Source organism: Musa acuminata, chromosome BXJ1-10 (genome assembly GCF_036884655.1).
Source record: "Musa acuminata AAA Group cultivar baxijiao chromosome BXJ1-10, Cavendish_Baxijiao_AAA, whole genome shotgun sequence".
NCBI classification, from domain to species: Eukaryota; Viridiplantae; Streptophyta; class Magnoliopsida; order Zingiberales; family Musaceae; genus Musa; species Musa acuminata.
Window position 1 is genome coordinate 22,949,071 of NC_088336.1, and position 115,930 is coordinate 23,065,000.

A 115,930-nucleotide genomic window follows, 5' to 3' on the forward strand; every position below is an offset into this window, starting at 1 on the left:
ATTGCCGACATCGGAGAAGAACAACTCGGTTATAGTATCCATCCATCATCGATCCACGAGGTAAGGAAAAGTGTCCGTGCAAGCACACGAGTAAGCAGTTCTTCTGATCATGTGGGTGGGTGGCTGGTGGAAGGACGATCTGCGTGCGTCTTCGTTCAGGACCGGAGGGGAGAGTGCAGGGCATGGCAAGATAACGAGAGTTCCATGGGCTATCGCCGCTACGGCGTGGCCTGGTCCGTCAGGGACTGGGCTTTTAATCGGAGCGACCGCGAACACTAGATTGCCTACTAAATGGGTCCGATCCCTGATCTGAATCCAGCCACAAATTACACAAGATACGGCCGGTCACTGGCTTTTGTTGGAAAACACAAAAAGAAAGAAAGAAAAAGGAAACAAACCTACGCGCGATGACTATCCCTGGCGTGCGATCCCCCTCCTCCCGACGGTTCCTTATCGGTCCCGACCTTCGTTTCCTTATTCCGACTGCAAGAAGCCCTTCCCTCCTCTCCACTCCTCTTCTTCCACCCACGTAAGGTGTAACGAGACAAGCATATCAGTTATACGGGAGAAAAGAACACTCACTTTCTCTTCTCAACTTGTTTGGAACGAGTCGCCGATCGACAGCAAAGTATATGACGTTCAGAACTATATGCGAACAAAAGAGGAGGGGAGGCTGTAACGCCAAGCGAAAGAAAGAATCTATTGTCATGAGAATATATCATCTTCCGCGAAGCGAAACTAATCATCGTATTCTCCGCCAACCATCGCTGCTCATCCATTCTGCCCGCCCGCCTCCCGCCAAATTAATTGTCTTGCTTTACCCCTCCAAAAGAAACAGAGAAAAGAACGTTTTAAGTAATGGAGGCGGCGTGCGCCTCTTCCTCCGCTGCCTCCCTCCTCACACGCCACACGTTACGCCCGTCCTCCGCCCTCCGCCACCCACTCGCCGTCACGGTCGCCGCCACCCATCTCTATCCCTCCCCCACCGTTGCCGGATTCAAGGCCTCCTCCTCCGCCTCCTCTCTAATTGACCTCCGCCGCTGCCGTACCACCTCCCTCCCCCTCCTCTTGCCCTCCTCCCAGCGATGCCACCAGCGCCGGCCGCCGAGGAAGGCAATCTCGGCGGTGTTCGAGCGGTTCACGGAGCGCGCCATCAAGGCCGTCATCTTCTCCCAGCGGGAGGCGCGGGCACTCGGTCAGGAGATGGTCTTCAACCAGCACCTCCTCCTCGGCCTCGTCGCCGAGGACCGCGGCCCTGGTGGGTTCCTCGGATCCGGAATCACCATCGACCGCGCCAGGAAAGCCGTCCGCACCATCTGGACCGAGGCGGCCGCCGCTGATCCGACGCGGATGCGGCCCCCCTCCTCCGGGTTGGCCACGGACGTGCCCTTTTCCATCAGCAGCAAGCGGGTGTTCGAGGCCGCGGTCGAGTGCTCCAGGAACATGGGCTCCAATTTTATCGGTCCCGAGCACATAGCCATCGGTCTCTTCAACGCCGATGACGGCAGCGCTGCACAGGTGCTCAGAAGGTAGTACAGTCTCCTACCTCGCCTGCACAGTGCCAACCACCATCATATCAATTGATGACATGGAGTAAAAGGATTATCAAGAACCAGTATTTTTTCTAACCTTAGATATCCAAGTTTTCATATTAAGATCATCACTGACTAACTCCACCTCTCAATCAAAGGAATGGATTCTTTCGTGTGTTCCGCCTTATTTAAGCTCACTTAACCAAGTAATTTTAGCGATGTTTATTCCATGCCAAGCAATTAATCAAGTTTACTGTTTGAGGAAAGTGTTGTAGTGAAAAAGCAGAACTGTGGTGTCTATGTCAGAATAGAAGAATGAATTATATTTCATTTGAAGAGATATTACTTATCTTGTATGTGGAAATGCGGTTGACCGAAATAATTTTGCAGCACAAGAACACATAGATGGATACTGTAAGTTTGATAATTTTGCATAGAGCTGTAGAAACCTGGTCAAAAGAACAAATAAACCAAAGCACACTCATTTGAAGTTGCACTAAGCTCATGGTGGTAGAATATTACTGTGGCAACGGATCTGCAGGTCAGTATTTTGTGATAAAACATCATGAGTACTAAGTCGAGCTTATAACATACATAACATTGATCCTATGTGTAGGATTTCTTTATATTCCTTTACTTTAGATGATAACAATGATATTTAGTGCTAAGATTTCTCTTAAAAAACAATTGCTTCATAAAGATACTTCATACTGAATGTTTGAAACATTTTCTTCCAAACTTTCTCAAATAGATTCGATAGTTGAAGCACCAGTTTCCATATAATTGAATGATGATTTAATAAGTGGTTTATTATTTTAGCTTGGGAGCAGATCCCAGTCACTTAGCGTTGGTGGCACTTTCTAGACTCCAAGGGGAGCTTGCCAAGGATGGTAGAGAACCATTGGCATCATCTGGCAAGATACAAAAGAAATCTCCTGCTGGAAAGCCTGTGAGTTTGAAGTACCCAGAGAAAACAAAAGGTTGCTGGTCCTCTTCAAGAGCCATAGACATATGATGTCTCATAATAATTGCTTCTTGAATATCTTGCGATAAACAAAGTCATTCAACTTGTCATTCTTTTTTTTTTCCCAGAGAAAAGTCTGTTAACTCAATTCTGTGTGGATCTGACTGCTCGGGCTAGTGAAGGGCTTATTGATCCAGTAATTGGCCGAGATACAGAGATTCAAAGGATTATTCAGATCCTATGCCGAAGAAGAAAGAACAACCCAATTCTTTTGGGGGATGCTGGTGTTGGAAAAACTGCAATTGCTGAAGGATTGGCTCTTCGTATTGTTAAAAGAGAGATTACTTCTTTTCTTGCGGTGGGCTTGCTTTATGATAAGAATTTAAATTTGTTTGCTCAAATTACATGAACTAACAACTCTAGGTTTTTCTTTTATGCAGGCAAAACGCATATTGTCACTAGATGTGGGCTTATTGATGGCAGGTGCTAAAGAGAGGGGAGAATTGGAAGCCCGGGTTACTGGTTTGATTCGTGAAGTGCGAAAATCAGGTTAGCTCGAGCATCATTATATGAATCTTGGCTATATGAATCTTGTGTTTTGAGATCATTATAAATGTTTGGCCTAATGCAGGTGACATTATACTCTTTATTGATGAGGTTCATACACTTATTGGTTCTGGGATTGTTGGGAGAGGAAACAAGGGTTCTGGTCTGGATATTGCTAATTTGTTGAAGCCTTCCCTTGGTAGAGGTGAATTGCAGGTATAGTTCCCCACAATAATTACTATTACCACCAAAAATTTTCATGTTGATGCCACCTAACGTCCACATTCATTTTAATTCAGATAAACGAAATATCAGTAGAGGACCACATTTATCTGGATAAAAGAACCTCTTTTTCAACTCATTCTTATGTGGTCTTTGTGTTTCTAACCTGAATTTGGTTCTGTATTTGCTATATTTGTATCAATCAAAAGTGCACCTGCTATAAAGTGTTGCAGCTTTTTAGGGGACTCACCATTTTTTTTTCTCCACTGGAGAAAATCTTAGAAGTAGATTTGTTGACAATCTGTTTATAGTAGTCTGATTTTGAAATTTTCCTGTATGTTGATACTAAATCAGTTGATGTATCCAGTGCATTGCATCCACAACTTTAGACGAACATAAGACACACTTTGAAAAGGATAAAGCTTTAGCTCGCCGATTCCAGCCAGTGTTTATAAATGAACCTAGCCAGGTATGCTAGGTGTTCTTCCTTTTTAATCTTCTTGGTTTTGTTTTCTTTCTCCAATATTTATTTATTTTTCACTTAATATGCTATAGGAGGATGCTGTGAAGATCTTATTGGGTTTGCGTGAGAAATATGAGACTTATCACAAGTGCAGATTCACTTTGGAAGCCATAAATGCTGCAGTGTATCTTTCAGCTAGATATATTCCAGACAGACATCTTCCTGATAAAGCAATTGATCTGATAGATGAAGCCGGTAGTAGAGCTCGCATGGATGCATTCAAGAGGAAGAAGGAGGAGCAGATTTCTGTGCTCTCGAAGTCACCAGAAGAATACTGGCAAGAGATTAGGGCTGTCCAGGCAATGCATGAAATGGTAACTTTACTGATCAGTTCCAGTTTCAGTTTTGGTTTTAGTTGGTTTCGACAGTTGCAATGTTTTCAAGTCATGTTTTACATGAAATGGTAAGTTTACTGATCAGTTCCAATTTCAGTTTGGTTTTAGTTGGTTTCAACAGTCACAATGTTTTCAGGATATGTTTTGGTCATTCTTGTGTCATAGACAGTAAGGATTTCTAGTAAAACTCAGATTTGAGAAAATACTAGAAAAAAAGGTTAAACAAAGTAAATTTTAATGCATTATAGGTGATACAAACATCCAATTGAATTCTATGGCATTTCTATATATTATAAACTTAAAATAGTATAATCTGAATGGCAGACATAAATAAACCAAAAGTACAACTTCATTTGGAGTGGTATGAATGATTACCTTGTAACTTTAATAAAACAAGTAAATGCTATGGTATCACGAGTTAGTGAATATATTGAGATGGTATCTCTGTTAGCCTTATCCTGATTTGAATTTCAATTTGTACATTTGTGGTAGATCATTTTGATGAAATTAAAAACCATGCCTTCCTCGAGTTGTGTTTTTCTGTTCAATGGTAAATGGTGAAATTCTGTTTACCATTCAGGTATTGACAAATAAGCTGAATTATTCTACGGATCTTAGAGTCACAGATGAATCGAAAATTATGGGTGATGTGAAGGATGCTTCAGAGTCTTCTATTTCCTCTTCGCTAAATTATGATGAGTGAGATATTTCACTTTTTTATATTTGTGACACAATGGGCAGCCATAATCCTCTGAAAGTCCACAACTATTTCCCTTGGGTCTATGATGCAGACAGATTACCGTTGGACCAGAGGAAATAGCCACAGTTGCTTCTCTCTGGTCAGGAATCCCAGTTAAGCGGCTCAATGCTGATGAAAGAAAGCTTCTAGTTGGCTTGGATGAAGAACTTAAAAGGAGGGTAATCGGCCAGGATGATGCTGTTAGTGCCATTTCTAGAGCTGTTAAGCGGTCACGTGTCGGCCTAAGTGATCCTGGCAGACCTATTGCTGCATTGCTCTTCTGTGGCCCAACTGGAGTCGGTAAAACCGAGCTGACAAAAGCTTTAGCGGCATCCTACTTTGGATCGGTATTGTCCTTTCCCCCTCATCTCTGCCATCTATCAGTATGCATATCAGAATAGCGAGTTAGTTATTTTTACCATTTGGATTACTATATAGGCACTGGATCCTTCAAATGGAAGATGAGTTCCATAATATATGTAGTAGGTAGCCTTGTCGAATATGCAGTTGAATAAATTGTATGGTTTCTGTTTTTATGTGAAAAAAAACAGATTTAAGATGATCATTTTGTGTTGCAATAGCCATGCGAGTTTTTCCATCCATTTAAACTTTGCTGCATCTTGGCTATGGTCTGATATGGTGTTTTAACAAAAAAGGAGGAAGCCATACTCCGCTTGGATATGAGCGAATACATGGAGCGGCATTCTGTGAGCAAGCTAATAGGATCTCCGCCTGGATACATTGGGTATGGAGATGGTGGTACCTTGACTGAAGCAGTCAGGAGAAGACCTTTCACAGTAATATTGCTTGATGAAATAGAGAAAGCTCACCCTGTTATATTTAATATCCTTCTCCAAGTGTTTGAAGATGGTCACCTGACTGACTCTCAGGTTGGTGCTTAAAGATTGTTAACCATAAATTTAATTAATGATTTGTTGACGTTGTCTTTCTGCTGCTCTATACTTTTGGCTTTATCTACAAAAGCTTGTCAAGTATATTAATGTGTTCTTGATTAAAAATTTAAGCGGAAGCTGCTTTTTAATTTTTGCAGTAATTAGCACGATGTCACAGTTATTCATGTCCTGTTTTTTTGTTTTCCTATGTCCCCATGTGATAGGTCCAATATTTTACCTGCAACTACGTTTATGACTTACTTGATCAACAACTGACATAATAACAGTTGAAACTTGTTACAAAATACTTTCATGCATAACAAAACACGCTTCACCGCTTTATACGACAACAGCATAGTGAAGTTCTCAGGATCTCAATACTGTGTGTGAAGTTATGAAGTTATAAATCCTGAGACAGTAGTATTGTGATCCTTCTGCATCTTGTTGAATGTCGACAATAGCATGAAGATTTTCTGAACCTTAATTTTATTATTGGACATCTGACCGTGTGCTTCATTGATCTTGTCTAATGGACCAACATCTTAACTAGTTGACTACTGCAACAAATGGAAGTCATTTATACTACCAGACATGGATGTCTTTAATTAGCTGTCACTTGTCATGCATTTTGTTGCATAATTTGTCAAATCACCTTAAGTTAGGAGACACTAAGGTATATGACACTGTATACGTTTCTAGTTTTATTTGCTATCTGCTGGTGCTTTTAGGTCCTAAATGATATTGATGCATACTATCAGAATGAATTCATGACAAAAGCCCACTACATGTTTGTTCCCTAATTCTCGCCACAGATAATTAGCATCTGTCATATATTTCAAATAGGCATTTTCCCTTTATATATCTTATCATAGCATGATGCTATCTTTGTGAATTATCTTTATGATGCCCACAGAAATTCTTTATTCTTTCTTTTTCTCTATTTTGATGAACATGAAGAGCTTAGTTACTACTATTTTTGTCAATTGAATTTACCAGGTGCCATTGACTATGGGCATGTGGTTCCAAGTATTCATTGCTTGCTAAGTTTTTCACCCTTCTTTGCCATGCAATATCTTGTGATATCCTCTGATTGTTTTTCCTATACTTCACCCTTGTATCTAAAAGGTCTTATATCATTTTCTTCTGAGATAGTTAAGAACTCTGAAATTTAAGAAGTTGTTTGTGTTGCATGAAATATATTCTGCCTGTAGTCACTTCTCCATGTTCAATAGGGTCGGAGAGTTTCATTCAAGAATACATTGGTTGTCATGACATCCAATGTCGGGTCAGAAGCAATTTCCAAGGGCAAACGGAGCATCGGTTTTTTGATTTCAAAAGACGAGCAGTCTAACTCATTTGCTGCAATGAAAGCGTTAGTGATGGAAGAGTTAAAGGCGTATTTCCAGCCTGAGCTACTTAATAGAATTGATGAGGTCATTGTCTTCCGCTCTCTTGAGCGAACTCAGGTTTGTTCTTAGCTTGTCAATGTTACTTTTAATTTTAGATTTACTACAACACGTAGATTTAGATTTGTCAAGTTGGCATTATCTGTCATTATAATATACTCAATTTATCACAATCCTTTTTCAGATGATGGAGATTCTCGATATAATGCTGAAACAAGTGAAGAGTAGGCTTTTGTCTCTCGGATTTGGTCTACAAGTATCTGATGCCATCAAGGATTTGGTGTGTCAACAAGGTTTTGACAGAAGCTACGGCGCAAGGCCTTTGAGAAGGGCTGTCACTCGGCTCGTCGAGGATGTGATTAGTGAGGCAATTCTTACGGGAGATTACAAGCCTGAAGACACTCTTATGCTTGATGTTGATGCATCGGGAAATCCCGTCGTGAATCGAATACCCGATCAGACCATCCACCTGTCAGATGTCTCCTCACCATTCCAGTGATTTTGTAAATGTCATATAATTCTATTCCTTCACCCATATAATTAATAATTATTTTTTTTGTGTAAATGCCATTTGCAACCTGTATATATGTAAATAGCAATTAATAAAAATTATTTTAATATTGAAATAATATTAGTCTCGACCTCACGGTCCATTCCCTCGTTTTAGCTTAGGGCTGATGTAGAAAAGATTTTTATTTATTTTTTTCTTATTTCCAGGTATTTTTGATACATACATTATTATTATTATTATTATTATTATTATTATTATTATTATTATTATTATTATTATTATTATATAGGATGATTTCGTAGAAAGCCTTATATTTTTATCCTTTTTCCTGTAAAGGGAACTTAAGTTTATAATTATATGCATGCATTATAGTTTTTTCCTTTTTTTTGGTTGGCCAAAATTACTCTCAGTTACACTTTTGTCTTGTCTTTTCCGGGCTCGTTCGGTGTCAGTTTGAACCAAACCAAACGTTGCTTACAAATACCTAAATGATAATTATTTTATTTATTAAAATAAGTATTTTCATTGATTTTAGCCTAAAAGGTTAAATTTATGCTTTATTTAACTTTATCCGATCTAAGTTGAATTTACAATCATTTGAATCAAAAATCACTTGAATATTATCACAGAAGATTTAAAGAAAAAAGAATTTTAGTAATCCGACTTGCGTTTTCTAAAAATTCTCAAATTTTATTAAAAATTAAAAATAAATTACAAAGGATTAAAATATTTTTTTATTTATTTTTATGCCTTTAAAATAGATATTTTTAATAATTCCAGTCCTTGCAAGATTGAGTTTGTGATTTTTTAATTTTAAGTTTTTTTTTTAAATTGAAGACCTGAATATATTAATTTTGAATTTCTATTCGAAAACAACGTGACATACCTACTAATTTTTTAAGAAAAATTTATAAATTTTTAGTAACTTCAAAATGAGTTCTGTCTGGTCACGGTTTGACTTTGACCAGTGCTTGATGTTTGTGCTCGACCACATGGTCAAAATCTTAGTTTCCGCAACAACTATGCCCATTGCAACCAAGTCATCAGGGCTTCACATATGGCCATTTCTTCTCTCTCGTAATCTTTCTGAAAAACTAAACATATAGCATTTGCCAAGAAACATCATTTGGCACTAATTAAAGTGTCGGATTTGGTATTTATTTGACCATCACAATTTTGACAGTTTCAAAGAAGACACTATATATAGCATTTGTCGAGAAACATCATATGGCACTAATTATAATGTTGAATTTGGTATTGATTTGACCACCACAATATTGACAGTTTCAAAGTAAGTGTTGGTGCAGAACTTTCAATGATACATATTGATAGGCCAAAATCACAGTTGCCTTCTACGAATATGTATATGACTATCCAACTAAATATACCAATAAATAGAAGAATAACTGGCAACCTACCGAGAGATGATACAGCTCGGCCGGCAATGCCGGTGTCCTCCAACCTCTGCGTTAGTTTGAAGAATAACACGCTAAAATAAGTATGTACAAGGAGACTGATCACTAAGCTCAACTTCCAGAAGTTGCAGAATCTCGGTTCCCATATTTTTCCAAGGAAAAAGAATTTGCTTCACTAGCAGGGTATTGAGTTCACATCTGAGACTTCAAGACACCTACATCAACGTGATTTTATTAAAAAAAATGACATAAAAACTGCATCAATATGAGTAATACACATGTGCCAAAGTAATGGTGGTGTTGAACATACCACTTAGTGCGGGCAACATGCTTATCTTGGTCTCCAGTAGTCGCATGCTGCAAAAGAGAGAGATTACTGAATCTTCTCAGAAGATTTTTTTTTTTGATATAAACTAACACGACAAAGATAAGATGATTTGAATGTCAGATGATGAGACATATAAAAAACATTTTTAAAAATAATGAAAAGGTGATTTCCAACTATTTCACCTCCGGTCATCGTTGGAGTTGTACCCTCTACTGATGGTCTTGAAGCAAGTATAGAGTAATTCGACATCCTTGGAGGAAGTGACCAGCCATTGCATCGCATGAATGACGGTTCAGGTTGGCAGCCATAAGGTGGCAGTGAAGCAGGTGATGCATCAATCTTGTTAACAGATGGACCTAAAAAGGAAAAGTTCGTTGTTAGCAATAATACAGTGTTAACAAAAAGCACAAACTGAAGGAACTGGTTAAAGAGAACCACACTTACCAGGCTGCATGTTTTCTGCAACTATCTCATTATGGACTGGCCCCCTTGTACCTTGTTCACCATGCAAATTGACTCTATGGCTGTCATGTAGATACTGAAATCTCTCAGGGATGGAACAATTACCCCAAGGCTGTGCTCTTTGTTGAGGTTCAGCCTGAACATAAGAAAATTGGTTCGAAACTATTGGTGGAGGTGGCTGCAAGTGATAACCCGTATCCGTCAAAGAAGTGCTGGCTAAAGACTGGAAATCATTCCGAGAATGAATAGACGAATGAGAAGCAGAGATGTTGGCATAAGAAACAGGAGGTGGTGGCATCTGGCCAGGCAGACATCCGTAACTGAGACCATAGTATGGAGCAGGCTTACAAGACATCAAACAGGCATTTTGATTAGCAGGCCGCTGCCTAAATGAATTAGATTGTAGATTTTGCATGTTCTGCACACAACAAAAATGCTTAAAACAATGACAACTAGTACTGTGACCATAAGATCTCCTTTGATAATGCATTCACATAATACTCACAGGGACAGTTTCCGGCACATGCAAATCAGCAGTATCAGCAAGGGCATCCAGTCCTGATCGCCACTGTGGAACAACAGCATGTGCAATTGAACAGGGGGAAATAAAAGGAGGAGATGATGGCAAAGGGGGTGGAGATGGTGGCCTGTCTTCTGGAAGTGGAGGAGCAAAGGGTACTGAGTGTTGATCAATTTGATGATGGGAATTGATGGTCTCGGTTCCTGCCACGTGACATGTGGAGTTCATATTCACTTCAGATGGAGGAGAAACATCCTCCATCTCAAACTCAACATCGACATCTTCCAAGACATGCCGATTCTTCTCAGTAGAAGTTTGAGTTGCCCCAATCTCATGATAAATTTTGGTACATCTTTCTGGAGTAACAGCCTCAAAACTTTTATCATCAAAAGCATTTCCTTCATCTTCAAGCACATTAGTATGTAGCAGGCGCGGAAGTTGAAAATTGGTGTTGCTGATGTTGATAAAGAGAAAGATCGTGTAAATGATCTTTCTGCATATATCAAAGAACTAATATATCTAAAGGAAACAATGAATTACAAATAAAGGATCTGTCTTACTGAGATGTAGGAGTGAAATAAAAAAAGATTAGCAGTTCAAGTATACATGAAAAAAAAAAGAAAAAGCAAAGAACATCATAGTAAATGATATTGTAACACACTAATAATCTCTATAATAGCCACTAAAAATATTAATAAATTGCATGTGAAGCCTGCCAACACAAATTACAATACATCATCAAACCACACTACTGACATATACTACTACAAGCACACATTTTAAGTTACATCTCTGTCTGCAACCATAACTGTGAACCAATAGCCCCAAATAAAACATGTAATCAGAGTAATTATCACTAAGAATGATGTTTCTGATGAAATTATTAGCTCACAGAATTTACAAGTCAAACATGTCAAATATCATATCCTTCATGTAATAAAGTTCAATCATAAAAAAAAGAAAAAGCAAAGAACATCATAGTAAATGATATTGTAACACACTAATAATCTCTATAATAGCCACTAAAAATATTAATAAATTGCATGTGAAGCCTGCCAACACAAATTACAATACATCATCAAACCACACTACTGACATATACTACTACAAGCACACATTTTAAGTTACATCTCTGTCTGCAACCATAACTGTGAACCAATAGCCCCAAATAAAACATGTAATCAGAGTAATTATCACTAAGAATGATGTTTCTGATGAAATTATTAGCTCACAGAATTTACAAGTCAAACATGTCAAATATCATATCCTTCATGTAATAAAGTTCAATCATAAAATAGCTTGTTCATTTTTCCAAATATTCTTACTTCACCCAATTGGACTGCAGCCTGCAACAAACTAAAGTAGGCTAAATATCATGATGCCATGCAATTATAAGGACTATCTCTTAGAAGTATCTGCAGAGTGTTTCTTCTGCATGGGACATTACACTAGAATCCCTTAAAATGCTAGCACAAAGAACCATGTCTAGGGTATTTCATAATCAAAACCTTTGAAAAGCCAGGCTTCCCATACAATATATATCCTATACTGCTTCTATCCCTTTTGATTCAAGTAAATTAGGACAATTTGTTCCATGCATAGCATGGGGCTTGTTGCTAGTTATTATGTAAAGCCTGCTTGAGTCGAAAAGAGAATTTTTTTGTCACAAGCTGAAAAAAGGCTTAAAAGAAAGCAACTATAATGATGAAAATATGATGGCAACAATGACAACATCATGGGGATAACATTGATTCTAGTGGCTCTCTTTGAAAACATATTTCAAGAAATATATCTTAAAATAATATTAAATTTGCACCCAAGGACCAAATACATTCAGTGTGGACCATATCAGGGAACCCCTACCAACAAGCAAATCATGTTACATATCTCATCTCAGCAATCCTTAACAGATAATATTTCCTTAAAAGTATCATGTCCCCAAAGTTAACCTGATGTCCATCTGCTTACCATCAACAAACAACAAACACAAAATTTAATCAAGTAATATATTAAACATAAGTAGCAAACTTGTTCTACCTAGTCACTTGACAACCAGTAATCCATGCCAAACCATGTGAACAGCTTCAGCATCAGACTATGGATAACTTTTAAATAAAGAATCACAACCAGGATCCTATTCTGCACGTTAGATGATAGTTGAATGGTTTGCTGATGGTGTAGATTATTCTAACAGGCTAGTGATTTATGTTGGATATTAGTAGTCAAATCTAAGCATAAAACAATAAAAAAAAGTATATTGGTTTCTTGTCTTGCTTAACTTTCAATTTACTGCATTGTAAGAATATTATTTGATAAGGTAATCATATAATTTCTACAAGATAAATCATTAATAGAGAAGGGATACAGTTCTACATCTGCTACACAACAGTCTGGTCCCATACATATAATGATCTGACGTCTGACCAAAATCATATTCCTTTAGTGTAAATAGATAGCATGCAAGCAAAAATATATATGTATAGATATGCAAATATAGAGAGACTGTGTGTGAAATTTTGTTTCTGGTCATTTTTATTAGTTTTAATTGATACCCACCAGTGGTGAAACAATATCAGTATAGAAGGTCACTACTACGTTGGTCCAATTTGGTACCAAAATCCTTGCCATTAGTATCCTTGAAGGTGTATATTCAAAGCAATTTTGAGTAGCATCAGAACGAGATAGGGAGCTGCGCACCAGTATTCACCTTTTTTATTCCCTTTTCCAATAAAGTTCACTTAGTTTTGCATGAATCAGAGCAAGAAAAATCTCTCTATATCCTAAACATTAGGGAAAGTTGACAAAAAATACATAAGAACTGTACCTTCCATACTCATCAACAAGAATTCCCTCCATCTCCCTAAGAGGATCATTAATAGCCCTCTCTGTTCTTGATGGACATCGAGAAGAACCACTACTGTATGATAGTTCACAAGTGGAGTCAAGTTCTTGCATGTGATGGCGAACAATTGATTCTGGCAGAGTTTTCCTTTTAAGCCACAATCTCAAAACCTTATTTAACAATAAAAAATGATGAGCAATAGCATTGCATGGTAAACAAAATCAAAATGCAATTGCTTAATGTTCTTGCCTTAAGACATTGCCTACGGTTCTCTGAAGCAGCATTTCCATGAGGTGCAGCAGCAGACAATAGACGTGGAAGCACTGATTGGACAAGAGATGGGTAGGCATCTCCTGCTCCAACTAGAAATTTAGAGATGCAAATGTTAGATGTATGGCTATTTAAACACAAAAACAAAGTCATTTAGAAAGAATAGCTTCAATCAAGTACCTTTATGATTCCGAGAACATTGAGTAATTGAATCTACAAGGAAAAAAAGATCCACCCTTCTGTGCAAGTTCTGTTCTCTTTCCAGATTTTGGAGAAGAATTTCAATTACCTGGTATCAATATTAACGTAAATAGATGAGATATTGTCAATATTAATGCAATAACATATGGCGAGCAACTACGCCCATGACAACAAGGACAAATCTCATAAGCAGAGACCCTCAGAATTATTTCAAACTTCAAATTTATAGCTCGAATTGTATCATATGAGATGAGCTTAAATCAACTTGCATTAGCTAAGAATTTATTAGGACAACAAACCAGCTGCTGATCATGCAAAAATCGACAGTTCTAGAAAGTAGTAATTAGGTGATAACTTTTTGGCATTCAACTTTCAACTACTTTTTAGGCTGTGGTCATAAGGTCAATCATTCTTCAATTCCTGATCATAAAGCCATTAAATTCAAAAATTAAGCATGTTGTTTCTCAGAGTTCCCTAGCTTCTCCGACGTTTATATGCTCACGTTATTAACACCATAATAAAAACAAACAAGAGATCATGTACTTACACAGAAAATCTGTTTATCCATGCCCTGTTTTATAGCACATAACAGTGCAACAAACAGTGTGCTCATGTAGGCATGCAAGAATTTTCACTACTATTCAAGCATATGCATTAAAACAAAAAACCAAACATCATGCTACGAAATGTTCATGATAAAAGCTTTTCCTAAATTATAAAAATGATAACTTGTATCAGAGTTATTTTTACTAGGAGTGTAAATCTGCAGAAAGCCAAAGGGGATGCACTTGCAAATTCCTAGTACATAGTTCCTCAATTGTGTACTCAGTTCACTGAAGAAGAAGAAGAAGTCATGTCCCAACCAAGGTTCTGACTTCTGAATACCGTACCATATCGGTGTACCGATCAGCTATCAGTACGATACGTACCGAGCTGTACCAAGCATATCGACACATGGTACACTAATGTGTAACGATGTACCACCCATACCGGTCCTCTATCAGATCGGTACATACCACCCATACCAAGCGGTACGATACGGTATTGCAAACTATGGTCTCAACTACTGTTCCTCAAACTAAACACTAAACCTTAATTATTTACATTAACAAATGTACTAGTCCACAATCTATTTCACAATGATAAATTATTATGCTAATGTAAAGTTAGAATGATAGAATGTAAAGTTAGGCCTATATGGAAAAAAAATGCAAATATCAAACTGTATAATCTAATGTAAAGTTAGAACAAGATCTAATCAGCAAAACTCGTGTAATTATCCTTCAAGAACAAGAGGTAATACTTACAGACAAGTAAATGATAAAATAAATTTAACAATTGTAGCAGGAGAAGCTGAAACATAAAAATAGAAAGACATAAAACACTGTTCAACCAGCAGCAGGCCAGCAGCAGAGGACAGAAAAATGATAATGCTCTAACCTCTCCAGCCATTCCATACTTGCCACAATCAATTGCAAGCCGTGTTGCTCTGCCTATATTCTCTTTTGTTCTTGACAGTGTACAAAGCAACGCTTGGAAAGTTTTCCATGCTGCACTTGCTTCTGCATGGTTAGATCTGTTTATGCCTTTAAGTTGCAAACCAATGTGAGGACTTCTGTGATCTTTCTGAAGAGCACCATTTTTATAATTGATAGTACATGTGTGGTTGACCAAACTATTTAGAGCAGAGCCTTGCCCAGAAGAATCTCCTTTATGAACGATAGATGGGCTTATCAATGCATCAGGAACAAACTTACCATCTAAATAATTATGAGAAAAAGAAATGGAATGAGACAAAAGTTGCTTGGCATGAGCTGCAGCAATCAATCCTTTCATGGGTGTCAAATCAGAAGAGATGCACCTCGCATCTGAAGTTTGTCTGTGTTGAGCTTCTTTTGCAGCACCTTGCCTAAATGCCAAGACAAGCAATGTTCCCTCATAATTCAGAGAACCAGGTACTAAACGATTCATGTAAAGAATGCAACTGGACAACAGAATATAAGCCCACAAAACAACAAATAGTCCAAAAGCCCCAAAAGAAATACTCGGCCTTGATCCCATGCAACTACAATAAAACTAATGTACTCTTTGTGATGTACTGTTTATAGAAATTAATTGTTGATAAATCTTTAACCACATCATCCTACAAAAAAACTAAGAAGCACGGACATGGACATGGATACAACATGACATGGACATGGTGACGCATCAATTTTAAAAAAAATTAGGATACGGATATGGTGAGGATCATATATATATATATATATATATATATATATATATATATATATATATATATATATATATATATATATATATATAACATGAGTTTATAGCATTTATATTTAAATTTTATAGACTTAGCAATGTGAACAAATAAATATCATCACACAAGTTTAAATAATTAAAATCATATAAATCTAATTATATTTCTGGTTGAATTTTCATGTCAATATATGCCTTATATGTATTTTCATAAAATCAAAAATAAAATAAAATTATATTGCAATAATCATTATATATTCACAATGTAACATATATCACAGCTAAAAAACATAATAAATAAGAGCTAACCTACTATAAATAAGAGGCAGTAATAAAAAAGCATAATAGCAAGACCTTACTATTGTTATACACTGAGTTACTATGAATAAGAGGCCGACATTATAATTTAGACAGTATAGTAAGAGGCAGACATTATAGGAGGCTTATTATGTCTTATTCATAATTTAGGCTTATTATAGTAGGCGGACATTATAATAGTAAGACATTATATTTCTAACATATAATTTAGGCAGGCATCTAAATACAAATATAAAAGATGATCAATTGATTAAAAAAATACTAAAAACAAGTGGAAGGATTGAAATCACGAGCGATGGGTCACCTATTCTACACACGGTCGACGAGAGGAACGTTGAGGGAACCCACAATCCTTGTTGCCGGCGATGGATCAATGAGAGGGATGCCGAGAGAAACTCACAAGCGAGGCCGCTGGTGATAGGCAATGGGTTCTTGAGGGTGGGAGGGACACCAAGCGCATGCAGTGCTAAGCGATGGGTTGTCTAGGGCGCGGCCGTATACGTCAGTGAGGGCGCACGCCACATGACAAGTGGGACGACGAAAGCAAGATTGGGGCACTAGGGCAGAGCTGCAGCGGCACCATTGCAGTTGCAATATGGCATTCTACTACTACCACTACAATCTAGCTATTTTAAATTTGCTTCCGCTTGTCGCTAGTGTTTGCACACCTTGCCTTCCAATAAGAATTCATCGATTTCACGTCTCCCTAAACTCCCGAAGGCTGCAATTTAACGGCGTTGATCCTCTAGGTTCGACGAGAAATCCCCAAATTCATCGGATTCGCCAAATTCCTCCATCCTCCCCGTCCTCATGTGAAGACCACGTGACTCGGCATCGCATGCAAGCATCAGGGCACAAACGTGAGAGATGTACAACAGGGATATGCCATGTCCCAAAAAATAATAATAATAAATAAATAAGATGTGACAAGCCATGTCGGTGATGTATCTGTGTTCGACTCGTGTCCGCTAGCCAAAACGATGTGTCCATGCTTCCCAGATAAAAAATCACCATCTAAAAGATTATTATTTCAATTTTAGTTTGAACATTAATTTCTTATGATTTCAAGCTCACAACAAGCAAGGATATGAAAGTTGAAATTCATATCCAGCATTTTGGTAAGTAGCACGGCTTCATGTTGTTTACTCATAAGTTAAGCTTCAATGAGCACTTGAACTATGCTTGTTTCCTATTTAAACATGCTTGGACAAAATGGCAACAAATACAAGCTGATCATGAAAATTTTGGTAGACACTGTCACATGTTTTCATATTCGCTTGAGATTCCCATTAAATTGTACCAATAGTGGTTGGCAATTTAACATTTTGCTCGATGTTTTATCTTTTCCTGGAATACCGCATTGATAGATCTGGATCTACTTAAATTACAAGTGTCGTCAGCTAAAGAACTTGGGACTACTACATGCATGAAACAGATTTCATGCTGAGTATAGATTTGAAACTCAAGTTGTCCTTAAGCCAAATAAAAATAAATTAACAGATTCTGTGAAACAATCCCATGGATACCATAAGAGATGAACTGTTTGAAATAAAAAAGTAGTTTCAGCTTTCAAAGCATAATAGTAGGCGGCTCATTGTAAAAAGAGTTAACAGTAATAATAATTCATGCAGTTATCTACATATTAGGTACTAACAAAAGACTGAGTGAATAAATAGGCACAGGTTGTGTTAACATGCTACTTCTTTTAGAAGTGTTTTTTGATCTTTAGCTGAACCACTGTATTTTTGGTGATTGTAAACAAAGAACATCCAAGATAAAACAGTCCACAGAGCTGCCATAAACTTGACATGGTTTGCTCAAACTTGGGTTAATTAAGGACAGTAACTAACATCATTAACCTGTATTAAACGTTTGAAAAGTCGACCAAACTCTTCGCAGTTTTGGCATTCTAGTTCTAGCATTTAACATGGAGTGAATGACACTTCACCAAAATTGTGTCGAGATCTACAATTCAAATCTCACCCACGCATGAGTTTATGCCAGATCAAAATATATCAAATTTATCTAGAAACTTCAGTTAACAAAATTCCCAAAAATATATTTTTAAGGGGGTAAAACTAAAAAGTTTGGAATGCACTTGTATACAATGAAATAGCAAGTAAATGGAAGTATACACTAATTCCAAAATTTTCTAGCTTATTCTAAGCTCATTATTGGCTTTTTATTACCTAAAAACAACTTTGAAATGGACTACCACACATTATCTCCTTTTTCTCTAAGCCTTTTTTCTCTAAAATGTTGCACTACCAAGAAACCTCAAACACACCGAAACTCAATCATTAAACTAGAGAGATGTTGTACATAAATAGCTAATTGAAACTATTTACAGTTTATGAACATACATATTTAAACAAAAACTCGTTAGCTAACATAATTCAAAAATTAAAAGCTTACTTGTCACAAGTTTGACTGTCTTCATCAGACTGAAAAGAAGACATAGTGGCCCCAGATGTACTGCTTGCTACTGAAAACATATATGCAGCTGATACAGACAGAACACCTTCATCAGGAGATTCAGAGTGAACACCACCTTCAGCTTTGGAGAAAGCATTCTGCTTACGTTGTTTAATGGGTTCAACAGTTCCATCTCTACCAGTATGGTCCACACAAACATGGTGACTTTCATCCTTGTCTTCTATGATACTGTTATTTGATTTATCCAACAATGAACATACCCTATTACCCATGCCTTCAGCAGTACTACTACTGAACTTGGAAGAAGAAGGTTGACTTCCGTTCTGAGCAGTACCAAGTATGGCTTTGGATATGCTAAGACCATTGCATTCATCAACATCCTTCAATATTTTATTGCAGTCCTTATTTTTTGGGCTCCTAACAATTTCAGTAAGAATATCATCAATTTTCACTTCTGAACAAGATAATGAAGGGATGTCCAAATTCTGCAAGGGCGATCCTAGTTGACTAATCACATTTGTGTTACAAGAAGAGTGTATACTCTGCAATCTTACAGGGCTTTCAGACTTTGTATCAGAAGAAAGATGCAGGAAGTTCATCTTAGAAGAGTCCATGGGGACATTAGTGTCAATGACCCTTGGAGATTCAGCACAAGTATCTGCAGCTTCAGTTGCATTAGCAGACATCGCTTCCAAAGCACGATGCAGGCGTTTTGATGGAGGCAAAGCTGATTCAACATCCAGTATACAACCCTTCAATTTATACTTGGCCTCCCAGAACATAAAGGTCTCCCCTAATGGTGGAGAGCAACTATTTAGTGATGATGAATTCAAGTCTTTTTTAGCTGTTAATGATTTCTCATTGAGAAAAATATTATTTCCAGCAGTAGTAGATGTATGATGTCCATCACAATTATTCATCATCAATGATGTTTCCAATTTCTCATCACCACAAACGATTCCACCACATTGTGCCACCTCTGTCACTGGTTTGCCCATCCGAACCCTAGCTCTCTTCACCAAAGGAAGATACTCATCTCCGTCTGTCTTGTGAACATCTTCTTTTTCTTCACTGGAAGGACTTGGCCGACTGCTACTAAGCACAACTTGTAAGTCATCGTCCTTGTTCAACACAGCACATTCTGAAGCATCATTTACTTGTTTTCTATTTAATTTCCTTTTCTTCTTATTTGTGGGGAGTTTGAGATTTTGTTTCACCCTATCTTCATCAGTACAGGCTTCATGATCTTTTTCTGCTATTTTAGCACTGACTTCCTCCCTGCAACCATTTAAAGGCATACTAGCAGTACAAGGAATATCCATAAGATGAAAATTAAGTGTATATGACATGTTCTGCTTACTCCTGCAATCTGTGTTCTCACTCTGAATCACATCAGAAATCAAATCACTTGATATATCATAATCACATACTGAAGCTGACACTTGAGTTTTTGAAATTAATGAACTCCTGGATGTCCGAAGTGATGGCACCTTTTTCTGTAAAATTGAGTTATGCTGGGAAGCACCACTTAATCTTTTCTTCATTGAAGTAATATTAGTAGCTGATGAGTTCTGTCTAGGTTGATTAAGGATGGTCAGCATTTGAATTGGCTCATCAATTATTAAATTCTTTTGAGACTCATCAGCAGTTGAGGTTGCTGAAACTTCTTGTGAACCCACCCTATTATTGGTTTCTATTGTGACCCATGCAGATTCTAACTTATGGTTGGCATCTGTATGCAAGCCAAGTTCTGAACTGTTCCTAAAGCTAGATGAATTGCTTCTAGTTCCTACAAATTCCAAATCTTCTGCATTTGATTTGACTTCATCATCCCCTGAACTAAATTCATCAAGATTCTGCTTCTTTAGAGTTTCATAGATATAAATTATCTCATCAACTGCTCGCACAAAATCAGCCCCTTTACCGTGGCACTTAAGCAAAAGGGACTTCTTTTTCTCCTCAGTGAAAGCTTCGATATCAGCATAATTGCAGAAGGCACTACATGATGTTCCACATCAGAAACAAGATGATAACCTAAAAATATTTATTCCAAACACCGCAAAGAAGTGTACCACAGAGCTACAAGCAACTAGGTACATAATGCAATTATCATAAACATTTATTGGCATTAAAAAAAGTGATTAAACCATAAATAGTATATGATGACAACATACAATCAAAGGAAGCTAATAGTTCAAGATTAATGATATCTAATGCCACAAGGAACAAGTCATTTATGCCAGAGCATTAAATAACAGACAACTTGTAAGGCTGTTGTGTAAAGGCTAGTCTCAGTTTCACAAGTGCAGCTATTTTGTTGGGAGTGAGCACTTTAAGGCTGTTGTGTTTGAGATGACAATTTGGACTACAGTAAAATTCAGAAAAGGAATGTCTAACGGCAAGAAACATGATTCATCAGTAATTGAGTTAGTTCTTACCTTAGGGCAGGTAGTATTATAATCTCATGAAGAATGTAATCGTTACTTGAAAAATTTGTCAAAAAATATAATTTAAAGTTTTTAGACTTCCAAATCATTATGTTACTTTATACCACTTTAAGTAAGAAATAAGCTAATAGAAGCTTATGCATGAAACTAGCTCCTTGAAACCAGATATTGCAAACACCTTATATTTGTTAGGTTTGTTATTAAGTTGAGACATAAAAAGATGCCATCAAAATGTGTAAGATGACCAATAAACAGAAAAAAAATGTTCATACCAACAAAAATATTAATATCTTTATTTTTTCCAAAATTCCAAAAATTGGGGCCTAATTCAGTTCCTTTCAAAAAAAACCATGATGTTAAGGTTTTAAAGCTTCCATCAAACTTCAAAAACATTTTACAACAAGGCAATAAGTAAATACCTTGTCTTACTCTTCCACCAACACAAACCTTGTGATGCACATTTAGTATTGTTGAGAAACAAACAAATCAGAAAATAGCACCAACAAATTTGAAACTTATTTCCAAAGATAAACCAGAATGTACCAAATCTAGCAACTTCGAACTACCAGAGGTATATAAGTTGAACAGTTCAAGCCCCACATGATCACAATTATTAAAACAAAATCCAACTTATAGTATCGGAATACATGGAACAATACATGGAACCAGACAGTTAAATCTGATCATGATATTTGTTATATTGGTTTTTACATAAAAGATATGGTCGATGTTAAAACACAACAATACCCATCTAAGATAATCATTTCATGTACTAAAAACTAGAAAAACAAAATAATTCAGTCATTATTTTTTCCAGTAACATGTAGACTAAAACCTGTCTATAACCATAACTGTCCAGGAAACTTTTATCAAATAATTCAATGACGTATTTCCAGTAAACTTCTATCAAATCATTAAATGACATACAGAAATACAAAGATTTGGTTTGAAAGTACTCACATTTGTTTAGTTCCATAGAAGTAAACAAACAATTTCTTGCGCACAGCGGAGAAGCCCCACTTCTCTGGTTCACTAACCTGCCAACCATCAAATACGTCAACGAGCAAAGTATGTCAGTGTCCACCCAACGAACATAAAGAACCAAAAAAAGATTACTGTAAGATTTTACAGTACAGTCATCAGCGTGCACTTCGTAGTCATCGACAAGGAATTAACTAAATCGTTATCCACAACAAGGGAGCAACATCCAAATTAGACCAGAAACAAAGAATATATTCCACAGAAGGTACTTCGTAGTCACAAAAATAACAAGGAACTAACTAAGGGTCCACAACAAGACGAAAGCGTCTTGGTTAGACAAGAAACTCTGGTTTATCTCCATAACAAGTTAAAACCGTAAAGTGCAAGTGTCGCATTAAGGCAACAAAAGCAAATTTTACTTCATCCAGATCTCTAATCAAAACTAAGAATAGCCCCGAAAGACGGCTTATCATTTTTCTTCCCTTGATTCGATCAAGAAACTAAATAAAAGATGCGTCACCGCGAAGACATCCAGAAAATGGCGCGCAGAAAAAAAAACGAGAAGGATTAAACTCGGAGGGACAAAAAAGGAGGAATCAAGGGACCAAGACGGTACCATCGCCGGCCACGCAGGGAATCCCCTCATCTTGGCGAGGACGAGATCGCCGACCTTCCACTGCTGCTGGGCGGCGGCGGCGGCGGCGGTTCTTCCAGATCCCTTCCTCCGAGAGGACCCCATCGAGAGGACTACAGCCGCCGACCCAACCGCCTAGGGCTAGGTCATGCGATTCCGGGATCTAAAGAGGGGGTCTTGGGGCTGCCGGGGGAGATCTCCCCTCCTCTCTTCGCGGAGAAAAGGAGAGCTGTCCACGGGCGACACGGCTCGGTGGGCGGAGGAGGGGCGCGCAGGCATCGAATCGACGGCGACGGAGGGAGGAAGTGAGGGGTTTCGGTGCCGATAGTGGCCGACCGAGTACCAACCCTTTCTTTTTGTGCGCCGAGGCGGAGCGGCGAGGGGATCTTTCCTTGCCATTTTGTCAACTTGTTAATGGACACGGCTGACGCATACGCTCACTTTGGTACTGTACAAATGTGCGCGATAAATACGGGATAAAATATAAATATAGATAAATGGTTATAAATAGAAAACAAAAAAACCAGTGTGTCAAATATAGCGGACTCTAAAGACTGCTGTATTATTTTATTACCGAAAAATTCATATTTATGGAAATAAAATAATTTTCGTTAAGATAATTAATTACGCATTCTCATTTGGATGAGACTACGATCGCTACATAAATATACACCTTTTATATTTGGTGAAGGATAATAAGATTTAGTGATTGTTGTTATTTTTTGTTGTATGGTGATTAATATAAAGTAATAGTAGTATGCATCAAATGTTGAAAATCCAAACATGCAATGCATGTATTAAAATCTTCCTTATTTTGGTTCAGAAAAAATCTTCCTTATATATGAGATGAAAAAGACCAGTATCATGTTGCTTTTACGTTTGTCTAATTTGTCTTAAAATAATAATAATGTAAATTTCGATGTTCCAGTAATAATTAAGTTACAAGGAAAAGTAATTTTTAGAACATAGTCAATCACATTGTTTACCAATTTAGTAAAAATGGCTTACGAGTTTAACCTCTAAAATGTTAAGGTTCTTGTTGATTTGCTGACAGTGGATGAGCAAAAATGGATTCCAATAACAAGATATAGAGAGGAGACATTCTCGTTGTTCTTTGTTACTTCTAATTCCATACGTTTCACCACAGCAAGTCCGATCTCTGGAGGCCAAACTTTGTATTCGGTGCATTCATATTTAGAATTTTGGTATAGAACACTCGGTGACAATACCTGTGAAATAGAAGTTCCAAGTAAAGATTAGGATCCAAGAATTATTACAATATGATGCCCCCAAACATTACATTCAATAATCCTTTAAGTGTTTGATACAAGTATTGCAAAACAGTGTGCACCAGATGCTAACAGCAGAAATCTAACCCTCAACTACTTCACTAAATATATACTGCGCTAATCACTGGAAATGTATCCTCGGAGACCAAGAATCCACGCTTTTGTAGTCATTCTGCAGGCATTAAGATCAGGGAATGCCGATGAACTGAGAAACAGCAACAAGAATTTTGAGCACTTGTTTCCACTGATCGAATCACCCATGTCTAAGAACATGAACGGTGTCATAAATTAGATCCAATTCTCTGCAAGGCTCTTGACACGAAGCATCTGAGGTGAACCTAATGTTGGTCGGCACATAAAAGACTTGCTGTGATCTCCTCGCAGCTTCACCACTTCAATGAAATTGCCAACTCCAGCAGTGCCTCTACTAGTTGAATAGTCGTCTGCTTCTCCTGCTGCCTCAATCTGGCTGCAACTGCTTCAGGATCGAATCCCTCTGAAGGTTGGAAATTTTGCTGTTCGGCTCGGACCTCTTGCAATAGCAAATCAACCTCTCTGACAAAATCAACCCTTAGTAGAACATCATCATCCTCGGGTGGTAGTCCTATGTGGCCCTGATGCTGATAAAAGGAGGGGGGACAGCATTATGTAAATGCTTAAAACAAAATACAGCTAGAATGAAGGCTCCAACCATTAGTAGGTTTACCAGAATATATATGGAGCATAAAGAATGTGCAAATCAAAAGAAGAGAAGCACTTGCCAATTAAACTGTAAGTTCCCAGTCATGCATGCATCAAATAGCCAAAAAAGTTATATGTTGTATTGCTGCTTAGTTTCCACAGAAATTGATGAAGCAAATGATGTGGAAGTCTACTTGGTTGCAACATACATGCATAACTACGGCCAGCAGTGTGCAATTGAAGTCAACAATATATTCTGGATAACTATATTTATTCAAAATATAAACGAAATAGCTTGTAGACTAGGCACGATTTGCTAGTTGATACTTGGAGATTCATTTTAAATCTATCAGGGGAAGAATATATTGTTCTACATTTTCAAAGTTTAATTTTCAATGGAACCATCAAACCATTCTTTGTCAGAGTCATGTTCCATGGGAGACATGATGTAATGTCTAAGATCCAAGATCTAAGAAGATGAAAAGACATAAGAAGATGAAAACAGTTTGTTGTGCTAATTGTGGAAATAGGTTCTTCATTGCACATACTAATCTTAAGCACTCATACAAGAACACTTCCATATGGGACATTCATATATGTAAAACTCACTAAATAGGGGCTGATTCAACTTAAAACAAGCCAACAGGATTAAGTAAAAGGCTCTATGAACTTTAAAGGGACGTACATTTTCCATGTCGAACCCAGAAGGCACTAGCATGCTGAAAGGATCTTCTCTTGGGAACATGTCGATCATGCACTTCCTGCATTTCTTAAGCCACCCTTCATCATCAAATCCATCATGGAGATTCAGGAGGTCATTGAGCAATCTCATAGCAGGTGTAGATTCCCTCTTCAAAATCTCTGTCTGCATATGTTAATATTTTGAGGTTTTAGAATCAAGCATTCCCCAGGCAAAGTAATATAACTTTAACACAGATAACTAACATAAGAATTTGTTGGTTGGAATAAGAAAATGAACAGGAACTATGCTACAGAAGAAAAAGAAAATGGTAAAATTATACTATGTGCATTGATTCATGGAGAAGATCTTCAAGCATGGTTCTTACCTCTATCCTTCTGTACAACAGGTCTAGGCTTCTAATCACATCCTTTTCATCCTGGAAATGAGAACAGAATAATGCATGATTATATTAACACAGCAACAAATGCACAAAGCATAAGTTACTGCAGCCATTTGGCAGAATAAGGCAAAACTGAACAGCATAAACCATTAGGTGGAAAAAATATGATGGCATGTGCATGCTCAAAGGTTAATTCAACAATATTATCTAACATGCACATCTGTTTTTTGTCAACCCCTATTAGTAGTATCGGAAACTGGATTGTGGAGAAATAGGATTCAACTTTAGCTACCAGGGTGATCAGCCAATTTTCTGTTCTTTGAGCAGGGGCATACGATAGGCTAGAACAATAGAAGTTGCAATATGTATGTAGAGCAGCATCTATAAAACTAAATATTGGTAAGATTAGCCACTTTTGTTCAGTCTAAAATAATCATAAATAGCACTAAAATCGGACCTGTTTATCAACATTTCATGTATAAACCATTGAAACGTGTTTCAGCAACATTGTCTTTCAGCCAAGATAGTGTTCAAAAGATTCTGCATACTGATATTTTTCCATATGTCCACAAAATCATGATTGTTAAGTTCAACAAAGACTAGAAACTTCTTAGAGGGAAAGGACATAGGTCAGGTTTCAGGTTCATGTTAACAATATCATGCTATATTCAGCAGATGACTATGCCCGAACAAAGGACAGCAGTCATGCCATAACTGCAATCACCTACAGTATCAATGGTGCCAAGAACAATATTAAGAGTTTCATATCATGACAATAGAAGAACCAAGTTTTTTTATAGTGATAAAGACAATTTAAGACAAAAGAAACAGTTAAAACTGCCCACACATCTTTTCGAGCAAGATCAAGCCGATTCCAAATGACCATAAGAACAAGTTCTGTAAGTTCTCCTTTTTCAGCAGCCTCCTCAATTTTCTGCACATAAGACAAATTGATATTACTAATATACATACATAAATTTTCAGATTTCTTATGCAAATAAACAATAAGAGCTCAACTAAATATTTAAAAAAGACTGAATATCACAACCTAATCCTATATTTATGAAGACATCAGGAACACACAGACAACTATAAATCCAGAAAGTCAAATTGAGACTAGACTCAGGAAAATGTACAATGTATTGACATATCAAAATAAGTTTATTCTCAAATAAAAGCAGAACAGATGGAATGAAAATTGAAGTCAAGTTATTTGTAAATAAATTCCATGTTTAACAAGAGAATAAAGTTAATAACATGTCGATTTTTCATAAAACAATATCAAGACATGAAATTAGAAGGCGAATTACTAAAGCAGCAACAGAATATTTTTGTGGCTATTAAGAATAGCAATTGTCAAGTTAAACCTAGCAGCCTCTGTTAATATGCACAAAAGCTCTAGCACATTTTGTCATATCTTTTATGAAAGAAAATACAAGATGATCGGGTGTTTTCAATAAGGTAAGATCCATAGTGATTTTCAGTCCTTGTGCATTTTCTATAATGATTCAGACTAGCAAGATGTAAACATAAAGAACTAACTCGGAACATTGTGATTCACTTCCGAACTGTTTCCCTCAAAGCAGATAATGCTTATGCCTGCAATAATACTTAAATCAACACCCAGAATGCAAATCCCAGAAAAATTTGCCTTCAGACTTTTGGTTATATCTCTACAAGACACCCTCAAGCAACACAATTGTTTAAGATACTTCCATATGTTCTATGTTTATATGATAATCGAATATGCAAGTTACAGGATCAATCATTTTCCAACTCCAAAAAGTTAATGCAAAAATCCAAATACAGGTTGTGAACAGTAATATTAGCAAAATTCCTCTCAACAGTTGGAGTAGAATTATGAGTGGACATCTCCCTTCACCTAATTTGTCAATCAAGATTATACAAATTTAATCCAAAAAAGTACATGCAAACATTACCAGGGGAAACCAATTTGAAATATGATGTGAAACGAAATAACCAACACTGTAGTAAAACCACAATTTACTGATCAACATGTTCACGATTTAAAATCTTTCAGCAATGAGAAAAGGAGAATGTAAAGGCTTTAAAAATTGTTCTTCACAACTATGGCTTTCATAGACATTATTTCATAGAAACTTACAAGATGATAGCTTATATCTGTGAGCCAAAACCTGAAGACAATTCAGTACTAATTGCAGTGATTTAGTCACTAACATACTACAAGAAAGTCTCTTTCTAGTCAAAACTCACAGTTATTGGCATAAAAATATATGAGACCACGAAAAGAATGTTCAATAATTGCTTATACGAGGAAAATTACCTCTTCAACTTCTTCGGCTGATCTTATAAAAGATGAAACTAACTTCCTTGCTTTGCGAACTTCTTCCTCAGGGTATCCCTTTAAGCGCATGCCTATTTCCCGATATTCGTTGGTCTTTCTCTTTTCTTCTTCTTCCTCCTTCTGTCGGTAAGCATGCCACTCTTTTGTTTTTTCTCGTTGGCGTGCTTGCCACTCCTAGTGAGGACAATGTCAGTAACAAATATTGGGAATATAAATGTGAAAGGATAACTAAAATATATTTAAAAAAATTCTGACTAGCTAATCCGAAACACAGTCAAATTCAGTAAATCATAATCCATATGGTTGTAAGGAGAATAATGATAAAAAACTAATAGAAGGCCTTTTACCCATGTCAAGCTTCGCGCAATAAAAAGTCCTTGAGATTTCATTTGCCAGATTTTATTACTAGAAATCATGTTATATGAAGCAAACGTATCATCACTTCCACCAATACTAGAGAGTGGCTCAGAAAATATGGACTTTGCATTTCTACTTATCAAGGTAGAAAGTGTTGATCAATTCTCACCAGAAAAGTAGCAGCATGGGGCATGACAAGTGATGAAACCAGAAGAGGTCATTTCCATGTCCAGCATTGTGAAACAGATAAAACCTTGAAATCTCAGTTTAAAGGTGTCAAGCAAAGAAACCATATTATAAATAACGATGGATCAACACTTGACACTAACTTTAGAGAGTGACACAGGATTTCAACTTCTAGATCACTTTAGATAAAGAGTAGTACGTGTCAACCATACCAATCAGTTCCTACTGGCATAGCTGCAGCATGGGGCTTGATGTCGTTCCAAAAGTGTGCCAATTGAGAACACAACTTTGTTAGACACCCTTACCAGCTGGATAGAGACCAAGTCGACCTGTGTTAGCTAGCACAAAGAATGTGCTAGCCAATCCGAGCCTGTGTCATTCTATAATGACTGGCATGAAGGATTTTTGGGAGCAGGTTGCAAAACAGAACCCAAGCACTGGAGTAACAAGATGGAGAGAAACAAGACCTTCAGAACAGATTGTCCTCTACAGCAAAAAAATAATCCGACTAAAACAAGTAAATTCTTTATTGAAAATCCATCAAGCATGAAAAGGACCACACTATCTATGCACGGATGGTTTATTAAGATTTCAATACTTGCAGAAATGGTGGATCTTAACTTGGTCAATTTAACCAGGGCGATCATATGTTGCTAGACGGCTGATCCATAGGAAACTTTAGAAACCTATGCAATTGCTAACCAGAACAACGTACATCTATGTAGGAAGTTTTATGATTTGTAACATAACTAATATAATGATGCAAGTAGCAAAACGTTTATTATAACTATAAATTCGTACATACGCTTGCAAAGTTGATTCTTATGATGCTAAACCATTTGAGCCAACGACCTTCCAGTATTTAGTGCAAAGTCAAACACATAACATCAAAAGAAAACTCTGAGACAAGAAAATTCCTAATGAAAATTTCCAACTATCATCAAAATATTTTAGCAGCAAAAGCTCCACGCTATGCAACACCACATTAACACCATCTAACGGTTTAGCAGGTGCAATATAGAGGATATTTCTAACAAAAGAACATAACAAACAATATCATCACCAAAGGTCGCAAAGGTGAGTCAGCTTCAATCTAGTTGATGAAATGCCTGACTGAAGAAACAAGAAAATCCCAAACCAACAGCTCACCAATTGAATTTTTGTTCAATCATGAAGGAAGGGAAGAGAAATACGAGGTCAGAAGAGCACGCACATCGTCATTAAACTCCCCCGGGAGGCCAGCGTGCTCACCATCCCCCGCGCCAACCGCTTCTTCCGCGTTCTTCTGCGCAGCTGCAGGGATTAAAGAAGACAAAACACGAAAAAGTCAGTGTGAACGAAGATGACCAAGCTCGGCGCAAGGAGAAGGGGAGGAGAAGCCAAGCAATTAGATGGGTGGTCACAAGAACCTGCGAACCAAGGTGATTTGAGTCTGAGAGCGGGCCGACATGAGCTGAGACCGATCGGTCGGGCTGACGGTCTTGGCGGCGGCGGCGGGCGCAAGAGGAAGGGAACACGCGGCGCCAACACGCTGGCTTCCATCTCCCGACGGCAGCAAGACGGGAGCCGAAGCGACGGATTCTTCGCGGGAGTCGACCCGTAACCCAATTTTATATTGATACCTTTAATGCTAATTTTCTGTTTTTTTTTCTTATTGTATATATATATATATATATATATATATATATATATATAAGATAATTGCGTGATATAATGGACAATCTCGTCTCCGTCCGACATTTGCATGACAGCTGCGCAGACGGTAACGAAATCCAAGCAAATGGGATGTTCTTGTCGAAACCATCCGCTTTCTTTCCAACATCCACTGGTTTTATTCTCTTTGTTCGATAGGAACACGAGACGAATGAAGTAAATGTGACGCCTGCGCGGAGTTGTTGAAGTGTGTTATCCCACTGCAGTAACTTCTCATTTGCGATTCTTCTTTGGCCTTCCTTGCCGTGCTGCCTACTTCGGGCTGACACCTGTTTCTTACAAGCATGGCTTTGCCAGTTACCCTCCCTCGTGCAAAGACACTGGCGCTCGCAGTAGCAGCAGTTGGGTGGGCAGTAGACTCGCCACCGACCGTGACCGCCTCACTATAAAGCTCGCGGCATCGCTTCCTCCTGCTCATCCTTCATCCGGAGCCACGATGGCGGCTGCTCTTACTTCCGTCTTCGCCGCAGTCTGCGCCTTCTGCCTCCTCTCGCTGGCCTCGGCCGTGGACTTCAATTACCCGGCCGTCTTCAACTTCGGGGACTCCAACTCCGACACGGGAGACCTCGTTGCCGCCGGCATCGGGGAACCCCTCCTGCCGCCGAATGGGCAGACCTACTTCTCCAGGCCGGCCGGGAGGTTCTGCGACGGCCGCCTCATCATTGACTTCCTCAGTAACAACTGCTCTCTTTCCGCCATTCCATTTCCCTGTTCATAAGTTCGGATTAAACTTTTAATAAGTCGGCAACTTTCTATAGGCATAAATTAGGGTTTTAGTTAGATAAAGAAAAGGGATAATTAAAGGAGACATTGATAACAATGGGCTGTTAAAGTCTGATTTCTCACAAGATTAGAAGTTCTTGGTGTTCTTCATCCCTATCAAAAGTCATCAGAAGTTAGGATACATTAATTGCTTAATGAGGTCTAAGAATTCAAAGTTTGCACCAAAAATGTGGAGTCAATTCAGTCTCGTATGTGTTAATATCGTGAGCAATTTAATTGACTCTTTGGTTAGGTTTAGAAGTCCTTTTGCCTCTATTGATTGATCAGCTGAAGTGTTGAAAGACCTAACTTGTTGGGACACAGGATGAATGTTCGACCTTTCTAACTATATTTGCCATTTATAGTGCCAACCTGCAAGCTGTTTTCTTTGTACAGTCTTTTGGTGCTTGGATTTATCAAAGTCATTCTTAATTCTGCAGTGGATGCTATGGATATGCCGCTGCTTAATGCATATTTGGATTCGATTGGTGCACCAATCTTTCACAAAGGTTGCAACTTTGCTGCAGCTGGATCTACTATTCTTCCAGCAACAGCAAATTCGATCAGCCCGTTCTCTTTCGGGGTGCAGGTTGCTCAATTCTTTAAGTTCAAAGACAGAGTTCTTCAGTTACTAGCCAAAGGTACGCGGAAATGTTCTCAAATCATTACACTATATTTAACCAATGGAGTATTGGTGAATACCAGATTGAAATCTGGGAAAACATTAACTCTGATCTGAACTACAGTAGCTGTATGATCTCAGTCAATGATAAATGTGTTTTTTTTCTTGCCTTTACTATTTTGTTTGGTCAAAATCCCTTGTCTTCATGCGTTTCCTAAACACTAATGAATAATGGCAGAGGCATTTGAACTTGTTGGGATAACAGCTATTTTCTTTTACCTGTTGCAGGCAAAAAGTTCAAAAAGTACATTCCCCAAGCAGATTACTTTAGTCGAGGGCTTTACATGTTTGATATTGGCCAAAATGATCTTGCTGGTGCATTCTATTACAAAACCGAGGACCAAGTCATTGCTTCTATTCCAACAATATTGTTGGAATTTGAAAATGGATTAAAGGTGTTGTTCACTTTATGTTTATTTCAAGAAATTTTTTGCTGCCAGAGTAGCTCTTTTATTATGTGAAATAGTCTGATTTAGAAGCAGTCTTTTGAGTTTGTATCGAATTGTACACTAAACTTTGCCTCTTGTTGTCCTAATTAACACTTGAAACTATTAGATCTCTTCTATCTTGTCAATTCATCTACTTTATGCTTTTATACATCTTGAGTTCAATGTACTTGATCTGTGATGTGAATGATTTAATTTATTTAGTGGTAATGGTTTTAACCTAGCCTTCTGGTTATGCTGCCAGAAATTATATGAACAAGGTGCCAGGAGATTCTGGATTCATAATACTGGTCCACTTGGGTGCTTAGCTCAAAACATAGCCTTTTTTGCCAAGGATCCATCAAAGCTTGATGAGATCGGATGTGTAAGCTCTCACAATCAAGCTGCTAGGCTTTTCAATTTACAGCTTCATGCACTTTGCACGAAGCTGCAAGGTGTATTCGGGGATGCTTCTATAACCTACATCGATGTGTTCTCCATAAAATTCAACCTCATAGCAAACTATTCTCGTTATGGTAAGCAATCAATCATTCTTTATTTATGTTGTGTGGAAATTTATTTATGTTACTCGTGTGGAAGTTTCTTAATGATTCAAGGCATCATGTTTCTTAAATAGTTATACTTACCACTTCAGTAATGCTACACTGAGCCATCTTAAGTTCTTGTACTAAAGCAATCAATCATTCTTTATTCATGTTGTGTGGAAATATATTTATGTTACTTGTGTGGAAGTTTCTTAATGATTCAAGGCATCATGTTTCTTAAATAGTTATACTTACCTCTTCCCCATCTTAAGTTCTTGTACTAAAGCAATCAATCATTCTTTATTTATGTTGTGTGAAAATGTATATATGTTACTTGTGTGGAATTTTCTTAGTGATTCAAGGCATCATGTTTCTTAAATAGTTATACTTACATCTTCAATAATGCTGCACTGAGCCATCTCAAGTTCTTGTACTATTAAGAGGAGAAGCGTGTGTTTTTGTTATGGAATCCTGGGAAAATATGATCGCCAGCCATAAAACTGTAAGCTTCTCTATAGAGCAAAGTGGACAAGTTCAAAAGCAACAATCACTGATTGGTAGCTGCATTCTGGTTTACCCTATCATGTAACTAGTTACAGTTCCTTGAACAATCTTGTGTTCGTTGCTGTACTTTGTGTGTATGCATGCTCCAGTTCTATCAGAAGCATTTGTAGATTTAAGAAAAGAACCTAATTTGCTTCACAATGTTTTTTCAGGTTTTGAGAATCCAATAACTGCATGCTGTGGGTATGGTGGACTGCCTTTAAACTATGATAGTCGAATCTCTTGCGGACAAACAAAGGTTCTGGACGGAGGCTCGGTGACGGCTAAAGCATGCGATGACACCGCGGAATATGTTAATTGGGATGGCATACACTATACGGAGGCTGCGAATCATCATGTATCATCTCAAATACTCACTGGGAAATTTGCCGACCCACCATTCGCAGACAAGATGCCATTTGCTCTGAAACTAAAGTTTTAGACGAATCCTTAGAGTTATTTGTGTCGACTAATGATCTAACATATGTTCATATTGAAGGAATTGCATGTCAACCTAATGAAAATCTATGCAAGTTCTGTTGTTATATGCTACAAGAACTGTATGAAATGCCATGTTTGAATCCTTTCAGATTACCAAGGGTCAGCAGTCAGTTTCCTATATTGTAAGTGGTAATTGTCATTTCTTTAGTTTACATGTTGAAGCTTGTTGTAATATTCCTACTGAAGAGTTAATAAGAAAAATATGTATTCCATTAAAGAGAGTTTGCACGAGCATGTATGATATCGCTTTAATCTCCAAGATTTTGAGAGCATTAAGGAGCGATGGAGAGGTAATAATTTTTACATATATCAAACTACTTCTGGCTGACACAGCTATATATTTTTAGCATCAACTCAGACGGAGACAAGCTATGGTGAAAAGAAGCAACATCTCTAGTGCTGGGGTAGGTCATAAGCTGTCATGAAATAAGACCATTGCAATTCACCTCATATGATGGTTCTGAAATCATAGTGTTGTGATAAGTTTGTAGAACCAACTCACCACCATGCACATGCCCATGCCATTCATCTGATCAAGCAAGCATGCAATAATACCACATCATAATAGCTCCTGATTCTTAGTCTTGGAACCTGTGGTTTTAAGTTTCCATCACAAGGCTGAAAGCAATTCAGAACCAATGTCAGAACCTGATTAAAGGCTTCTCAGTTTGTGGTTTCCTTTGTTTATTACAGCTTAAACCTAGTGTATCACTTTTCTTTACAGTATGAAGGAAGAACTAACATCTTCCATTAACATCCGGGTGTAGTAGGTAATTGTCTTTATTTACTACTCATAGCTTTTCGACCTTAAAAATTGGAGATTTTACGAGGTCGCTCCAACTGCACCATTCTACACTGATGATGCTTCCTAATTTGATCTGTATGATCCTGTCGAAGTCATTATGGTTCTGAGGTTAAGGCTGCTTACTGGAGATTTTAATCAGAAACTTCCATGACACAATATGGCATCCATAGACTAGTCTCCCAACACTTAAGGTAGTCAAAGTGCAGATGCATTAGAAAAATGTCCTAATAAATATATGCTTAGGCACACCGCTACACTAATCTGCAAGCATTTTAGGTTATGGATGACATAAAGAATTTTTGCTATACATGACCTATTCCATGATGATTATTTAAAAGCTAAACATATGCTTAAACAACAACCATAATAATGCTTTCAGAATACATGAGCCTCATCTTAAGGAACATGAATAGCTACAACTTTGTGGCAACCGTTCAGAGATTTACTACAATCAACAGAAAGTCGGAACATCTTTGAATACAAGTGGTCATAACATGCTCAAGAACACATACATTAACTAAAACAAACTAATGCTCTGGCAAAAGTCCAAATTTGTCTAAATGAATGTACAACAAAAAAGAAATAGCACACTGAAACATCAATAACTAGTTCAATCTTTAACTGGCAACCATGTAAGTGATAGGAATAGTATGGGAATCACAATTTGAAGAAAATATTTCATTTTTTTATTTGAAGAATGCAAGATAAGAAAATATAATTCAAGGCCAAGGATGCCACAACCAACTGCTCCAAATTTGAATATGCAAATAGATTATTAGATAACAAGTAGTATCTCAATATATTAGAAAACTTATCACATTAAAATCCACAACATGAGAGGAGAAATATTACTAGCCAAACAGCAAACCAAGCATAATAAATGCAAAGAACAAACAATTACGAGAAGTTCTTAGCATTCCAATACCCTTCAATCAATGCTTGGTAGAATCATCATCATCTTCGATATCCCAACTCAGATCCTCATCATCCTCGACAACATTTAGCCTCTTGTGCAAATCCACCCTAAGAGGACTCCCGCTCGTGTCACCAGATTTCTTCTCATTGTGTTCACCAAGATCCTCGATCTCATCCCACTCAAAATCATCTTCCTCCTGCACCGAAGTTTGGCTTGAGACAATGGAAGTGCCACTGTCCTCGCATGTCCCTGCGGCATCCGTCTTCCCTTCTGGCACTGTAGTCTCATTCGTCTTGTCGTCCGGTTTCGACTTCATCCCCTCAGTAGTTAATTCAGAGTTTTCAGCCTTTCCTGCACTCGAAGTCACTTCCTCATCATCTTTTTCTTTTGAAGCTTCCAAGTTCTCAACATGCGGGGATTCAACATGTTTGGGCAGCTCCATGGGCTCAGGACTCATGTCTTCTTTTTGCACCACTGTGTTAATCTCATCCATTTTTTCTTCTTTTTCCACCTCTGTTTCTTTGTTATCCCTCAACTTTTCACCTCTCTTGTCATCCTTCTTCACTTCTTCGTCTGCATCATCATCTACCTCCCAGCTCAAATCCTCCTCCTCTTCCCCCGAAATCACCCTTTTCACAAGCTTTGCCCTTGCATCCTCTGCTTGCTTAAGCTTGTGAATACGGTAGTAGTACCGGAACCAGAATGCCTCGTAATCCACCAATCGAGGCACAAGCTTTTGAAGAAACCCCTCCAAAGCCCCATTCTCATAGCACAGTTTATCGATCTCCTCCTCTTTCTCAGCCAAATCAAACCCTGATCTCCAGTTATTGAAATCCTGGGCATCCTCCGGCTCCTCAGAGAACGTATTCACGTCGGACTGGATCGCCAGCACCTGCGCCTCGAATCTGCTGTACCTCTTCGAAGAAGGAGTAGCGCTCTGCGAACCATGGTCAGTTGGGTACTGATCGGTGCCACCGGCCTCGGCCTCCATCAAGAGGATCGCTTCCTTGCCCTGGGATAGGATCTCAGCTGTTCCCCGCCACACGGAGCCGCCGAAGTCGTCGAAGGCGTGGCCGACGGACTCGAGGGATTCCTGGGCAGCGGAGGCGCTGGCCTCGAGGGAGCCCGGGAGGTCGAGGACAGCACGGGCGGCGGCCTCCCGGATCGACGCCGTCTCCTTCTTGAGGCCGGACCCGAACTCCTCGAGATCCCGGCGGTAGGTTTGGATCACCGACTCGGACTTGGTGGCGAAGGTCTTCATGAGCCCTCTCCAACCACTGCCACCGCCTGCTCCGCGGGCGCCATCGCCTTGCTCATCGGCCTCCGGGGAGCGGTGGGGGGACTCCGGCTGAGATTGATGCTGATCCCGTGGGGAGACCGGGTCGGCGGAGAAGACGGATTTGAAGAAATCCATGGCGAGAGACCTCGAGGTCGGGTTGGCAGAGTTGGGGCGACGAAGGATCTACTTTCGTGTTCCCCAAAATGCTGCTCGTGCGTGCAGATTCTACGCCTGCGCGATGCGTGCTGAGATGGCACGTTCAATTATCGCAGCTCATGTCAATTTTGTGGGTCCCAAATTTCCAGGCGATAAATCCTCTCCGAAACGGTGTAGTTCATGGACGCCACTCTCGTAGTGCCTTTATTTTTTCTCCCTCCTTGGAGATTGATTTGTGCCTTGGATTCATCAACTTTGTGTTTGAAGTGCATGTAACTTTGTTATGGTCATTAAATTTATATCCATTAGAGATTAATTTAGATAAGAAACATGATTTTACAGTAATTTGTTGAGGAGAGTATAAAGATAGAAGAGCCCTTCAGGTAAAGCAGTTTACTCGTTTGATAGGCAGAAGGTAGAAAATAGCCAAGCCATGCATGCAAGCTGATCTTTGTCTGTTAGAATCATCCTGTCAAGAAAGCTCAATTAGGTCTAAAACGGAAAGTAAACAAAACTATGTCACGCAATCAATATCTGCAAGCAACCTCCTGCTAACAAGGCAATTAAGCACCATTCATTTGCAACGAAATGTTTAACCATTAATTCAGAATGAAACAAGTGAATGTTCTGTTTTCGATGACAGGTAAAATAAGGCTGCATTTGCAGTTCAGTTTCGTGTGCATATGATTTCCCTCCCGCAACAGTGGGAATGCAAAGCAAAAAAAAAAAAAAATATCGCAGGCATGTCTGAGAGAATGCAAAACAATCTGGACCTTGACATAGATCAATGCATGCTTGTTTAACATCAATTTCATCAAATCTATAGCAAAATTGTCGGGCTATACTGGAAATGGCAGAGCAACACCCTCATAACTCATCAAATGTGTCTGCGCCTCTTGATCAGTAATCAAAGTGAACATCCTGTGGCTGTACCATATTAATTAGAAAAACTAGTTACAAAAGCTTCTTGTTCATGCTAGCTGCCACCTGCTTTTGCCGCCTTCTCCATGATGGCATTCGACCTGGAAATGCCCACCTTAGCAATCTCTCCCAACCAAAACAACCCAGGAACATGAGGGTAGCCCATAGCATCAGCTTCCCCCTCATCCCCTCAGGTAACGGCTCTAGTTGTAACCAGTCATTTAGATCCCTAAACAAATCTGAGGTGATTACTGTGAAGAAACCGACTGCAGCAAATAATGCATATTTGAAAGGCTTGTTCTCAGGTATGCTCTGGTTAAATGGATGGCCCATGTAGTTAACAGCAAAGGTTGCAACCTGGATCATCATGTTCACCATGTACGATACAGTATTCACTAGGTTCGGGTGGAAGTCGGAGTCTGGTTCGATACATTCCTCTGGCATGAACTTTGAGGCTTCATTGACAGATGTAATCAGAAAGAACAAGTGCATGGCAAATTGACCGATGAGGGAAAGAAAGACATAGGCGCAGAAAATGTTGGGATGAGGTCGAGCACTGGAGAGTGTCTGCAAAGGACGAGCATGGGAGATGAAAAGGAAGAAAGCAGCTGTGAATATCCCACTGATGGTAGCCTGAACATCTCCAAGCTTCACACCGTCCAGGTACATGACACTCAGCACATAAGCAGTTGCTAAGCAGTTCAGACCAAGAATCTTGAACATTTGGAGCGTAGTCACAAGGGTACTCCGACCTTGACGAATGATATCAAGAGTGGGGGCCACAGAGGCATGCTTTGCTGTGAAAGGTGAGGCCATTGAGGCATCACCAAGTTTGACAACCATTGGAGCGCGACCATCACCCTCTGCATTCATTTCATCTATCATCTTTTGCACTCTTTGACGCTGTTTCTCAGCCGCTGTGAGATGACGGTTGCTTGTTGCTGTAATACTTTTGGCAGGTTCAGCGGAATGAGATGACTCAGCTGTTGCCTTTGGCTTTTTAGTTTTTCCTGCTTTATTTTCAGGTTTTGATGGTTGCTTCTGTGATGATGCATCACCTGATTGAGCTGGTGGTACAGCATTCAATAAAGCAATACCTACATGTGCCTGAACATCAGAAAAAAATTAAATGGTGTTTAGGCTAAAAAGAGAAGAATGGAATTAGGAGACATCAATCTAGGTTTCGTAAAACTTAAAAGCATAGCTTATACTGTAATGATGACAGCAAATGTTTCATAAATTAATAGTTCAATTTTTCCGTGGCCCATTTCACAGAGAGAACAAAACCAGCTTTGCACATTATAAACAAATAGCCAGGGTTTTTTTTTATAATAATCCTGAAGTTCGAACTGGACCCAAACCGCCCAAAATGGGCTGGTCTGCAGCCTGGGTCTCCATCGAACTGGTATTTACTATTTACTACCTGGTTCAGTCAATGCAAGCAGGTTTTCAAACCCCAATTGTAACATTATTTCTCAAACTGCTAATGTTTCTTGTACTGCGTTTTGGTTCACATCTGTCAGATGAGTTTTACATTCTCTAAATTTAGTTGTCTTTGATGCTTAAGTGTATAACAATGTGGTTAGATGACAATGAGACACCTGATTCATTTTTCCTTAATGATGTGCCAACGATCTCTCTACAACCCCATGTCTTTGCCTTCTTGCTGGCCACTACCGGCCTGCCCACCCATAACCTCCTCATTCTCCACTGCCTCCTCTTCCTTCTCCTCTCCTCCCCCATCCTTCTTGAAACCACAGCTTGTACCAGCATACTGAGTGCCAGTATTCTGGTACAAGTAAGACCTGCATCTTGGTTCAACTAGGGACTACATACTGAGTGCCAGTTTCATATTTAACAAAATGGAATGGAAAAAGGCATCTTACCTGCTTCAGTGCTCCGACATCATTGGTTCCATCTCCACACATCAGTGTCATCCTACCAACTGCTTTAAAAGTATTCAAAATAAGTTCTTTCTGTTCAGGAGCAACCCGTGAGAAAACCTGAAATTATAGCAGTGGCATCAGCTGCAAAAAAAAAGACGCATATATGGTAAGTTGGCATGAAAACTGTGATGACATTACTAACCTTCACATAAGGTATAACTTTAAAAACAGCCCCAGTTCTCTGCAGCATTTCAAAGCAATCCCCACTTATGCAAAGATCATGTGTATCTGACAGCGCTTCTACCTCTTTCTCACTGTAACAACCACAAACTCAAGATTTATTTATCTCAAGAAAATCCAAATGAGATGTATAAAGATCATAGATTGATTTCTTTAAAGCAAGTATCACTGACAAGATATTGTGTATAGAAACAAGATATTAAAGCAAAATTTATATGATAAGGTAATCCTTTGCTAAAGACTGAACAAAATTTTACTTGTGATACCTAAAAAAGTGCAAGTAGCTCAGACTCAATACTTGACCAAATTTTTTACCTGTAGGCAAACATCTCAGTTTCATCAGGTGACACCCACTCAAAGCTAGTGCCACACTTTGTTCGGGCCAAAATTAATGCAGGCCTAAAGATAATATGAACTTGGCTGGCCACGTGGCAAGCTGTCAGAGCTTGATCACCAGTAATCATCACCTGACACAAATATATCTGTTAGCATATACAACATCAAATTTTTAATACAAAGATTTTGAATATTTCTTTTCCAATTCTACTAGATGAATGATCCAGAATGATGCAAGAGTTATGATAAAAATAAAGTTTGAATCAACATTGTGTTGTATTTATCTAGTTGTAAAGCTAGTCATGTTCAGGTGTAGATCCATTTTGGAGTCAAATTACAATAAGTTCTAATAGTTCTAAAATTCAGATCAGATTCACAAAGTCCTGACTTAAAAAAGGTATAGTCCTAATTATAACAGGAAATGCCATTACGGCTTGTTAGTAGGAAATGATAGCTCGTTTCCACCTAATATTGGTGGAGGTAACTGCTACATACCAAACAAGTTACAGTATGGTCTAGATTTCATTTATGGGTAAGATTCAGAACCTCCATTTAGAGAGACTTAGACTCCAGTTTCTTCTCTAAAATAGATGGATGGCATGGCATTAAAGTAGCTAACATATAGTCTCAAGAGTCCTATTAAGACTCAAACAAGTGGCATGGGCTATTTATGCAAAGGGAAAGCCAGTTCTGTAGATGTCTTAAACTCTTAATCAGACAGGAAGGTAGAACACAGCTAATATTTAATAGAGGTAAATTTATAAGTCCAAGAATAAGTAAAACTCTAGAAAGGATGGGTAGCAGGGTAGGTTAATTATTCCTTTATATTATTTCTTCTTTCAGTGGTCTGTGGTTCTCCTGTAAGTTGTACTGCTGAGTCTAAAAATATTTACAGGTATCCGCATTAGAGAAAGACGATGATTGTGTAATTTACTTATAAAGTTATAATGAAAATGAAGTTGTTTCCCTGGCCAATTGGCCTGCAGATATCTTTTCTTCTTTGTCAAGATTGTTTCTACTTCTATTCCCACCATGACTTTCTACCATTCCATTCCACCAAGCCTTGAAGAAGACTATTGTTACCATGATGACAAATCAAAGTAGAAAGTTGAGATACTAAGATAAAAAGCCCACCACCATATGCAAAGGACTCTTGCTCCTATAAGAGATACAGTCCTTTTCTTGCATCAATTGTTATAGCAAACACTTAAGGAGTACCCAAATGCTGACAAAACATTCTGGAGTATGATCAAAATCAACAACTATCATACAATAAGCAAGGATTGGGAAAACAAGAGGAACACTTCTTGCTTCCCTTTCTCTTGCTCCTAGTTTTTCTCTCTATAATGCACTAGAACATATTCTTGTTCATCGCAAATGTTCTTTAATCATTAGATGTCAATTTAATTTCCTAATTAAGTCTTGAGCATGGTTTTCATTATTTCCTTTCTCCATTTTGTCCTCTTGTGCACTGTAGGTGCCATCCTCCTTTGAAATAGTAAATACTGACAAAGAGAAACAAAGTCCACTAATTTCTGATAGCTACAGGGATAGAACAGAATCGACAACAGGAAATCATCTAAGAGCTTTCCGTTTTTCATCCTCTCTCTAAGAAATGGGTTTTAACCAGTATGACACATTTTAACTAATCACAAACATCTATAGTATAGTAGATGTTAATTCACATTCTCTATACTGATTTGACGTCAATAAACTTCACAGGAAGTTGAAAGAAAAAAGTCAGATAGAAAAGCTAAAATACAACAAGATATAGCTACTCTATTTACATTCATAATGGATGAACTCAATTCAACTTACAACTCACAGAGTTCCAAGGTACAGTAAAAGATAAACTCCCAACTATCTGGAGTTGACTACATGTTTTTTTGCCACCATTGAGATGATTTATGTTTCGATTAGAGGCAAAAAAAAAAGATTCAATAGTGTAATAATAAATAAATCAGAAGATTTGAGCTTATCAAGCCAGGCAATGCATGACATACCAAATCATGTGATGAACCTTTCAGTTCATATAAAACAGTGGCAGAGTCAGAACGAATTGGACAACTGAAAACCTGTAGATAGACAATTCCTGTTAAGCATCAAGACCAAACCACAAGTAATTTGAACGGCATTATGATCATCATCAGTACTTCAAAAAATTGTCTTAAGGGCAGAGTACAAGAAATGGAAACATAAATGGCAAGTCTGTAAGCTTCATTACCGCAAAACCAGCAAAAGTCAAACCATTCTCCACCACATCTCTTTCGAGGTTTCTAGCTTCACTTACCTGTCATGTCAATATAAGATGTCATAAGATTTGACAATCTTTTAACAAAACAGTGCTTTGTACTAAAAAAAATCTAATATTTATGTTGGTCACTACACTATATAACTGGACAGTAATCGCATCCAATTTATCAAAAAGAATGATTCCGTATTATCCAAATAATATATAAAAGGTTATATACCAAAAAAGCAGAATGACAAATAAATCCAAATAGTTCAAGTGGATTGTTGGTGTAGTTCTAATAATGTGTTCTACTCAACCACTCTAGGAGATAATTCTCAGGAGAAAATTATATATTATGAATCATAACTATGGGTTTCTGTCATAGTAATATTGCTTGTGTCAAGGAAACAATCTATCAGCTCGCAGAAGTAAGGCTGCACACATTGACACTTGTCAGACCTAGCATTGGCAGGAACCTTATACATTTGCTGCCGTATAGGTAATGGGATTAGGACTGATAAAGAATTCATTGTCCAAATTTAAACCCTAAAATTTTAGGATACTTTAACTGTTTAACATTCATCAATTCACTTGGATAATGCAGGGTGATTAAAACATGATCTAAGAACTTATTTCACTGCATATGTTGCACAATGTCACTACCCTCGGATTTTCTCCATAATTCCATTTTGTGATACATATTTATTTCATTAGGTGTAAATCAAATATGGTAAGGATACTTTGGAGAGACAAGCAAACTACAAGACACGAACCTTTATTTATAAATAGGCCATTTACGCCTATTTATAAGTCTATTTGTAATTCACATTGTCTATGAAGTGTTTCTTGAAATGTTTACTTGTGGATCCCGAGTGAGGCGCTTTCTCTAACCCGTTTTCTCTTTTGTAGGACCTAAGGGACCATGAGAGGTTTCGGGGAGGCTGACCTTTGCGGACGGACACGTAAGGGTGCCGCACGACTTTGGCAAATCAGCTAAGTCCGTGACAGCTCGTTCTTTGAACTAATCAACTTTCTCTTTTACAGGTCCTTCGGAACCTGCGAGAGGTTGCAAGTGGGCTGATCTTTGCGGACACATAGGCGCGACTTAGGCAACGCAAGCTAAGTTCGCGTCTTTGCCGCAAGGGTGCCTCACGACTTAGGCAATTCCAGCTAAGCCCACATCTTCATTCTTTTTGCTGCCTTCTCCAAGTAAAATCGCGCAATATCTGCATTTCGGTGCCACTCCTTTGCAAAGTGGTAGGCTAACAGACTACTCCTAGTATACCCGATTATCATGGTGTGAGGAGTTGATGGTTGTTGCCCTGTAATGATCTCGAAGGGGCTCTTGTTGGACGCAGAGCTCCGTTGAAAGTTGTAGGAGAATTCGGCAATGTCTAACAACTTCACCCAATCTCGTTAGTTGGCACTCACGTAGTGCCGAAGATATTGCTATAGGAGCGAGTTTATCCTTTCAGTCTGGCCATCCATCTGGGGGTGGAGGCTTATGAAGAAGTATAACTTTGACCCCAACAATTTGAATAGCTCGGTCCAGAATCGTCCCAGGAGCCGAGCGTCTCGATCACTGATGATATTATGCGGGTCTCCCCAATACTTCACCACATCCTTCATCATCAGCTTGGTCGCCTCCTCTACTGAACAGTGTAGGGGAGCAGCAATGAAAGTTGCTCTACTTTGAAAATCGATCGACCACCACGAGTATCGATCCGAGTCTCCCTACTGTCGGCAAGCTTGATATGAAGTCCAAGGAAATGCTCTCCCACGACCTTTTTTGTACGGGCAACGGCTCCAAAAGTCCCACCGACTTCCGCTGCTCCACCTTGTCTTGTTGGCAAGTAAGGCACGTTCGAACATATTCCTCCACATCAGTCCCCATCTTCGGCCAGTAGAAGGCCCTCTCCACAAGAGCCAAGGTTCTGTGAATGCCTGGGTGTCCCACTCGAAGGGAATCGTGACACTCTCTTAAGAGTTCATGCCTCAGATTGTCCACTCGAGGAACATAAACCCTATTCCCTTTAGTGTAAACGAACCCTATTCCCTTTAGTGTAAACGAGTCTCTCCTGGACCCAAAACCGTCGTACCTTGCCTTCTTTAATGAGTTGCATCAGGGTTACTGCCTGAGGATCATTGTACAGACCATCCTTGATCCTGGAAAGAAAGTTGGAGTGCAACTGACTTGCTTGGCCTCTGCCCTTCAATTATACGACATTCACACGCTCCACTTTCCGACTCAATGCATCGACCATGACATTTGCCTTTCTGGGTTTATACTCCATTACCATATCAAACTCAGCCAACCATATCATGAAAAAATGTACTGTCACAACCCCATGCCGCTGGACAGCACAAATAGTCGAAGATGTTTGTTTTGTGACAAAAACCTAGTTTCAAGCAATGATGTACCATTAAGGTTTACAGGAAAAAAATACCAACCATTGATGACAAGACTAACCCCATGTTCTTTTTCTGATTCTTATGGATTCATACCCACTAAATTCACACTAGCAATTTAGTACACAATGTTCATGTGGCACTACCATTACTTGTAGTTTTTGCTATATGAGTTCCTTCCAACGAAGAATCTAATCCAACAACTAATCCACATGACTCTATGTTTCACATGGGCCTTTACCCTTATATAATATGTTAGCACACAATATTATCACATTAGCCTGTGCTTTCAGGATAAATCATGCCAAGTTTTGATATTGACTATGCTAGAAGCCTGCACAAGTTTCATAACATATAGGTAGTAGACCATCAAGCACATGGCAATGGTTCATTCAATCAAGTTTTATTTATAGTGAAGAAATTGCAAGGGATTTCATGCCTTGGACATGACAACCCCATAAGTTAATACCCTTGTCAAGGCATATTAGCACTTATTTGATTCAGTTTCCCATCTTGTGGCAAAAGATATAAATATAATAATTGTATATTATTTAACAACCTCAGAGTAGCAAAGATAACCAATAATAAGGAAATTGTAAAGAAAAATATAATAGTGATCAGTACAATAACTCAAAAAGAGTCATTATATATGATGATTTTTTTGACAACCAATATATGCCTAAATATCTCAACAGTTTACATCTTAAGATAAAAAAACACATCTCTTAGATGCAATTATTATCTCACAAGTAACAGAGAATATACAACAACATAATTAAGCTTACAGTCATTTCTGGAAGCGTCTTGTATGCCAGAGCTAGAACCCGCGACCCCTGCCGTGTATACTTCTTGTATGTCTTGACATAAGTTGCAGGAACATCGATTAGCCTATCTTGAATAGTCTCTGGTGCACCCTGTCATTAACAATTAGCCCCTGCTTCAAGATTCTAACAGAGTTTCGGCTAATAACAGAAGTTGTAATAACATCTGCCTAACACAAAGTGAATAGACACTAATTAAGTAGCGAATCACATACAATTAAGTGACAGATGATGAAGGGAGAGAAGACACTAGTAAGTGATCTTTCGACTACAGTTAATCATCATAATCAGATTGTTCTTTCCATAGAAAAAAGATTTTCAGGCAACCATGTGAAAACTCATTCAGCTTCTACAGTCTTCAGATACAAGCAACGAAATATTATATGATTTTGAACTAAATAATTCCTAAGGACAAGTGGGAAAAAATAACTCAAATTTACAGAACAAGAAATCATTTATGAGGTATGGACATGAAGTAAAAGCATCCAGCTTCATCAAAACCTTTGACCACGTACACATTAGTGAAACAAATATACATAGGCACTAACAAAGTCATCATAAATTGATCCAAAAGGAAAAGAACATAAGAAATTATTTTAAAGTAGTACCAACCTTCACAAATGCAAAAAACTGTTCTTGAATACAAACAATAACACCCATTCTTTTCAAGTGAGAGGCAAAATGGTGCCTCTGTACAATCTGCACAGGATGACCACCAGACCTGGAATTCAAGTGAAGACAAAATATTAAATTGACACATCATCCCCAAAAAAACTTTTAAGATTCAAGTCAAACTGTAATATAGTTTAATGGCACAGGATCCTATAGCTGGAATTAGCAAAATTTCCAGTGCCGTCGATAACATGTCATTTTGAAAATGCCGTCACAAAATGAAACACACACTATATGCAACAACACTATGTAATGCTTCCACTTACTGCCTCGTCTAGTAAACTATTTGCTTGGAAAGCAGGGGTGTAAGCACAAAACCAAATAATGCTAGCCCCCTTTCCATCAAGAAGTGGTTGCAAATAGAGCATGAGTGCTGAAACTGTTAAGGTGAAGCACAAAAGAGCAAAAAGAGACTGCAAGAGTGGCAATACATATTAAACAGGAAATGTCTCTATTGGTATATTTTGGTACGTTAAAATTCATAACCAGGTAAGGAGATCTCTACTGTAGTTGTAGCATAAAAAGGATGCAGAAAAGGGAAGACATATTTGGTGAATCAAAGTGAGAAATATCGTTACATGGAGATCATGTATTTCAAGCCAATTGCCTTGTTAAGATGCAGCAACTGGCACGAAAGAATAGGCTGCAAACAACCTAGGAAAAACAGAGTTTAGGCTCAGATAAGTAACATTGAATCAAGCTGTAGCAGATGCATTGTAGGTTGGCAGTTTTCAATCTGACAATAGAATTCTCTATCTGAAATTAGAATAATACTTGTGCAGCCAAGCTCATGTCACCAGTGACTGAGACCTCAGATATAGCTCCTAAATTTCAAAATAACCAACCATAATGAGATACATTCATGGATTGTTCAAGTACAGATTGTCCATCCAATATATGCTCAAGTTCTGTGTATATATTGGTAATTATTATGCAGCAAGCAGAAAAAAAAGCCCTTAACAGACTTTTGACAGTAATCTTCCCACCAAAGAATTATTAATGTTTCCATATGCATCAGTCAGACCTGGACAGCTGTCAGGATCTCATCCCTATCCAAAGGTGTGCAGACACACACTTACTGACCAATACCTACCCATTGTCCCAAGGACCAATACACAAGATGGCAATCATTGGTATATGTTCATTATCAACTGATTTGTATCTTTCCTCACAAAAAGATTTGATATGACTACTTGGTAGCACACTATACTGTCTGTCTAGACTCTGGAAATCACGATATAGCTCCGAAGGAAAATTACCCACCAAGCTCCTAGGGAAAATGACCAAACCACATCTCTAGTATCATGATAGAAGTCATCTCTAGTATAAGCCCTTATCCAACTCACATCGAACCAAAAAGACCAAACCAATTGATTTAATTGTCAATTACCTGGATATCATGAAAGAAGTGTTTTAGATTAGCCAGCTTATTTAAAAAGAAATGTCCTGAAAGAATTGAAAATTAAAAATAAAATAACTGAGGTCCAATGTCACTGGATATGTCCTCCAATCAGATCAACTACCTTTTCATGAAATTCAAAGTAAAACTAATAAATTAATGCAGAGTTCCAGCGTATAGAAACCTGCTTGAACCAAATATAGGCTTTTAGTTCAGTCCTAACCTCAGACCAAAAACCATCTAAGTACTCCCACATGTAGCAAACAGCTGAATGTAAAAAACACAAGGCTTTTTCTATAAGTTGTTTGAATAAGTAATTAGTTTTATCATCCTCCCACATTATAATTTTTTATATAAATGAAGCTTACTTTTTGGGGATGGCCTTCTCATCAGATGTGTATATCCAATCTATTCCTCTTAGTGCAGCCTTTTCAAGAGGATCGCCAACCTGCAAACCATGTTTTAAGCATAAATCAAGATTATAGGTAATACTCGATGATAATTTATCAGTACACAGGATCATAATTTTGCTGGACTCTAGCTTTCACTCCAAACTTACTAGTTTATTCTCTACAAAGACCAAAGCATGACAGGCAGCCAAAACTTGTGCAGTACGCTCAGGCAACTTAGCCATATCAGTCTCCAAATTTTCAGTATCATCCAAACCAACTACACCTTGGAATTCCTGGAACTCGATCAAAGTATTTCAAAATCAGATGATAACAGCTTAAATAAGACATACTATTCATTTGGCATACCATGTCATCTGACGTAAGAGTTCCCGTCTTGTCAAAACAGCATATGTCAACCTACAGCAATTTTCAGTTTGTTAACAAAGCAATCATTGAAAGAATACCATTGGCATGCAAGAAATTGTGTAAGGTACTCATTTTGACCTTCCCAGCAAATGGAATCCTGAATGGCTCTGTACAAAAAATACCACGCTTTGCTAGTGCAATCAAAGAAGTATTAACAGCTATAGATAGCTCCATCGGTAGTTCAGGGGGTATCACAGAAGTGATTATTAACGAACAACTCAAGAAAAGTTTGTACTTGCTCCTTGTTGGATCCTCTAATCCCTAAATGCAGAAGTTCCTTTGTTAGACAAATGCTAATGAAGCATCACAAATAAGGAACAACAATAGGTTTTACAATTGTAAAAAGAGAAACTAAACTAACTTCAGTTCCATTGCACGAAGAACTAGGTAACTAAAAGCTTATGGTACCTTCTTAAGAACATAGCCCGCAGCAATGATTGCAAAAAAAACTAGAAATAGAATAAAGAGGCCACTTTCCCAGCTATTTGCAGTTACCTGAAACACCAATTTTGAAAAAAGAATATCCTTAGACTAAACATGCATAGTCCACTTATAACCCATGGCAGATTCTTAACTGAGAATCAGAAGTTACCCTCTCAGTGGAAAATAAAATTGTTCGCATCAATTTGCCCTGGCTTGTCTCAAATCCTGTTCGCAGCACAACAGCCAGGCATCCCCCATCAGGTGTTCTAAGATGAAAACTCTAAAATGCAAAGAAAAGGGCAAAGAATTCTAATCAAGAAAAATAAAGTGATAAAATTTCTCACTGAAAGCAAAGATAATTGCATTGTAACCAATACATACTTTATCTGGAGTATGTTGCAGTATCTTCGTTCCACCAAAGAGGATATGATTTTTGTCTCTTTTAATAGACAATTTATCCTCAAGACCTCGACCAGCAATTGAAACCTAGAAACAAATTTGAAATTCAAAGAACAAGTAGTCAAAACATGAAAAACTCAGCCTGCAGAATAGCAAATAGACCTCGTAATAGCATACAATCTTCTCCATTGTGATCATCCACGAACATTAAACATGCACAAGTTGTTGCCAAGTCAAAACAAATACACTATTATATAAATTTGACCAAATTAACAGATGAAAAAATAAGTTTAATTTCAGTGTGAAGCCTTCACCGACCATTTAATTCTCTCTTTGTGACAGACACATACACCTGTAAATTCCACTGAGTGCCAGAGTGCACAACAGCATCCCAGAAGGAATATCCTAGAGTAGGTTAAACAATAAGTTTTAGAGACTGTAGAATTACTTCTGAGTTTCACTAAATAATCTAGGCAAGAAAAACTTGGGCACTTGCTTGTGGAAGAAGAAACTGCGACAAGTATTTGTAAATATGTGGTGGATCCAAAAAATTTAATCTAATTTATCATCATAAGAAAAAAGAAGCTATGAACAGCGAAAAGAGAAGTTGCTGCATTAACTGAATCATGTTTGTTTCGTAATTATCCTAAGACAGCCTTAACTAGATCTAATGGATTTCTCTCAAGTTTCAGTCATAAGATTTTTGTTTCCACCTCAATGCAATATGCCCTATATCCCTATACATTTTCCAAGTTTAGGAGAGTAAACCTTGAAATGAAAAATGCTGCTCGGTTTTCTCAAAGTATAATTCCAAGTTAACTAAGATCACCATCTATTGATTCAGAAGCACTGATAGACACATTTAACTTAATAACAAGTTCATAGATCATTATTTAGATTTCCATAGTCCTTTGAAAAAGTAAGAATCTCGATATCAATATATTTCTTTCCTGCCGAAAAGCACTCATGACAGCATAATCATTCATCAATACACAAAATAATATTACTTAGAGGAATTCCTAAATACAAAAAGAGTGTATATCCTATAAATACAATATTCATGTAATGTAACAATTAAAGGACAAATTTGTTATGCGTTCTTCCATCAAGTTACCCAAGGGTTTCTGCCTAACATCAATTACACCAGTTGTTTATCATATGAACACGATATAACAAATGGTAACAACCCTTGGTACTCCACAAGTGGTGTATCATGCCACTTAAAATTGTGAAAGTTGACAAAGGACGCTTGGAGATTATTGTCAAAAGGCACTCTTGTAGAAGTAATGAACAAAATCCTAAACTATCTCGATAAGGAAAAAAATAAGAATATAATTTAATGGTCACCACAATACACCGTTGTAGCTCGTTAAAGGATTCTTTCGGAATTTAAAAAATTACATTAGCATCCTGCTAATGCTACCTTGAAATAGCATCAACATTTGAGTATTTGCCAAATACGATTTGAAAAAAAAAATTATCAAATATCAATTCTCATTTAAAATATGCATTGGGGCCTCAATACATATTTCAAATGTGTTCCCAAATGCACCCAGACTAGTAGCCAACACGTTTCCAAGTTATCTTGTATAATTTGACATTTACATTGTACTGAAGATTGAACTTTATAGTCAGTCTTCAAAGGTTATTGGCCAACCACGTGGGAAACATGCCTAGACAAAAATGCTTATAGGTACAAAAATAATAAATCAGACTAGGAATGTTGTGTAGATCTACAAGCTTCAAACAACAGAAGTCAACAACTTTAATCAAATATGAATAGTATCTTGATTTTTTTGCCAAAAATGATTCACCATCCTAAAGCAAAGATGAGTTATTCTTGTTTGCACATAAGTGATCAGTGACCAGTGAATAAACAAAGAGGAAAATCTTCAACGACCTTAAGCTAAAACTCATTCTAAGAAGAATCGCATCTTACATAAGGTTTTATATTATTGTTCATTGCACGATGGAAACAAAATTTTGCTTTTCAAGCAAGGTTTAGAACACCAATCCTATACAGGTACGGAACTCTGCCACATCAGTACATATCTTCCAATACAGTACTAGATTGTAACCTCAAAAAACTTGCTATCTGGTAAGTGTATGATAAAACTATCATACCAATTACTAACTAAACCATTACGATCATGTTTCCAAATAAATGAAAACCTTTACTTTTCAAGAGAAAACCAACTAACCATATACAATCACTGTTGGAAGCAAACACATTCCCAATCTTTGCTTGGAATTAGTTGGATTTCTCTTCCAACATTTTGAAAATTCACAAAAAACTAAACTATTCCTCACAAAATGTGATATTTGCAACAGACCTCAAGAGTGGAGAGTAAATAAAGTTTTACTACATATCAGCAGATTCGAGTCAAAACCTGCATCTTAGTGATACCATCCTTTCACTACATATCAGCAGATTCGAGTCAAAACCTCTAATCTCATCTTCAAACCTAGAGTAAATAAAGTTTTAGAACAGCAGTTATCTATTAGGGATTTCCAAATCTCAGCCAAGGTCACTGGCAAAACCATCATCCTAAACTGAACATACTAAATGAATTGAACGTACGAGCAAACAGTGTTCAATTAAAACAATCAATGAAGTGTTCTGCACCAAGTCAGGTCATAGGCAGAGAGATAATAACCACCTTCCACTGTGGAGTAGACTCGCCTGTGAGAATAGCTTCATTTGCAATTGCATTTCCGGCTAATAGAAGCATATCTGCTGGTACAGATTTATCTTCCCCATCCTGACCCGTGGTGCGTCCAATGGAGACAACATCTCCAGGAACGAGGTCTGTTCCAGAAAGCTTTACCCACCTGAATCCACGAATTCAGTAAACTAAGTTTCTGATGCCTCAGACAAAAAAAATCTTCATTTGAATTAGTAAACACATACTTCCCACAGCGGTGCACCATCACCATCTGACCATCAACTCTTACACGCCTGAGCTCAGTAAGAGTTTTTAATCTACTCTTGGCCATTGTTGACTCAAAAAGAAATAGCATAAAAAGTGTGAACAAACTATAATACCAATATTCATCCAAGCACCAGAGTCCAACACAGAAGACCTACATCAAAAATACCAACAGAGAGCTGGGATTAAGTAAACTTTAAGGTAGTAGAACTTTTGGCATTCAGAATAAGGACAAGGTTGGAAACCTGAAACACAAAAAATGGTTCCATAACTTGCTCCTTTATCAGCTTCTGGAACGTTGGTTGTGGGTAGTCAAATCTATAAATAAATTAGTAAACAAAAGCAGAGTGAGAATCCGTGTAGTAGACAAAATTAAGACAATCACAAATCCCACTAGCTGAGAATATAATAACTGGACCAAATTAAACATTTAGCTGTATATGCTTTCACAAGGAATACAAACATTAAAAAATTAAATCAACACAAAATGAAAAAAAACCACAGGAAATGTACATACTTCTAAAACAAGGTCTCAAAAAACTATCCAACAACAAACTAGATGGCATATCCGGCTCAAGATCAACTTACGTGCAAGGTTTGACATACCGAAGCATACCGCTCGGTACGAGCGGTATGTACTGGTCCGATAGAGGATCGGTATAGGTGGTATATTGGTACACCCCAATGTATCATATGCCAACACACTCGGTACAACTCGAACAGCTGGTTGGTATATCGGTATGGACCAGTAATGTGAGCCATGCCTACGTGAACCACAAACTCCAGAGTTGTACATGGCAAACCAATCCTTGCTCATGATCCAGTAGATTTCGGTCCACATACACCAATCCAAGTTCACCTCTGCACATTCCAATTCCATCAGTCCTGATAGATCCATCTGATTCCAGAACAATGCTGACTGATTCTGGGCTAATCCCAACAGGTCCCAATCAATTCTGGTAGATCGGTGAGAATCGTTAGAATAATCAATCTTTTAGTTGAATTAGGTTTCAATTTTGTGGATCTCACTTTGATTTGATAAGCTTTCGACAGTTGATTGGTTATGGCTTGAAAAAGGTGAAGTAATTGCCAGTCAGAGGTTGTATAGGATAATTTTAGTGTGATTGATATTTTCAGCATCTTGCAGTGACTTCTCAGCAAAAATTAGAACTGTTAAAGAACCTATGAAACACTATATGGCACGGAGAAGGTAAAAGAATAACCGATCGATGATGTTCATTAATGCTCGAGTGTAAAATGACCACAATTCTGATGCTCAATATTATTATCAATTACAAAAGAACTTTTTAGGGGCTAATATGATGATACAAAAGAAGACACTACACCTGGCAATGCTGCATTAGTCTCAGGTTTCCAACTTCCTCCCAGCCGTTGAGGATGATATCTAAACTAACTCCACTAAACTAGTTGTTGCCATAGCAAGATTGTCACGGAACCTTTTTAAAGGTGCAGTTAATTATGGTGGTCATGGTGGACCATCTCTCTCTAATAACAAGTTTATAGGATGTGAGCCACCTATCAAGGTATTCTCAAATTCAAGGAGGTGAATCCACCTCCCAAGAGAAAAAGAGAGGGAAGAAAAGATAATGAATGATATTATGAAAAACAAGGGAATCCTAGTGCATCATGCGAGGTCTAGAAGGGTCAATATATGCAGCATGCCTTACCCCTGTAAGTAGAGAGGCTATTTACATAAGAAAGATATTTAGATTACTATTATATTACTGCTAAATTAATTGTAGGAAAGAAAAAGCTATTTCCAAACATGCCTCAAGGGCTCTAAACCATTCACTCATATAAATAGCCTACTTAAAGGCCTTGCTAGAGAAAGCTTTCTTTTTTAGTAATCATATCACTCCCCAAAATCCACCAAAAGAGAGCTTTAAGACTCTCCAAACCCAACTCCTATAAAGTAAACAATGTGCCTAACCTTTCTATAATCATATTAACTGTTAAACACCAATATAAACTTAAAATTATACTCTAGAAGTAAATGTCATCTAAAAAATATGTCAAATTACACCCGAAAATAATAGAAAAAAATATAGGCATATTACTAATTTACTACTATGCAAGTGAGAGAGCACGATTAACCCTCTCCTCTCCTAACATGATTAAGAGCAAGTTGTGAATAAACAGCCGCCAGCAAGAGATCACTAGGTCAGTAGAAGAGTTATAAGATTCGACCGAGTAAAATCCCAACGAACAGCAATGATGGCTCTCCCAAGGAATGTTGTTGGTATATATGAACCACTATCATTCATTTGTCAAAATTTGAGTAAACAAGACCTATGACAAGAGAAATGCTAGCAAAACCAGCTTTGAAAAATTTTTCAGACATTTCATCTGTGCCAAGCAAGCAAAAAGACACATGCATGCCCTTAAGTTAAAACTTACCAGTGAGAAAAAAGAATATATTGCAAAAGCTAAGGCAATAAGCCTACTTACTTTCTGCAACAAACTATTAATCTAATCGATAGAATCCTGCAAGTGATCAACAAACCTAAAAGATGTATTATAGATATATATTCACAATGCTTCCAAGTTCCAAGATCTTCAGACATCTTGTCAAAACTGGCACTCCTCTGGATGAAGTGCAAAAGATGGTTCATTTGGTTCATTTCAAGCTTTTTCCTGCTTAAATTCATCTAAGCATTCTTGTGAACAGCACAAGTAAAGAAGAGACAACATAACAACCACTGGTTTTAAACAACATCAACTATTTAATAAGCTGGATAACAGAGTAAAACTTACACATTTCGCCCCCACTTATCAGTTGCTGCAGCTACTTTAGCTTCTGATCCATGACCACTGCTCTTGAGGTAATACCCAAATGGTTCCTTTGTAGGATACGGAAGTTTGGCAAATGTATTCTTTTCTACTGAAAAATTGAAGCATTGTTTTCTAAAATCAAAATATATTTCATCAGTGTTCCCAACTGAAGATGCTGATGATCCTGCCACCTGCATGACGACAAATTTATTTTCAATTATTTATCATAATAAGCAAGGAAATTTGTTTTTCATGATAATGAATTGCAAATTAACAACCAGCAGTTAACATACATCGTAATTGGCAACCAAAGAAGAAAATATGAACTAATACTTCCCAGATACAAAAGATTATTTAATAGTAGTGATCTAGACATTTAAACAAGAGTAACAACTATCCTAAAATTATGCAATATATGTTTGGCAATCAACTATAAAAATGGTTAAAACTACACGATTAATATTATAATATCACACTTTTTCTATAATAGGTCTCTGGTAACCAAGGGATTGTATCAACTTATATTCATTGAAAGAACAAGATAGCAAGTATCAAACAAAAACAGGAACAGGCTGTAAGTCCCAACAATTTCACTTCAATAGCATGGATATCTTGAGGGCAATATCACTAGTCAAATTAGAAGCCACCAAACCTCTCATTGTTCTGATGAACTTTGGTCCTCTACATTTCCCCATGCCACTAATCCTAATTTACTCAAAGCATTTTACTAGTGCACTTACGTGTCTCCCTTAATTATGTTCCTACTTCAAACAAATATAAACAATATTTCCCATGCTACCCTTAATCAGAACTGCCCTAAATTTTTAAAAATGTAATAATTCTTAGAATATATCACCCTAGAAGTTTCACAAAGGATCTAAGGATGTACTTGAGAATCATAAGGGCCTTCTTCTTTTTCAAAAATATAAAAAAATATAACTATTGAGCAAGCTTCACTGTTTCAGGTATCGGACCCATTTCGATGATCAATCAGACCGATATGTATAGGCCAGTACCAGTGTATCGACACATGGCACACCGATATGTACCAATGTATTGACACATGATACACCGGTATGTAACAATATACCGACACATGATACACCGGTATGTACCAGTGTTTCGCAAAGAAAGAAAAAAAAGGAAAAGAGGAAAGGGCGATGGAGGAACAGAGGAGGAAAAAAAAGAGAGGAAGAAGGAAGAAGAAATAAGAGGAAGCGGTGGAGGAGGAGGAAGAAGAGGAAGCAGTGTAGGCAAAGGAAGAAGGAATAAGAGAAGAGATGGGAGAGTACTAGGGAAGAAGAAGGAACAAAAATAGTGGTGAAGCAGCAATAGCAAGGCAGTGACAAGGGCAGTGGCATCATATGCAAGAAGAGGGCTCACGTTTGCGAGTCCTAATTTGGTTCTTTTTATTCTTTAACGCCGAGTTGGACGAGCCCCATCACTTTTTCGTGTTTTTTTAATTTTTAAGTGGATCACCTGAAACGAAGGTGGTCTGCGTACTATCACGGACTTAACTAGTTTTGCCTAAGTCGTGCGATACCTTTGCGTGTTCGTCCGCAAAAGGTCAACCTCCCCGAAACCTTTTATGGTCTTTTAAGAACCTACAAAGGAGAAGACAGGTTAGACGAAGCGTTATCTCATAAGCAATCATTTTAACAAACATTTGATAAGCAATGCAAATTACAAATATAGACTTCACGAGCTCTGAATGATCGCACGACAAAGGGTCCAAGGTGGTCCGCCACGGCCAAAAATCTCCACAAGTGCCCACATAATATTGTTGCGAAACAAGACAGCAAACCAGCCGTAGACACTACCCCAGAAGCCCATCTAGCCATGTGCCACCCAGATAGCTCCTAGGTGTTGTGCTGGCTGACACTCTATATAACTTTGTGAAGCTAGAAAACCCCCTAAAATGGCTGATTGGATGATCTGTTTCTCGAAAAATTTTGCCTATGCGCGACGACCACACATAACCTGTGTTTACAAGCCTAAGACGACCATAAAAGCCAACCAAATGGGACTATCAAGCCTACTGCCAACCCTCTACATGCTGTGCAAGTTATGAACAAAATCAAAAGACACGAACATACACAAGTATTGCATCGAACACCTTATTTACAATTTTGTCTGTGATAATACAATCCATGCCGGACTGATATATACCACTCGTACCATATCATTTCGGGTGGTGCAACAATCCTTACTATTGAGTCCAGATTGCTTTCCTAAGATCCATCATACTATTATGTGTTTGAACTCTTATCATATCTTTTTTCTTCACAAAATATTATGCATTTCTTTCTTCTTCACTATGTATATAACTATATATCAAATGTCTTACCAAATAAATAGTGTTTGATAGTTGATCATCCATATGGGAAACCCAGTTGATTTTCGAGATTGTTCATCCCCTACACTAGTCTTCATTCGTTCAATCTCTCTTCCATGCAAAACCTCATGGTAAGGCTCATTAATGCAATTACCCGAAATTTGAAGGAGCTGATAGGATGTTACTAAAGGCTTCATGAAGCATTTTAAATTTAAAATCAACAATAGGGCAATATAACTCTATTTTAGATATTAATTAAATTCTTAGGAAACAACCTGCAGTGATCATACTTAGGTGTAGAAACTCCAGGGGATCACAAACCTTGTGGATGAAAACACAAATTTACTTGTGGGAATTGAATGTTAATATTTGCTTCCCTAAGGTCCCTACTCAGTTTATCCTACGTTATTTAGCAGAGACCATTTAGCAAGAAAAAAGTGTCATGTTGTTCAGTTGCAAGTCCAGCAAGTTCCAAAATTGGTTACCTTATCCTCATTTTTCACATCAAAGTTGCTTTTGGCTCAAAATAGATACTTCCTTGTTACACTCAAGGCAATCATTTCCACTTAAATTATCTCATTAACATTTTGGCATAGAAGTAATATGAGCGTAAATTATTCTCAGAAGAAGTATTCGTATCTGAAGGATGCCACAACAGTACAGCTATATTGCAGGTAAGCCAGAAATGACATAAAGAAAAATGAAAGCATTCTCAAAAGTGCAACAAACTTACAGGTCTCCTCGTATGAAGTGACACGATTTCTTTTGAACCAGAAAATTTAGCGGGAATTATTTTGCATGCAGTTGCCAGACGAGTGTCATTTACCTGATGCATCCATGCAACAAGAAATCATCATGGAAAATAATGCATATGACAATCACTTCCCACAAGTCAAACTTAGTACTATAACGTAAAGTATAGAAAACTGCTACACTGAACATAGAGTAATCAAAATGCAATTGACAACAATTATCAATTTGATAATAAAAAGCCCATGAGACATAATGCGCCTCTGTCATATAGAAATGCAATCATTAGTTTGTTGCAATTTCCAAGGCTTGAGCGAGATGTGCAAGATAAGTTCTTGCAGGTGGACCTCTAACAATTGGAGTCAACAAAGTTCCGACAGTCATTACGTTATGATGCATGGACAGAAGGTAGATCAAATAGGCCATAAATAATAAAAAATGAAACTCAACATGAAGATAAGAACAGCAGACGACGAACCAAACGACCAGATAAATACAACTACAGCATAACGTTTCAGCTGCACGGCTACTCTAAACATGTAAAAATAACAAATTTGCACACACCTTACTGAACTGGACAAAGCATCTGAAATCGACCGACCAAGCAGTAAAAAGCAGCACCAGAATGTGCAAGAGGGCGAGCCCGCCGAGAACGATCAGAGCATCGGTGAAATCGATGCTGGGGGCGACCGCAAAGAGCCAGATCGAATAAAGAATCGCGAAGGGCCAGACGTCGAGACGCCACCCCCAGTGCCGCCGCTTCAGCAAGTCGACTCCTTGGACCACCTTCCCGTCCACCTGGTACCGCGCCATCCTTTCTTTCCTTCGGGCCTTGAAATCGATCAAGAAATCCAGTCTTTAGAACAGAATCGAGGCAAAAGATTCGGCAGAACTCATTCAGATCGGAGACCTCCGAGCGAGATCTGTGGGATCATTGAATCTGAAGGTCAAGATTAGGGTTTCAGACATTAAGAGGGGCTAGATCGAGATCGGGACGCGTACCTGGATCGTGTGCTCGCCGGATCTGCTCGAAGAGGAGGAGGAGGAGACGGTGGCGGACAAGACAGCAGGCGAGTTAGTGCCGTCGGAGTTTTATGGTGAGGCCACTCGCGAGGGTTTTCTCTTCGTCTCTTTATCTTGGTTTTTCACTCTGATAAATTTCGTCTTTTTCTTTCCAAGCGAAACGGCACCTTCTCTGGAATGTATTATGCTTTCCCAAGCCGTAGTAACCCTAGTCCTCGGTTTATGTGGGGTCCACCAGAAATTCATCGAATCACGACAAAGGTAGAACGAAGTGTAACGCGTGCGCAAGTAAAGCTGCACAGGAGGCTAATGCACGACGCTTGATAATCTTATATTTGGATCACACATTTCTTTTTCGATTTAGATAAAAAGGCGGAGTGTTGATAGGTTTTGAGATTTAAACTGTGGTATAAATGGCTTTGTATATACATAATTCAAAATAACGTTAATATATATAATTTTATTATTATTATTTATTTAAATAATTATTCTATGAGCGTAGTTATCGATAGATTCTCACTCAAAGTTACTGATCAAGTCAATTCTTAGGTTTGGTCTAATCGGACTAATCCAACAACCACTTGTTAGTAACATATGATCTCTGTTTTCTTTGGTGGTTAGTTAGTTGATTAACCATTCGACCACGTATCATCCTATCCTATGATGAATACACAAATAGTTACGTTATGAATAATATTAAAAAAATAAAAAATGTGAGAACAGTAAGGATATAGATTATTTTTGCTTAATGGGATAATATCTAATAATATTTTAGTTAGAGTCCAAGAGTGAATGACACTTTTTTAGGATTTACCAAAATTGGTAAACCTATTAAGGGCTCACCTCATATATGATAATTATGTCTAAAAAGGACTCTCTAACTATGGGTCAAAATATATGTCTTTAAAAAACCATCTCTAAGGTAAATCATGTGGGGCCAGATTTATTACTACTAGAGATATGTGCTATCTCTTTGATGAAATGGGAAATGTGAGGTTAGGACAATATAGTAAAGGGGTGATTTGTCAGAGATGTGAAATCATTTTAACGGAGTATATTGTTATACCAAAGTGTCCTATAATAGACTATGAAATGGGCAATCGACTAAGAGTAGACTATCCCCAAATATTGGATACCAATCACGTTTATCTTTATGGATATATACACATTATAAGCTATATGCTTTAAGAAAATAAATATCAAAGATATTCATTTCTTAGGGATTTATATATTTTATCTAATAACGAAGAGATTAACTAGATGAAAGCTTTTTTTTTAATTAAGTTTTATATAAAATAGATTGGTATATGGTAACTGAGAACAGATAAGTCTAATAGATTAAAATTCTCGGTATCATTTGAGGACTGCGGTGTAGTGGCCTAGTACACTTGCGATCAATGAGTTGAGTTGATTATTATGGAGATAATAATTTACTGAGCTAGAAGGAGTTCTGACATGTATGACTCACGACTTGCTCGATATTGGGCTTAAAGGGTCACTAGGCTACTACACCATAATCCCTCGATGATATAGGAGAATCCAATATATTAAATATGTTTGTCCTCAGTTACTGTGTATCTATAGTCCCAAATGCTAGCCATATTTTGGCACGTGTGACTTGATATAGAATCTTTTTGCTTATTATATTTTGGCGTATATCACTTTATAACTATTGCATAAATGCATACATATATTGTGATGTCCTTGGATTTATGCAATGGGAATCGGATCGTGATGAGATCACGATAATGAGATCGATTCACCTTTAAACACATATCCTAAATAATCCCGGTCATAGGTTACTCGAGAGGGACATCGTGATAACCGGATAGACTGGTGTGCTGTATACCTGTCCATATGATGGATCCAGCTGGTCTCATAGTTGCTTGTGTATGGACACTAGGGATACAGTACAGGTGCTCATTGGAGAATGAGTTCACTGATTGATCCGCTTACGGAATGTTGGATGGTTGATGATGCCTTATTGTCAGACAGCGATTCCGTAGTCCTAATGGTGTATATAGTCCTTAGACTTGAGACACAAAGGATGTCTTGTATGAGTGCTCCACTCTTGGATACCAGACTTATAGATTTGACTATCTCAGATCTAGTACAGCTGGTCATTGGGAGTGGTAGTCGACCTTACGAGGGCTATTAAGTGTCGATAGAGGATCATCCACTCTCGGCGTCATGAGAGGAATATCCCATGTGTTCTTGCTCAGACAAATCCCTAGCCATGGTCATTCGGGTTGAGAGAGAAAGAGTTCTCCGGGAGAATCCGATTAGAGCGAGACTCGAGTAGAAACCGTATAGGTTTGACAGCACCATGCTCGATATATGGTCTCTGGGATATTAGATGGATAAGGGACTATAGGTATACGGTAATTGAGAACAAACAGGTCCAATGGATTGGATTCCCCTATATCGTCTGAGGACTACGGCGTAGTGGCCTAGTACGTCCGTAGTCGATGAGTCGAGTGAATTATTACAGAGATAATAATTCACTGAGTTAGAAGGAGTTCTGACAGATATGACTCACGGCCAGCTCGATATTGGGTCTAGAGGGTCACACACATATGGTAGGGATTACGATGAGTAGAGATTCAGATATGAGATATCCGACGGAGCCCTTGTCTTATTGGATGCAGATCCAATACCCACTAGGGGAGGACCCATTAGGGTTTGACAGGGGACATCTATAAATAGGAGGGATTCAGAGCCTCATAGGCTAGAGCCTTTGCTTGCCTTTCCTATTCTCCTCTTCCTCTCCACCTCAGATCAGGCCTGAAGTTTTTTTTTTTAGGAGCATCGTCGCAACCATGTTGTGTGGATCACCGCTAGAGAGGAGGACGCTTGACCTCCTTTACCCTCTCCTAAGGATCTGCAAGGAAATAGGGATATATGATCTCCCTAGGTAACACAATCTACTCTATACGCAGTTTCATGTTTCGCGGATTTTTGCGCACCAATCTTCGCACGACGACGAATATCTTTTTGGGAATCGGGGATTTTGTTTTCTTGTTCTTCCGCTGCGCATGTGATGTCGCCCCCATGATTTCCCAACAGTGGTATCAGAGCCAGGTTGTTCGTGCGAATGATTGGTTTTGAACTGCGTGTGTTGTGTTTAAGGAAGAATTTTGACGTCAAAATCGTTGACGCAAAAGCGAGAAAGGGCAGCAATAGTTGTTGCCCTCGATCTGCGTGCGTGAAGCGCAACCGAACGCGGGCAGCACAGGGGCTGCGTCTGTAGCAGCCGGTCGGCGGCCTGCTTGCAGCAGGCTTGCTGCCGGCGGGACTGGCAGCCCACGGGCAGAGGCGTCGCAGGGTAGCGGCGCCTACCGCCGCAAGGAAGCAGCGCTTGTCATTGCAGGGCAACGGCGCCTACCGCCGCTACTCCCGCGGGCGAAACCCTCCCCCCACAGGGGCGGCCGCCCGGCGGGACAGCACCCCCTGCGGAGGCAGCGGCGCCCGAAGGGGGCGCCCACCCGCAGCGGCAGCGTCGCCAGCGGGCGTGCCGCCTGCAAGCGAGGGCAGTGCCCTCATTCGCCGCACAGGCCATCGCCGGCAGGGTGGCGACGGCGGCACCAGCGAAAGGGGGAAAGGGCATTAGGGTTTTCTGGGCAAAAGATAGTTTTGCCCCTCGAAATTTAAGAAATTCCAGTTTCTGTCTTTTGTCCAAATTACGAAAATACCCCTATAAATTCAGAAATTCCCTATATGTCCCTGATTTCAGAAAATATTAATTAATTAAAAGGTTTAGTTGATTATTATTTTTTATTATTATCTAGTAGTCCTACATGATGATGATTATTTATACATGTGTTGTATGATGTGTGAACGGATGATCATGGACCGTGTGATGTGTGTACTTGTGATTATTATTATTGAGGTCTGCGAGCCTCCATTATATTTCTCGTTTATTGTCAGGCATGCGTGCCTATAATTAAGTTGTAATCACACGAAGAGGCGCAACGGGAGCGTGGATGCGATAACGGGACCCACGAGACGGACGATCGCGATGCATGAAGATGCATCAAGATGTCGACGGAACCGATGAGGACGAGATGGACAATCACAGGGCATGGAGATGCACCGTTGCACACATAGATCTTGATGTGAGTGATTAGGCCTACTGGCTCGGGCCTAATCACATTAGGTTGTGGTCTATGATCATCTGGTATAATTGATTATACACATACTAGATAAGTATATATATTTGCATGCTATGTATATATATATTAAATATGTATATGTTTGACATGTCATATTAGGAAACCAAATCTTAGAAACATCTCTCGATAATATTAAGTCGGTAAACGTGAGGCAATTAGATTGACCCACGTGGCCTTCCATCGTTATGAGTAGGAACCGATTCCCGGTGTATGTTGAGTTGGTCGAGTCCCTCGAGACTCACCTATATCGCGATTCGCTATCTTGCTTACGACATAGAGATGTCACTGGTGACCTGAGGGCATGGTATACTTGGTCGAGTCCCTCAAGGGTATATCATCAAATCAGACTCATCTTGTAACGAAGGTGTTAACTTAACCGAGCATCATGTTTGGTCGAGTCCCTCGAGGCCATGGTGATTCGGAGGCCGAATAGGACAGGAATCACAAAGAGTTGTGATTGGCAAGAGTTGCCTATCTTTTAGGCTTAGTGTGATTGGTCGAGTCCCTCGAGGTTATACCAAGACGGTGATTGGATCCTGATCCCCACTAGAAGTATGTCGGAGACTTCCGTTTCATGTGCTGAGGGTGTCGCGTGACTCGTTAGTAAAATAGTGGGAGCATATTAAGATAGAAGTCCATATCTTGATAGTTTATTTCTTGCAAAATCTACATGTTATTCATTTCTGCCGCATCTTTATTTTCAGAAAATGTCGCTTCTAAATCCCTTACGTGGCATACTTGATGTCAACCGCCTCACTGGTCCAAATTATACGGATTGGCTCCGTAACTTAAGAATTGTTCTCACGACGGAGAAAATCGTGTACGTCCTTGATACAGTGATGCCTACGCCCGAAGAAGAGGCAAACGAGGATGAGATCGCTCGCTACGTGAAGTACATTGATGACTCCACTCTTGCTCAGTGCTATATGTTGGGCTCTATGACTCCTGAGTTACAGAGACAACATGAAAAGATGGATGCCAGATCTATTCTTCTACATGTTCGTAAATTGTTTGAGGAATAGGGAAGGACTCAACGATATGAGATATCCAAAAACCTTTTTCGCGCTAGGATGACTGAGGGGACACCGGTTCAGAACCATGTCCTAAAGATGATTGAGTGGATAGAGAAACTCACAGGTCTAGGAATGGTCCTAGAGGATAACTTGTGTGTGGACATTGTGCTTCAGTCCCTACCAGATTCCTTTTCACAGTTCATAATAAATTTTAATATGAACAAGCTTGAGGTGACTCTCCCAGAGCTCCTCAATATGTTAAGGGAGGCAGAGAGTACTATTAAGAAAGAGAAGCTAGTTCTCTACACTAGTGAGACTAGAAAGAAAAGGAAAGCAGAAAGGTCCCTTAAGAAGGGAAAGGGCAAGGGCAAACCAGGTAAAACAAAGGTTGCTAAGAAAGACCCAGTAAAGGACAAAGGTCAATGCTTCCACTGTGGTAAAGATGAGCATTGGAAGAGGAACTACAAAGAGTACCTTGCAGAAAGGGCGAAATATAAGCTTAGAGAAGCTTTAGGTACATTCATGATCAATCTCCAATTGTTAGATTTTTGTGATAGTGCATTGGTATTGGATACCAATATTGCTTATCACATCTACAATTTATTGTAAATTCTAGCAAAGCTAAGGGGAGATTGATGAGAGGAATATTGCATAAAGGTTTGTTTATGCAAGACACTACTCCACATATCATGAATGTAAGTGTCTAAGAGGAAACGAGAGGAGGTGAACAGTGTATACCTATGACATTGTAGGCTAGGTCATATTCATGAGGGAATGATTCAAAAATTGCTAAATGATGGATATCTAGATCCATTTGACTATGTGTCATATGCAACTTGCGAGCCTTTCCTTTGTGGAAAACGAACCAACTCTCCATTTAGTGGAACCGGAGAGAGAGTCACTCAGTTGTTGGAACTCATACATAGTGATGTATGTGGACCCATGTCAACTCATGTCATTGGAGGTTACTCCTACTTCATTACATTTATTGATGATTTCTCAAGGTATGGATATGTGTACTTAATGAAGTACAAGTCCGAGGCTTTGGAGAAATTCAGAGAGTATAAGAATGAGGTGGAGAACCAGACTGGAAAGAGTATTAAAACTCTTCGATCAGATCGAGGAGGTGAGTACTTAAGTACAGAGTTAACTCGGTTCCTCAAGGACCATGGGATATTATCCCAATGGACACCTCCTTATACACCTCAGCTCAATGGTGTCTTTGGAAGGAGGAATCGTACGCTATTAGATATGGTACGGTCCATGATGAGTTTCGCTGACCTACCCATCTTATTCTACGAATATACCCTAGAAACCGCAGCTTACCTTCTGAACAGAGTTCCAACTAAGTCGGTAGTGTCTACACCATATGAGATATGGAAAGGGAAGAAGCCTGATCTTAAGGTTGTTAAGATTTGGGGCTGCCCTACCCACGTTAAGAGACATAACCCCAATAAGTTAGAATCAAGGACAGAGAGATGTAAATTTGTGGGATACCCCAAGGAAACTTATGGGTATTATTTCTATCATCTCGAGGACCAAAAGGTCTATGTAGCTAAGAGAGCAGTGTTCCTTGAGAAGGAACACATTCTTGGCGGAGACAGTGGGAGAATGATAGAGTTGAGTGAGGTTGGAGAACCAAGCTCAAGCACCACTCTACAGCCCAAGTCTGTTCAGGTACCTAATACACAAGTTTCAACTTTACGCAGGTCTGATATCACATCCTCCTGAGAGATATGTGGGACATATTAGATGAGAGGATGTTGAGGATATTGATCCTCAAACCTACGAGGAGGCTATTATGAGTATAGACTCCGGGAAGTGGCAAGAAGCCATGAATTTTGAGATGGATTCTATGTACACTAATAAGGTTTGAAACATAGTTGATGCGCCCGAAGGTATTGTATATGATGCAACCTGAGAGATTCGTGTCCAAGAACTGCCTAGATAAGATGTGTAGGTTGCTTAGATCCATTTATGGACTAAAGCAAGCTTCCCGAAGTTGGAGCATAAGATTTGATGAGGCAATCAGATCTTATGACTTCGTTAAGAACGAAGATGAGCCTTATGTGTACAGGAAGGTAAGTGGGAGCGCTATCACCTTTTTGGTGTTATATGTGGATGACATCCTCATCATTGGGAATGACGTAGGAATGTTATCCACAGTAAAGACTTGGTTATCTAGACACTTCTCCATAAAGGACTTAGGGGAAGCATCCTATATCTTGGGGATTAGAATCTATAGAGATAGATCCAAGAGGATGCTTGGCTTGTCCCAGTCCAGGTACATAGAAACCATTGTCAAAAGTTTTAGCATAGAAAATTCAAAGAAAGCGTGAACATGGATATGATACCTTATGCCTTAGCAATAGGGTCTATCATGTATGCCATGCTATGTACTAGGCCTGATATAGCGCATGCTCTGAGTGTCACGAGCAGGTATCAGGCGGATCCAGGCTTCGAGCACTGGAAAGCAGTAAAGTGTATCCTTAAGTACTTGAGAAGGACTAAGGATCTTTTACTAGTATATGGAGGTAATAGCCTTAAGGTTGAAGGCTACACAGACTCAAGTTTTCAGTCTGATGTCGATGATAGCAAATCGAATTCAAGGTATGTGTACACCTTGAATGGAGGAGCAGTATGTTGGAAGAGTTCCAAGCAAGATACCACTGCTGACTCGACCACAGAGACGGAGCACATTGCTGCATTAGATGTAGCAAAGGAGGGAGTCTGGGTGAAGAAGTTCATCATAGATTTGGGAGTCGTGTCGGGTAGCGAGGAGCCGATCTCCTTATATTACGACAACTATGGGGCAATTACTCGAATAAGGGAACCCGGGTCTCATCAGAAGTGTTCTAAGGAGGTTCCAACTTATCAAAGAGATCGTAACCCAAGGATATGTAGCAGTGAAAAGAGTTCCATCCGAAGATAACATTGCAGATCCACTGACAAAGCCGTTGTCTCATTTTGTCTTTGAGCGTCACAGGGGTCTGATGGGGATCAGACACATAGGTGATTGGCTTTAGGTCAAGTGAGAGATTGCTAGTCATAGGTGCTCAACAAACCAATCACGTGAGTGATGGCACGTGTGACTTGATACAGAATATTTTTGCTTATTATATTTTGGCGTATATCACTTTATAACTATTGCATAAATGCATACATATATTGTGATGTCCTTGGATTTGTGCAATGGGAATCGGATCGTGATGAGATCACGATAATGAGATCGATTCACCTTTAAACACATATCCTAAATAATCCCGGTCATAGGTTGCTCAAGAGGGACATCGTGATAACCGGATAGACTGGTGTGCTGTATACCCGTCAATATGATGGATGCAGCTGGTCTCATAGTTGCTCGTGTAGGGACACTAGGGATACAGTACAGGTGCTCATTGGAGAATGAGTTCACTGATTGATCCGCTTACGGAATGTTGGATGGTTGATGATGCCTTATTGTCAGACAACGATTCCGTAGTCCTAGTGGTGTATCTGGTCCTTATACTTGAGACACCAAGGATGTCCTGTATGAGTGCTCCACTCTTTGATACCAGACTTATAAGTTTGACTGTCCCAGATCTAGTACAGCTGGTTATTGGGAGTTGTAGTCGACCTTACGAGGGCTATTGAGTGTCGATAGAGGATCATTCACTCTCGGTGTCATGAGAGGAATATCTCATGTGTTGTTGCTCAGACAAATCCCTAGCCAGGGTCATTCGGGTTGAGAGAGAAAGAGTTCTCCGGGAGAATCCGATTAGAGCGAGACTCGAGTAGAAACCGTATGGGTCTGACAGCACCATGCTCGATATACGATCTCTGAGATATTAGATGGATGAGGGACTATAGGTACACGGTAACTGAGGACAGACAGGTCCAATGGATTGGATTCCCCTGTATCATCTGGGGACTACGGCGTAGTGGCCTAGTACGTCCGTAGTCGATGAGTCGAGTGAATTATTACAGAGATAATAATTCACTGAGTTAGAAGGAGTTCTGACAAGTATGACTCACGGCCAGCTCAATATTGGGCCTAGAGGGTCACACACATATGGTAGGGATTACGATGAGTAGAGGTTCGGATATGAGATATCCGACGGAGCCCTTGTCTTATTGGATGCAGATCCAATACCTATTATGGGAGGACCCATTAGGGTTTGACAGGGGACCTCTATAAATAGGAGGGATTCAGAGCCTCATAGGCTAGAGCCTTTGCTTGCCTTTCCTATTCTCCTCTTCCTCTCCACCTCAGATCAGGCTTAGAGTTTTTTTTTTAGGAGCGTCGTCGCAACCCTACTGTGTGGATCACCGCTAGAGAGGAGGACGCTTGACCTCCTTTACTCTCTCCTAAGGATCTGCAAGGAAACAAGGATATACGATCTCCCTAGGTAACATAATCTACTCTATACGCAGTTTCATGTTTCGCGGATTTTTGCGCACCAATCTTCGCACAACGACGAACATCTTTTTGGGAATCAGATATTTTGTTTTCTTGTTCTTCCGCTGCGCATGTGATGTCGCCCCCATGATTTCCTAACACCCAATCTATCTAATATCTCAAAGACCGTATATCGGGCATGGTGATATCAGACTCATATGGTTTATACTCGAGTCTCGCTCTAATTGGATTCTCTTAGAGAACTCTTTCTCTCTCAATATGAATGACTATAACGCAGAGATTTGCCTGTGCAAAAACACATAAGATATTTCTCTCATGACACCTAGAGAGGATGATCCTCTATCGATACTCAATAACCATTGTAAGGTTGACTATCACTCCCGATGACCAACTGTGTTAGATCTGAAACTTCTAGACCTATAAGTTTGGTATAAAATTGTAGAGTACTCATATAGGACATATTTGGTGTCTTATGTCTAAGGACTTGATATCACATGTATTCTTGATTAGAGAAATCCCTAGCCAGGATCATTCGGATTGAGAGAGAGAGTTCTTTGGGAAAATCTGATTAGAGCAGGACTCGAATAGAAACCGTATGGGTCTAACAGCACCATGTCCGATATATGGTATTTATGATATTAGATAGAAGAAAAACTATAGATATACGGTAACTGAGGACAAATAGGTTCAAAGGATTGGATTCCTCTGTATCATTTGGGGGCTACAACATAGTGACATAGTATGTCCGTAATCGATAAGTCGAGTGAATTATTATGAAGATAATAATTTATTAAGCCAGAATGAGTCCTAACAAGTATGACTCATGGCCAGCTCGATATTGAGCCTAGAGGATCACACACATTTGGTAGGCGTTATGACGAGTAGAGATTCGGATATGATATATCCGTCAAAGCCTATATCTTATTGGATATCTAATAAGCTCATGAATGATTTGATCTTATGGATGAGATCCAATAATAGCCAATGAGAGATTATTGGATAGAGATCTATTAATTTAAGAGACCTGGGTAGTTGGATGAAGATCCAATATGGTATAATCCATTATGGTTAAGTAGACAAGGGACCTCTATAAATAGGAGTGAACCAAAGACTCATAGGCCAGAGGTTTCTTAGTTTCTATCTCCTATTATCCTCTCCCCCTCAAATAGCAGGTGTAGAGATTATGATAGTGATTTGAAGAGTGTCGTCATAGCCCTACCGTATGGATCACCGTTAAAGAGGAGGACGTTTAACCTCCTTTATCCTCTCCTACAAGTCTATAGGGATTCAGAGATATACGATCTCCTTTGGTAAAACACAACTATCTTTCTAATATACAGCTTACGATTTTTGTAAGTTTTTTGCACTAATCTTCGCACGACAATTAACTCCTTTTTAGGAAATTTAAGATTTTTTGTTTTATATTCTTTCATTGCGCATGTGATGTTGCCCCTAGATTTCCCTACATATCTAATAGTGTGATATTTCTCCTTTTGGATATACTATTGAGCTAGGGTATATAAGAAAGTGTCCACTAGGATAGAATATGGTTATTAAGAAACTAAGTGAACTTTGTACTCAAGTACTCACCTCCTCGATCTGATCAAAGAGTCTTGATACTCTTTCGAGTCTGGTTCTATACTTCATTCTTATATTTCTTGAATTTCTCAAAGGCTTTAGAGTTATACTTTATCAAGTATATGTGTTCATACATGGAGAAATCATCTGTAAAAGTAATGAAGTAGGAGTAACCACCTATAGCTTGAGTTGACATGGGACCACATACATCATTATGTATAAGTTTCAGTAAGACTTATAGTCAAATGGAGTAAGGTATCCACCTATGGCTTAAGAGTTGGTTAACTTTCCACGAAAGCAAGGCTTGAAAGTTGCATATGACTCATAATCGAATGGATTAATGTATTCATCATTCAACAACTTTTGAATCATTCCCTCATAGATATAACTTAGCCTATAATGTCACATGTATACATTGTTCACTTCATTTTGTTTCCTCTTAAACACTTACATTCATGATATGTGGAGCAGTATCTAATATAAATAAACCATTATATAATATTCCTCTCGTGATGATTTTATCATCTAATAATATTAAATAATCAATATTCTCAAAAACTATGAGACTAACTACCTCCTTCATATGGATAAGTATACAATACACCAGTTTGTTTGGTTATCTCAATATCTCTCTCGAGTAACATGTGACCATGATTATTTATGGTCTGTGTTTAAAGGTGAATTAGTCTCATTATCGTGATCTCATCATAATTCAATTTTATTATATAGATTCATGGACATCACAATATATATGCAACAAGCAATATAAAATGAGAAAATACCATAATAATAATGAGCAAAAGGAGTGTGTGTTATGTCACACGTGTCATCACACACATGATTGGCTTACAAGGCTCCTATAATTAGTAGGATCAATGTTCGACTAAAAAATAACGACGGAATATAGTTGGGAGCTAAAAGATACATTACAATTGAAGCAGAAGATTAAAGACTAAGTAAAGGCGAGAAGATGCAGCGTCTACAAAAGGTTTGATAATGATGTCGAAGGAATAAGTGGAGGAGACTATCATAGACAAAACAATAAATAGAGTATTTGATATAATACTCATATATGTTCGGGTCTTTCAGATTTGTTCATCCTTTACACAATATATAAAGGGTTGACAGTAGGTTTACCAGCCTCATTTTCTTTAGTTTCGGTAGCCCTCTTAGGCTTGTAAATAAATATTATGTTATGTGGGCAAAAGCGTTTGCGGGGGCAGCACCGCTCGCGAGAAAAGTGCCTACGAGGGCAATATTGCCCACGGGCAGGGTGGCAGCGACCGCAACGTAGTAGGCAAGGGCAGGAAGAATTAGGATTTTTGGAAAAATAATAGTTTTGCCCCTCATAATTTTAAAAATTTGAAGTTTTATCTTTTTATCTAAATACCTTTCACAATTATTATTTATCTAGTAGTCCTAATATGTACATCTAATGTATGATGTGAATAGATGATCATGAACCGTGTGATGTGATATATGTGTGTAATATAATAATAATAATAATAATAATAATAATAATAATTATTATTATTATTATTATTATTATTTAGGCATGCGAGTCTTTATTTTTCTCATTTATTATCAGGTTTGTGTACTTGTGATTATATTGTAATTACACGAGGAGGTGCAGTAAGAGCGGGACCCACGAGGTTGAGACAGATGATCACGACGTATGAAGATGCGCCAAGATATCGACGAAACCGATAGGGATGAGATAGACGATCACAAGGCATAAAGATGCGTCGATGCATACATAGATCGTGATGTGAGTAATTGAGCCTATCGACTTGAGCCTGATCATATTAGGCTATGGTCTATGATTATCTGGTGTGATTGCTCATGCGATGTATAATTACTTATACACCTACTAGATATGTATATATATTTGTATACTATGTATATATATATATATATATATATATATTAAATATGTATATATGTGACACTTAACATGAGATCGAATCAAAATCTCCTTTTCTTAATAATATTAAGTTGGTAAACGTGAGACAATTAGATTGACCCACGTGGCCTTCCATCATTATTGGTAGAAATTAATTTTCGATGTAGGTTGAGTTGGTTGAGTTCCTTAAGGCTTGCCTATATCACGATTCGATATCTTACCTGCGATATAGAGATGTCACCAATGACCTAAGGATATGGTATACTTGGTCGAGTCCCTCGAGGACATATCATTGAATCATACTCATCCTATAACGATAGTGATGACTTATCTAGACATCATGGTTAGTCTAATCCCTCGAGGCCATCGTGGTTTGGAGGCCGAACAGGACATGAATTATAAGATGTTGTGATTAACAAGAGTTGCCTACATTTTTAGGCTTAGTATGATTGGTCGAGTCCCTCGAGGTTACATTTAGACACCAACTAGATTTCGATCCCCACTAGAGATCCGATAGGGGGTCTCCGATTCATATACCGGAGGGAGTTGTGTATTTCGTAAAAAAATAGCAGGAGTATATTAAGATAAAAGTCCTTATCTTAATTATTTATTTTTATAAAATCTATATATTATTTATTTCTATTGCATCTTTATTTTCAGAAGAAAAAAAAATATCTTTTTTTAAATCTCTTATGTGACATACTTGATGTCAACTACCTTATTGGTCTAAATTATACGGATTGGCTCCACAACCTGAGAATTGTTCTCACGATAGAGAAAATCATGTACGTCATTGATATAGTGATGCCTACTCCCGATAAAGTGGTAAACGATGATGAGATCGTTTGTTACGTGAAGTACATATATGACTCCACTCTTGCTTAGTATTACATGTTGGGCTCTATAACTCGTGAGTTACAAAAATAATATAAAAACATGGATGTCAAATTCATTCTTCTGTATCTCCATAAGGGTAACCTCACCAATAGTCACTGTAGTAAGTTTTGTTCTATTGTCCATCTTAAGGTTCATCTCGTCTCTCGCCAATCTCCTAGGTCTTGCTAGAACCTGCAACAAATTGCATATATGATATTATTGAGCAAAAATTGCTACATCTCCATAAATTGTTTGAGCTATTATTGCATTGGATGAGCAATGAAGCATAGTATTCACCCAGTTTCTCAAGGACCATGATATTATATCCCAATTGACACCTTATTATACACTTTAGCTCAATATTGCATCTAAGAGGAGGAATCACACATGTTAGACATGATATAGTACATGATGAGTTTCGCTGATCTACTTATCTCATTTTGGGGCTGCCTTGCTCACGTTAAGAGACATAACCTCAATAAGTTATAATCCAGGATGGAGCATTGTAAGTTCATGTGATACCCTGAGGAAACTTGTGGGTATTATTTCTATTACCTAGAGGATCAAAAAGTATTTATAGCCAAGAGAGCAGTGTTCCTTGAGATGAAACACATTCTTGGCGGAGATAGTGAGAGCATGATAGAGTTGAGCAAGGTTGGAGAACCTGGCTCAAGTACCATTCCACAACCTGAGTTTGTTCTGATACCTAGCATATAAGTTATAATTTTACGTAGGTCTAGGAGAGTATCTCATCCTCCTGAGAGATATGTGGGACATATTAAAGGAGAGAACATTGAAGATATTGATCTTTAGACCTACAATGAGGCTATTACGAGTATAAACTCCGGTAAGTGGCAAGAAGTCATGAATTCTGAGATGAATTTTATGTACTCCAATGAGGTTTTGAACATAGTTGATGCACATAAAGGTATTATATACATTGATTGAAAGTGGATCTTCAAGAAGAAGATCGAAATAGATGAAAAGGTAGACCTATAAAATAAGGCTAGTGGCTAAAGGGTATTGTTAAAGACAATGTATTAACTATGATGAAACATTCTCATATATAGTCATACTAAAATCCATCCAAATTCTATTGGCTATCGTAGCACATTATAATTATGAGATCTGACAAATGAATGTGAAAATCATGTTCCTTAATTGCAACCTCGAAGAGGAGGTGTATATGATATAACTTGAGGGATTCGTGTCTAAAGAAAGTTAAGATAAGGTATGCAGGTTGCTTAGGTTCATCTATGGATTGAAGCAAGCTTTCCAAAGTTGGAACATAAGATTTGATGAGGCGATCAGATCTTATGACTTTATTAAATTCATGTCCAAAGAAAGTTAAGATAAGGTATGCAGGTTGCTTAGGTTCATCTATGGACTGAAGCAAGCTTTCCAAAGTTGGAACATAAGATTTGATGAGACGATCAGATCTTATACTTTATTAAAAATGAAGATAAACCTTGTGTATACAAGAATGTAAGTGAGAGCACTATACCTTCTTGGTGTTATATGTGGTTCACATCTTAATTATTAGGAATGATATAAGAATGCTCTTTATGGTGACGAATTGGATATCTAGATACTTCTCTATGAAGTACTTAGAGGAAACATCCTACATATTAGGGATTCATATCTATAGAGATAGATTCAAGAGGATACTTGGCTTGTCTCAATCCAGGTACATAGACTTTAATATTAAAAAGTTTGGTATGAAAATTTTCCAGAGTGGTCTTATACCGTTGAGATAGGAGATATCGCTCTCTAAGAGTATATCTCCAAAGACTCTTGAAGAAAGGGTAGATATGAATAGGATACCATATGCTTCAATGATAGAGTCTATCATATATGTTACACTATTTACTAGGCCTGATATAGCACATGTTATGAGTGTCACGAGTAGGTATTAGGCGGATCGAAGCTTGGAGTACTGGAAAAATAGTAAAGTGTATCCTTAAGTAATTGAGAAGGACTAAGAAACTTTTACCGATGTATGAAAGTAGCCTCGGGGTTAAGGGCTATACAGACTTGAGCTTTCAGTCTAATATTGATGATAATAAGTCTAACTCAGGGTATGTGTTCACCCCAAATGGAGGAGCAGTATGCTGGAAGAGTTCCAAGCAAGATACAATTGCTAACTCAACTACAGAGGTGAACTACATTACTACAGTAGAGGCAACAAAGGAGGGAGTCTGGATAAAGAAATTTATTACAAATCTAGTAGTCATGCCAGACAACGATTAAACTGATTCCCTTATATTGTGAGAAGTATAAGATGATTACTCAAATTTGGGAACTCGGGTTTTATTAAAAGTATTATGAGGAGATTCCAACTTATTAGAGAGATCGTGGCCCAATGAGATGTAGTAATGGAAAGAGTTTAATTCAAAATTAATATCACATATCCACTAACAAAGCTGTTGTCTTAAATTATCTTTGAGTGTCACAAGTATCTTATAAGGGTTAGATACATATGTGATTGACTTTAGATCAAGTGAGAGATTGCTAGTCATAGTTGTCATGTAAACCAATCACGTAAGTGATGACATATGCGACATGATATGCACTTCTTTTGCTTATTATTATTATTATTATTATGATTTTTTCTCACTTTATATTACTTGATACATAAATATATTACGATGTTGCAATGAGAATCAAATTGTGATGAAATCATAATAATGAGATTGATTCACATTTAAACGTATACCCTAAATAATCATAATCATAGGTTACTCGAGAGAGACATCGAGATAACCGGACATATTAGTATACTGTATACTCGTCCATATGATGGAAGCTGTTGGTCTCATAGCTACTCATGTGGGGGACACTAGGGCTATAATGTAGGTGCTCATTGGAGAATGAGTTCACTGATTGTCCGCTCACGAAATGTTCGATGGTTAATAATACCTCATTGTTAGATAACGATTACGTCATCTTAGCGATGTACTTGGTTCTTAGACTTAAGATACCAAGAATGTCTTATATGAGTACTCCACTCTTTGATAACAAACTTATATGTTTGAAAGTTTTAGATCTAGCACAACCGGTCATCGAGAGTGGCAACCAACCTTAGGAGGACTATTGAGTGTTAATAGAGGATCATCCGCTCTCGGTATCATAAGACAAATATTATATGTGTTCTTGCTTAGACAAATCCTTAGCCAAGGTTATTCAGATTAAGAGAGAAAGTGTTCTTCAGAAGAATATGATTAGAGCGAGACTTGAGGAGAAATCGTATGAGCCTAACAATACCATATCTGGTGTACGGTTTGTGAGATATTATATGAATGAGAGATTATATGTACACGATAACTGAGGATAAATAGGTCCAAAGGATTGAATTGCCCTATATCGTCTAGGGACTACGGCGTAGTGGCATAGTACATCTGTAGTTGATAAGTCGAGTGAATTATTATAGAGATAATAATTCACTGAATTGGAAAGAGTTTTGATATGTATGACTCACGACCGGCTCAATATTGGGCCTAGGGGGTCATATACATATGATAGATGTTACGACGAGTAGAGATTCAGATATGAAATATCCACCGAAGCCCCTATTTTATTAAATATCCATTAAGCTCATGAATTATTGGATCATATAGATGAGATCCAATAAAAACTAATAAGAGATTATTGGATAGAGACCCACTAATCTAAGAGGCTTTGGTAATTAGATAGAAATTCAATACCCAATAGGACATGATATATTAGGGTTATGTTGACAGAAGACCTTTATAAATAAGAGGGAACTAAAGGGTCAAAGGTTGGGACTTCTTGGCTACCTCTCTTATTCTCCTCTCTCATTCTCCTCTTAAGCCAACAATTATAAAGATTTGGATAGTGATTTGAGGAGCGCCTTCATAGCTTCTACCGTGTGGTTCACCGCTAGAGAGGAGAACACTTGACCTCTTTCATCTTTCTCATAGATCTATAGGAATTCAGGGATATACGATCTCCCCATGTAACATAACTATCTCACATATGATTTTTAATTTTACGAATTTTTACGCACCAATCTTCGCACCAAGCACCTTTTTGAGAAATATGAGATTTTTATTTTTTCGTTTGATGTCGTCTCTATATATTTTTTATAATATAATATAGGAGAAAATGATTATAGAAGAAGCATAACAGATAAATATATATTTTGATAATAAAGTCGATGTGGCTTATAATGTAGTGAGTAATTGAGGAGGGAGGACAAAGAGGGGAGGAGTGGATCGAGTAAGTGAAAGTGACTACAACGACCACACACTTACTCGCCTTCACATTGGATCAAGACCACCAATAAGAATGAAGTGACAACAAGCAATGTCAAAGATTATGAGAAACACAATGGGATTATGAGAAAAAGGAAAAAGGATAAGATCATCAATAGATGAAATGTAAATAGTAAAATATATTTTAATTTTTTTAGGTGTTTGCAATACAAAGAGGAAGCACGGTCCTTATACTAATGTTTTAGAGGTAAAAAAATTTAGACGATTTTCTTGAAAAAAAATCATTCCTTTTGGATTTTTTAACGTATCACCGGGTTTTAATTTTTTATTTAATATTTTTTTTTATCTAATACCCTAAATATCTCTCGCCATCGTTATCCATTCGGACATTGTCAATTTCTGCCTCGTTGGCTGCCTCTGTCCTAAATTTATAATTATAAAATAATTTTAATTTAATTTAATTTTATATTATTTATAAATAAATATCTCACCATACACAATTATGATAAAGTAAATGAATTTAAAAGTTCTAAAAAAGACACGCAAAAAGTATTTGATATCGTCTTTCCACCCACACTTGGCTTTCTGGGCCATTCCCTCCTCCCCTTTTGTGTTCATCACTGTAGACTTGCCCCTTTATGTTGCGAACCCACCCGTCATTATAGCTTGGTCTGCAGGAGTCCCCCGTACTCCCGTTCCGTCCACTTCACACTTTGAGGCGGCCGCATCTTTTCCATTTCAAACCCTTCTCCGATCCTTCTGCTCTCTCGAATGCTACTGCCGTTGCTTCCTTCGGCGATCTGATCGAACTTTCTTTTGGTTTTGTACGATCTCAGCTTCTAACTGAAGCCGAAGAGGCGATCGCCCGTTTGCTTCCCTCATCCCCCACGAAAGGTTCAGGACACGAAAGGTTGAATGGGGTGTGTCCAGGGCAAGCGCTGTGGCCGCTACAAGAAGCGCTGCAGCAGCAGCTGCTGCCACTACCAACCCTCCTCCATCTCCACCGACGCCACCGATCCCTTTAGGATCCACGAAACGGACTCCTCGCGCGGTCTCCCCCTCCACGCGCTCTCCGGCGGCTTTGCGGTCGTCCCCTCCGCCGGTATCTGCCTACGGTACGCCTCCCTCACGCAGCGTGGCCACTATCCTGACTCGCCCGACCGCGCTAACCAGGACAGCTTCTGCGTGAAGACCGGCTTCCAGGCCAACCCCGATCTCCACTTCTTTGGCGTCTTCGATGGACACGGCCAGTTCGGCACCCAGTGCTCCGTGTTCGTCCGTGACAAGCTCGCAGACATCTTGTCCGGCGATGCTCACCTGTCGGAGGATCCCGTAGAAGCCTATCACTCCGCTTTCCTGGCAGCCAATTCGGCGATTCATGACAGCGAGATCGATGATTCGATGAGCGGCACGACCGCGATCACTGTTCTTGTAGATGGGAACACGCTCTATGTTGCGAATGTGGGGGATTCACGGGCTGTGGCCGGAGTTTGGAATGGTAATCGTGTCATGGCCGAGGACTTATCGAGTGATCAGACGCCGTACAGGAAGGATGAGTACGAGAGGGTGAAGCTCTGCGGGGCGAGAGTGTTGAGTGTTGATCAAGTGGAGGGCATTGTGGATCCTGATATACAGAGCTGGGGTGATGAGGAGGATGGTGACGGGGATCCACCAAGGCTGTGGGTGCAAAATGGCATGTACCCAGGGACGGCTTTCACAAGGAGTGTGGGAGACTCGACGGCAGAGAGTATAGGAGTGATCGCTGATCCGGAGGTTAAGACTGTGAAGATCACACCAAACCATCTCTTCTTTGTTGTGGCAAGTGATGGCATATTTGAGTTTCTATCAAGTCAAGCGGTGGTAGATATGGTAAGTCTCCATTTCTCCTCTAGAGGATTGCTTTGTTTGATATTTGCTTAGTGCATTCATTTGTGATTTCTTTACTTATACTGTTACCAAACCTAATTGACATACACTTTTGCAGATCTATACTAAAATGAATGTGATAGTATAAGTGTATGAATTAGTAAAGAGATGGCCAATAATGAATTTGAAGTTGACACTTCTCTAGAATACACCTAAAGTTATTTTTCTAGTGAACTTCTTTCTTTAGTGGATCTTTTTTCCTGTTACGCAATAGGTGAATGTAATTGAACTTTGGCAATCAAGTCCAATGTTTTTTTTTTTCTCTTCTGGCATGACTCTTTGTCTGATAGAAGACTAGGCTATACAAATAATTCCTCAGTGCCCTGTCGAGTTTGGATATTATGTCTTCCTAAGTTTGTATCCTTTGATTTCTACCATGATCTGTAATTTTCTACAGTTGAATCAAATTTCTTTATATTGCTTCTGATAATTTTGAACAAAGACTTTCTTTAAAGATGATATTGACTTTAATGACTTTCACCAGTGGATAATTGCTACAGTCAGGTGTAGATTATCTGATGAAAGTTGAGTTTACTACACAAGAAATAAGTATGAGAGGTTTTGTTAGAGATGTTGTATGAGGGTAAATTCCTTATCACATATTGGAATGAGATAAAAAGAAACAATAAAGAATTAGATTCTGCCTCTTTAGTCCAGATAATATGAGCATCAGATGTACGTGTCTGAGGACTTTATTCGGATAGGAAGCACAAGATTTCAAATTCCAATACTGTTGGCCTTCATTAAGCAAAGCATGATGTTGGCAAGAAGACGGCAATGAAGGGTCCAACTTCTAACATGGTTGTGTAATGCTGACATCAAAGATAATAACCATCCACCCTATATGAAAACTCTAAATCAGAAAGAGGTTCTTAAGAGCCAGTGACAATTAAGAGCCTGGTTCATTGTGGAGTATCTTATAGTTGAATAAAAGAATGAACTAGGCATGAGATTGTCAATCTCATGTTATTTTGTACTAGAAGACTTGATGGGATGGAACAACATCAATTGGTTGACTTTAATGGTCTTTAACCTCTTGTTTTTTTTTCTTTGAGTTGTATATGTTCATCCATTAATCCTTATTATATCAGCTCATCTTGTGCAGGTATATACACTTGCAATTTCTTCTGGGCATAAACTTTTCTTGTATATTTTCTTTATAGATAATGTAAAAATATATATTTTGATTCTTTCAAGTTCCTCATGTTTCTTTCTTTCTCACAAACATGAAAAGTTTTGCATTACAACGGTTCATGTCCCAACTATTTGGGGTTGGATATATGAATAATTTTCTATCATTTTGTGTCATGCAATATCTCTAGTTAAATCAAGAGTATTTCACTCTTTTCATATTATTTTTAGTATTTTTTTAATGTCTCACTCTACCTCTTTTCACACTTCTAATTCTGATTGACTCATCTTATTTGTTCACAACATCCTCTTTTGCTATATCTGATTGTTATACATTTTGATCGCTGAATCTATTTATTTAATAAGTTTACACCAGTTTTGCTGCTTTCAGAGACCTGTTTTTGGCTTCAGGTTTCCAGGTTTGCTGATCCTCAGGATGCCTGCTTGGAAATTGCTTCTGAATCTTACAAATTGTGGTTAGAGAATGAAAACCGGACAGATGATATAACAGTTATTGTTGTGCAGATCAGAAACATCAGTGATGTAAGTTCAACCTTTTATTACCTGACGATAACATTAGCTGCATTTTCTTCATTGTTTTGGTAACAGCTTCCAACATTTCAAAAATAATTGTATCAGTCATATGCTGCTGCAAATGATGGAGCTATCCAAACCAACAACAACAATGCTTCTCTAGATCCAGGTAAATTAAAAGTTGAGAGGTACATAGTCTCACGATCAGAAGTTAATCTCTCAAAGAAAAGCAGCTGTCTCGAGCTGCAGTCGTGCCTTCCTGACTGCTCAGTGGATCTAAGTTCTGCACGTGCTGCCCCTTCAACTCAGTCTTTCCATTTAAATGGTACGCCTTCTGTTTCCTATGTTTTTCTTCTGTAATTCTCCAACACTTCAGTTGTGATATTTTTTTGTTATGGCAGCGATTAATTCGGACTGACTGGAGTTAAATGGTACTATATATATGCCTTCAATTTTGGTACTGGGAAGCACTACTCTACTAATGACTTGTAAAATTTTAAACGTAAGTGGTTATATTGCCATCCTTATCTCATTGTTAGGAGTTAAATACCACCTGATTATTTCATAATCATGCACATCCATAGTTTTAGAATTTGTCAGAGAAATTTGTTTACTATACTATTGCTAACTCTATCCAATCCTCACGATGTGCAGGATAATTAAATGTGTTCTTCCACTTACATCAGAATGCACAAAAAAAGACCCATACACTCTTTCGTCGGTGACATTTTCAGTGACATTCTAGGCCCTTCTGTATATGGACTTTGCTATCTCTTCCGCTGTGCAAATGAGGCAGAGCCACTTCAAGCAAAATGAAACTCCCTGACCTTTAGAAGGACTTGCTTTGGCATCTTCATTGTCTATGACCAGCTAATTCTGTCAGCATAGGCGATACAAATAGCAGAATGCCAGATCGGGTAGCTGAGGCCTGCAATATGGTAAGGTGCATTCGTAGAAGAATGTGGCGAAGTCATGGGGTTGCAAATATGAGTTTGAATTGATCGCTTGGTGGCTGGCTGGATGTGAGCTTTACCATCTTTTATCGAACCAGAGAGAAGCAAAAAACTTGAAAATATTTCTAGGACTCTTGTTATCTTGGTATCTGGTAACAGTATAATAGCGGTAGTGGCTACATAATGATATTTTTTAATTAAAAAAAAGGACAATGAGGCCTTAAGGGAGGAACAAAATTTTTTTTTTGTGGAAAAAATAACCAATGTTTTGGAGGAATACCCAGTAATCAATGGTTATGATCGCACAATTTAGCTCATTCATGTATTATTATTTTCCACAAAGAAAAAATAAATGAATGAGCTAAGCAACCCAAGCCAATGTCACTTGTTTTGAACAGGTTGTCCCAAATCCGAGCCCAGTTCAGAGGAGACTCGAGTCATACCGTGTCATTGGGGTTGAGTCTTCCTGTGTCGGATGAGATCGGAATCTCGGGTTCCAATCCCTAAAACCCTTTTCCCACTTCGTGGCTCACGCCATGGCGGAGCGTTTCGGTGTTCCCAGGCGGAGCTAAGAACCCGAAACCCTGCCGATTCCTTCTTCCCCTTGACATACGAAGAAAGGGATTCGAAATCGATTGATGGCATCTCCGAGAGATTCAGGCGCAGCGCAGCTCCCACCGGCGGCTTCTTCTCCTCCTCCGCTCCACGCCATGGACGCCGACGAGGAAGACGACAACGTGAAGCAACTTAAGGAGTGCGCCACCCTCTACTTGTCCCTTCAGGCAAACACTTCCTTTCTTCCTTCTTTCCTGGTTTCCTTCGCTTCTAATAGACTGCCGCTTTGTTCTGATCTGGATGGTACCCATATCATTCGTTGTCTTCTGAAACAGGAGTGCCTCGCCGAGACCAACAGGAATTGGAAGTCCTGCCAATCCTGTACGTGCCTGGTTCTTTTCCTTTTGGTGTGATTTACTTATTGCTGTCTCTAAAACAATTTTCACATTTTGATCGAGATATTTAGTTGTAGTTAGGTATTTCTCCTTGGTAGTGTGGTAAAGGAAGACTTGCATATTTGTGATTCTCCATACAAGTCAACTTAAACGGTAGCTAGAGGGTGGGGGGAGGAGTGGTTTAAGTCTGCCAAGATATGAGGCGTGCAAATCTGCAATATCAGCATAGTCAGAAGGAAACCAAACTTGCCTCTGGTGGGTCCTTTCGAATGCTCAAGTTAGATGTTGACCTAACTAACGATCGCCGAGATGGTAATAAGAAGCAGTATACCTTGGAATGGTTTTTATCTACAGGCACATAGGAGTTATTCGCTTGTAGAGGCAGGTCTCCAACCAATTTCGGTCGCCAGATATTTATTTACCAATTTCAGTTGGAAGACAGTGCTTTAGCAACCATGATCTTGATAGAATTTAAGAAGACTGCAACAGCCCCTAACAAATGGTGAGAGACATTCTCAGCCTAAGAGTCTGAGAAGTCACGTAACTTCTACTATAGCCAAGACACATGACGTCTTGCCTCATGGATTACTCGACATTAATGAACTGTTAAATATATCAAGGGTTATCTTGTTTCACTATAAGTGACCTGAAGTGTACTTGCGGCAAAAGTTGCCTATATTTGATTCACCATGAATTGATGCCGACTCTGAAGTGGAGTTCCAAAAGGTCCCAAACTTGAAGAAAGTGGACTTCGGTGGAGAGCGCCAAGGTTACTTAAGGAAAAGTTGGAAGGGAAGACAGTTACTTAAGTTGAATTCAGAGAAATCCTTGGATAACTGAACACTCGTGTCGAAGTTAAGTTCCGTGGAATTTGACTTACGAAAATTCCACTTTGGTGCCAGTTTTCGTCTTCCGTGAAATATACTGGTTGCTACTATTGCTATACTTATCCTAAAAGCTCATGCCATAGTGACAATTAGGACCTGACTAGCCGGAATGCTGCAAGCTATAAATAATAGCCAACAGTGTGATGCTAATGCTTAAATGTTAGTTTCAATTGTAAATTAATTGCATTAAATGTCAATATGTGTCCATGAGAACTTGGGAATTGGGACAAAGCAAAACTAAATCAGTATATCAAGATAGGACTATGTTAGAGTTTTTTATTTCAATCATTTATAGTCCTGAAGCATAATACTTTCTGATCACCTAACTGTCACGACCTTAGCAAGTTTTGCCTAAGGCGTGCGGCACCCTCGCGCGTCCGTCCGCAAAGGTCAGCCTCCTCGAAGCCTCCCATTGTCCCTTAGGACCAACAAAAGAGAGAATGGGTTAAAGAGAACGCCTCAATCGGGATCCACAAGCAAACATGTCCGAAAAACACTTCATAGACAATGCAAATTACAAACAGACTTTACAAGCTCTGAATAGTTGCACAACAAAGGGTAAAATGGTCCATTACAGACCGAAAAGCTCTCGCACGTGTCCACATGACACAACCTTTATTTACAAGCCTAAAGAGGCCACCAACCCAACTAACATGGGACTATTTAGCCTTCGGCCGCCCCTCTACCTGCTGTACAAGGCATGAACATGCCAAAAGACAACGGACAGACATAAGCATTACATCCAACATCTTGTTTAGAAGTTTGTCCGTTACATTCTCCCCCACTTATCCCTTTGACGTCCTCGTCGAAGCCTTTGTGAACACTGCAACTCTTCGCCTTTGCTGAGTCTTCAATCTTCTGCTCCAGCTGCAATGCGCCTCCTGGCTCCCAGCTGCTCTCCGCTGCTGTTTCTGAGTAGTCGAACCTTTGATCCGCCATGCTGCTTCAACTCGCCAATGACTCTGACTCTGGTGTGGGGTTGGCTGAGTTGTATTGATCCTCGTTGATTCCTGCGGATCCACCAAATGAAGGAAAAGACCATCCTTACTGCGCCAGTCTCTCACAATTTCCACATGCTGCTTGAACTGGGTGGATGCTTGTTGGAGCTTTAACGAGCATCGCCTCGCAAACTTCTGAAGTTTTGGGTCCTTCCTCCACAAAATCTGCTCATTGACTCTTCTTTTAGTTAGTTGTCACATCCAAGTAGGTTCGCATCACTTCCGCTTTCGATTGACATTTCGTTGGGAAATGAAGCGGACAATCTACTCTCAGTAGCACTGATCACCGTTGGTGAGGATTTGACAACTATTGTCTTCCATTATCTTCGAAGGGTCTTTGAACTTGTGCAGAGCTCCTCTGCTGGATAGATAAGAGAACTGGGGTACTCGGTTTCGCCCATTCTCTTAAGAGTTGAGAAGGCAAAGGTTACTTTGACTTCGCCCGCCTCCTCGAGGTTGTACTTCATGCATCGAGCTGGTTACTGGTCTTCGCCTGCTCTTTGCTCACACTTCTGAAGCACTTGAAGTGTTTGCACTCCTTGCGTTGAGTTAGCTACTGTGATTCACCTTCTCAATGCTATCGAACTTCTGGAATGCGGGAAGTTTTCACCCCAACTTGGAGTAATTCTCTGATAGATGAGGTCGCCTCTGGGATTGTATCGTCTTCTCCATCAACCCTGCCGCCTACTCCACTGAGTAGCAAAGGTACAGCACCGTGTACTGCTTGCTTCGTTCCTTGGTCGTGCACTCTTGCATGACCTGAAGTCCTTCACTTACGGCTATCTTGATGAGAAACTTGTTGACACCGGTCTTACGAAGTTTCTTGGCCTCTGCCCTTCAGCCTTGTCTCGGTACTCGGAGATTGCCTCTGCATGCTCCACCTCCTCGGCCCCTTTCACGACCAAGCGCTCTCCCTCCATGAGAGCAAGGGATCAATGACTTGCACGGAAGTCCCGCCTCTGCGGTACCATGGCGCTGCCATGCCCATGGCCCTACTATCCATCGCCTCGCATCTGTATCCCTTTTCTGCATGATCAGTAGAAATGTCTCTGTGGCACTCCTCTGAGTCCACCTCCATTCCGACTGATGCTTGATTTTGGGTAGCTAAGTCCCTCTGGACTCGTCGTCGCTTCCTCGCCCCTTTCGACCCCCTGCTTCAACACCATTGTGTTCTCCAAGCAGTCCGTTTGGTCGATGGAAAGACAGACTGCAACTCCCATGCATGGCCTCTGCCATCACGTTGTAGAGTTTGCACCGATTCTGTTCTCCTTAGCTTCCTTGGTAGCAACGTTCGCTTACTCGACCTTGTCCTCTGACTTGTCGGGCTCCCTTAAGCGAATATGAGCTCTGGAGAAGTCCAACTCTCCAGCTGCTTCGATCATACCTCTGCATGATCAAGTCCCTCCCATGGAACTCACTGGTACTTGCATTCGAACTTTTCCCTTGGTGGAACCCAGCCCCCATATGCTGATGACCAAGGTTTTCATCCGATGCAAAATTCGGTGCACGCCCGGAAGACCCGCCTCTGCGGTACCATGGCCTTCACTCCTTGAATCCATAGCCCTTCTTGCCGTCGTGTTGTTCACCAAAGCGAAGCTCCCAGTAGCTCCCGATCATACCTCCATATGATCTCATCCCTCACGGGACGGATTGTGTGTATCGCATTGCCACGAACTGTTCCACCACGATCCGCTACACCATGTCGCCTCCTGGTGACATCTCCATTGCATTCTGATCTTTGTGGAATAAGCTCGAATTGTGAACCCTCCATGTGTGGCCTCTGCCAATACATCGCAGGGTCTCCTCCACCTTCGATTTTGTTTGTTCCTTTGGCAATCGACCTTCATCCACCCACTCTTGGGTTACACACAGATGAAGCACCGCTCTAGGACAGTCCGTCGCCTAGTAGCTCCCGAAGTCCACCGACTTCACTGTGATTTGTGCACCATTGTCTAGATCCTGGGCCTCTGCCCCTACCAGCACAATCTCCGCCGTGCACTGCTTTCTTCATAGCAACTTGAATGGCAACACTATGGCATATTCTTCAAGAGTACCCGCCTCTGCGTCCTCTTACCCCGTGCTAAGGCCTCATGAACCCAACTTCGCCTCTGCAAATTGAGTCGCCTTAGTTCCTCCATCAAATGCTCCTCCGAGATAAGGTGCATGTGCCCAGAAGCTCCCTTCGTCTTTGGCACCATGCAAGATGAGTCCGCTCCGTCAGAATGAAGGACCCATGGAACAACATGATCCTACCCTTGCCTCTGCAAGAGTTCATGTCTTTGACCTCTGTCTAAGGAAAGCACTGTGCTTCTGCTCCATGTTCCAACTTCTCTGCTGGCTCCCTTCAGGCGGCTTGGGTACTTCGCCAAGTTACACCCAAGTTGCTCCGCTCCTCGTTTTTGCATTGAGTCGATGGTGGCCCTCGCGCCCACCATTCCACGGGTCAACCCTCCCTTGAGTCCGATCTCCATATCGACTCTAAGTGTGCCTTCATTTAAGTTGCTTTAGGTCGCTCCCCCACTTGATCTCGCAATGCATCCACCAATGCATTCTCTCGAGCGAGATCATGCGGCAACTCCTCGCTGCTTGCTCGGTCCATTGAGCTTCGTGGAGTTGTTTGTGAGGTACTCCTCCTCAACATGTGAAGTCCGTCTCACATGATTCTCCCTCTGGAGTGCCGAGACTTATCCCTCCTGGATAACTGTCCCGTTGGAGCAACATCTCTCTTCGTTTCGGAGACCACCATCCCCTTGGACTACTCCGATCTGCTGAACAAACTGTGCATTGTTCTGCCTCCTGCAGACGCACTTGCTAGATTGCGCCTCCACGTCAATACAACCACCGCTGCACCCCTCAAGGCCTAGCAACATGCTGAACTCGTTGCACACTTCAGCCTCTTCCGGACGTATCCTTTGCATGACGAAGAGAAAGTTTCAATGCTCCATGGCGCCGAGTCTCGGTCGCCTTGGGATGGCCACGAACATTCCATCGTCCGCATACAAGCCCATGCATGAGTACCAAATTCTTCGAGTTAGCAATTCCCCTCATCTCTGTGAGCTTTGCATAACTCTTTTGGTCGTTGAACAACTCATTCCACCTTGGATGGTCTCATTCTTGCCAAGCGCCTCGCTTGCCTAGAGCGCCATCAAGTATAGTTGTCAACGTTGAGCCGTAGCTCAAACTCAGCCATCCCAGCCTTTGTGCGCTCCGCATTCTTCCAAGCTTGCCTGTTCTCGTGGTGCCTCTTGCGCGAAGGGTTGGCCATTCCTCAAAATGCCAATGTTAGATGCCCGCTCCTTTGAGCGACTCTTTTCCCTACATCTCCATGCCCGTTTTCCCTCAAACGGTCGCGCGTGTGCTGACTGCCCTCGACGCAGCCCCGCTAGGTCCCCCACGTTTGCATGTCATGTGTTTCTATGAGTGCTTGTCCCGCTCTGATACCATAATGTCACGACCTTAGCAAGTTTTGCCTAAGGCGTGCGGCACCCTCGCGCGTCCGTCCGCAAAGGTCAGCCTCCCCGAAGCCTCCCATTGTCCCTTAGGACCAACAAAAGAGAGAACGGGTTAAAGAGAACGCCTCAATCGGGATCCACAAGCAAACATGTCCGAAAAATACTTCATAGACAATGCAAATTACAAACAGACTTTACAAGCTCTGAATAGTTGCACAACAAAGGGTAAAATGGTCCATTACAGACCGAAAAGCTCTTGCACGTGTCCACATGACATAACCTTTATTTACAAGCCTAAAGAGGCCACCAACCCAACTAACATGGGACTATTTAGCCTTCGGCCGCCCCTCTACCTGCTGTACAAGGCATGAACATGCCAAAAGACAACGGACAGACATAAGCATTACATCCAACATCTTGTTTAGAAGTTTGTCCGTTACATAACGGAATATCAAAAAAATTGAAAAGACCTTGCTAACCAGAATAAAAATATGACAAATAAAATGATTTTGGTCTTTTGTTTTTTTTATCACAAAATAATGCTTTCTTTTACTTCCATATTCGCTGGATCATTGGTCACATGGGCTTGTAAAGCATGGTTTGTAGGTGAGTGTAAATTTAGCAATGAGAGAAATTGTTTGAAGTAAAGAGTTAATCAGAATATGTGATGGGGGCATTATGTTCTGAATTTGTTGGGCTGGTCTTTGGTGTATGTGATTCCAGAATGGATGGTAAATTTAGTCATGAGCAATTTCAGAACTGAAGGGTGACCACGTCAAATGATCTGTTTCCAGTGGATGCTGGGAATGGGAAGAACTGTATAAAGGTGTTTAAGTGGGGATTCTCTAGGTGGTTTATAGAATACATTAGAAATGATGACAGAAGATGCAACACTAATTTAGAGTCAATCATGACACAGGAATGGAGAGAAAAAGTCAATCATGTGATTTTGTATAGGGAAATAGTAGAAAATCCAGAAAACAACAGCAGACTCTGGAGATGTGTAACATGCATAACATCTTGTCAGATAGGTCGTTGTACATTCCTGGTAAGGATGATAAATCAAAAGTGTTTTGCCTTTAGTTACCTAAAAAATGGAGTTCTAGTCCAATTGAATTGTATTATTTGTTTCCTAATTTTTCTGTTTAACCTGTAAGTTCTATTTTGATTATTTTGCATTTGTTTCTACAGACAATAGATTTTTTATTTTTAAAGAAACCAAAAAATCTGGAGCCTGTTGCACTTGATATTTTTTTTTCTCATTAGGCAATCTTATTTTATGCGTAAAACCTAGTATGTTCCCAAGCCGCATAGCATATCAAGGATGCAAGATGATTAATATGTACAATATTGTTGTTTGTCTGCCAAATTTGTGTTCCATCAGTGCTTTGATGAGATAATAGTGGGGTAAAAATTATATGCTGCTAGACGTTTTATTAGTTTGTTTTTAAATAGGTATCTTTTTTCATTTTTTTTAAACCAGATGTTCAAGCATTAAAAGCATGCCATACAAGAAGAAACCCTAGTGAGCAGAAGTGAAGACTAGCTATAGTGAATAACCCAGCTGCAGCCTCACAACATCATGAGCACTCGCAAATATGAACATACTACTGACTTATAATAAGCTCTATTCTTCTGACTCGCAGCAGATTTCTCTGTGAATTTTTGTTTCAAGGACTTCACCACATGAAACACTACTGAGTTGTTTGCTTGTTTCATGAGTTCTCATTAGCAAAGGGAAAACCATTTGCACACTTTGATTGCAACGGAAATGAGACTTGCATAATTTGCTTCACTTAGCTATATTGAAGTTGACAATGAAAAGTGAAATGACAATAAATTGGTTGTCACCACCCCACTTATTTGTGAACGAATAAGGTATCTCTATCTGGGGGACTTCAACAATTTTTTTGCCCTTTTAGTCTGTCTTTGTTGTTCAAGGAAGAACCAACTTCTATATTTTGGCAAGTGATTCAAAACTTTAGGATTTAATTTAAATCATTGATGAGTTTGTTCTACTAAGTTTATCTCTATGACGATATATAATATTTCTTGGGACCAAATTCTTGATCTGCATTTACACTTCATCTGTCAATCTACGTTCTTTTTGTGTAATTTTCTTTCTGCTACTATTTCTATTCTCTTATCATTCTATTACTACTGAAGTTGAATTATTGCGGGAAAGTCTTTTTAATTCAATTTATTTATCAAAATTTTCATTGAACGTATTTGATAATCAATATTTCGGTAGAGAAAAATAACTTTGAGACATCAATCAAAAGAATACATTTGTTTAGTTTAGAAGTAGAAAAAGGAAAATGAAAGATTAATTTATAATTTTGAAATAGGCAAAGAAGTCTTGGTGTGGTACAAGAGATGATGGAATTATGCTTCCATTACTAGATGTAATCTTATGCACGTGATCATGGGGATGAACTAAGCCTTACTAGAGACGAATCGATGTTTGACCCACATTATTTGTCGGATCCCCTGACAAAGAGAGAAATGCAATTAAATCGCATTAATTGGTGGTGGTTTGAGGTGGAAGAAGGTGATAAATTTTTAATCATTATCAACATTATTGTTGGAAGGATTTATTCAGATGCTTTTTCCAAGCAATAACAAAAACAATTCGATATTATAAGAACATTATTTTGCTCAATTTGGTCCCGTCTCAAAGAAAATTCAATCATCAAGAGTACTTTTTTTTTACTCTTACATTGACAGCAGACCAACCCATCAAAGGTAAAGGAAAGAAGTTGAATGTAATGTATTGAATAGGTATTTTATTTTTTATTCATCATTCGGGTCAATGAGTTAAACCAGATAGTTATATGAGTGGAACAAAACAACTTAGAAGTTTGCAGTAAGAAGATAAAATCTCGTTGAAGTAAACATAAGCAGTGTAAACTGTTTACATCCTTTGCTTGGAAGCTTCGCTTTTGCAATCCTTGCCATTAAGTTCCAAAAAAAGTTGATTATAATTAGGAATTAGGAAGACCGACAACTGCAACTTGGCAGATGCCAAGAGCATATGCCAGCAACCCATCTCTCTTCCAAGGAAAAGGAATGGCTCCACATCTGCCACATGACCAAAAACTTGTATGGAAAACAAAGAACACAGATGAGGAGAAGAAGAACAGAGGAGAAAAGATTTGGCTAATACATGTGATCATATTATGTTTGGATTGGAAACCACTTCTCCATGCTAGAGAAGAATAGGATTTGAGATCAGTTCACAGCAATTACATATCACAATTCCCATTGTTTTCATCTGAGTCTTTCCTTTTTTTGTCCCTCTCTGTTCATCCTTTGATCGCAGAGATCATATCCAACTTCTTGTGATTCATCCGTCCTTCCAAAAATCGCACGGAAAACAAGAAAAAGTTGGATTTGATCCCATCAAAGAGAGGAAGAGGGGAAAGAAGCCATCTTTCGGATTATTCGTCCCTTTTTCTTTGCTTAAACTATTTAACTTTCAGATCGTATCATTCCAGCCGAAGCAATCGCCTCAGATCCTTGGTGGCGGAACAATCCACGACGGCCTTCGCCCCCGCCGGCGGTAGATCCTCTTTCCTCCTTGAGAAGCTCGGCAGCGGCAGCGCCCGGGGCGACGGCGAGAGATCGAACGCCGACCCCGCGTACACGTCCGGCGGCATCGCAGCCGCCGGCGATCTCAGCCGGATCTGCTTCGGGATCATGACCGGGTCCGGCCCTAGCCGCCCCATGCCGAACAACGCCGGATCCCACCCGACGCTGGCGGAGGGAATGGCCGCCGTGCCCGGCCCGCCCTTCCTCGCCTTTGCGGCCTCCAGCGACTCACCTCGCCTGAGGATGGTCACCTGCCCCATGGCCAGACGGGGCTTGGCGGGCTGTTTGGGCGATCCCTCCCTCCTCCTGCGGAGGGGTTTGGCGCTCCGAAGGCCAGGGGATGGGCGGAGGAGGCAGTCTTGGGGGCGCAACACCTCGGTTCCCATGGCATCGACCGATTCGATGCTGGCAAAGTTCTAATCTTTGGCAACGAGTCGGAATCAAGGACGTCTTTCTCCGTGCTCTTCCTCCTCAGGCAGGAAGACGAACCCTTTTGCTATTTAGTCCCTATTGGACGGGCAATTAAGAGTGAAGGAAGGGGTCGCCGGAGGGCGTTCATTTATGGAGGGGAAAGGCGAGCGATGCGTCGGGCCCACATCATTTCTGGTCGTTGGATGGGCGACGCGTGTACCGCAAGATCCGCATCCGCGTCAGCTGTTCGATATGAGAGGGTTAGCTCGGTTTTATCTCCATAGCACCGTTAGGTCGCCGTTTGTTTCGCATAGCTTGCGGCATTTATAAACGGAGGGTCCCTGTTTGAAGGGCTCGAGGGCGTTTGCGGAGCTAGCGTTTTTCCGTTTAAAGGACCCGCAACCGGAAAGTGCAGCTAATTAAATGGCAGTGTGACCTTCCACTAGCGGGACCTTTTAACCCCTGGTTGATGCGACTGCTTGTGAGGACCTACGCCTTTCTCCGGTGGAGACCTTTTAATTGGATGGTGAGTCTTCTTTTCTTTAGATAAAGTTGGGCAATAAGATGCCGGGAACCTGTTTGCGTTAATGCGTGACAGATTCGGTGCGCTAGCTTTGTCCGTCCTTTCATCTTTCACTGGTTTACGATTTGGGATTAGTTAATCGACTGATAACTGTGCTCTTTCTTGGATGTCCGTCGACATGAGCATGCGATCGAGTGAGCATTAGGCTAGTTGCACGTTTTGTTGTTTATTGGACATGTCGAAAGGTTTGTCATGCCCGGCCCAGATACCCTCAAAGCCCAGAAGAACAAGTAGGGGCAATTGCAAATAATAAGTTGCTTCTACTGGCAGCAATGTAACTCAGTGTGGGGGAGTAACTGGTGGCAGTATGTATTAGGTTCTCTTATCATTGCTACAAACTATACCTGAATAGTTTCAGTCTATGGGGCATATCTACAAACCATTTGCAGGCTGCGGGCTATATCGTGACTGACATGATGGGTTTGTGAGGTCCGTTTTGACTGTGTCTTTTTGACTTTGACCATTTGTTTTGCCAATTCTGTCGATCACCATCATGATTCGGGCTTGGTCTCGGTGGATTAAGTCTAAATTATTAGTTAAAATAATTAAGCTGAAGTTGATAATAGTATACTCATCAAATCCTTAGTTTTGTCCACTTTTAATGTGAACCTAAGTGGGATATTATAATTTCTCCCACTCTAGCCCATATTAATTCAGATCAAATCTACATGTAAGACGCAATCCAATGGTGGCTTTTCTAGTCAAAATGTTTAGGTTGAAGTTGATAGTACTACATTTATCAACCTTATAAATTATAATCTGAGCAGAATTATCAAGAAATGCAATCATTTTTCTTCCACTTCTCGTCATTTTCTCTCTTATTCTTCCATTAATCCAGTATCTTCCTTGACAGGTTTAGTTTTGTGATATTTATTAGTACAGTAGTCTTTGTGAAGCTTTGGATAGAGAAGTATAGCGTTTTACATTTTAAGGGTTTCTTATTATTATCAAATGTCATTCCATATTGGGATTGGAGGAGAATTCACACAACAGTGTCCCCTTCTAATTACCGCATGAATACATATGTGTCTTAAAACTTCTATATATATATATATATATATATATTAATTATGACTATATTTTTAATCTATACAAGAAATTTTTATTCTTTAATCATAATGATAGGATTAACAATTTTTATTTGTTAATGATAAATACTTTGCTCGACATTCTACTTATGATTTCTACATTGATAAAAGGTAAGTGTTATGGGGAGAAGATAATGATAGTAAAAAAAAAAAAATTCAGAGATCAACAATCTAATACAGATCAAATGATCGATGTGACATTCACATGATCCAATAATCTTGACCTATGTCCATAAAAAAGAAAAAAAAATTATTTTTTTAACCTGAAGATGAGACTAAGTTTTCTTATGTTAATATGGGCTCAAATATAGATTCCTTTATTCACCCACAACCTCTCTAGATTTATCAGAGAAAAATCTTAAGAACATGCAATATATTCCTATATCTCTATTAAAAAAAGAAGAAGAAAACTAAGTATACGAATGATATTTATAGAATAATTAAATATTAATTTTTATAGTTTGTTCTCCTTTCGTACAAATCTTGCCATATTTGGATTACTTATCAATATAGGACGAGTTTTAACTGTCCATTTGGATATAAATGAAGTGAACAAGAGTGGTAATAACCATAAAAGTATAATAGTAGAAGAAATAACTATCTCTACGCCTAGTCATATGATCCAAAAACATAACATATATTACATTGAACCAATAACATATAGTGTGGGAAACAAAGCTAATTCGTTATCCATTATGATGTTTTATTATATTCTATTTGCTTTTATTGTGGACCTCTAGGTAACAAAAAAAAAAGAAGGGAAAATATCAAATGAATCATTTGTTCTTTCTTTTTTTATAGCCTTTACTATTTGATTTAAATAGTATATTCTTGATCGATAAGTCCTCATATTTATAGAGGTGATTTTTTAGTTGTTCTTTCATTTTTTTTCTTCACTGGTTTCCATTTTATTCTCATTTAGCAATTACAGGAAGCTAAATTAAAAATGTCAAGTGTTGTCATGTGCTAACTTATGAAATTGGCTTCCGCGTTTATTTTTTTTTTTCTCTTCAAGCAATCTAGGAAACTAAATTTAGAATCTTCCAATGTTACTACGTGACAACATATTAAATTTACAAACAAATTTCGAACTTAACTAGATAATATTAAAATGTTAAATAATAAAAATGATCTATCACTTATAGTGCCTGGTAGGTATTATTTCATCTGCTAATCTTTGATCAAAATAAGCAATTATTAGGCCTACCCTCCCATACTCTTTTTCTTTTAAGACACTCCAATTGTCGGCACACGAACCCCACAAGCCACCCCCGCACCCTTCTCATCCACGCATCATCAGCACGGTTTGATCTCCCAATTCCATGTGTTTTTTGTTTTTGTTTTTGTTTTAATATAATTCGAATATGAGACCATTTATCCAATGCATTTTATGTCTAACAGAAACAAAATTAATTCCTTATGTTTCATATCAATTCCTCACTAATATTTTTCTTGAATAAATATTCACAATAAGAAAGAGGGAGGTGTTGGATTCGCATTAGATGGTGTCTTGGGACCGAATCATAAAAGGAATCTCGTTCCAGTCAGCCGCGGTTGTACGGTGCTAATCCTGTGCCCTTGGCTTATTTGGTGGGCCCGGCAGAACCGGTTTCACGATCCCTATTTAAGGGAGCGGGTGAGGCGATCGCGAAGGTAACGGCGAGGAGAGAAGAGTAAAATTGAGTTCTTGGCTTGGTTTTATTTCTGAGCTGAAGTAGGCGAAAAGAACGTTGGAAGTCATTTTGCTGCGGTGGGATCCCGCGATGGGCGGCAGGGGGCGGTGGGTCGGGGAGGATGAGCAGGGGAAAGGTCAGAACGGGCTACTCCCGAAGTCGATGCGCATCTTTTCGTCCTGCCTGAAGACTGTTTCGTCAAACGCGGGGTCCGTCGTGAGCAGCGTCCGATCCGCTGGGGCGTCCATCGCCGCGTCGATCGCCGCTCCGCCCGAAGATGACAAGGACCAGGTTATTCGTGGAAAAACAGAATAATCTCCCCTTTCTTGCTATTGGGCCGAAGATCGGTGTTAAATGGAAGTCTGTTCTTTTAATTTGATTGGTTTGCAATTTGATTTGTGTGTTGTCTCTTATAAGAGGGGACGAACTGTGATGCATACCAGGTAGTTGACAGTGTTTAGGTTCATGGTTCTTGAGCTTCTTGATTGACTAAATTTATGGCTCGGACTTCTTAATTTCAACTGGCGTACTTGTTAGCTATTCAAAAGAAAAAAAAAAAGGCTCTTCCTCAATACCTAGATTTCGGTTAGGAAGAATGCAGGGGTTGGAAGATTTATAGAGAATGAAAATAGTTATTTATCTTGAAAAAAATGGTATTTTATTTGATGTCTGGGAAGAAAAAACACTTGCATTCTGGTTATTCTTGATGTTCTTTTCAAATTATTACGCTTTGGGATTTCTGGCTCTTAATTGAAGGAGAAATGTACATTAATAGAGGACCAGAATACTAAGCTGAGAAGTTAATTGAAGGAGAAATGTACATTATCCACTTTTGACTTATGATTGATTTTTTAAGATTTACTGCTAGCTTCCTAGCCAGTCTATATTTCAGAATGAATGGGCTCTGGTACAAGACCTAGGAATAAGTTGTGTAAGTGGAAGGTCCTACCTTTGTCATATATACATGAAAAAGTTAGTGATTGAGCCAAAACTATACAGAAAGATCTTTGACTGATCTTACTGGAAAATGCTAAAATTTATCAGAACTATTACTCTCTGCATACAAGCTGTAGATTCTGCTAGAAGAGGTTAATTGATTGAGGCTGGAATAATTTCATATGATTAAATTTGGTATGTGAGCCACAGGAGGAGATAAAGAGCAGTTATTAGCCAAGTGGTTCAAGCCAGTATATAATCAATCCAAAATGCACCTGCATAATTTTCATTTTTCACCCTTGATTTTTCTTCATTTCTCCAATAGTTGGATTTTTTATAACTCTATCTATGGCGTCAATGGGCAAAAGTGTCACTATATCTTTTTCGTGTGTATTTTCAGAGCCAGCGGGCTTCATTAAGTTGGTAACTGAAAGATAGATATAGTGGTCCTTGGTTAATGCTATGAGATATTAGAAGATAAAGAAGCAGATTAATGAACATTTGTGTGCCTGTGATTTTTTGGAAAGTGAAGAGAGTGACAGATATCAGGGAGGTTTATGAAGGTGCAATTCACTTAGTATAAAAGTTTTATTATTATATAAACAATATGGTTCGTGCATAAGAAAATGTTCCATGAGGTGGATGTTACTATGCTAGCATCTCTTTGACTTAAATCATTTTTTAGTGTTTATATTGGTTAATGTATACATTTTGCTTATTGGGTATTGTTAAGTCCAAGGTATTGCCTCTTGCTTGGACCAGTATGTACCATCATAAACCTCCAACTTTGGACGGTCCACATTCGGTATAGGGCTTATTGTTTGTTATTTTTTTAAAAATTTTCTTTAACCCCCTCCCCACTTCTTTGTACGATGGTATGTATCGGCATATTGGGTCACAATGCCAACACAAGCTGGACCCATACCGATCCAGCTTGAACCGACATGGGTTCGATAGAACCTTGGTCAAGTCTTTCTTGTCTTGCTCTTTTTGTATTCACCAGTCATTCACAGAAGATCTCCGTGTATGCTACATTTCTACACTTAATATCTCTGGTTTAAGAAAATACAAATTTTGATAATAAATTTTTGTTGCTCTAACAGGTATTATGGGCTGGCTTTGATAAGATAGAGCTTGGTCCATCTTCCTTCAAGCATGTTCTACTTCTTGGTTATTCAAATGGATTTCAAGTGTTTGATGTGGAGAATGCTTCAAGTGTATGCGAACTGGTTTCCAAGCGTGATGGCCCAGCTACTTTTTTACAGATGCAGCCCATGCCGATCAAATCTGAATCTATTGAAGGACTCAGAGCATCACATCCTTTGCTCTTGGTTGTTGCTGGTGATGAAACCAATGGCACTGGTGTCGTGCAAGGTGGTCATCTGAGTGCATCAATGAGAGAGAACAAAAGTGAACCTCGGGCAGAAAACAGCATCTTAATTCCTACAGCCGTCTGGTTCTACTCATTCAAATCTCACAGTTATGTTCATGTTCTGAAATTCAAGTCTGCTGTATATATGGTTCGAAGCAGTCCCCGAATTGTTGCTGTGTTATTTGCTACACAAGTAAACAGGATAAGTTATTTTATTTTGATCATCAGTAGATTTGGGGTATTACAATTTCCTTCTGATTGCTTGAATTATGTTTTGGCAGATATTGTGTTTCGATGCAGTTACTCTTAAGCAAAAGTTCAGCGTACTTACCTATCCATTACAAGGAGTACCTGGTGTTAACATTGGTTATGGTCCAATGGCTGTTGGCTCTAGGTGGTTAGCTTATGCTTCTGATAACCCTCTTGTACCAAATTCAGGCCACCTTAGTCCACAAAATCTTACTCCCTCTCCAGGTGTCAGCCCATCAACTTCACCCGGCAGTGGAAACTTAGTTGCTCGTTATGCAATGGAATCTAGTAAAACATTGGCTGCTGGAATTCGAAATCTTGGAGATATGACTCACAAAACTTGGTCAAAATATTGCCAAGAGATACTTCCTGATGGCTGTAGTTCTCCTTTGTCAACAAATTTGAGCAGGAGATCTGGAAGACATCCACCAACTTCACATCCAAGTGAATCTGATAATGCAGGAATGGTCTGTATACTACCAGAGTTGGACACATCATCCTACAAACTAATACTTGCAAACACTCTTAAATGAGATATTTATAATTAATTATTTACAGATCTTAAATGCATTTAGTCTTTAACAAGGTAAATTGATGATTTTTTATGACCCTGCAGGTGGTTGTTACAGATTTCACTTCAACGGATGTCATTTCACAATTTAGGGCCCATACCAGTCCGATATCTGCTCTATGTTTTGACCCAAGCGGTACTCTTTTGGTCACAGCTTCAGTACACGGGCACAAGATAAATATTTTCCGAATCATGCCAACTCGTGTACTAAATGGTTCTGGCCCAGCACGTTACAATTGGACGTCGTCGCATGTGCATCTTTACACACTATGTCGTGGGATAACAGCAGCTGTATGAATCTAAGATGCTCTTTACCATGATTTCTATGGCAAATCATTTATTTGATACCTTTGATTGATAGTTTTTTCTTTTTGTACCAGGTCATCCAGGATATCTCGTTTAGCCATTATAGTCAATGGATTTCAATTGTTTCATCTAAGGGTACCTGCCACATATATGTTCTATCGCCTTTTGGTGGTGATGCTAGCCTTCAACAACAAAATGTGAATGGTGAAGGACCGGTTCTAACTCCTAATCTAACGTCGCCATGGTGGTCAGCTGCATGTTGCATGATGCATCAACAGTCACATGCACCTCCTCATCCACCTCCAATTACTTATTCTGTAGTTAGTAGGATTAAAAATGTTAATTCCAGTTGGCTAAGTACTGTTAGCAGTGTTGCTGCTTCTGCAGCAGGAAAGACATTTGGACCATCAGGTGCTGTTGCTGCTATGTTTCATAATTCTCTTTACCATGATCTTTCACCGGTTCCCCCCAAGGCCAACTCTTTGGAACATCTTCTAGTTTACTCTCCGTCTGGTCTTGTCATACAATATGAACTTCTTTTATCTTCATTTGTGGAGCCTTGTGATAGCAGCTTGAAAGCTTTACCTGCTCCTTTGTTGCAACTTCAAGATGAAGAATTACATGTAAATGCTGAGCCAGTTCAGTGGTGGGATGCATGTCGAAGATCAAATTGGCCTCAAAGAGAGGAACATGTTTCCATAATTATCTTTAATAATCAACAAGATAGTGAGACTGTCATCGATTCAGGAGATTGTAAAGATAATGGAAGTTCATGTATCCTGTCAAGTGCCAATGGTGTACCTGGAACAGAGTCAATGGGAAGTGAAAGGTCCTGGTACTTTTCAAATGCAGAAGTACAGATTAGCTCAGGAAAGGTCCCAGTTTGGCAGAAATCAAAGGTATTAATCTTTTTTGTTCCTGAGCAGTTCATAAAGACGACAATTCTTAAAGGTGGATAACATATATCTTCTATTTTATTTTTTATTGTAGATTTGTTTCTGTTTGTTGGATCCACTACCAGCTTTTGAAGGTTGTGCAGAAGATCTTACTCATGGAGAAATTGAGATTGAAAAATTATCTTTTAATGAGGTGGAAATAAGGCAAAAGGATTTACTTCCTGTTTTTGAGCAATTTCATGGATTCCAGTCAGACTGGAATGACAGGTATTTTCTATAGAATACTGCTGTCACTAATTAAACTATAAGGCTTGTCTTCTGCTAGTATCCTTATAGACTTAATACAACACGATAGACATAATTCAAGGGCCTTTGCCCTGATTGTTTTTTTACTCTTTTATGTAAAATTGGATGTCACAAAATATATGTAACTGAAGTGGAGTGCAGCACAGTTTCTATTGTATTGAGTAGTATAGCACAAAAGTAATGCTCCCACAACACAGCAGGAGTAAAAAAAAAAAGAACAGATTCAACATGAAAGTCACAAATCTGACCAGACTAAAGTATGAACGAATCAATTACTATAGTTTCTACTTTTGACAAAGTCTCATATTGGGATGCTTGATCAAGAACATACTGAGTTCTGCAATGAAGCATGGACTTGGTACCTATATGCTTGCTCTTGTACATCTTGATCTTGACCAGAATAAAAGCATTGACGAAACCAATTTAATAAACTAATTTGTAATGTATCATTTAAAGATGCTCGGATTATGAATTCTCTTAATTCTGCAAAGTGGCACAGATTTGATAGAATTAGCTCATTCTCACATGTACAAAAACCTTTGGTAGTATTAGCATGATGAAATATGAATAGGAAAGTTATGAAGGGAGTTTATGCTTTTCTTCTCTCGAGGAATTTATTTTTTTGCAAAGGTTAAGTGATGAGGACAAGTTTTGAGCCCAGGCCCTTGCAATGACCTATTAAGATCTTTACAAGTTAAGCTAACCAGCATATTACAATAAAAGACAGAATTCGATCTCTGGACCTTGCGATGACATGTAAAGGTTTTTACTAGTGAAGCCAGGCAATACCTTTCCTCAAATATTTTTTCTTCTTATGAAGTCCTCATTTTGCACCCTTTTTTGCTGCCTCATCCTGCCTCAAGGAATTTTGGCTTGGTTAGATGGTCCAAATGTTACCAGGGACTTTAAAAGTAATGAAGATACTGTCTCATAATGAAGATACTGTCCTAATCTAGCTGTGAGAAACAGTTCTATATTAAATCTTGTCCTTAGGATTTGGTTCCATCCAAATACAGGAAATAGCCCATTGCTTTTTGTATTGTAAAATGTAAATGACAATCCTTCATACATCAAGAATATGTGAGAGGGTTTATTATTCTCAAGTCCTTCAAATTTGATTTCAAAAGGATTAATTTCTCTTTCTTGAATAATTCATCCTTCTTCTAACCTTCATATTATTGCGGTGGTTTATCTCTTTCCTTACACTCATCTCTTCTTGGTGTTTTATGGTAACAATTTTCATTATGACTAGTTGATTACCACAATATGCATCAGTTTCAATCATGGTATTTATGACATAAGCCCACTAAAGCAAACTCTTGATCCCTATATCTGTAGAGATCAGTCATCCAGTTGCATCACGGCTAGATGAAAATTTAAACTTATCTAATGCTGGGCATGTTATTTAGCACTTCAAATATTGTGAGCATATGAAGTTTGGATTCGATCGAGGCTTTTCTTAGTTTGTGATATCTGTCTGCTTCTGCAGCAGCACTTTAAAGACAAAGTGTTGTCTTTAGAAACCAGATTTTTGAAGGTTCAGATCTGAAATATTGTTTTTCTCATTAACACAGGCAGTACATTGCACCTGAAGCTGCTGCATCCTTTCTAGCTGCAATTAGATGGTCGTGCAATAGGGTAATGCTGACATCTTCACATTTGATGTCTGAAAGAGAAAGATGTATTTGAAATGTATAACCTAAAAGCATTGGGACAGTGCTAGTGAGCAATACAAAAATAATTGCAGAATGTGAATGCTGGAAACTCCATAAACCATAGTAGGAAACTATTTGCATGCATGCATCTGTTGGTTTGACACCATCTGAGAAATCTGGGTTGAACATTGACTCAGCAAAATGGGAAATAACTGTTGCAACATCAGAATAAGTAACGGACACTAACCATCATAGTTGTATAATGAGACCGTTACATCTTTGCAGGGTTGGTGGTAGATACCAAACTTCATCAGGAGGTTTGCTTGATCCAAGCAATGGTAACTTTGAGCCTACTTCTTTTGCATGTGGATCATATTTTGTTAAGAACAATTTCTAAATTTGCCGAAACTTTGATATGGAATTTGGTAATCAGAAGCTATTTTTTTTGCCTATATGTTTATTTTAGGGCCAAGAACCACAGAAGGTTTGCTTGGTTTAAGTGAGACAAGGCCTAATGAACTTGTTAGCTTGCCGTTGATGGAGAAGTCTATTCCTAATGAATCTGGTCATGGTTTGTGTTCAGTTATCAGAAATGATGTTGATGCATTGTCAGAATTTAAAGCATCAGCCGTAATGCCCAGAAAGTGCTCTGCCAAAAGTTGCATCCAACTTAATTTGAAAAACACTGATAACTATCCTGTCAAGGATGACTCAGTCAACAATGGTGTGTCAACAAGATCAAGTGGCCTGTCATATAATGGTAGACTGGCTGTAGATAATTACTCTCTGAACAATAATGGCAGTAGAAAAATTCCAAAGACATGTATTACCAACACCCATATGGAACAAGCTGAAAGTGCTGATTCCCAAGAGTTTGGTCAATATTTTGATGAGGGCTATTGTAAAGTATCAGGACTTGATGACTGCTGTGAGTTAACTGAAGCTGTTAATGATGCAGACAGCAACAGCAGCCATTGCGAGATAGAAAAGACCGAAGAAGATGGGGACAATGTCAATATGCTGGGAGGTGTATTTGCCTTTAGCGAAGAAGGTGTGGACCTGTATTTCTATATTACAATTTTGTAATCATCAATAGATTTTGTTTTTTCTTCTATTTTCTGTTAGCATCAAATATTTTATCTTCTTATGATGTGAAACAGGTTGATGGCACTTGGTACATTTGCCTTGATACCAAAAGATGGAGCGCTTACCATTGTATTTATCTTCTTACGTTTGTGTTTTCTCCCTTCAATAATGCACTGTAGAAGATAGTGGCTTCAAAACCTTTGTAGGAGTAAATTTCTATTTTTCATAGTTGACTCTACATACGAACTGGAAGCTATCAACATGTACTAGAGTAACAACTCTCTTTCTATTTGATTCCCATTTGGCAATCAAAGGTATTTACCTTATGATTGGGCACAGCTGATTGAGAGAACCATAACTCAATGCTGAAAGTGTGAGAGATGGAAGCTAAAAGTCTGCTTATCGGGTCACCTGTCCTTTCACCATTATTGTACATTCTGTAGATTTGGAATTTTAATTTATGAAGTTGGATATGCTTCCTAGAGGCAGAGCTCTGTTTCATCTTTACTTGTACAGAATTATTTACTGTTAATGGGTTCTATGGTTGATTCATGGTGATTTTATTTTCTGTTGGTCTTCAATGGTTGAAATTATTTTCAAACTTGTCTTATGTGTCCATCAGCTGGCCTTTGTTGCTCATCAGACTACTGTAATATTTTCTTCATAAACTGAAGTATGGTACCTTATGCTGTCTGGAGATACAACTTGTTCATTCCAAATGTTGGTTATCCTAGTCCCTAGACATCTTCTATTGCCAGTTTCATAATACTTTGTTGCCAGTTGAATTGTTTATGACCTCTTTGGCATTTAAAGTCTACTTGAGCTGTTCTTGGATTCTGATGGTGGCAGCTGAAGTATCTATCATATGTTTGATTCCATATGATTGGAATACCATATTTTTGGTAATGTTATACCAACTGTTATACCAGGAAATTCCAGCTGAAGGGTATCTATCATTGTATCTACTACATGTTATACCATGAAACTTTGTTGATATCAACAGTAGATACCACTGCCAACTCATTGAATTGCAGGTTCATATTTGTTTCAGATTTAATTTCTTAGTTTTAGTTGCTGAGCTGATGTAAATTTACCTCCCTTGTCTAAAGTCTCCGTTCTCAATAGTCAGTGTGTGTGTGTCTGCATCTACGTTTACATGTGCATGTGCATGCGAGTGAGTGCTCACGACCCTGACCTTGCCCCATCCAAGGCCTGGATTGACAACTCCACCCTTGAAAAGCTCAATGACCTCCAGGATGAACACTTCATGAATACAGGTGCCTGATTTGTCATCCCTTCTGTTAGGGATTTCTATTCTGTTTGTTTGTTTGTTTCAGTGCTATTTTCATCTCTTCTTCTTGTCAAGGATTATTTAGGTGGCTGTTGCATTGGAAGTTCATGAAGCGGATGTTGATGGAGATACAGGAGGTCGCTAGGGTTGTCCATTCCTGATAGGTGGTCTCCACTGTGGATCTGATTTAGTCTGGGAGGTATCTCAGGCAGTGGCCTATAACCGGACCATTGTACTACTCTACAAGAGCAGGTATTCTCCTAGTTCAAAGTCTTGTTTTATGTGGTTCGATATCTTTTGTTGCTTTCTTGGTGATTTCACACACATTTTTTTGGCAGAAGTTAAATCTTCTAGGATATATCAAATTGGTTTCATCTCCAGTCATTTTTTTTAAGAAAAGGGTGGATTCAGTGCACAAGGCTCCCACCAATGCGAGGTATGGGGAGGGTCAATAGACACACTATTAGATTTAAATAATTAAAAAGGCTGTTTCCAAGATTCTTTTCTTAAACTAAATTGATCTCTCTGGATTCTAGTGTTTCTGTATTGACATGTACAAAGGATGCTATTCTTTTCTGCTGTTGGAAGTTTATAGCTCTATGAGTGCTCAACTGATTCTCTATGATGTCTTTGTGAATTTATAGCATCTTTGGACCAACTGAATTGCCAGTAGTCCAGCTTATAATATGCTTGTCATGTTGGAGAACATGCGCTTCTTTGCTAGGAATTGTTTCTCCATTTGCATTGCTGATTAAAATGTACCCAAGGAAGATAAAAAGTGTCAACTTATTTGTTTATATTTGTTCACTGTTTGTTGCTTTCCTGTTCTGATTTGGTTCTATTGTGTTTTACTCTTATGTTGCCTGGAAGAGAGCTTCTACCATTTACCTGGCTACAAAGTTTCTATAGATAATCTCCGCCGACTTCCTCCCAAGTTATTGGTGTGCAACAGTTGTGCGGTTAAAGGAACAACTGTGGGATGCATCATTTTGGTTCTCAGAGATATACACCTGAAGGTGTCTCGTTTGGTTACACGCATCAGGAATGTATGGTATTTTACAAATTGCTTGAATTTATCATCTATTTTCTTCTATTTTTCCCCCAACTAAAGATTTGAAATTTCATGTGTCCTGTGCATCATCAGCCAATTCTATTATTAATATATTTGTCTTCAATTTCTTGTTTCCAAGTTCTGCTTGTAGTTGTTTGTTCTTAGATTTTGATTCTTGAGTTGTCCTTTGGGAGATATTTCTCTATAAGAATGAGGCCAGAAATATATAGTGAGCTTACTATAAAGCTTGGCCAAAAAATCTAAAAAACTTTGATTACTTTGATTGCCATGTCAAATCTTGTGAAAGAGACTAAAGGCCAAATATTTTAATGAGGTCACCTAAGGCTTAATTATATTAGGTTTTGAAGATAAATGCATATGCAGATGATCTGAAACGACAGAAGTAATTTTCTGGATAGATGATGGATACATACAAGGTGAACAAGTGGTGGCCGTATAAGATAATGAGATCAAAGAAAATTTCTGAGAAGAATTGATGTGCATTTAAAGATGTTATTAAAAGATGAAATTTGGTTTTGATATTATATTTGTTAGGTATGGTTACTGTATATCTTATAAGTCTGCAAAAGATGGAAGTTAATGGTTTTAGAATAATTATGACCAAGATAGACTATATTTTTTATGCAATGTTAGTATCAAAAATTGATATTAAAAGGATAAAAATTTCAGGTATCTTGGTTCTACTGGTCAACAACAATAGCAATAGCTGGCTTAAATTGATAGGTGTATCTAGGTTTAATAGTAAATATTGACTGGTGATGTGTCATACATTTTCTCTTGTTTTTTGTTTTAGAACTTGTCATGCCAATTTTATTATTTGTTACTAGTTTCTTGTTTCTTACCTTTTTATATTCATGTGTCTCAAATAATATTTACAACCATTTTCATCTTTAGATTGTGCATATTCGCTCTGTTTAAATCTGCATGAAAGATTTGCCATCATCCGATCTACAAAATGTATCAAAAAATACTTGTTTATCGAACCTATATCATCTTTAGATTGTGCACCTGTTGCTTTAGCCTTTGCCAATCTGACTCGGCCTCAACTGATGGACGAAGCAATAGTAGTTCGAGGGAGGGCATCGAGAAAGGAGTCTGGAGGAGATCCTGTAGAAAAGTTTATAGCAGACCATGTTGACAAGACGATGATAACTTTAGTGATATCATTTTCTTTCCTCGTTACTTAGCGAAGCTTTCTTATGTATGGTTTGCGACATAAAGTTACACCAATTGATATCATTTTATGTTGTAAATAATACATACATACACACACAAATATAACCGTAAATAATACATCGATAATGAAATTTTAATTAAATAATATAATTAGGGTATTTTAATTGGCTAATGTTGTAAATTTCTTAGGGGAAAAAAATTAATGTTTATGGTAACATTTATAAATTGAGAAAAATGTCTGAAAAGAAAATAGGATTATTGTTAGCTATTTATTTAGTCCCAGAAGGATTAGTGAATTCAATTGCTTATAAAATCACAAACATTACTATGTAGATGTTTTGTGTTGCATTGGAAGCAAATACATGGATCTTTGTATGGCCTACAGGCATTTTACAGATCGTATACCTTTCATTTCTGTTTATTATTTGCATGCAAAAGAAACTTCCTATAGGGTATCATGCCGAATGTTCCACCGCTTCATTTAGGCGGTGTCCTCCATATCTTCTGCTGTTCCTCAAAGCTCCCAATCACTGCAGACTGCTGCTTATCACCTAACAAATCTCCAAGCAGCTTGTAATATGCCTCGCTGTCAAATTCATCCACTATGTTCACTAACTTTCCATATCTTTTGTCTACTGTAATCTGCCCGTCCAGGCTCATGTTCCCAGTTAAAACAGTAATCTTCTCCGTTTGCATCGTTGCGTTTAGTTTAGAATGTTCAACCAAGAAAACTGCACCAAGGACTTCCCCCAGAAATATTTCCTGCAGCACCACAAGAAAAAGAACAAACAGTAAGCGCACAATAGGATACAAGCGGCAAAGAAATGCTGGTAAACTACCATGTGATTGTATAGTTTTGGTTGCTTCTGCTGCAGTTTGTCGAGCAATGACAGCAAGCTATGTGCAAAAATGGACTCAGGAGTCTTCTCTGCAATCTTTAAGTTTTGTAAGGTCCTCTTAAAGGAGCTCACTTTCTGCTGAGCACTGAGAGGAATAAGCGTGATCCTAAGATTCGACTCCATTACCTTCTTCGCAGCTACAGGGTCAAGGAACATGTTGAACTCGGCGAACTCGTTCGAAGGAACCGTGAAGACGTTTCCTCTCTTATTTTTCCCATCGATCACTTGCCCACCGACTACGTAAACATCCTGCAATCAGAGAAGAAGTGCAAGAACTCTCTAGTTCAAGATTTTCTCCTTTCAGATCGATTCAAGAAACTATAAACTTATCAACAGATTCGACTGACCTGTATAACTTCAGCTGCACTTTTGTCCAGATCAATAATGTTGGCTAAGTTAGTAAGAGGTCCATTTGTCAGTACAGTGAGCTTTTCCCCTGGCTGCAGTGCCCTCGAGATGGACTGCCAAACTTCCAGAGCTAATGCCTGTCTAAGTTTAGGCTGATCAGTGTTTCCTAGTGCTCCAAACCTCACAGGATTTTCAACTGTGTAGCTGGAATAAATTGCAACATACTTGGCATTAGAAAGACACAAGTAAAGAATAAACATCAGAGTTAGTAATGCATTTCCTTCTCGACAGAAAGATCTAAATATTTCCTTTGAATCCAACAGCCGTTGCAGGATGCAAGAAAATGTACCTCCTGGGACTCCGGGGCAGTGTTCGACCAAGTCCATAGAGTGTATCGGAGTCGAGAAGTCCACCACTGCCCTGTGGAATGGCCTTCACGTACTTGCATCCGAGACTTGGTGCGCCTAAAGCAGTGAGATTTCCCAGACCAACCGGAACATCATCACGGCCCATCATGTGCAGCACATCGTAGATGATGTCTATGGTGGCGGCGGTTGCCCATCCATTGCCGCTCACTAGTATTCCCTATGAACAAAGACGATGACAGCAACAAGGATTAGAATTGGTATTCATGTTTTCCTTAAGTTCATGCATCAGACTGCAACCTTGAGGTCTACGATATCCACAGGAGCTTTGAGCAGATAGATGAGTGCAATGAAGTCTCCAGCGCTCATGTCCATGTCCAACACCACCGGCCTTCCCCGCGTTCGACTTGTACGATTTGGCTTGTAGAGGATTTCTCTGTAAAACGGGAACTCTGTTGTGAAGTTGAAACGCCCAGATGGGTGGTGGACATTGAGAACCTGCGTTTCAAAGCGAGCACGCTGTTATGTTTCAGGTATACTTCATTGCAGACATGGAATCATCTTAAGTCTGTGACATGATAAATTTGAAATTTCAAAGCATGTAGAAATGAAGCTTTTCTTGCATCTGGAATACAGATCATTTATTCACATGGTGGTCGATGTAACATGAACAATCACTGGTTCCAAACACTTACATCCAGAAAGCTTTTGAAGAACTGCCTGTTTAATGGACTGTGAACATCCTGGTTAGGTTTTGCTTCCTGTGCAACAAGTACTTGAACTGCTTCTGGACCGGCTACTTCCTTGGTGTACCCATCCTGTATGTGCAATACCCTCAAATATCACTAATTGAAAGTGCAGAAGATAGTGCGGGAAGGAAGAAGATGTTGGAACTAAATTTGTGAAGACAGTAAGGATGTTCATTCTTTCAAAAAAAATTAAATATATTAAAAATTTATAAAATAAATCAAATTGACTATTGATTATCGAGAAAAGTTTCTTGAAAAAGAAATATTCATATTTTACGAGGATTATATAAATCTGGGCTACGAAAGATATAAAGTTTTTAAGTAAAACATAAAATATTTTTATCTTATCCTTACTCGTCATTTGTATGATAGCACTATCTCTTCTCCTTATATAGTTCAATATTCAGTATCTAAATTCAAATTAAGCTAACACCTCTTCCTTAAGTACCATCTAATGATATATGGTGTATCAAAATGACGGTTCTTATAGGCTCCTATGATATATGAAAGTTTGTAGAGGATGGAATTGTTTAATCATATCCAACAAAAGAAGGAATAATGAATATAGAAGTAAGAAAATAACTCAAAAATTAAAGGGAGAAAAAGAGAAAAATCTTTATTTATGATTTACCGAGGGCTTAATGATACAATATTCAAGATCATTATTTCAGCAAAAACTTCAAAAGAGGATTGAGAAATACTTCAACAAGCATTTGATGGTATGGATAAGGTAAAAAAGTTCTGTTTCTTCTAGTTTTATGAGTTGAGTTTGAAAAATTACATTACGGTACTTGAATTTATTTTTGTTTACTTTTTAAAAAATATTTTCTATTATTCATCAAATAAGATAAAATAATGAATAACTAAGTGATCAAATAGAAATAAAAAAAAATACTAAGATCTCTAGATCCAAAGTTTAATTTTATTATTAGAGCGATTGAAGAGTCTAAATATTTGAAATAAATATCTTTAAAACAACTAATGAGTTTTCTTCAAGTTCATATACAAAGACTTATAAAAAGAGAAGAAGTCAAATCTATAAACCAAGCTATTCTTGAAAACAAAAGCAAATAAAAATCTCAAAAAGAAAGAGGTTGTGGACAAATAGGAAGAAAAGACAAAATTCAAATTAATCAAGAATCTTAAAACAATATAGGTAATAAAAAAATTATAACCAAAGAGGTCGATGTTATGGTCGAGAACATGACTAAGGCCACGAACATGGTAGAAATTATAAAAGGTCTAAAATAATGTTTGCAAAAGATATGGATAGTGCTCCTTTGAATTTTATTATAATCCTAACAATAAAGGTGATAAGATAAATTTTGTAAAAAAAAGAGATGTTAAGTTTAATAAACAATAGATTTAGAATCAGAAAAATAATAAGTATCATTGTTGTATCAAGTTGTGAAGGAACATCTTCTTATGTTTGTTATGAGATATAACTAAGAGAACTACTCCAAGAACTTCGCGTGCCATAAGAAAAATTAATTAAGATTTATGTTGATAATAAGTCAACTATTTCCTTCTAAGAATTCAGTCTATTATAAAAAATTGAAGCATAACGACACTAAATTGACCAACAAAGATAAAGGTAAATTATTTAATCCAACTTATTATCGACTTGATATATTATTTGGAGTTTGTTTAATAAGTATATATATATATATATATATATATATATATATATATATATATATATATATATATATATATATATGTGTGTGTGTGTGTGTGTGTGTGTGTGTGTGTGTGTGTGTGTGTGTGTGTGGGGAAGCTCTTGAGACATCTCATTTAAAGGTTACTAAAAGAATTTTATAATATATTAAAGGAACAATTGATTATGATATATTATATTCATTATCTATAAGGTTAGAGCTCATTGGATATAATGACAGTAATTGAGTCGGAAACTATGATAGTAGGAAATGTATAATCGAATTTGTATTTTATCTTGGTGAAGCAACATTCATATGGTCTATAAAAAAACTATCATTGTTGTATCAAGTTGTGAAGGAACATCTTTTTTTTTTTTTTTTTTTTGAGATATACCTAATAAAACTAATCCAAGAACTTTGTGTGTGGAGAAGTTAATTAAGATTTATGTTGATAATAAGTCAACTATTTCCTTCTAAGAATTCAGTCTATTATGAAAAATTAAAGCATAACAACATAAGATTTTTTGTAAAAGACCATACCAAAAACAAATAAATAAAGTTATTTCATGCTAAGACAAATGAACAAGTGGCTTATATACTTACAAACCTCTCCAATTTGAAGTATTTCAATAACTTCGAAAAAATCTTGATATGTTAGATGGAATAAGTTTAAGCGAGAAGAATATTGAAATTAAATTTGTCAAGGCATTATAAAGATATTTATTATATCAAGAGGTGAAATACGTTAATGACATATAAAAGAATAAATTAAATTGACTATTGATTTTTCAAAAAAAATTTAATGAATGAAATGTATCATGAGGACTATGTAAACCCTAAGTGTTAGATCATGAAAGAAATAAAAGTTTTGGGTGAGATATAAAATATTTTATTTTATTTTTACTTTTTGCTTGTGTGATAGCTGTATTTCTTCTCGTCGTGGTAGTTCAACATAAGAAACAATGAGGCATGCAAACGTTTTACTGTAGCCATGGAATGCGGCATATGGATTCCCATACTGGTAAAGGTTGGAGCTACCTGGCATATCCCTCTGTCACTTCCCTTCACAATGCAAAATGGATCTTGAAGGCCAGTTTGAACATGACCACTGTGCACTCCACCTTTCTGCAGATTGAACTTTGGAACGGCACGCCCATCAAAAAAGGGATTGGAGCCATCACTCACACCATATGGTTCGTTTGAAGTAACGACTGTTATGTTCAGATATTTCATCTCTGCGAATTCATTCTCACCATCATAGTTGTCCGCTTTGCTCATGATCGATATGGCCACACCAGAAGCGAAGGAGTCCCACATGAAGTAGCTCTGCAAATAGAGTCCAAATGACAAGCTGCCCGTGATCAGAAAGCATTTCACCAGGCAAGTACTGATAGAAACCTCATGAAGAACTCACTGTGTAGAACTGGTTGTCGAACCAGTTATCCCGAATGATTTTTAGAGATTTGAAACAGTATTGTGCCTCAAATGTTTCTTGCTGCTGTTGGAACACATCAAAGAATTCCTCATTGACGGGGATAGTGTTGGTTGAATCAAGTGGAACGAGAGTAACTGGAATCCCAGCATGAAAGACCTGCCTCAATGCAGTAGACATCAAATGAACTAATCTTTCTGTGTTTATGGAAAATAAATTAGAACTTGCACTGCACACAAGCAGTAATGATTGATTCTAGCAGAACTGTATTCAACTCAAAACAGATCCATGTATGACGGACTATTCACCTGGTATGCAGCAAAAGGATCTCCAAATATATTGAACTCTGCATAAGGATTGCTGGTGTATCCTGTAAACAGGTTCCCCTTATCGTCACAGTGCTGACGATCGCAAGAAGTGCTTGCATTGTTTGTGCAGCAAGGGTTCTTCGACCTTACACCACCTCCCATAATATAGATGTGCTCGATGTTCTTCTTCAGTTGTGGGTTTGTCATGAGAAACAAAGCAATGTTGGTGTGAGATCCAATAACAAAGAGCACAGTAGGGCCAGCAGAGACTGTGTCAATCAGGACTTTTTGAGCTGTGGGTTGCTGAAGAGGAATGTAACGCCTTCTGCCCTGGTGTTTTCAGGCACAAGCAGGATGTAGGCATCAGATCATTGAGAAGACCATGAAAGGTCGAAGAGCATGATCATGAACTATCAGAATTCAACCATTACTAGTTGGATTGAGTACCTGTGGGAGGAAGCTCCTACGCAAGCCATAGTTAGTGTTGACATCTAATCCTCCATGACCACCTACCGGAATCGCTTGTCGATAACGGCAGTCGCCTGCCGTCGACATGCCCTGAGATTTGCCCACGGTTAGCGCCTGGTTTCGCAGAAGCCGATAATATATATGAAGAAGAACCATGTAGATGTACCTGTTCTATTAGAGGGAGATAGCCACCAACATGTGGGAGTATGGTGCCGTCGTCCAGTATTCCACCATCACCTCCGACTCCGACGGGAATGTCGTCCCGGTTCATCATGTAAAGGATGTCGTACACATGATTGACAGCATGCCCTGCATCGGCCCATGCATTCGCGCTAATCGTAATAGCCTGAAATGATCATGCACGCCACCCAGAATTATGAAAGCAAATACAACTCCATGAGGATTAGGTTTAAACTTTTGATTCATGAGTTCTATTCTTCACTGCGGAAATGGAGATCACGACTGCAGGTACGGATGAGAAAACAGTCCCTTTGATCGGACATCACTGACACAAGCAATGCCATTACTGGATGAATGGCGGGAATCATACCTTGAGGTCGAACTGCGATTGGTTCTGCTTCAGCAGGTACAGAAGCGCAAAGAAGTCATCGGTATCCACGTCCGTGTCCAAGAGAATCCGGCGAGGATTCGCATCCACCACGCAGGATTTCCAACCAAGGAATTCCATCAGCACAAGGAACAGAAGCGCGACACTCCTTCCGGTTCTCGTCATCTCTTCCCCAACCGAGCATGCAAAAGAATCACCAACCTCTCAACTTAAATACAAGACGATTCTTGACCTCCAAACACATTCACAACGGACTCGTTCTACAAACGCACACAGACAGAGGTGAAGAGAAGAAGGATGAGAAACAAGCTGGGAGGTTACTGGAATTCTAAATCAAACAAGCTGGTTGTTTCATCTCTTTTCCTTTTCTATTTCAAGTGAGGTATGGGTGGACCAAAGATAAGGCCACCATACATCTACTATGACAATCTGTTAGTCAAACATAAGTTGTCATACCTCATATTTATAAAAATTAAATCATTATCTAAAAATCTATAATTTATAAAATGTTTTTTAATTCAAAATTGATGCCTTTACAATATTAAATATTTTTATCTAGAAAAAAGATTTAACTTTTTGTGAATGTCATAAATGATAAAAAAATATTCTCCATCTAGACATTAAAACTATTACAAATTAGTATGACACTCTAAAAACAAATATAAAATAAAAACATATCAATAATTATACAAGTTGATAAAAATTTTGAAAAAAATTATAAAAATTATATTCAAGAAACATATTCAAATTTAATAATTCAAAGACAACATTTCAATTCATTATAGAACTTATATATTAAATAAATAATGATACGTGTTATACAGTAAATAAATTCATGTATCAGTCTTATGCGATGCATTTGGATGACATACACTATAGTAAAGTAATAATAGCATACATCACGATGATACACTCTCTCAATAATGCATACTTCATATGATAGATTCCTCCAAATACCAAATCGAGAGATCTAGTATCACTCACTCACCCAAGCAGAGACATATTCATCTTAACAACAAATGAATGAACCTTTTAGTTATTATTTTTGAAGGTCCTTTGATCCCCAGAGGAAATCACCGTACCTATCTTCGGTAGGAATACATAATTATCAATGATCATTCATTCATATTTATTTATCCATTCATTTATTCACATATATATCAAAATAGAGTAATATGATAAAATATCATGAGAGACTATATTTAGTATATGATTTGCTAGACTATGTACATTATAATAGACTTGTAACTCCTTTTCGATAAGGTACATTATTTAATGTGGACCACTTAGTATAGTCATATATAACATATGATAATTATCACATTAGTATCATCAACTAAATCTAAAAAATAATAGAGAATCACAAATTATGTCTAAATCATAACTTCGAATTAAGATTTTAACTTTTATCAAATCATAAAAAAATTATGTATCAATCTCTTAACAGCTCTCAATCAACCTGAACCTTAATTTGAATAGGCCAATTGACTTACTGAGTTCAACTAGGACCTAACCGAATCAACTTTTAATTTTTATTAAACTAGTTTAAAATCATTGTAGACTAGTCTAATTTGAATTTAATCAACTTCAATTGATCCAATATGCTTGAATTGATCAAATTAATTCAAAATTGCACAGAATCGATTTGAGCTAGTAAAACTAGCCTAGTTTAATTAACTAATGAGTTTAAATTAATAAAATAAAAATAAATTAGATTAGAATACATAATGCTAGTCTAGATAGGACCACTCCACCTCTGATAGTAGCCTAAGTTGAGGTGTAATAGGCTAGGTAAAGGGACTACGACATTGGCTATGTTATGATTAGTTCATGAGTTGAGATTAGACCAGTCCACCTCAGAGCCTTGATAGTAGCCTAAGTTGAGGTGCAATAGGCTAAGCAAAGGGACTACGATATGGGCTATGTTATGATTAGTTCATGAGTTGGGATTGCTTGTGACCACACGAGCTTGGTATGCTGAACTCGTAAGTTAGGCCTACTTGTGGCCTTACGGGTTGGACGTGACTTATGGGCTGAACTAAGAACCAACTAACCCTTTTTGTTTAATTTAATTTTAAATAATTAGTTTTATGTAGATCAAATCATTGAACATAACTAATGGTTGTAGATAAACATGATGAAATTGCATATTAAGAAAGAAAATAACATATAAATTAATCGACTTAAAACGTAAAAGAAATCAAGTAAGAATGCTTCAAAAAATTAACATCATAAACTAAACACCACATCAATAATATGAAAACAACTATAATATAATTTAGATTTAAATCTAAATAAAGAAAACTTTAGATAACTAAAAAATAAAATTTTATTTTTAGGAAAAGTAGGGAACCTACGTATCTTTGGTACTCCCTCCTAAATCCTTTCATCACTAACATTGGTGAGAATGAATAAAAAGTAACTCAAGAGATTAACCCAC

General features: G+C 38.5%; 10 protein-coding genes across 16 annotated transcripts; 4 read left to right on the plus strand and 6 right to left on the minus strand.

Annotated features, from left to right (window-relative positions):
• Window positions 1-447: 447 nt before the first annotated feature.
• On the plus strand, window positions 448-7,710 carry LOC135595563 (chaperone protein ClpD2, chloroplastic-like). The gene is made up of 12 exons (XM_065086655.1): window positions 448-1,529; window positions 2,352-2,512; window positions 2,625-2,854; window positions 2,937-3,045; window positions 3,128-3,258; window positions 3,632-3,733; window positions 3,820-4,101; window positions 4,703-4,821; window positions 4,914-5,208; window positions 5,518-5,751; window positions 6,987-7,220; window positions 7,345-7,710. Exons 1-12 carry the CDS (start codon window positions 859-861, stop codon window positions 7,657-7,659), a joined length of 2,883 nt encoding a protein of 960 aa, XP_064942727.1. The 5' UTR covers window positions 448-858; the 3' UTR covers window positions 7,660-7,710.
• Window positions 7,711-8,899: 1,189 nt separating this feature from the next.
• On the minus strand, window positions 8,900-23,213 carry LOC104000628 (protein HUA2-LIKE 3). Of its 2 annotated transcripts, XM_009422713.3 has the most exons (12): window positions 22,773-23,205; window positions 22,136-22,212; window positions 18,708-20,726; window positions 15,150-15,618; window positions 13,689-13,797; window positions 13,488-13,600; window positions 13,221-13,408; window positions 10,382-10,850; window positions 9,859-10,294; window positions 9,597-9,770; window positions 9,397-9,443; window positions 8,900-9,301 (listed from the first exon to the last, which is right to left on the minus strand). In XM_009422713.3, exons 1-11 carry the CDS (start codon window positions 22,893-22,895, stop codon window positions 9,418-9,420), a joined length of 4,203 nt encoding a protein of 1,400 aa, XP_009420988.2. In that variant the 5' UTR covers window positions 22,896-23,205; the 3' UTR covers window positions 8,900-9,301; window positions 9,397-9,417. The 2 variants fall into 2 exon arrangements, with proteins under 2 accessions (XP_009420988.2, XP_018675225.2); XM_018819680.2 differs by lacking the exons at window positions 8,900-9,301; window positions 9,397-9,443; window positions 9,597-9,770; window positions 9,859-10,294 and having other exon boundaries at window positions 10,384-10,915; window positions 22,773-23,213.
• A 1,031-nt stretch (window positions 23,214-24,244) lies between these two features.
• Window positions 24,245-30,348, minus strand: LOC135595564 (protein PALE CRESS, chloroplastic-like). The gene is made up of 7 exons (XM_065086656.1): window positions 30,121-30,348; window positions 29,925-30,004; window positions 28,148-28,342; window positions 26,690-26,776; window positions 25,828-25,878; window positions 25,446-25,625; window positions 24,245-24,699 (listed from the first exon to the last, which is right to left on the minus strand). Exons 1-7 carry the CDS (start codon window positions 30,251-30,253, stop codon window positions 24,466-24,468), a joined length of 960 nt encoding a protein of 319 aa, XP_064942728.1. The 5' UTR covers window positions 30,254-30,348; the 3' UTR covers window positions 24,245-24,465.
• Window positions 30,349-30,551: 203 nt separating this feature from the next.
• On the plus strand, window positions 30,552-34,099 carry LOC104000625 (GDSL esterase/lipase At1g54790). The gene is made up of 5 exons (XM_009422710.3): window positions 30,552-31,098; window positions 31,627-31,827; window positions 32,097-32,263; window positions 32,559-32,829; window positions 33,555-34,099. Exons 1-5 carry the CDS (start codon window positions 30,861-30,863, stop codon window positions 33,821-33,823), a joined length of 1,146 nt encoding a protein of 381 aa, XP_009420985.2. The 5' UTR covers window positions 30,552-30,860; the 3' UTR covers window positions 33,824-34,099.
• A 1,320-nt stretch (window positions 34,100-35,419) lies between these two features.
• LOC135595565 (uncharacterized) lies at window positions 35,420-37,134 on the minus strand. Its single transcript, XM_065086657.1, has one exon. It carries the CDS (start codon window positions 37,015-37,017, stop codon window positions 35,620-35,622), a length of 1,398 nt encoding a protein of 465 aa, XP_064942729.1. The 5' UTR covers window positions 37,018-37,134; the 3' UTR covers window positions 35,420-35,619.
• Window positions 37,135-37,601: 467 nt separating this feature from the next.
• On the minus strand, window positions 37,602-59,593 carry LOC104000623 (probable manganese-transporting ATPase PDR2). Of its 2 annotated transcripts, none has more exons than XM_009422708.3 (22): window positions 59,406-59,593; window positions 58,968-59,234; window positions 58,387-58,479; window positions 55,301-55,509; window positions 52,771-52,843; window positions 52,507-52,679; window positions 52,256-52,427; window positions 49,578-49,682; window positions 49,366-49,476; window positions 49,182-49,268; window positions 48,852-49,034; window positions 48,714-48,764; window positions 48,515-48,640; window positions 48,324-48,403; window positions 46,497-46,605; window positions 45,849-45,977; window positions 42,646-42,711; window positions 42,425-42,496; window positions 40,401-40,552; window positions 40,048-40,159; window positions 39,846-39,962; window positions 37,602-39,066 (listed from the first exon to the last, which is right to left on the minus strand). In XM_009422708.3, exons 2-22 carry the CDS (start codon window positions 59,214-59,216, stop codon window positions 37,993-37,995), a joined length of 3,543 nt encoding a protein of 1,180 aa, XP_009420983.2. In that variant the 5' UTR covers window positions 59,217-59,234; window positions 59,406-59,593; the 3' UTR covers window positions 37,602-37,992. The 2 variants fall into 2 exon arrangements, with proteins under 2 accessions (XP_009420983.2, XP_009420982.2); XM_009422707.3 differs by having other exon boundaries at window positions 58,968-59,326; window positions 59,406-59,573.
• An 18,608-nt stretch (window positions 59,594-78,201) lies between these two features.
• Window positions 78,202-90,303, plus strand: LOC135595567 (probable protein phosphatase 2C 35). Of its 2 annotated transcripts, XM_065086662.1 has the most exons (7): window positions 78,202-79,471; window positions 81,071-81,202; window positions 81,299-81,518; window positions 81,595-81,695; window positions 81,848-82,928; window positions 83,037-83,082; window positions 89,917-90,303. In XM_065086662.1, the coding sequence occupies exons 1-4, from the start codon at window positions 78,518-78,520 to the stop codon at window positions 81,609-81,611; spliced, it is 1,323 nt and encodes a 440-aa protein (XP_064942734.1). In that variant the 5' UTR covers window positions 78,202-78,517; the 3' UTR covers window positions 81,612-81,695; window positions 81,848-82,928; window positions 83,037-83,082; window positions 89,917-90,303. The 2 variants fall into 2 exon arrangements, with proteins under 2 accessions (XP_064942734.1, XP_064942735.1); XM_065086663.1 differs by lacking the exons at window positions 81,848-82,928; window positions 83,037-83,082; window positions 89,917-90,303 and having other exon boundaries at window positions 81,299-81,362; window positions 81,427-81,518.
• A 1,284-nt stretch (window positions 90,304-91,587) lies between these two features.
• LOC104000620 (uncharacterized) lies at window positions 91,588-92,592 on the minus strand. Its single transcript, XM_009422704.3, has one exon. It carries the CDS (start codon window positions 92,408-92,410, stop codon window positions 91,922-91,924), a length of 489 nt encoding a protein of 162 aa, XP_009420979.2. The 5' UTR covers window positions 92,411-92,592; the 3' UTR covers window positions 91,588-91,921.
• Window positions 92,593-95,755: 3,163 nt separating this feature from the next.
• On the plus strand, window positions 95,756-103,708 carry LOC135595566 (autophagy-related protein 18g-like). Of its 4 annotated transcripts, none has more exons than XM_065086658.1 (9): window positions 95,756-96,070; window positions 97,819-98,280; window positions 98,369-98,803; window positions 98,953-99,198; window positions 99,288-100,112; window positions 100,204-100,376; window positions 102,356-102,408; window positions 102,537-103,121; window positions 103,231-103,708. In XM_065086658.1, exons 1-9 carry the CDS (start codon window positions 95,870-95,872, stop codon window positions 103,233-103,235), a joined length of 2,985 nt encoding a protein of 994 aa, XP_064942730.1. In that variant the 5' UTR covers window positions 95,756-95,869; the 3' UTR covers window positions 103,236-103,708. The 4 variants fall into 4 exon arrangements, with proteins under 4 accessions (XP_064942730.1, XP_064942731.1, XP_064942733.1 ...); XM_065086659.1 differs by having other exon boundaries at window positions 103,029-103,121; XM_065086661.1 differs by lacking the exon at window positions 103,231-103,708 and adding an exon at window positions 101,990-102,053 and having other exon boundaries at window positions 103,029-103,126.
• Window positions 103,709-106,914: 3,206 nt separating this feature from the next.
• On the minus strand, window positions 106,915-113,683 carry LOC135595568 (nucleoside hydrolase 3-like). Its single transcript, XM_065086664.1, has 12 exons — window positions 113,473-113,683; window positions 113,089-113,268; window positions 112,902-113,012; window positions 112,455-112,784; window positions 112,129-112,305; window positions 111,753-112,040; window positions 109,003-109,125; window positions 108,608-108,805; window positions 108,292-108,527; window positions 107,942-108,146; window positions 107,535-107,843; window positions 106,915-107,457 (listed from the first exon to the last, which is right to left on the minus strand). Exons 1-12 carry the CDS (start codon window positions 113,653-113,655, stop codon window positions 107,173-107,175), a joined length of 2,625 nt encoding a protein of 874 aa, XP_064942736.1. The 5' UTR covers window positions 113,656-113,683; the 3' UTR covers window positions 106,915-107,172.
• Between the last annotated feature and the right edge of the window lie 2,247 nt (window positions 113,684-115,930).

Coding starts and splice junctions, on each gene's coding strand:
- LOC135595563 (XM_065086655.1), top strand. CDS start 859: ATGGAGGCGGCGTGCGCCTCTTCCTCCGCTGCCTCCCTCCTCACACGC. Junction 3,734..3,819: donor TTATAAATGAACCTAGCCAG/GTATGCTAGGTG, acceptor AATATGCTATAG/GAGGATGCTGTGAAGATCTT. Junction 5,752..6,986: donor GTCACCTGACTGACTCTCAG/GTTGGTGCTTAA, acceptor CATGTTCAATAG/GGTCGGAGAGTTTCATTCAA.
- LOC104000628 (XM_009422713.3), bottom strand. CDS start 22,895: ATGGGGTCCTCTCGGAGGAAGGGATCTGGAAGAACCGCCGCCGCCGCC. Junction 13,798..15,149: donor AGTATGGAATGGCTGGAGAG/GTTAGAGCATTA, acceptor TATTGATACCAG/GTAATTGAAATTCTTCTCCA. Junction 9,444..9,596: donor AACTCCAACGATGACCGGAG/GTGAAATAGTTG, acceptor TCTCTTTTGCAG/CATGCGACTACTGGAGACCA.
- LOC135595564 (XM_065086656.1), bottom strand. CDS start 30,253: ATGGAAGCCAGCGTGTTGGCGCCGCGTGTTCCCTTCCTCTTGCGCCCG. Junction 26,777..28,147: donor CAGCCGAAGAAGTTGAAGAG/GTAATTTTCCTC, acceptor TCTTATGTGCAG/AAAATTGAGGAGGCTGCTGA. Junction 25,626..25,827: donor TGTTGTACAGAAGGATAGAG/GTAAGAACCATG, acceptor TAACATATGCAG/ACAGAGATTTTGAAGAGGGA.
- LOC104000625 (XM_009422710.3), top strand. CDS start 30,861: ATGGCGGCTGCTCTTACTTCCGTCTTCGCCGCAGTCTGCGCCTTCTGC. Junction 31,099..31,626: donor CCTCATCATTGACTTCCTCA/GTAACAACTGCT, acceptor TTAATTCTGCAG/TGGATGCTATGGATATGCCG. Junction 32,264..32,558: donor AATTTGAAAATGGATTAAAG/GTGTTGTTCACT, acceptor TTATGCTGCCAG/AAATTATATGAACAAGGTGC.
- LOC135595565 (XM_065086657.1), bottom strand. CDS start 37,017: ATGGATTTCTTCAAATCCGTCTTCTCCGCCGACCCGGTCTCCCCACGG.
- LOC104000623 (XM_009422708.3), bottom strand. CDS start 59,216: ATGGCGCGGTACCAGGTGGACGGGAAGGTGGTCCAAGGAGTCGACTTG. Junction 52,680..52,770: donor AACCATTTTTTGTGTTTCAG/GTTTCCAACCTT, acceptor TTTTTGATGTAG/GTCTTCTGTGTTGGACTCTG. Junction 48,765..48,851: donor GGATTCCATTTGCTGGGAAG/GTCAAAATGAGT, acceptor AAATTGCTGTAG/GTTGACATATGCTGTTTTGA.
- LOC135595567 (XM_065086662.1), top strand. CDS start 78,518: ATGGGGTGTGTCCAGGGCAAGCGCTGTGGCCGCTACAAGAAGCGCTGC. Junction 79,472..81,070: donor GTCAAGCGGTGGTAGATATG/GTAAGTCTCCAT, acceptor TTTTGGCTTCAG/GTTTCCAGGTTTGCTGATCC. Junction 81,203..81,298: donor AGATCAGAAACATCAGTGAT/GTAAGTTCAACC, acceptor TAATTGTATCAG/TCATATGCTGCTGCAAATGA.
- LOC104000620 (XM_009422704.3), bottom strand. CDS start 92,410: ATGGGAACCGAGGTGTTGCGCCCCCAAGACTGCCTCCTCCGCCCATCC.
- LOC135595566 (XM_065086658.1), top strand. CDS start 95,870: ATGGGCGGCAGGGGGCGGTGGGTCGGGGAGGATGAGCAGGGGAAAGGT. Junction 98,281..98,368: donor CTGTGTTATTTGCTACACAA/GTAAACAGGATA, acceptor ATGTTTTGGCAG/ATATTGTGTTTCGATGCAGT. Junction 102,409..102,536: donor TTTGCTTGATCCAAGCAATG/GTAACTTTGAGC, acceptor TGTTTATTTTAG/GGCCAAGAACCACAGAAGGT.
- LOC135595568 (XM_065086664.1), bottom strand. CDS start 113,655: ATGACGAGAACCGGAAGGAGTGTCGCGCTTCTGTTCCTTGTGCTGATG. Junction 113,269..113,472: donor AATCGCAGTTCGACCTCAAG/GTATGATTCCCG, acceptor TGATCATTTCAG/GCTATTACGATTAGCGCGAA. Junction 108,528..108,607: donor TGGATATCGTAGACCTCAAG/GTTGCAGTCTGA, acceptor CTTTGTTCATAG/GGAATACTAGTGAGCGGCAA.